Here is a 142764-nt window from a genome sequence, read left to right as displayed (position 1 = left end):
TTAAAGTTTCGTATAATTTTAGGAAAATAAATTTATTTTCTATGTAAAAAAAATTATAGTTGCGTGGCCCGATTAGTGGGATAATGGGGTAGTGGATAGCAATGGTTATCTTTACGGGATAAACATTCTCTAACCATTACATTAGGCGGCTATCGACCATTTCTTTTCTTATAAATTGATAGAATCAAAAAGTAAAATTCATCTAATTTTTGCAACTAAGGTTATAAGAGGAAAATTGTCGAATTGAATTAGGATTGTATTCTATGAAGATTATGGCATCTCCATCGTCAATGAATTCAAGTACGTAATTTTTTATTTTGAAGTATATAATCTAGCATGAAATTGTGTTAATTTTACGATATTGTTTTATGTGTTTAAGTGATTATGAAATACATAAATTAAAATTACATTCTATTCTTCAATTTTAGGAGGAAAAAAATGATTTTAAACATAATTTCTAACTTTCTATATATCTCAAGAGATATCTTTTGGAAAACTATTATAGTTTTCTACAAGTAATTGATGTGAGTTAAGGTAGCAAAATGACTAGAAAGGATATAAAGTTAATCATGAATAATATATATATATATATAATATAATAAAAGATAAAGGATATGAAAGGAAATAAAATTTATATAAACTATTTTATTATGACAAAATTGAAACTTCCATGAGACATGCCTAATTAAGCAATAGGACAAATTCATATTTTTGTCTCTATATTTTTATATTTTTTTGTGTAATTATTTAAATTTTTCGTTATTTTAATTACATCATTGACCTATATTTTAAAATTAATTTAACTCATATACTTTGACTTTTTTTTATGTAGCAATTTGAGATGTTTATTATTTCGATAACTCATATACTTTGCATTTTTAATTCAATTCGATTCAATTGATTATTGACGATTGGTTATACTATCAGTTTCAAGATAATGTTTGTTTAATTTTTAGAAGAACAATTCCGATTCAGTTCGGGAGTCTAATCGAACTTTGTTCAAACCTATGTGTTGATCCCATCACATTAAGGTATATTGAATGAATGTTCTAAAAGGTCGAGGTTGGTTCTTTGTATTCCACAATTGCTTGATGTATTTTGGACATGGGAAGGAATGGGTAATATTTATTTCAAAAATGTTATTTTAATTAGGAGTGATTATTCAATTGATTTAATTATTTAATTAATTAAAATATTAAAATTGAAATAATCGAGCATATGTCAAAAACAAAACCAAATGGAACCGATCAAATAAATACGAAAACCAAACAAATTGAAAATCAAAATGATTGAACAAATAAAAAAAAAAAAAACCATACTAGTAGAAAAAAGTCAAAAATGAAAAAAACTAAAAAAACTGAACAAAATAACCTAGATGTTGGTAAAAAATAATGTCGTTTGACAATTTTAGTCGGTTCGATTATTTTGATATTTGTATTACGAAAATCAAATCGAACCAAAATAAATGAAATTGTTAAAGTTGAAAATCGAACCGAACCGACTCTTAACTTGAACCGAACTAAATTAGTAATTTTGGTTGGTTCGGTTTAATTATTTCAATTAAACTAAATTTTTGCTCACGCCTAATTTTAATACTCGATTGTTATGTTTTTAATAATATTTATGTTATTGTGATATAAAATATAATATATTATTATACAAATATCATAGACGTACTACAAATGAATATTTAAGTAACATTTTTGTATTTATTTATGTTAGTCAACTTAATAGAAGGAAAGACTAAGGATTACATAAATTAATAATTGATTGACTCGCTCTAATTTTTATTGGTTTTTTATAAAGATATTATGTTTAGTTTACAAACAAGAAAGCTCTGATGAAATTATTTTAGTTCCTATTGTTGATGAATTGAGTTTTTTTATTTAAATTTAAATTAAATAATATAAAGATAAAATTTTAAATTAAAAGCTTACTCAATTATAAAGTAAAATCAAACCAATTCAACCTAATAAATTTTAATTTGGATATATTCTCAAATTTATTGAAATTTACATACCATAAACACTGCTTGATGAGCGATCTCATATTTACAAAAATAGCACTGCTACGACTTCACACGTGTCACTCTAATTAATGGGTGTTGCGTGTCCCATTCCTTTCCCCATCTTGTAAGAGAAGTTGTTTATATTAGTAGATTCTCCTTAACTCGATCAAGAAATCTTGAGTCTTGAGTTGGTCATTATCGAATATCTCATTCGGGATTTATAAAAAGTAATTTCACCTAAGATCTTGCTCAACGATTGACAAGGTAGAATTATAAAAATTCTTAAATATAAGCATAAATTTTATCTCTCTAATTCTAGAGGTGACTTGAAGAGTTCATTTTACTTTATGATTGCAAGTTAAGTTAGGTGACTTTTAAGAAAGAAGATCGAGATTAGTTCAGGTTCGAATATACTCACTGTGTAATTATTATAAATCAGATTCAAATTTATCTTTTCTGTCGAAAATCGTAAAACTGAGCAATGAGAGTTCCTGCAAAGAAGGACATTTCAAGAAGATCGAGATTGGATCAGTAACAACTCTGATTTGACAAATTTTATTGGTGCCAATTCTCAAACCATAAAATTGAAAATTGGTTTGAGAACCGAATCAAGCGAGTAATTGAACTGAGCCGGTTTAACCCGACAAGTGTAAAAGAGAGTAATTTCCTGACCATTAGAAGCCTTATACATGGCCCACGGAGGTTGCGAGCAGCCTCCAATGCAATTGCAGGCCCAAATCGACCTTCTCCAAGCAAACGGCAACTAGGGTTTTTGCAAATCAAATCAGAGTGAGACCAATTCCTTTATCATCCACCATCAAATTCATCTCCTTCCAGTGGCTGAGGCTTGGCGGTTTATGAAGAGGTACAGGGAGGGAGAAAAATGGTGAAGTTTCTGTTTCTGAAGCCGAACAAGAGGTGATCCTCCTCCAGGGGGGATTCGCAGGGCAGAAGGCGGTGATCCTGCGGTCGTTCGACGACGGCAGCCCCACTGTTTGGTGGCCGGGATCGACAAGTACCCGAAGAAGGTGATCCGGAAGGACTCTGCGAAGAAGACAGCGAAGAAATCGAGAGTGAAGGCATTCGTGAAGCTGGTGAACTACAATCACATAATGCCGACTCGCTACACGCTCGATTTAGATCTGAAGGACTTGGCCACCACCGATTGCCTGCAATCCAGGGACAAGAAGGTCGCCGCCGCCAAGCAGATCAAGTCGCGCTTCGAGGATTGATTCAAGACCGCCAAGAGTCGCTGGTTCTTCTCCAAGATCAAGTTCTAGACGAACCAGAAGGACTAGATCGGCATTCTTTATTTTCTTTTCCGTTTTCCGGAGCAGACAGAACATAGGGGAATCTGCAATGATTGTTGGTCTGGTCCACTAAATGTGACAGCTTGACGTAACATTTCAGGTCGACAAAATTACTCGAATTTGCTGGGCAAGAATGGTTTTTAGGGCAATTTGGATTGCAAGTATCAAATTTATCTAGAAAGAAATAAGTTATAGATAATTGAATTATTTAGAACTTATTTACATGAAAATTATGAATTATAAGTATTTGATTAAATTTTATTTTCTATGTAATTTTTTCTCTAAACCCATCTCATCTTCTAAATGCCTTCTCTTATCTCTCTTTCCTTTGGTCTCTCAAACTTGGTTATTCGCCCTGTCATTCTCTATCGCTGCCATTGCTGGAGAACGGAGAGATCCAATAGCACGAGACCATTTGGACCTGGAGAATAAGAAGGCGCCAGAGGAAGGAGATGAGGTCGATGAGGCGTCCATTGATCGAATTTTCGACTCCAATGAGGTGCCGCCATGGAAGAACCAACTCATTTTTAAAGTCTTCATGGTAAACTACCCATCTCTTTCTCCCTTTCTCTCTCCCAAATCCAGTTCTTCTCCTTGCCTCCTCCCATCGCCACCAACGCCAGTTGCAGCAGCCATCGTCACCACTGCCATCTTCGTTGCCCATTGTCGATAGCCGCTGCAATTGTCGATGGCCAATCTTAACTGGCCGTGGCTGCCATCGCCGACCGCCCTTTGTGCTTCTCCTCGTTCCCCTCTTTTTTACTGGCTGTGGTTGCCATCGCCGCTGCCATCTTCGTTCCCCTCTTTTTCTCTTTCGTGTTTCCGCTTTTCTTCTTATTATTATTCCCTGGAATTTCTTTTTCAAGCCCCCCCATAAGAATTGATTTTCTAGCAAAAGTGGGAATTGAGCATCATGTGAGTAAAAGTGAGAATTGAAATTATCTAGAAAATATGACTAATCAAACAACACCAAAACTAGAATTTACATGGAAAATTGCTATTTTTCTTGAAAAATATGGCCAATCAAACAGGCCATTAGGTTTTCACCTTGCCTTAGTTGGGGCGGGTCAAGAATAGTATTTAGCTTGACCTCAAGTCATAGGTTGGGTGATCGGACAAATGATATATTAGTATCAGTTTAGTGGGCCATGAGTTTGATCCTCACTCTACGCAGTGAAACGAAGTCTTATACTTATAATTTATCATTTTTTAACGTAATCGTAAACATGAGCACAATAGATTGCACAAAGATAATCATCCCAAAAATAGTATTTAAATTTTAGAATTTTTGTCTTTCCTTACCTTAGTTGGGGCGGGACAAGAATAGTATTTAGGTTTTACTCGAGTTGAGGTGAGAGCGCCTATTTCATGAGTATGAGACAAGTATTGAAGTTTGGAGACAAAGACAAAGCTACCCCGCCCCGTTGTTGTAACATTGCTTTCCGAAGATCTAAATGATTTCCTTTTTTTAATGTCCAAAACAATGACTTGCCACCACCTAAAAGTTAATTATTTTTTAGTTTTTATATGTACTATTTATAGAAGCATTTATAAAATAAATTTTAACATTTATTTAAATTTATAGAATTTAAAAAAAAAAAAATAGATACCATGATTCGAACGAGACTGACCACATTGTAATGAATTTGAAAACAATAAAAACTGATTGAAGAATTGAAAAAAAAAAAAATTACCACGATCGATTTGAATAGAGCTTATATTAAAAACATTCCACCACTAGGATTGTCTATCATACAACCACGATCATGGTCATCGTCGCTATCATCCATCATTCGTCTTCTAGAATTAATGAGGATAGGATTGATGGCTGATATTCCCGGTTTAATGTAACCGGCTTGATTCACGTCATTAGTCCGATTTCAATTATTCTTAAGTCGTTGTAAAATGTTCAATTGGTTGCGGATTCGCTCCAATTGCTATTCCATTGTACGAGTTATTTCTCATTGTTCTTTAATTGCTCTTCAAATCGCGAGTAGCCTCAGATCACCGTCATGAGACATGTTGTTACTGTTACCTTCAAGATTGACTATTTTATTGGTTGATGAACCGCTCTGATACCACCTGAAGCAACATGTAGCATGGGTGTAAAAAGACATACCAAAATGTAGCATTTTTCTTTTTAGCTAAGAAATAGTGTTTTAATTAGCGTAAACTAAAATGGGTAACGATTTTCTTTTGTCACGACTCATACGTCCGAACCTATAAAAAGTAAAATTAGTTTACTTAAGAGTGTCACTCATATAATTATACAAGGATACTATGTTTTGAGTTAACAATTAATTAAAAGTGAAAGTTCATTTAAAAAAGAATGAAGTATTTGCTTACAAAGTCAAGAAGCAACTTTTCGAGTAAAATTTTCAATCTATATTTGGGACTTCCATTATTGCAAACTTATCAAAACATCTATAAACTTAAGTTTAAAAACTTTATTTTATTTTAAGTTACACATGACCAACTCAAACAAAAGAAAAAGGGGAACGGGTTGGGGAATAAAAATGACATTGGTTGTAAAATAAATTATCGTTATGTGTCCCGATTAAATAGAATAGTGAGATAGTGGATGGCAACAGTTATCTGAAGGGATGAACTATTTATAAATATTATATTAAGCGGTTATCAGATATCTCTCTTCTTATAAATTGACAAAAAAAGTAACAAAAAAATTCATCTTCACCATTTATGCAACTAAGGTTAAGAGAAGGAAACTAATTGAATTGAGATTAAACTAAGATAATATGATCATCAATCAAATTGAGGACACAATTTTAATATTCTCATCCTTGGGTGTAAAAGGTGAAATCCTTCACCTTAAAAGCCCCCCACACACTACCCCACGCACGTGGAAGGAGTTAATCATGGTACACGGGGTCCGTACACGGGGTCCTCAAGTAGGAGGCACAATGCATAGTGCCTACAAGAAACTACTCTCACAAGAAAATGAAACTCACACACTGTGACTGTCATGACTCGAACCTACATCATTAGGTGCAATCTTTTATCTTGTGAACCATCTGTGTTACGCCCGTGGAGAATATTCTCATCCTTGTCTGAGGTTGTGGAGGTTGTCAATGAAGTCTGTGAGATTTATACGCATGCTTGAGATGGCGTCCTTCCCCATTACCCTCTCCTTCATTCTGCTCATTGTCTCCTTCATCTTCCCATCGTCCATCATCACTCTGCTCAATCCTTCTTCCAACTCTCTCTCCCCAAACCCTCTCAGCCTCACTCCAATTCCCCACTCCTTCACAATGTAGGCGCAGTTCAGGAACTGGTCGCCGGCCACCGGCCAGCATAGAAGCGGCTTCCGACACTGCACCGCCTCCATCGTCGAGTTCCAGCCGCAGTGTGTAAGGTAACACCCCACCGCCTTATGTTGGAGAATCTCCATTTGCGGCGCCCATGTCACTACTTTCCCTAGCTTCGACACTCTCTCCAAGTATCCCGCCGGAAGCCCCTCTCGCCAGGAAAGCCCTAGAACCCAGAGAAATGGCCGGCGGGAGGCCTCCAGTGCTAAAGCTAGGGTCCTGATCTTTCCTTCTCCAATGGGGCTAACCCAGCTTCCGAATGAGATGTAAACGACGGAGCCCACGCTTTGCTGGTCCAGCCATTCCAGGCAGCTTGCATCCTCTTCCCATAGGGTCATCTTCTTGGTCGGCGATGCACCCACCAAACTCAAAGGTCCGACCGGAAAGACGACGAGATCAAGATGAATATTGTGTCGGTTCTGGTTTTCAACCTTGGGATTGTGGGATTCTTCATCTGGGAATGAATTGACGAGGAGCCACCTGATGGACCTGGATCGGTCTAGAGTCCTGCTCCAGAACTTGAATCTTGAAATTCGGGCGGCGGGAGCTCCGATCAGCCATGGCAATTCTTCGGTATTCACCAGCGGTTGACCAGCTGCCGTGGTTACCAATCCTTGGAGAAGAGGACTGCCTGTCCACATTTAACCCAACATTTACCATGAGATAATACAACTGTAATATCATGTCATCGTGTGTCGCGTTACACATGTAATATCATAATATATATATAGTTATACATTGCATATTTATTTTACTTTAATTATGATTAATATTGGTATGAAACTAGATGGATCGAAAATCAATTATAGTTAGTATTATGATCGAGATATCAAATCGTAGTCCATCAACCTTAGATCTAATTAATTTTTAATTTAAACTAAAATTTGAACACCCTAAATTCTATTATTTAGAAGAAATTTAAGTAAAAGAGGATAAGGGAGACACAATTTCCCTTCTCTTTTAAATTTTTGTTGTCCTCCTCAAACCATTAGAGAAACATGGGAAGAGAAAGAAATATATTTTAATAATTTTATATTTATTTAATTGAATTTATCTGTTTACCTCGAACTACGAAATAGATGTATTATGAGTTTTAGACGATAGAAGATAGGTTTGAGTCGAAAATTAACTCTGATTCGAAGATTTCTCGAGTTTTCAATGTTAGAAACAAAAAAAAAAAAAAAATCTAGGCAATGGAATGGTAACTTGAATATTTTTACCGTTAAAATATTGCTCTTATTTACAGTATTACCAAACTTGCGCTGAAGAGTAAGAACGTAAACGAGGGAGAGGAACATAAACGGAAGGGAAATAAAGCTACCGTTGTCGGAGATGATGCCGGAGGAGATCATGCCGGGAACGGCGGCGATCAAGCGATAAGTAGAGAGCATGGCGGGCCAAAAACCGGCGACGTTGACGCCGGGAAACTGATTCGCAACTTCGATAGCCCACGAAGCCAGCAAATCAACCACAACGCAAGCAATCACGCGGCCGTCCTCCTCCTCCTCCTCCAGAAACTTCTCGATCAGCCTCCCGAAATGAGCCGGCATGGTGCTCTCCATGCACGCCTCGATGGCCAGGAAATCCGGCGGGGCGTGGTCGGCGGCGTCGAAGCCGTCAGGGAGGGAGACGCAGCAAATCCCGTCGTTAGGGTCGATTTTAGGGGCGATTTTCCGGTGGATGAAGTCGGGGAGGACCACCACTGGCCGGAAGCCCAGGCGGAGCATGGCGGCGGCCAGCTGGAGCATGGGGGTGACGTGGCCCTGGGCGGGATACGGAACCATGAGGAAGACGCCGGGGGGTTTGGCCGTAGTCGGGAACTTCATTATTTCTATGTGTGCCGGCTCTCGGTGGATGAGATCGGCGGCGAAACGGCGTCGGAGTCTTATCTCTATTTATAGAAGAGAAGATGCGGTGGATGAGATCGGCGGCGAAACGGCGTCGGAGGCTTGTCTCTATTTATAGAAGAGAAGATAAAGAGAAGATAAAGAGAGTCAACGGATTGAGGCATGTGTATTGTGTATTGGAAAGTGGACCTTTTAATTAAGGCGATGTTTGGATATTGGGATCGGCCAAACTTTGTGCGACTTCTTTTCTGACACCAATTTAATATCAAATGTCACGTTCCCAGACACGCCCTTGTTCAGGTTTTCTTTGTAGTTTCAACTGCTTCACTTTTCGTTTTTAAAGTCTCGTGAGCTGACACGCAGACACTCAAAAGTAATCAATTGAATTTATAAATATGAAATCCATATTTTTCGTTTAATTACTTTCACATTTTTTTAATCATCCCATTTTTATTTTTTGTTATTTCAATTATATTTTTAAACTTAATTTTTGAGTCAATTTAATCCATATATTTTAATCTTTTCTTGTGTGTAAACTCAAATCTTTCGCCTTTTTAATTATACGCCTACGATTTTGTTATGTTACCTAAGTCGAACAACGTGATATTTACTCGATGTGAGTAAATTATGAAAAAGAAGAGGGGCATGGGTCCATTGGAAGTGGGATCCACACACCTATCCCTTGATAAGCCGTATCGGGTAACATAAATGTTCCTCGCATATTTTTAATTTGTATTTTTGAGTCAATTTAATTTTTATATTTTTATATATATAAAAAAATAAAGTAAAATGACAAAGTAACGCTTCACAATGAAGTCACGTAAACTGGCGAAACTAACATTTCACAATTCGAATACTTAATTTCTTTTAATTATACATATATATATATAAATTATAAAAAACATTCACGTAAAAATATTCAAATTTACAATTCTATTGAGAAATAGATAAGATTGGAATGCACATGTAGATTGAATCAACACAATCTGCTAAAGCTAGGGTTTGTTAATTTGATCAGTTCATCGACGATATACAAGTTTGATGGTCGACACGTAAAATAACATAGTTGGTTTTTAACTTTATGTTTTGTAACAAAATATTCCTTAAACTTTAGTTTCTCGTATAACAACCATTAAATTTTTAATCTTGCTAAGCTTTAGTCCCTTTTTGCAAATTCATTGGATTATATTAAAAATTATCATGCAGTAGATATGTAAAATAAAAATAAAACCTACAAAATAGTAGTTGTCGACGATTATTGCTTATCATTTTAAAGATTTTGTACAAGTATACACATATATTTAATTTCACATATATATGAAATTTACAGTAAAATTTTTGTAGACGAACATAAGAATCTTTTTGATTTTTATGATAATTTTTTGAGAAATTAAAATAAATGTGACTTAAAAGAGAACCTATCTATTTTCAAATTAAAAACAAAAAGAACCCAACGACAAGCTATTCTATCATTGGATCCATAGTAGTGATCATCGACAACGCGCAAACTGAATAATTTTAATATTTGAAATCGTTTCAAGAGTTATATGAAAATGATAGACATTTTCTATAAAGAATTCTAATTCTAATAAGGCATCAGAATATCACGATAAATGTTATCCATAAAAATTATAATTCTAGTGAATTTCATAATGTTAAAATAATCATCACTTGTAATAATTTTAATTCTAAGAGATTTAGAAAAGTCTTTACTCTTATATAAATAAATAGGCGTTCATTTCTATAAAATATACGTCTTTGATACTGTCTTCAATACGTCATTTAAATCTTCAGTGTCTGATTTAAATATTGAGATTTTTACACGAGAACTTTTTAGTGTCATCTGGTCTTTCTCTTTATTTCAGAGTCTAAATGACTTGACGACGATATTTTCATTTAACAAATTTATTGTTGTGTTTCAACAACAACACTTATTTTTTTATTTTTCTTTATTTTATATTTTAACACATTATTGATTTAATATATTTATATTTTGTTAAAGAGTGGTCTTAACATGACCAGCCATTAAAATAATTAGCAGCTGCACGTGCTGATGGAGGGGAAGATAATTAATATTTTAATTAACATTTAGGCCCCTCTCCATTGGGTTATTATTGAAATTGAAAGTACGGGTGCACCTTGACATTTAGTTATTAATATGAACAAAGTGATTTATATTCTTTGTTGCAGGTTAGCCCGGTGTGGTCAACATTCATGTGATGTGAAATAAAATCTTTTTTTTTTTTTCCCTAAGATGCTTAATAAAAAGGTGATTTTCAATTTAAACAATCCCGTTCTCTTAAATATTCACGTTTCAATCTAATCTGAATTTAGTAAATGGACATATTCATCATAAGATGAAACTCGAGACTTGACTGCTTGGATAAATATAAACGATTGCACATTCTCGTAAAGACAGAATCGAACCCACAATCTCATTATATTTCATGTTCTTAAATGCATGTATCGCTATATAAAATTAGAGTTCGATTTACCTTAACTAATCGAATTGAACTGATCAGTTCAGTTTGATTTTTTTCTTACATCGGTTCGGTTTGATTCATTTTTTTTAAAAGTTTGTTTTTCGATTTTCGATTTGATTTTTTTTATTAGAATAACCAAATTAATAAAACTAATTGAACTTTAAAACAATATTATTTTGATATTTATAAAATGACATTTTTTTATTTCGATTTTCTTCGATTGTTTTTTAGCTTTTCTTCAGTTTAATCAGTTTAATTTAGTTAATATAGTTTGGGTTCGATTTTTTTAATTATTAATTAATTTAATTTTCAAATTAATTGGTCAATTTAATCCGATTTTACTCTACAATTTAGTTCAATCCTTAGTGAATTTAAATTGGTTTGATAAGTCAACTGACCACTTGCATATCCCTATATAAAATTATGAGGGTAACCAAAAATTAGTATGATAACAAACTTCGGGTATATTTGTATAATTATATCTTTATTTTATCTTGAGGCCAGCTAGGTCCGTGAACTATCTTGGCGTCCTAAGTTTAGCTTTGGGCAATTTATTAGAGATTTGGGCACTTAACGTAGATAATACGCGGACATATAAAGTCGTAAAAAATATCAAAATTTAATGTTATAACTCTCCAATTTTTTGAACGTTAAATAACTTAGAAATTATTGGTAAATGATTTATTTTGAAAATTAACAAGGCTCCACACGCCAACGCGTGATACGGCGAGTGAGATTGGCGCGTGAGCTTTACGCGCCGATTATCTTCTCCGACAATGACACACCGAAAAGTTGAGATTTTTGCATCTTGAAGAAGTACAGATCAAGTCGATCACGATGATACTTGAGATAGCTCGAAAGGAGGTCGGGATTTTGCCTAAAATTCATTGCCGGGCTGGTGGGCTAGAAAAGTTACACTAGGGTATTTATTTATAAATGTCCATGCATCATTCATTCATTCATACTTATCTAACCTTCACTTAAAAGATTTCATCTTCTAATATTGGATTATGTCTTTAAAATATTCCACATTTCAGGGGGAGACAAGCGGTCGGAGGGGCAAAGAGGTGATCGAGATCTGATCGCAATGAAAAATTTGTGAGTCCCACGTAGGACTAAGGACTATATATTTATTTTGGCTGTATTATTTAGATTTTAAATAAATGCTTGTAAGGATGTGTTGGGTAAACGATGTTTATAAACCCATATTATGTTTTTGAAATTTTATGCAGGTTTTGATCTTGCTTCCGCTTATACTTTAAAATGTATCATTCATTCACTATGTTTGGGAGTGTTATATATAAATGTTATGTTGATGATTTATTGTTGATTTATATTTGATGTATATGAGAAAAAAAATCCTAACATATATTTTAATGTCTTGGAATGCAAGGTGTTATAAATGTTTTTAGTAACATTTTCCTTTTTAAAAGTCCAAATAGGCTAATTTTGAATTAATCTTTGAACCTCCATTTAGGTTCATTTGGGTCTAATTTAGGGCCCACTTAATCTTATTAAAATTTGGGGGTCCCTCTGAGCCCAATTATTTCCCTAGTTTGGGCTTCCATAGCACCTTCCAAGCCCATATCCAACCCAATTTAAATCCCAATGTGGCCCAATCTTTGGGATATATCTATCCAAAACTATTTATTTTAGGCTTAAATTAATGGTAAAAAATATTTGTTTATGCTCCACAAGTGCAGCCATTAATTTAAACATTTTGGAGCCCTTTTTATTTCACTATTGGGCCAACTTAACTACAGAACTTTTAGAGTACCCTACAAAGAATATGGTAATTGTAAATAATAAATAAATAAAAGTGGGCTGAACTTATTTTTTTCTTGTATTTTTACGTTTTTTTATATGACCGTTTAAATTTATTGTTATTTTGATTATAATATTAAATTTATATTTTTTCAATCAATTTAATCTTTATACTTTGATTTTTTTTATTTGTGTGATAACTTGAATTATTTTTTGTTTTGATTATATTATTAAAATTATATTTTTTAGCTAATTTAACTCTTTTAATTTGACGTAAATAAAGTGTGACATGCACTTTATCATATATTTTTTTTACACATAAAAATATAAATAATTAAATTGACTTAAAAATATAAGTTTAAAAATGTAATTAAAATAATAAAAAATTAAAATTATAACATGAAAAAGAGGTCAAATTATAAGAGGTTAAATTAATTTGAAAATTAAGTTCAGAGGTTTAATTAAAATTAAAAAAATTCTAAATTACATGAAAAAAATTAAAATATAAAGATAAAAATATAGAATTGGCCGTAATAATATATTTAGTGGTTAATTTTTTTTTGTTATTTAATTTTAAAATTTAATTAAATATATAATTATAAAAATAAAAACTCAGAATTTTAATTTTTCAACTTGATATTATAAATTAAAATTTTAATTTTAAAATGATAACAAAATTAAATTTTAAAATTTAAAATATTTGCTATTTTTGATTTTGGGTTGACTTCGAGTCAGGCGTAAACGGGGGGGCAAGCGAAGCTTCCACAAACTTCTCACATCTAGAAAGATCCAACGGCAAACAAGTGGCACAACACATGAGGCCTTTGGCTGATCACCACGTGTACTTCTGTACACGCGGCGTCTCCTCATTGGTCTCGCCATGCCATCCCCTTCCACGTAAGCGGTCTCACGTGCCCAACTTACAAGAATTTATCTTAATTTTCTTCCAAATTAAAATTCAGAAAAGCTCTTTCTTCCAAATTAAAAATTAATAAAATGAATAAATAAACATTTAATTAAATGGAATTAAGGATTAAAGAATTTAATTAATTAAGGTTAAGGCTGAGTTGGGTTTAAAAACCCTATTGTAGACTAGAGATTACATTCCATTCTTTCCTTTGGTATCTCTCAGCTGTTTGGAAGCGAACTTTCTCAGCAAAATTTTCCCGGAAAATCGAAACCAATACGTATTTTGGATGGATCAATCATTGTAGGACGCCATCTGTAGATCATCAGTAGCTCTCGCGCAATCCGAGTGATGCGTTGACGTGAAATTTTGTAAGAATTCCGAGTTCTAGGGTCGTCCATTTCGGCTTCTTCTCCAGGCTGAGTAGCTGGTAATAATGTCGGCGATCTTCGTCAGGCTACTCTCGGCCGTTGCAGTTCTCTTGGTTCTTCTTCCAAAACCGTCGCATTCAGCAGTTTTGAGCGTAGATCTAGGATCAGAATGGGCAAAAGTTGCAGTTGTGAATCTGAAGCCCGGGCAGAGCCCAATCTCGATCGCGATTAACGAAATGTCCAAGCGGAAATCCCCCGCGCTGGTCGCATTCCAAGGCGGCGACCGCCTGATCGGGGAAGAAGCCGCTGGGCTGGTCGCTAGGTATCCCGATAGAGTCTATTCACTGGTGCGGGATTTGATCGGAAAGCCCTATAATTATGTGAAGGAAAAGCTTCTCGAGCGGATGTATTTGCCATTTGATATTGTGGAGGATTCGAGGGGTGTTGCGGGTATTAGAATTGACGGCGGGGTTACCGTATATTCGGCGGAGGAATTGACCGCGATGGTACTGGGTTATGCTCTGAGGTTGGCGGAGTTTCACGCGAAGGTGCCGATAAAAGATACTGTAATTACGGTGCCGCCCTACTTTGGGCAGGCAGAGAGGAAGGGTTTGCTTCAGGCTGCTCAGTTGGCGGGGATGAATGTGCTCTCCCTGATCAACGAACACTCTGGTGCCGCTATCCAGTATGGAATTGACAAGAATTTCTCAAATGGGTCGAGGCACGTTATATTCTATGACATGGGTGCCACAAGTACTTATGCTGCTCTTGCTTGTTTCTCTGCTTATAATGCCAAGGAGTACGGGAAGACTGTCTCCATCAACCAATTTCAGGTAATAATAATTCTTAAATTTGTACTTGATCTCTCTGTTTTAAGACCTCCTTTCTTCATTTTGATGTGTAACCTGTCCCTTCAGAATTGGTTTTTTGGAAACCGCTAGCTACCTATTCTGATTTGCCATTCAATTGATGGCCCAATTTCAATCCATAACCGTGACTGTTTCAAGGCTATCTTTTGATATTCTTGGTCAGTTCTTTTGAAATTTGAATTGGTTGCTTTGTGATGGTTGTTGGGAATTTAAGTTATTTAACATCTTTACATGCTATCTTTTGGTAGAAGTTGTTCAGGGGAACCTGCACTAGAGCCTAGGGGCGTCATTTGGCGTTGGTTGTATTGCTTCCTTGTCGTTTTCGTTGATACATTTCATAACATAGTTTTCAAGTAGGGTCCTCAGTCTGTATTCCAGTTTGGTTCATCACCGTGAACTCTTTTTTTATGATACAGATTTGTGAAAGCGGTTTATACAATGATTAATCCTTTTATATTTACAGTGTCTTTTCCATTATCATGATCCTTGTTACGTGGAATCTCATGTGGGCACGTGTATACTTGTGCATAGACAATAGTTTGTTTTAGTGTTGTCATTGGCATACCAGCTAGTTAAATCTTTTAAGCTGTTGTAGGTCAAGGATGTTAGATGGGACCCACAACTTGGGGGTCAGGATATGGAACTGAGGCTGGTGGAATACTTTGCGGATGAGTTCAACAGTCAACTTGGCAATGGGTTTAATGTGAGGAATTCTCCCAAGGCAATGGCTAAGCTGAAGAAACAGGTTAAGCGTACCAAGGAGATTCTGAGTGCGAACACAATGGCTCCTATTTCTGTTGAATCTCTTTATGACGATCGTGACTTCAGGTATGCAAAATTTTATGTAGCACTATCAACTCTTTACTGCCTGTTGAGAGGAATACTCATGCTTTACACAGAAACAACAGCGTTTCCCGCATTCTAAATATTGAGTTACTCTTACTTCAACAAAAAGATGTTCCCCTGGAGACATCCAACAACTCTTCAAATTGATATCTTGACAAATTCAAAATTGTGAAGTCGGAGACATGTATCCCTTCATCAATCATTTTAGCCTATGTTGATGTAGCTTTGTAGTAGTCCCTTGGTGCATATTCTAGGATGGCAAGAATAAACACTGAAGTTGCCATTAGAGTGCAGAATTACATGGAGGAATTCTGTACTCCTGTACCAAGGAAACACCCAATTTGTTGACAGATGAAGTCCTTTTTTATGGTTGCTTCACATTTTAGTGTTTCTTGTAGGTCTGAAACTACCAACTAGTTCAAGATTTTGCATTATTAAGGAATAAGGATAAAAATGTAAATATGATATGGACCAATAATATGATTCACATTTGGGTATTCTGTTTAGCGCACATAATTGTTGGCTTAAATAAATTGAGATGGCATAAATAATGTTCTTTATTATGTTTCTATATTACTAGGAGCACAATAACACGTGAAAAGTTTGAAGAGCTATGTGATGATCTATGGAAGAGATCTCTTATTCCTGTTAAAGAGGTAATTGAGCATTCTGGTTTGAAGCTTGATGAGATACATGCAGTGGAGTTAATTGGAGGTGCCACTCGAGTGCCAAAACTACAGGTATGTTTGTTGCTCCATGAGTAAACATGGTATAGAAGCTGAATGGTTGCACTTAAAATGGAAATATTAGAACATTCTCCAGTCTGCAATAGCCTTTCAAATGGAACCTGGTTTTTATCATTATATTTTGAATCAGTTGTTCAGAGCAGGGATATTCTCCAGTCTGCAATATCCAGTAGACTGGATCTTCTTCTGAGCTCAATTATTCTCGTTAAGATATGAAGTCAAATTACTGGGTATGCCAGTGAATGGCTACCTCACTTCCTTGGAAGCTTTAAAAGGTTTTGAGTGTCTGGATGATCTTTACAGTCAACCTCTATTTCTGTGTCTATTTGTGGCTGGATGAAATCTAAGCTGCTTTTATAGCTTAAGAGTAGGTAGTCCAATTATGTGCCGAATTATTCAAGGGGCGAAGGCATCGAGCTATTTGGTTTTAGTACTGAATTATCAACTGGATGCAGATCTTATGGTTGAAATATAGTTGCTTAATTTATTAGATTGTTTATTAAGAGCTATGCAGAAGAGTTGAAAATTAATAAGCTCGGAATTTTTCCCTCTATGTAGTATGGATTGTTATAATCAATGTTCTGAAACTTGGATCAGGGATTGAACCAGTCTTGAATTGGGATTTATTTTATTAAATAAATAAATATGTGATAATTATAACTTTGATATAAAAAATAATAAAATTCGTCTAACAATACTCTGATAGACAAAAAATTGTTAAGTAATATTATGCTGCAATTTGAAGAAATAACCCAAGTTTAGGATGAAAATAAAATAAAATCAATATTAACTATCTAAATTACAAATCAACAATTACACAATTTTTCATACATGAACTATATCAAATTACAAATTATTATAACCATTTTCTTTGTATTGTCCTTTATTTTGAATAGATTTGAGCCTTTAGATAGTATCCAAAAAGACTTGACGTAAATTCCTATAAGATTTTCCAATTTATTTTATATTCTAACATTTACAAAAATAAAATAGAAAATGTAAAAAAAAAAAAAAACTGTCAGGTTGAATCCAACCAGTTCAACCAGCTCTGGTTCACTGGTTATCTGACCATTGGACTGGTCCATTGACCAGTTCTTGGTTTTCCTGGTTGAGCCGACCCATCTAGTCTGATTCTCTTAATACTGATTGATATATGAGTATGATGCTATCTACTTGCTGTATATATATATATATATATATATCGAATCCATACAGAAAGCTAAATTATAAAAAAAAAAGTGGTTGGTTCCAGAAAGTAGAAATTGGCTGATATGCTTGAAATCACACTGGGCTATTCTAACAGAGAGGAAGAAAATGTTAGATGTGTACTTGCGAGTATTCAGGCCTATAAAAACTGAAAGGAAGAAGTCTACTTTTTCGCCCTCTTTCTGTTGTCTTTTTTAGAATAAGTGAGAGAGAGAATGTTTGGAAAGCAGCATTTGTTTCAGAAGTTGGTATAGTTTTCAATTCATAGTTTGGATCCTCAACTCTGTCAGAAATTCTTCATTTATTTCCTTCTATTTCCTAAATTATATAATTAACACATAAAGGATGCCAAAATCCATTGATTCCATTCTATCTTCTTCTTGCTGACACTATCCATGGACTTTGAACTAATTACTAGCGTGGAAGAAAATATATAGATGTAAAATAAGCATGTATCATGTCTACACTATATGTGCATATCTAGTCTACAATTCACATCAATAATTATTAAATCATATTTAGACTAATGGACGCACTTCAACCCATGTTGCACGTGGGTGTCCTTGAAGCGTCCTTGGTGTCTGGTAGTAAAAGAATTAAAAACTAATTGGACATGTTTGGACAAGTCTTTAAAATATGATTGAGAAGTATCATGTTCAAAAGAGTGTCCAAGTCCAACAATTAATGTCATAGGAGTGTTCGTGCTTATACGTCCAACAAGATCCAATAACATATTAAGAGAATATCACCAATTATCTCCTTGTCCACCTCTCCTATTGACCTTCGTGCGCGTGCGCGTGTACATGTAAAGTATGGAAAACCTATACCAAATAAGACATAGGATCTCACAACAATGGTGATGAGTCATGCATCTACCCATCTAGGGCCTAAAATGGGGATGACATTAATGATTTAGGCTAAGAATATTGCAAGAGAGAACTTTTTAGGGGGCATATCTAGTATTTGAACATTAACAACATATCAAGCCTTAATCCCACTTTTGGCGTTGACTGCATGAATTATAACTTGCCAGTCATTTTCATTTATGACCATATTTTTTATAAGGCCTTTATAACTCATATCATATCTAAAAATTTCTCACTAGGTTTTTCTTGGTCTTTTTCTACCTCTTGTGCTAAATATGTTCCATTTTATCCACTTCTAATAGGAGCCTCTATTGGTTTTCTTCTCTCATGACCCAATCATCTTATTCATGTCTCACACATCTGATCTTCAATAGGAGCACTCTGACCTTATTAGGGACAATCTCATTTGTAATTTTATTTTCTTGTGTATGGCTGCATATCGATCTTAACATCCTGTTCTCCATGATACTTATATTTTGTACATGTTGATCTTTTATCTTTAATGATATGTTGCTATATGACATTCTATTATCACATAGAATGTTGGATGCATTTTTTCCATTTTCACCATCCTACATTAATTCGATGGATAGCATCCTCATTAATCTCCCTAGTTTTTTGGATCAATATATGAGCCTATCTTTTCCTAGTATGCGTCTTGATCTTCAAGTTTTACCATAACATCATCACTTTGTATTTGTACTAAACAGATATTTGTACTTTTGTAAGTGATTTTAATTCTACATTATCACACACATGTAATTATGAAAGTACTCAATGTATTCAGTTTTTTAATGCTTCATTTAGTTATGAAACAGGACCACCAACTCAGCAGAATCGCCAAGTGGACAATTTTTTACTTCATTATTGTTATTGTTGTTCTTATTATGATTATGTTTATTGTTGTTTATTTATCTTGTAATTTAAAGTTTGAACGGGGTTATTAATGCTGACAAAAAAGACGAAACAAGCGACAGTGCTCTCAACCCATAAACAGAGGATGCAACTTTATAACATTTCCTTTGGGGTGGGCTTACCATTATAGAATTGAGTCCTCCAGGATATTTGTCATACATGACAAGATATATGCCCTGCCACGGCAGTTTTCAGGTAGTTAATGGTGCTTATTGGGCATGGAAGTGTCCGAAATCACAGTGTTAATTCTTTATACAGTTCCATATGAGCAACAAGAATAGTTTAGTACAAAGGCTTGATGAGGTTCATTTCAAAATTTGGCACCCGTTATTGCAAGTTATTGGTTAAACCTACTCTAGTCGGCCAGTATTTTAGGTTCTATTCTTGCTGTTTAATTTGGCCTTACAAATGTGATTAAATGAGCACCTTTTTTTTCCATGCAAAACATTCATCTTAAGATATTAGATGCCTGTAAATGAAATTCTTATTTCCTTTTTTACAGGCTACACTCCAAGAATTCATTGGGAGGAATGATTTGGACAAACACTTGGATGCTGATGAAGCTACTGTGCTTGGTGCTGCGTTACATGCAGCAAACTTAAGTGATGGAATTAAATTGAATCGTAAGCTAGGGATGCTTGATGGATCTTCATATGGGTTTGTCTTTGAGTTAGATGGTCCTGATCTTTTGAAAGATGAAAACACCAGACAGGTGCTTGTGCCAAGAATGAAAAAACTGCCTAGTAAGGTAAAGGACATCGTAATTGCAACCCATTCCTTTATTAATGATAAAGCAAAAGATTGAAATTTGAGAAATTGTATTTCATGTACTCTTCATCAATCACAAACTGTTTACCTACCTGGCAGATGTTCAGATCAATTATACATAATAAAGACTTTGATGTTTCACTGGCTTACGAGAGTGAAGAACTATTACCTCCAGGCATTTTTTCACCTGTATTTGTGCAGTATACTGTTTCTGGTCTCGCTGATGCTACAGAAAAGTGAGCCTTGTTACCCTTTTTCATATATCCTGGCTTCTGTTGTTATAATTTGTGAAACTGAAAGCCTGTTGTTGTATTTGATTTTCTCCTGCCTTTATGTTTTCTAGGTACGCATCACGTAATCTTTCTGCCCCCATCAAGGCCAATCTACATTTCTCCCTCAGTAGAAGTGGGATATTTTCTTTGGACCGAGCAGATGCTACCGTTGAGATATCTGAATGGGTAGAAGTTCCCAAAAAGAACCTTACTGTTGTGAACTCAACTTCTGCTTCACCCAATATATCTGTTGATGCGGTGCCCCAGAACATTTCAGAAAGTGTTGAGAGCTTCCAGATGGATGGTGGAATAACTAATTCATCCAACAATAGTGCAAATGATGAAAGCACCTCTGATCTTGGAACAGAAAAAAAGCTGAAGAAGAGGACCTTTAGAGTTCCACTTAAGGTGCGAACTAATTAAATGCCTTCAGGATTTTTTCTACTTCAGCTTTTTAATGGATCTCTGATTATTTATTTAGCATTTGTTTCTAGATTATTGAGAAGGCAGTGGGACCAGGAATGCTGTCAAAAGAAGCTTTTGTTGAAGCTAAAGGAAAACTGGAAGCACTGGATAAAAAAGATGCAGAGCGAAAACAGACTGCCGAGTTGAAAAATAATCTTGAAGGATACATATATGCCACTAAAGAAAAGGTTGGAAGTACTTTGAAATTTACCGAAATCATTGGTGGTATTTGGTTACAGTTTTAACCTGTTTCCTTTGATGATTTAGCATTAGTTCTATCACAATTTTATTACTTAAATTATTTCTCTTTGAATGATTTGTCTTTTTTTTGCTATTTTTCTGTAAGAACATTTTACCTGTGCTTAGAGTTCAACCCAGTTTTTAAGCCTTGAAGAGGCTTCCAATTATGATATTGTTCTCCTTTAATCAATTTTAACTGCACGTTATCTACTGTTCTGTTTGGACTTTCATATCTGTGTTTCTTATATTTGAATTTGGTTTTGGCCATTTTATCATCGTCATCATCATTACAAGCCTTAATGGCTAAATTGGGTTGGTACATTGATTATAGCTCTTCACTTATCTCATCAGATCTTTTATAAGGACATTATATCCCATGCCATGCATTAGAGTTTCTTATTAAGTCCTTATTTTTTTATATCTTTCTCAACCTCTTTTGCTATAAACTTCTTACATTCTATCTATTCTCCTTCTGCATTTATTGCTCCTTTTCACATGTCCAAATCATCTAGATATGTCTTGCATATTTTGTTTATCTTTAATAGGCATGATTCCAACCTTATTGTGAATAGCCTTGTTTCTAATTTATACTCTCTCTCTCTCTATACACACACACACACACACACACATATAGCTGTAAGTCACACCATAATATCTTCATTTCAGGCATGCTTATATCTGGTTTTATTTATTTCTTTCCTTTCATGGTCCTACGTTTTTTTTTTTTCGTGTTTTCCTGTTCTTGTGCTGCTCTCCTTCTCCCCCCCCCCCCCCCCCGGGCTTTTAGTTTCTGCCCCTTAATGAGAAATGAAATAATTATTTAGACTTTTTTCTTCCCATGTTGATTTTCTCAAACCAGCTTGAATCATTGGAGGAGTTGGAAAAAGTTTCTTCCAGTCAGGAACGCCAGTCCTTTATTGAAAAACTTGACGAGGTTTCTTCTCTTAGCTTTCTTACTCTTACGATTATCACTTTATTTTTTTGTAGCTTTTTGCCTGGGATCTTAGTTCTTTTCTCTTACAATCCCCATACTTATGTCTATGTTTTTGTGGAAACCTTGCATGGTTTCAGGTGCAGGACTGGTTATACACTGACGGTGAAGATGCTTCTGCCACTGAGTTCCAAGAACGTCTAGATTTGTTAAAATCTATCGGTGGGCCCATATTTTTCAGGTCTATCCTCGTGGCCAATTATTATGACTTAAAAGATAATTTTAGTTTTGGTACCTTTTGCAAATCTTGTTGCATTATTTGAATGCAGACTTAATGAGCTTACTGCACGGCCGGCTGCAAGCGAACATGTTCGAAGATACCTTAGTGAGCTGGAACAGGTAAATAAGATGATTGATGCCTCTGAACCATAAGCCATGACACCAATTGGTGCCCGGTAGTTGAACTTAGATTTGAAAAGAGCAATTCATTATTATTGATGAACAAACTTAGATGCCTAGGAAGAAATGCTCTAAGTGGCAAAGGGGTGAATGGAAATAAATTCAATCACACTTTGCATTAGATCATATGCTGCATATATATACAGTAGCTCCTATCAGCTTTCTCCTAGAATCTAGGAATTCAAAAAACAAATTTGAAAATACAATACAACAGCAGATAAGATGGAATTTAAACTTGAAAATTATTTTTCCTTCTGTCTTTATGGATCAGCTGTAACTGCTAATCTTCTTTTGAATTCAACCTCTTCTTCTCATCATCTTATCTCTTATTCAAACCAACTGTTCTTATCATCAACCAACTGCTCTTATCATCATTTAATTTGGAATTCCACTCTAATCTGGAATTTCTTCCTCAGCAATTGATATACACTGGTTGAGATGGAAAGAGAAATAAATCCAATATAAAACTGAAAGCTAATAAATGCAAGAGTAGACCTGAAAACTAATAAATGCTGTCACCTGGATGCAAGGGTAGACCTGAAAACTAACAAAAGTTTTATTTTCTTCAAGTTCATCCAGAGCTTTAATAGTTAGTTCAGCAATCCTTTGGCTTCAACTGATATTTGTAGTCCATCTCTCTGTTGGAGTCAATCTTAGCCAACATTCATTGAGCTCTTCTACATCTATTAGGTGCCCTATCATTCATGATATATTTTCTTTTTTCAATCTTTTAAGTTTTTCTCTAAAAGATATATCAGTTGTTTGAGTTGAACTTCTCCATTCTCACTTGCCTCAAGTTCTTAAATTTTATTTTTTACTATAAGCACTTGTTTTGTTGTTCTAATTTTCTACTCTTGTTCGGTTATAATGGTATTATTATAAGTCTACTGATTTATTTTCAATGAAGTCATCCCTATGAAATTCATTTCATGAAATTAACAGACCAGAACTTCAGCATTTTCCCTCTGAAGTTTTTCTCTTCATATGTGCTCTCTGCCTATAGCTTCAATGATACATATCGAGGCCCAATAACCCAGGCCATCTCCAAAACAGTCTTCCCAAATCTGCTACTGGATGAAGATGGGCCTCCAACCCAACTGCTGCCGGCCCAAGACCCATAAACACTCCTCCAGCAGCTGTCAAGGTTCTCCTCCAATGGGTGCCAGCTGAGCAGAAAGTCAAGGATCCAATTTCCCAGCTTCTCTCACTAATCTCTCTCATCTTCCCCATGCCACTAAGGAGTTGTTGACCTATATTCTCCATGAAATCACCAGATCACTAGGCATTTAAGCTACCTAAGGTCCCTAGGTGTCTATTATAATTCCCATAAACATTCAATGTAATCATTGGCTTCTCTCCTATACACGGGAAGACATGACCAGTCATTTACAGCTTTGAATCTTTGAAGAATCCAGACTATTAATCTATATCAGTCCTTTCTTATCACTTGCTGTTCAAGTGTGGCAAAATTCCCGGCTCTTATCTAAGTGTGGTTGCCTTGTGTTATGATTAGAAGCTCTTTTTATAACTCAAACAATGACTCTTACTGCCAATTCTCCCAACTCCTCTCCCGAAATCAAAACCAAACAACAGAAATAAGACTGAAATTAAAGAACAAAATTTAAAGGAATGAAAACAGAAATGAAACAATCAAACCACAAGAAGAGAAGCGATATATTCTGGTTCGGATTACAGTGATTGCAACCCTACATCCAGCCTTCAAACACCCACCAAGAGCAGCCTCCTTTATTACCAAGAATGATCAGTACAACAGCTTGAGTAATTTCTCCTATTCCTGAGTACATCCAACACTCATTCTCCAAGATTACAAAGCTATCTTGCTCACTAGCCTTTCTCTCGGAATGAACATCCACTCGATACAATAGAATGAGAAAATCCCACTCTCTCGGCTGCCCCTTTCTCTATATTTATAGAGTAGGGCAGACATCCCAATGAAGACTTTAGATAATTACAGTTTAACCCCATAACTTTCACTAATTTCACATGGGATACAATTTCCTATCTAAATCTTCAATAGTCACTTATGAGCACTGCCTTCACTGATCTACTATGGCTGACTTTATCCTATACTCGAGACAACAACATAACACCTTGCATTATCACTTAATGGCGAGTTGCCCGTTTCTTATTTTACCTCTTACTCGACTTTTGTTATCCAAATTTTATCCTATCATTCAACTTAATGTACAAGCCCCAAGGGTGGTAGGAATTCACAGTTGTGCAAAGACTTGAAACTTGTTTTTTTTTTGTGTAAAATATGGTACCTGGGTTTTCTTTCTGAGACTTTTAATGCCAATTTGTTTAGCCAAAACTAATACATGAATCTTTAAATAATATTCACACTTTTTAACAATCTTAACTAACATGGCATTCAAAGGCTTATTTTTCCAAAGCTGCAGTCGTATCAAAAGTTCTGTTTTCCCCATAAAGTGCTAGGAGTACTGGTGACCATACTTGGTAAATAAGTTTGATGTAATTTTTTGTTTAGGAATAGGAATCTAGTCTACTTAAAATGTAGACAGGCAGATGCATGAGCCTCCCACTGTTTTGAAGCCTATAAATTATATTAGCAGCCTTAATCTGTATGCAAAAACCTTACTTTTGTGTCTTGAGCTTGTGACACTTAGTTCATAATGGAGCAGACTGCTTTAGCTGTGCTTCCTCCAACATATCTAGCATACTCTGCATGCCCTTTTCACTCGGGCAAATCTGAAACTCAAAAGTCCGTTATTCAGTTGAATCTTTGGCCCATCAAGTCTGAAAAAAGATAAGCAAAGTTAAATAAGAAATATGAAAGCTACTTAGCCCGCTAAGAAATTATGACCTGTGGAGTTCTGATAATGCACATTATAATTTTTTTTTATTATCAAAAATATTAATTTGATGATAAAAAATGAAGCCCTTAGACCTTTGGAGTTGCATGAACACAAATCTTGGTCTATAGAATATTCATTTTTAACTTAGCTATTAATTATTTTATTTCTTTTTTTTTTTTAATTCTATCCCAACAGAGAACTGCACTTTTGCTACTATTTTGTTATGAGTTAGTGAATTGTGCATTGACCTTTTTTCTTTTCGCATTTTTTTTGTCATTTGTTTTCCTTATATTATTTTCTTTTTGGTAATTTTCTGTTGTTCATCTTAAGATTGTACACGGATGGGAGACGAATAAGTCTTGGCTTCCTAAAGAGAGAATAGATGAGGTACTTTCATTGCCTTCTATCTGTCCTTAGATATTTTCCTCTTGGAAAATCAAGGTCTTTCATATTTGCTGCTAAAGCTCCCTCTTACCCAAACTGCTTGAATCATCAGGTTGTAAAAGACGCTGAAGAGGTGAAAGTCTGGTTGGATCAGAAAGAGGCTGAGCAGAAGAAGTATGTATTCCTCCTCATCCTCTCCCCGCTCCCCCCCCCCCCCCCCAAAAAAAAAAAAAAAAAATTCTGAATGAGTCTGTTTCCTTCCTTTATTTTTATTTATTTATTTTCGGTGGGGTGGGGGGTTGGGGTTTCTGACTTGCCTAAATACCACATCAATTTTGCTTATAAAGTTTCATGCTGTATGTGTTTTTGAATTACTTGGGGTGCGTGTGCTTCACTTATCACTTCAATCCTCTCACATAACATAGGGATCTTGGTAATGGTCTTATAGAGAATATGGTGATGGATAGAGATGGTTGGAGGTTTTGAATTCATGTAGCTGAGCCCACTTAATAGGATAAAGGCTTGTGATTGTTGTTTCAATTATTTTGGTGATGACAATAGTAAAAATGGCATTTAATTGTTTGTTTTCAAAATAAAAAGGTGTTTATATTTTTCATTTCATTTGCATTGCCTTGCCTCTCCCTACTGCTGATGACCTTAGTCATTGGATTCCTGCTTGGGAGTTCATCAGATGCTGGGGAGCGAGCCCCCCTTGGTGGAGAATAGAATAGAAGGGAGTGGAAGGAAAAAAAAACAAAGAAAAACAAAAGCAAAACTAGAAATAAAATCAAATTCAAGGTAGTCAATGGCAAAAGCTGCTAGGCACCAAAAAAGCACTTGCCTGAGCGGAGTGGGGAGTTAAATTAATAAAAAATTATTAATAAATATATATAATACGAGAAGGACAATCAAATAATGCATATAATTATAAAACATTCCTAAATACGAATTCTTTTAATATTTTTAAAGAAAACATGTCAAATGTAGAAATATTATATAATAACAAAACATGATTGTTAACTAAGTTCTCCTCTTCTAAAAACAATATTATTCAATATTAACATCTTTGAACCCTCAAAGCAACAAACACACAAACACGTAATATACATTAAAAAACACAAACAAAACTGTGGTGGAGAATGGAGCAAACAGTCTGAGGACCAAAACTACCAGAGTAAACCAGATTCCATGGGGAGATTAGAGGAGGGAAGGCTACCAGAGGCTCGCCTGTTGCAGGCGAGCCCATCAGTGAAGAACAGTCACCAGAACAGTCACGTATGTGCCATCACGCACTGAGGGTTTTCAGTGTGTGATGGCTCTGGTTGACTTCCAATGACTGGTCTCGACCTTGCCTGCCTCAGATCTATTTGATGGTGGCCTTTACGGACATACAAAAATAGGAAAATTTGGTGCAATTTAAAGAGAGTTGCAGTGCTTTGCCATGGTTTACCATAGCAGCAGATAAACAAGGTTGAGTGTGCTTTTGAGTTGCAATGCTTTGCGGTGTTTACCATAGCAGCAGATAAACAAGTTTGAGTTTGCTTTTCTCTACTTGATTTCTCATTTTTCCTCTTCCTATTAGATTTTCCATGACATTTCACATACCTTCTCTAACTATCAAGGACGCCAATCTTTGATTTTCAATTTTTTATTTTTTCTGTTCTTTCTTTCTTTTACAGCCCAGGCGAGCGCTTGAGGGCCTTGACGCCTCATCAAAAGCGCTTGCCTAGGTGGTGCCTTAGTAAAGGAGCCTTGCCTGGTAGTATGCCCTTGTCACCTGAGTGCCTCTCTCTCCTTGATTACACTGTTTCAAATTTATCAAATAATATGTTTTCATTTTTTTAATTGAAAATGAAAATTGGACCCAAGAAATAGAATCAAAACTGAAAACTAAAAATAGAAGATTTTAACCACCTGGGTGGCTCCATTGGTGAATACTCGTTGCATAAAAACTGAGGTCTTAGACAGCTAGGCACCAGACTACCAGCGGTTGCTTGGGCAGTCTGATGGTGTTTGGATGGCTCCTAGCAGAGGTTTCTGGATGTCTTTTGATTTGAGCAACTCTGGTTTTCTTTTAGTCATGATGTTCTTATTTTATGTTGTATGAATTAAAGATGGTTGCTTCTTTGTTGTTCTCTAGTGGCTGCTGATATACTATTTGTGAGTTTATAGGCCAGGTTTTTACTTGTAGGTAGAGACATATGGAAGATACTGTGTTTTTGTTGTGTTTCAAGTTGTTTGGTTGTGCTCAAACAAATCAGTCCTTGGATGTAAGACTTTTGCATTTGTCTTGTTTTTATGTTATACTAGTTAGTTCCACAATATCAACTATGTGATGGAAATCTTCATTCACCGGCATCTCATAAAACTTTTCCATATGAAGATACCGTTAGAATTTTATCTCATTATTCCCTCACTGAAGGGTTGTGTTAGGAAGGCATCTGGCGTCAAATTTATCACATTGTTCTTTTGCATGGTTTTGTATTGTCAATAAACTTCTAAAGATTAATTGACATTATGAATGTTATGCCACCGACCCTAACTTAGCTTGATGTGAAGGACCATATGAGGGAAGTTTACTGTGAAATCAGAAAAAGCAAGTGAATGGTTGATGCACAGCCAGTTCACAATCCAGTTGCCAGAGTTGTTAAAACATTTGATTTTACTAGTATTGAAGTCCTAGATTTATTATACAACTACTTCATAATCTTGTTAGCATAACTATTCTCTCATCTGTTGCAAAATACTCTTTGTATTCAATTATTGGCAGGATCTCATCATTCAGCACTCCAGCATTCACATCTGAAGAAGTTTACGGGAAGGTATTTGATCTTCAAGAGAAGGTATTTTTCCACCAATCTTTAACTCAACTAACAGCTAAAAAGATTATTTCAAAGTTGTTTTTTGATCTCGATATGCACTTGTTGATGATTAAATTGTACGTCTAGGTTGCAAGCATCAATAAAATTCCCAAACCAAAGCCTAAAGTGGAGAAGCCTAAGAAGAATGAAACCGAAGGCAACAGTGATGGTAAAGACGAATCCGGCTCATCTTCAGAGGAGACTGCATCTCAGAATGGCCAAACAACAGAGAATTCGGACAGACCAACTCATGAAACAGCAGATTCCCAGCAACCCGAGGGTCACGACGAATTGTGATTTTTCCAAGCTAATAGTAATACACAGATGAGAAATAGGAAGAGGGGAGTAGTTAGCCAGCAGTTGCAAGTGGTAGAGTGTTAGTAGTCCGAGCGAGAGGCTATTTTTGAGGTGGCTTGCTTTCTTGTCAATCCTTCTTTTTAAGTTTATAAAGTTTCTATTAGCAGCATCTTAATGAGAGGTGCCTTAGAGTATTTATTTATTATGGGGGGCACATAACATATTTGCTTAACAGCAGCCCCCTCCCTACCCTAGGAGATTTTGGCTCCATCCTTTTTCTCACCTCACTTCAATATATACTTTATGATTTTGTTCTCAAGGGAAAATACAATCAATATGTCATGTCTCCTACTATCCCTTTTGTGTTCTTTGCTCGTGCCTGCTATAACTGTTTTTAAGGTTGCAGTTTTGATGCTCAGGTTGAGGCCTGCGCTTGAGCTTGGCATGTCTTGATTGATTGGGTGGCTGTTTGTAGTATACAATGATGCATGAAAAGGTCTAGGGCTATAATCGAATCGAGTTGAGTTGAACTTTAGAAAGTTCAGGTTCAGCTCATTTATAAACGAATCTGTTCATTTATAATCAAGTTGAGTATCTTGCGGCTCGCATTAAGCTCACGAATCTAAACGAATTTTATCGAGTTTTAATTTTATTTAATAAAGTAAATAATAAATTAAACTAATGATAAATTTATTTAAGAATTTTAATATTTAGTATACTATATAAATTCATGAAGTATTATAACTTTTCTATATATATTTTTTAATAAAATTATTTAAAATATATGATTTTGTAAATATTTTAAATAAATATATAAAAAATTTAAAGTATATTAAATTATTCATAAATTTTTATACAAGCTAACTCATAAACCTATAATTGAGTAGTCCATGAGCCTTATCGAGTCGAGCTTTCTCTAGCTCAAATTTGGTTCATTTATTAAACGAGTTTTGAAAAATGAGACCAAACGACCTTTTATCAAGTCGTGTTTCGAGTAGGTCACGAGTAGCTTGACTAATTTATAATCCTAAAAAGGTTTCAGGTTGTCATTTTTGTTTTTGAAATAAAAAAAAAGGGCTAAATTTTTTTGGGCCATTTTTATAATTTTATAAACATCATGAGATTATTTTGAAATATTAAAAACATGTTTGTGCTCAAAGAGGTTAAAGTTGAAAAAAATTTAATCTTTAAGAATTTTTTTTTAACTCAAAAATTTTAATTTTTTTAGAATTTATTTTTAGATTCAATAATTATTTTTATAATTTTTTATTTTTACAAAAAGATCTTATATTTTCTTATTTATTCATTTTCGTGCATTTTTCTTTTTTAAAAATATTATTTTCTCAATTTTTATTTTATATTATATCTGTTTTCTTTTTTATTTTCTTGCAATCTAAGTAGTATAAGCCCCAACCAAAGGAATTGATGGCATTGCCTTGGTTGGATGTTACAATAGAAGATCACAAAGATAGTTAATTTATATAGACAAGATGTATAATTATTCAAAAAATATATAGATAAACTCATTTGGGTGTGAATAGTTTGGATCTAGGTTAGTTTTGTTAGATTCAGATCTCATAATTAATGGATTGGTTCATAGTCATTCATATTTAAATTAGATTTCATAAATCTGAATCTTTAATCCTTTCTTTTAGTCTAAATCTATTTTTTTAATCCTTTATCCTCTTTAAACTAATCAACATATTTTTTCATAAAAAAATATACTAAAAATTTTCATTTATGCACTCTCTCTCTTCTCTTTCCTTTTATTTTCTCTTTTCTCGTCTTAGAAGATAAGAAAAAAAATATCTAAAAAATTTAAAAAGAAATATCTTTTAGAAACTTAAGGAAACAAAATACAAAAGATAAAGGGAAATAATTTTTAAAATTAAAAAATATATATATATGAAAAAAATCAATTTTGGCCAATGATATCCAACCACCATTTGGTGAAACCCCAACAATCTCATAGAGGTTTTAGATATAAAAATCCTAACGTTTATTGGTGCTTAAAATCAAAACTCATTCAATGATGTTTTAGATCTAAAAACAATAATTGTGCGATTTTCAAATTTTTTAGATTAGAGAGATTTGAAAAAGAGAATCATTCCTCTCATATAAGGCACTTTTTACTCATTTAAGAGCTTTACAACTTCCTTTAATTTTGACAAATCTAATTTAAGTATTGAAATATTTCTATAAAAAATGTCTTATATCTTCTAACGATGTTCTTCTTCATAGAGTGTTTGAAGCTTTGAGACAGTTCTTCCTTGAAAAAAAAAAATTATATTGTTATGTTCAAGTGACAACATAATTTAATATGATATTTAAATAAGTAATAACCGTTAACATATATGTAAGAAATTAATGTATGATTTTATTATGAAATAATTGTTTCACTAACTCCAACACGATCTTAAAATGATTTCATACAATGTTTGTTATAAACTTTCTTAAGGAAAAAAAAATTCACTCAATAGACGGACTAAGCGACCCCAACACGATCTGAGCCCTGTACAAAGAGATGAAATGCAAATTTTATCTTCGGTAGAGCTTGTTACTTTGACGTTTCAATTTGTTGGGACTTAGTAATATCCTTAATTTAACATATATGCACACATGCAAGCACATGCATATGAACGCACATATTCATACCCATATAATCTCTTAGCTTTGTCATGCCACCGACACTTCTAATAACACGGTCTTCGTTACTAGGTATAGACAAAACAATAATTAAAAATAATAAGCGTGCACACATATACTAAAATAAGGTTGGAATTCACATTCATGACAAGAAAATAAGCAAAGAATGAGCAAACTAAAGATGCCAATAAAATGCAGTGAGCTCAATGGGGTTGCCAGTGATAGATTTTGTTATGGCTTATATAGTCTTAGAAATAGGGCTTTTATAGACAATGTTAAAAAAAAAAAAAAAAAAGCAAAAAACCTTAGGCAAACACATCTTTGTAAATCATGTAAATTACGTAGTAATTTCAAATACATGTATGAAACTAACAACAACAAATCTTTTGTTTTTTCTAGATCAAGCAACTAAATAGCATTCGATTCTCTCAACAAATATTTTATTAAGTGTCTAAAATGCCCTTATTTAATTCTACTTGTAATTGAATTCATAATTCTAATTCTGTAAACGTTGAAAAATGAATCCTAAGCTAATTTGCTTATTTTTCTCGTAGTGATTTTTCTTAAGATGATTAAATATTGTTTATTTTTATTCGTTTTAGATCAAGAATAACATGCAATAATCACCCCAAAGATTTTTCATTGATTTTAGAATGCAATTAAGAATCAATAACTTTTGCCTTTAAATGATAACTTGGAGGATAAGTTGGATAGAAAAAAATGTGATGCATGGTGACGTGGGTGTTTTTAAAAATCTATTATTTTATAAAATTAAAATTATATTAAAAAATAACATTACAACTAAAAGTCACATCACTATTTAGGTTGTGTTTCTATTTAGCTTAGCCTACAAGTAAAAAAAAAGTTGGTTGCAAGGAATGTCGTGATATTTGTGCGACAAAAGATGGATACTTGAAAGCGCTATCATGAAAAATAACATGACAACAAATATATGTTTTCTTGGTTCATAAGTCAAAGACAAAGATAGCGACTTTGTTGCCCTAAAAAAAACAAAAAGATTACTAAAAAAATTGGTTTGAAATGGGTTATTCCCAATCACTCCCTCGGGAAGATGTGGCAATAATAGAGCGAATTGGTCAATGAGTTGCCAAAGGATACTATTGAAGCTGTAAACCATAAAGTGCTTAGTACTAGTACCACATAAAGATATGATTCTAGTTTATGATAAGTGTATGGCATATGAGCCATGGGTAGTGAAAACAACTAAAAGTTTTCAAACATTTATTCTTAGGAGTTGTGTTTAAAAGTTTTGCAAATTATAGGAATTGATTCCTACAGTTGGTAAGATTTTGTCCAACTTATTGTTGGCTTTCTTTGTTGTTTGATTTTAATGGATTTTATTTGCTTATTGACTTGTAATTTGATGCTTCATTGGTTAGATTGATATGCACTTGAATGATGTTTGAATGTAAATTGTACCTATCCAAAAGAACACTCCCCCCTCCCTTCCCCCGCCAAAAAAAAAAAAAAATTAGAATTACTGTCTTTACGCAGTCTCCCACCGCTCATGCCCTCGATTTTGACAGATGAGGTAAATCGCGAGTGAAGACTTTGTCTCACTGTGCAGGGTAAGGAATCGAACCCATAACCTACTGGTGCGAATCTCAGTTTATCATGGTCCAACCACTTAACTTATGCCTAGGAGAAAAAATAAAAAATATTTGATTTCAATTAGTGCAATTTAAGAACAAAATATCATCCAATACGATATTTAAATAAATAAGACCCATAAACACAATTAAAACAAATTAATATCTAATTGTATTATCAAATAGTGAAACTTATTAACTCATTAGGGCATTTAATTGTTTCACTAACACCATGACAACAATTGTTACAAATTTTCTCAGTAAGATAGCAATGGCTCTTTCGTTTAAATGTGCAGCACCAACATGGTGTGACTCCACAAGGAATCGGGGAGCAAAATTCATTTTTGATAGGGATCGATGCTTCGATAGTTCTATTATCTGCATATCACAACACAAACATACAAACCAAAACAGGAGTAACTATTTTGCTTAGATATTTTCTTTATTATTTTTATAGGTGCAAGCTATACTCCAAGAATATACAACTAATTAAATCATTAAAGTACAACAAAGACAAATCAAATGAATCCAACAACAATTTGGAAAAAATTCCCACACATAGCAAGAGTTAAAACCTAGGACTTAAGGGTTCCAAGGCTTCATTGGGCTTCTTCTTAGCTAGTTAATTGTTTGTTTTTAACCTATTTCTTATTAAAAACTTGAAATCGAGACTTAGTGTTATCCTTAATTTGAAAAATACTTACACACTCACACACATATATGTTCTTACCTTTATGGTCTACCTTTGTCATGCCACCAACACTTTCAGTAACATGATCCTCGTTGCCTGTACATGGAGAAGACGATAATTAAAAAAATAAACACACATAAACATATGTACATGTAAGAATGACCATCTATACTCAAATAAGATTGATACTCACATTCATAACCAAAAAACAAAGAAAGAAAGAGCAAACTATAGATGCCAATAAAGTGTAGTGAGCTCCCTGGGTCGCCATTGATAGACTTTGATATGACTCCTTAGTTTTAGAAATAAGTCTTTTATATACAATATTAAAAGAGAAAAGTAAAGAAAAAATTTTAGATAAACACATCTTCGCAGACCGTGTAAATTAGGAAGTAGTTTCAAATACATTTATGATTAGCAACACATATTTTCTTCTTTCTAAATCGAGTAACTAATAGCATTCAATTCCCTTCAACGGATACTTTTATTAATGGTCTAAAATGTCCTTGCATAGTTCTAGTTGTATTTGAATTCATAATTTTAATTCAATAAATGTTGAAAAATGAATCTTGGGTTAATGCATAAGTATAATTCTATAAACAATGAAAAATGGTTTTTTTCTCTGGATGATCAAACACTAGCTATTTACTCTTTCACTCAATTTATATAAACAACAACTTGCATTAACCATTTTAATGCCCCAAAATTTTAAGAATTTTTGAAAGAAATATTTTGAATATTTTAAAATAAGGAAAGTAAATCCACCCAAGGATAAATTAAAAATCAAATATTCCCAAGTAGCTATCTATATTGGTTCAATTATCCAAGGGTATATATGAATGAAGTAATATGTGTGGATAAAATTTAATCAAGAAAAATTATAAGAAAAATATATGGTTGAGATTATACTAATAAAATAAAATAAAAATTTAGAGATAAACTTAAAAAGTAATCATTACATATGGATTGGTTTAAAATAACAGGTGGATCTCTTTAAAAGTTCGAACACCTGAGATATTCTATTTATACATCCAAATGAGCCTTAAAGTAGGAGAGGCGATTCAGGACTTATTCAATTGTCTAAAGAACATTCTTTAAATGTTCATATTTTTTAATCTCAGCCAAAAGTTTTTAGACAACTTTTATTATCATCAAAATAAGTTTTATAAAAAGAACTTGTCCCCTTGAGACTAAAATTTTTGAATGGGAGCATTATATTTACTGGAAATAGTAGCTCTCTTGTTTTTATCCTTCACTACTTGAGTAACATTGCTTGGCTCAATTGATTGTGGTAAAAGATGTTTTGCGGTTTCATTATAATATTGTTTGAAAATGTGATTTTGGAAAATATTGTGAATTTGTCGAAGAATAAATAAAAGAGATGACCTAGGTTAAAGGGTAATTAATGGATGTGGTAGAAATGTCATCAAAAAAGGGATGAGGGATGACAGATGACGAATGAGAGGCTATTTAAAGTAGTTTAAGTCTTTATGAGTGGTACATGGGAAGGGTTTGATGGAATTACAAAAGTATTGTGAAATGAGTTAGACTAGTGAGATAAGAAAGAAACGTGTCCATAAAAAAGTTCGATGCAAGGAAGGTAGTGATGTTTGTGTGGCAATAAAAGACGAATACCTAAACATGTCATTATGGAAAATAATATGACGTGAAGTATATGTTTTATTGGTTCATAAGTCAAGACAAAAATAGATACTCTGATTACGTAAGTAATCTATTAGGTGACAAGGTTGAGAACATGGTTTTAATTTATGATGAGTGTATGGCCTCAACTATATGAGTAAACAAACAACCAAAGATTTTAGACTTTGATGGTTAAGAGTTGTGTTTTGAAAAGTTGTGTATTCTAGGAATCCATTATTGTTGGCTCTTTTGGTAGTTTGATTTGGCTTGTCATTTGATGTTTCATTGGTTAGATTGATATGTAATTAGATAATATTTGAATGTAAATTGTACCCCTCAAGAAACCAAAAAAAAACTTGATTTCAAATAATGCAATGTAAGGACAAAATATCATCCAATATGATATGTAAATAAATAGTACTTGCAAACATAAAGGTAATAAATTAATGTCTAATTTTATTATCAAATAATTGAAGTTATTGACTCGTTAGGACATTTTATTGGTTCCTTATCAGCATGACAACATTTGTTACAAACATTTTTGGAATGGTAACAGTCACTCATTACACCAAATGTGCAACACCAACATATTTTGTATCCTTCGCAAATAGAAGGGAAGCAAAATTTATTTTCGATGGAGCTTGCTGCTTTGACATTTTCATTTGCTGCATATGTACAACAAAAACAAAAACAAGAGTAACTACTCTATTAGCTATTTTTTTCAAGTATTTTTATGGGTACATGTGATAATATAACAAAACAAATCAAATAAATCCAATAACAAGTTTGGGAAAAGAAATTTATGAGAGTCTTGTAAAAAAAAATGTATGAGAGTCTTGCACATAATAAAAGTTGAACTTGGGACTAAGGGTTTCAAGGCCTAGACTTGACCCTAAGCCAAAGCTCCATTTACATTTACCTAACTAATTAATTATCTACTTTTAACTTATTTCGAATAAAACCCTTGAAATTTGAAAGATACATGCACATGTATTCTTATCTATATGATCCATTGGATTTGTCATGCCATCGGTATTTTCAGTAATGTAATCCTTGTTGCCTAAACATGAACAAAGCAATAATTAAATAGACACATATAAAGATGACCATGGACACTCAAATAAGGTTGATACTCACATTCATGACCTACAAATAAGTAAAGGAAAAACAAACTAAAGATGTTAATAAAATGTGATGAGCCTGTTGAGGCAGCCATTGATAGACTTTGAAATGACTTCTTTGTTTTAAAAAAAAATAATTTTATAGACAATGCTAACAAAGAGAGAGAAAAAAAAATATCACATTTATGACTAGCAACAAACTTTTTGTTCTTTGAGCAACTAAATAGCATTCAATTCCTCTCAACAAATATTTTTATTAAGTGTCAAAAATGCCAGCCCTTAGTTCTACTTGCAATTGAATTCATAATTCTAAACATTGAAAAATGAATTCTATTCTTGTTTTTCTTGTAGTGATTTTTCTTAAGACGATCAAACATTATTTATTCTTTCATTCATTTTATATATTAAAAAAATTAAATAATCACCTCTAAAGTTTGCACTGATTATAGAAAATACCTTTTATGTTTTAAAAATAACATAAACCACTTGGTTTGCATTCTTAATTATTGTAGGATTTTGTCCAACTTATTGTTGGCTTTCTTTATAGTTTGATTTGTATTTTTTGATTGATTTGTAATTTAATACTTCATTGGTTTGATTGATATGCAATGAATGATGTTTGAATATAAATTGTATCCAAAAAAAAGCTTGATTTCAAATAATGCAATTTAAGGACAAAATGTCATCTAGTATGATATTTAAATAAATAGTACTCATAAACATAAATTAAGAAACTAATGTTCAATTTTATTATCAAATCATCAAAGTTATTGACTCATCAGGACACTTAATTGTTTCACTAACACTATGACAACATTTATTACAAGCTTTTTTAGAAAAAAAACATTTACTCAGTAGGCGAATTGTGCAACACCAACATGATTTAAGGCCTACACATAGAGACGGGAAGCAAAATTTATTTTTGATGGAGCTTGCTGCTTCGACATTTTTATTTGCTGCATAAACACAACATAAACACAAACAAAAACAAGAGTGACTACTTTGTTATATTTTTTTAATTATTTTTATGGGTACATGATGTTATAACAAAGATAAATCAAATAAATCTAATAATTTGTTTTTTTTTTTTTTTATTGAGTCTTGCAAAAAAATGTACAAGAGTCTTGCACACAGTAAAAGTTAAACTTGGGATTAAGGGTTTCAAGGCCCCGACTTGACCCTAAGCCAAAGCTCCATTAACATTTACTTAACTAATTGGTTATCTACTTTTAACCTATTTTGAATAAAATCCTTGAAATTTGAAAGATACATGCACACATATTCTTACCGATATGATCTTTTGGATTTGTCATGCCACCAGCACTTCCAGTAATATAATCCTCATTGCCTAAACATGAACAAAGTAATAATTAAATATACACATATAAAGATGATCATGTACACTCAAATAGGGTTGATACTCATTCATAACATGCAAATAAGCAAAGGAAAAGCAAACTAAAGATATTAACAAAATGCAATGAGCTTGTTGAGGTTGCCATCGATAGACTTTGATATGGCTTCTTTGTTTTAGAAAAAAAAAAAAGGATTTTATAGATAATGTTAACAAAAAGAGAGAAAAAAATATTAGATCATCACATAATTGTAAACTGTGTAAATTAGGTAGTAGTTTCAAATACATTTATAACTAGTAATAAACTCTTTTTCTTTAAGCAACTAAATAGCATTCAATTCCTCTCTAACAAATATTTTTATTAAGTGTCAAAAATGCCCTTAGGTCTACTTGCAATTGAATTCATAATTCTAATTCTGTAAATATAGAAAAATGAATTCTATTCTTATTTTTCTTGTAGTGATTTCTCTTAAGATGACGAAACATTATTTATCCTTTCATTCATTTTATATAAAGAAAAAAATTAAATAATCACCTCTAAGATTTGCACTAATTATAGAAAATACCTCTTATGTTTTAAAAATAACATAAACCACTTGTTTTGCATTCTTAATTATTGTAGGATTTTGTCCAACTTATTGTTGGCTTTCTTTATAGTTTGATTTGTATTTGTTGATTGATTTGTAATTTAATACTTCATTGGTTTGATTGATATGCAATGAATGATGTTTGAATATAAATTGTACCACAAAAAAACTTGATTTCAAATAATGCAATTTAAGGACAAAATGTCATCTAATATGATATTTAAATAAATAGCACTCATAAACATAAATTAAGAAACTAATGTTAAATTTTATTATCCAATCATCAAAGTTATGGACTCATCAGGACATTTAATTGTTTCACTAACACTATGACAACATTCATTACAAGCTTTTTTAGAAAAAAAAAACATTTATTCAATAGACGAATTGTGCAACACCAACACGGTTTAAGCCCTACACATAGAGATGGGAAGCAAAATTTATTTTTGATTGGGCTTGCTGCTTCGACATTTTTATTTGCGGCATATGCACAACACAAACACAAACAGAAACAAGAGTGGTTACTTTGTTAAATTTTTTTAATTATTTTCATGGATACATGATGTTATAACAAAGACAAATCAAATAAATCTAATAGTATGTTAGAAAAAAAAAATTGTGAGTCTTGGTAAAATATGTAGAAGAGTCTTGCCCATAGTAAAAGTTGAACTTGGGACTAAGGGTTTCAAGGCCTCGACTTGGCCCTAAGCCAAAGTTCCATTAACATTTATTTAACTAATTAGTTATCTACTTTTAATCTATATCTAATAAAACCCTTAAAATTTGAAAGATACATGCACACATATTCTTACCGATATGATCTCTTGGATTTGTCATGCCACCAGCACTTCCAGTAATGTAATCCTCGTTGCCTAAACATGAACAAAACAATAATTAAATAGAGACACACATATAAAGATGACCATGCACACTCAAATAAGGTTGATACTCACATTCATGACTTGCAAATAAGCAAAGGAAAAGCAAGCTAAAGATGTTAACAAAATGCAACGAGCTTGTTGAGATCGCCATTGATAGACTTTGATATGACTTCTCTGTTTTAGAAAAATGGATTTTATAGACAACGCTGAGAGGGAGAGAGAGATATCGGACCAACACATATCTGTAAACTATGTAAATTAGGTAGTAGCTAGTTTCAAATACATTTATGACTAGCAACAAACTTTTCTTCTTTGAGCAACTAAATAGCATTCAATTCCTCTCAACAAATATTTTTATTAAGTGTCTAAAATGCCCTTATTTAGTTCTACTTCCAACCGAATTCATAATTCTAATTTTGTAAACATTGAAGAATGAATCCTATATGCTTGTTTTTCTTGTAATGAATTTTCTTAATTAAGATGATCAAACATTATTTATTCTTCCATTCATTTTATATAAAGAAAACTTGCAATAATCACCTCTAAGGTTTTCATTAATTATAGTTGTTTTAAAAATAGCATAAACTACTTGGTTTGCATTGTTAATAGTTGTAGGATTTTGTTTAACTTATTGTTGGCTTTCTCGATAGTGTGATTTGTATTTGTTAATTGATTTGTAATTTAAGACTTCATTGGTTTGATTGATGTGTAATAAATTAGAAAAATGCTACTCTTATACCATTGTGTACACTTTGGACTACACAATGGTGTAAGAATGTCTAAAATACCTCTGAGACTCAATATGAGGCGCATGGTATTTTGGACATTCTTACACCATTGTGTAGCTCAAAGTATACACGATGGTGTAAGAGTAGCATGATTCAATAAATTATGTTTGAACTTAAATTGTACCCATAAGAATACTTGATTTCAAATGGTGCAATTTAAGGACAAAATGTCACCTAATATGATATTTAAATAAATAGTATTGGTAAACATAAATAAAGAAACTAATTTTTTATTTTATTATCAAATCATTAAAATTATTTACTCATTAGGACATTTAATTGTTTCATTAATACTATGACAACATTTATTATAAGCTTTCTTAGAAAGAAAACATTTACTTAGTAGATGTAAATAATATATGTAGTGAGTTTGTTGGGGTTATCATCGATAGACGTTGAAATGCGTTTTTTTGTTTCAGGAAAAATAAAAGCTTTTATAGATAATGTTAAAAAAAACTTAGATAGGCACATCTTCATAAATTGTGTAAATTAGGTAGTAGTTTCAAATACATTTATGGAAAATAAAAAATATTTTATTCTACATTAACATTCAATTCCCCTCAACAAATTTTTTATTTAGTGTCTAAAGTGCCCTTACTTCATTCTACGTGTAATTGAATTCATAATTCTAATTTTATAAAGGAAATTACACCCAAAACCCCTAAGGTTTAAGATAATTGCAAGGACTACCCCTGATATTTGAAAAAATATAACAAATATCCCTAAGGTTTAAAGATGTGTTGCAATTTTCCCCTCTATTAGTTAACCTAGTTAAATATTCATAAATAACTAAAATGTCTTTATATTCAAAAAAGTTCTCTTCTCTCTCTGGCGATTGAACAACCATCATTGTTGTCGCTATTCCTCTCTTTCAATGTGTTATTTTTTTTTCTCTCTTTCTTGTTTGATATATTATTCTTCTCTACAATGTTGTCATTCTTCTTTTTCTTTCAAACTGAACAACACAAGTGCCTTTATATTTTGATTGAATTCATTTGGATTTGATTGAAAAGTGTTCAACTGAACCTTATCCTTTGCATTTGGGTTTGAGTTTAAAGTTTAAAATTTAATTTAAACCCAAATGAACTGCAACACCCCTACCTTGTCTTAGAGTGTCACAAAGAGCAAAAGATTCATTCACTTGAAAATGCCCGATTAAGAACTTGAGAATAGAGATAATCAGGTTCAACTGGTGTTTTTAGTTCTCTTACTCACCAAACTATGAAATAATGTAGTAAAATAAATGATCCTCCTTTAGCATGGCTTCACGTTAAGCAAAATGAGAGTTTTTTTTCTTATTCTACATCTATAAACAATTTCAGGGATTGCCACCTTATGCATATACATACTATGACATTTGAACATATTAATTGACCATAACAATTACATCATTAGCAAGCATAAAACCGAAACATTGGGTCTAGAAATTTTATTTAGGCCCAAAATTATATCTTAATTACATTAAAGCCCTCAAAGTTTTCAAATAACCCATTTTGACCCAAATGGTTAACAATACATTATATGGCCCCAAACTGTGCAATATTTACATAAAATTCCCTCAACTTTCATAATTTTCACTATGGTCCCAGATTTTTACAAAAATCATACCGATACCCTAAAACCTTCACATATAATTCATTATGACCCCTAAGGTCTTTTTTTTTTTTTTTTATCTAATTACAAACTCTCAAGCGTTCAATTTATTGCACAAAATCCCTATAGCTTACAAAAATCGTTCACAACTCCTTTGACCCAAGTTTCATGTTTATTAAACTTCAATTAAACCCCCAATTTCTTCACATGTAAACATTAACCAAGGTTCGCATTAAAGCTAAATACACCCAAAAATTAGAAGAAAACAGGTTGAAACCATGTATTAAATTCATCTATTTTTCTACCTCAATTTCACTGCCGCTCTAGCCCAAAAGTAAATTGGCTCAAACTCGATTTCTTGTTTTATTTTTTTCTCAAATCAACCTTGTCAAAAAATGGTGAAATTCAGCCCCATTGAATTGCTCTCTTGTTTTTGTCAAACTATTTCTTCCTTGTTTTCTGACCATTACAATCTTTTCCAATGAAGTCGTCATTCAATAAATTCTCTAGTCATCGACTATTACCTCTGTTTTCTTCTATTTTCATTTTTTTTTTATTTCTTTTTCTCCCATTTTTGGTCATTTCTGAGCAACCCAACGTGCATCATATATATATACATACATATATACAAGCATACATACATATATATATGCTAAAATGCATAGTTACCTTTTAGTTCATCTTATTCTCACATAAACCCCTTTTTAAGTTCCTTATTTCACTTTATCTTCAATAAATTTGATATGGACTCCTAAGGTTTCCAAAAATTCATAAATGCCATTTTCAAATTTTCTAGCATTTCTTAATTTTCTACTTTGACTCTAAGCTTTTAGTCTTTAACTTTCTCAAGTCCTAGGGAACTTTTAAAACATTATCGAGTCAACCTTTGAGGTTTACTCGTGCCAATCAAACTATTTGAACTTCGTCTTTTACCCTTATCTTTCCTTGATTGAGAAAAACATGTAATATGAGATATTAATTATGTGAACAATCAAATAGGTTCATAATGACATGATATTGAAAATGAACTCTATGGTGGCACAACATCAACAACGTAAATGTATGTCACACACACATATACTCCTTCTTTATCTCTTTTTTATTTTTGAACCCAAAATTGGGTTTGAGATGCACTTGGACTATAAATAAGGTTATAAATGAAACGAGTCCTTTGTAAGCTACTTAGTGTTTGGCTCGAAAAAAATTCGTTCTGGTTCATTCATAAAGTAAATTAGCCAGACTTGAGTTTTTCTTTGAATCTTGATTTGTATATGTGGGTGTGTATGCACTGATGTGTGTGTGTGGAATCCATATTTATCTAGATTTAATTTGATTTCAGTGGTGGTAATGATGTTTTTGATGAAACCTTACCAAAAACTAGATCGCTAGATACTTTTACTTCATCTCTCCCACTTTAAAATTTAGATTTAAATTTGTTTAATCGTTAGTAGCATGAAGTTTGGGTTGTAAATGTATCTCTCTCTTTCTTCAAAGCCAAAATTAGGTTCGAGATGAAGTTAGGCAATAAAACTAAATGGGTTTATCATAGGCCATTATGGAAGCCACTAGGTTCATGGTCAACAATAGCAATAAACCTAATGGGTTTTATGTAGGCGTAAGTGTATTTTTTTTAAATTAGAATAGAAAAGAGAGAATAAATGATAAATTGGTCGTTTAACTGATTCATTTAACAGTAAAAAATGTTATTACTCTTACTAAAATACAAAAGGGTGGTTCTTGCGATTATGTCGAATCTTACAGGTGGTTATTGCAATTTTTCCTAAAGAATAACTAGTAATCATCATCTCTAACATTTGCATTAAAAATAGAAAATACCATCATATTTTAAAAATAACATAGTGTGATAATTTTTGTTTTTTAATTCTATTTTATTTTTTAAAAATCAAAATTATGTCGTAGAAGTGACATGACAACTAAAACCCAAGTCACTATCTACATATTTTTATTTAATGTAGCCTCCAAGCTATTATTTAATAATAAATAATAATAATTTCTAATGATATTTTATGAAAATTTTATCAACTTTACAAGTTCGATAAATGAATTATAAAAATAAAAAAATATTTTAAAATTGTAACAAATTTAAAAATTCGATATTTTTTGTTATCTACTTTTGGATAACTTTTTTTACAAAAACTTAGAAAAAATTATTTTCCAAATACTTTTCACCACTCTCTCTCTCTCTCTCTCTCTCTCTGTCTTTCTCTCTCTCCGCTAAAATCGAAGGTTCCTTTTGCTTTGCTTTTCCCCTTCGAATCGTGGAAATGCCTAGGTTCGATTTTCCAAATTCATTACAACTGAACTGCTGCTGAGATTAGGGTTTGGTACTGTTACTACCCTGTTGTTGTTTGCAACTGATTGTGGTTTTACAGTGCTGAGTTTGGGGTTTTCGTGATTTATATTCAATGGAGGAGGCTTGTGATGTCGAGCAAACACACAAACGAGCTCGAGAACAAGATGATTCTCCTCAAGACTGTCATCAACAGGTGGGATTCTCCTTTCTGTTCCCCTCTCTGTATATATCTATTTGTATACGTAAGAATTGCGAGTGATACTGTCCATGAAAATCCGCTCACCTTGATTGGTGCAATGATTTTTGTTTCCCTTTGTTAAGAAAGATTCCGTTTTCTCTACTTGTAACGAAACGGATGTGTGTGTGTGTGCGCGCGCGTTTTGGGGTCCTATAACATGCATCATTGCTACAGTGGTGATTCAATGTTAAATTTAACTAGAAGCATCGGCACATAAGAGGTGTGTGTCTGATTCTAATTATTTTCTGATTTCTTCCTTTTATTCTTCGTTATTCCTTTTCCCATGTCTATCTATCTGCAAAATTTAGAAGAAAAACTTAAAAAAAAAGTGCAGTTAGTATAATAGTGCAAGTTATGATTTGCACAATTTTTAATGTTTGTCTTACAAATTATTCAAAATAAAAATATTCAACATATATGAATCATTATGATAAAATTGGCACAGAAAATTGTGACATGGTGGCAAAAATGGGGAATGCTAGCTAGGATTATATTCATTCTAGCTATTAGTATTCGGTTTCATGCAGATATCGTTGCTTTTTTCATGCACAAAAAATGGGCAGCTTTTTTCTCTTTTGGTGGCTTTTGGATGTTAATGGCTTGTAGATGTGTAATCAGGAGGATGGGGAGGAATCATCCTTGGTGGTGCCGCAGCAGCAGTCAAGGCGTCCAAACCTTTCCTCTCTTCAAATACCAGCAAGGTCCATGGAAAACACATTATCCAATTTCAGTCCTAGTTCCAATAGAGCAGGACTTCCTCCTAGACCAAATTCAGCCAAGTTTAAGTCATCTGTAAGAAATTTGCTTCCCCAGAGAAGTTTCAGGGGCAAAGGTTTATCCCAGGATGGTGAGAAGACAGTACTCATCCTTCCGGATACACCTCTTTCTGAGAGGCCCTCAACTTCAAGGTCATTCTCTCTCAACAAAGTCTTTGTCTCTTCGTCAACAAAATCAGCTCATTCTCTACCAGTGACACCAGTTGCAAATTCAGGTCTCCAGACTACAACGGTCGTGAATCTGGACAAGCATTCTGAAATTTCTGTAAGTTCTTTTCAAGGTTTTTTTATTCCTCCTTTGTGCATAATATGTTGCATTCTTAAAATAAAAGCAAAACGTGTTGTTGTCCAGAACCCTGAAATTGAGCATCACATGAAGCGTTCATTTTCGGTTCCAGTGAATATAAAAACTAGAAGTTTCCGGCGGATGAATTCCACAGGAGGGTTGATCCGCATAATATCAGCAAAGCCTCATCCCGAAACAGTCGATGATGGTGCCCCTGCAAATAAATCCACAGAAATAAACAGTGGTACAAAATTCTTCCTTTGTTCTAAAAATTCAAACTCCAGAAAATGCAATTTCTGCTTTATTTGCAGTAAATGTGGTAGGATAACGGATGCTGACTGTATTCCCTTTGGGTGAATCACTTTGAGTTATTAATCACAATTAGTGTGGCTCCCTGCAGGGCATGTGCTAGGCTCTATAGTTTTTCAGGAATTGACTGTATCTTCATCATTGTCTCCAATTTTGAGCTTGTCTTTGTGAATTGACTAGTGGAAATAATATGCTTTGCCTTGTTGGACCAAGTTTGGGCATTTACAGAACCCTTAAGCTAGGCTGTAAGACTTTTCTACTTAAGTATTGTCGTCTCACTATCAGGATGCTTGTGAGACCCTTTACCTGGGCTGTATGTCTTTTCTACCTGAGTATTGCCCACATAATACATAGGTGCTTGTGGCACCTGTCGACTCGACCACATGAATTATGTGACCTGAGCACCTTATGAATTGCCATCTTCAAAAATATAGTCCCCATGTGTGCTGCCATAAGATGCACTGTAGAGTTGCTCCACAGGACATATTGCAGATCATTTTGCAGGCTACTCGACACTTTTGGAAGCTACTTCCCAAGGCCATTAGGCATGCTGCTTCATAGGCCATTCCATAAACCGAGTCATATGACCTTCTATTTGTCTCCCCTATGTGCACGTTAGGAATGCCCCCCCATTATCCCCTACGTTTTCATTGATTCCAACAGCTCCAAAAGTTCTTGCAGCCTGGGCTGTGGTTTGGCCTAAGATCTCCTCCACCTAGGACCTCTAGGGCTTTTATTAAATAGAGTTTGGAGTTAAAAGGATTCGTCAAGAATGAAATTTCTACTCAAGACTTAACTTGACCTATTCATTGAGAGAATATTTATAATGGCCCACCACCTGGAGTTCCTGCTAGCATAGGAGATAGGAGATCCGTGAGAAGGTTGTCAAAGAAGTGGCATAGAATAAAACTTAGCTGAAAACAAACATTTCACCACCACGGAATAGCACCAATTTTCATACAACCATTCATAGCATCACTCACCCAACATTTTAAGACAATAGGTTACAACATACAACATTTACATAAGGTTTTTACAAGAGTAAGATCACTCCAAGCCTGAAACACAAGGACTACCTTCCCCACAAAAACAGGATGACACCCAAAATCTTTATCAGGAGAGCTTTGTACACAAAACTACCACTTGAGGACCAAAACTAGCTTTGCTAGGTACACCCACATCCTTAGATATCCCCCATACCTGGAATGATGGAAAGTAAGGATGAGTCACAAGACTTAGCAAGTATATAGAAATAATAGGAAATGGTTACAGCTAGACTTCCCTAGAACATCGCGCATATTATGCTATATATTTAAACACATGCTAGTTTCATATACATAAACAACACACAATCCATGCCATGTCAGATGCCATATCACAAACCATGCCATGCGCTCATATATCACAATATCCAGCCATAAACATAATGCATAGTTGCACACATAAGGTCCTTGGGGCCCACATAAGATGCATACATTGGCGTCCAAGACCCTGTATACAAACCTACCAGCAACCAAGGATAGGCTACCAAATCAATAACATGAGCCCAAAGCTCTCATACCACATTCACAAATATTATATCCATCACTGTCATCATCACGTGCCAAAGCACTCTCAATCACACCACGTCGAGCCCCCAGCTCATATATCAAGATCTTATATCACATATCAATGGAAGTTGCGCTTCCTTTCCATCATTTACCCACAACCTCTCCATGCAATGCAACACATAAGGAATGCAATGGCTCTTATAGCATAAATGTGATGGCAAGGCCCTCATAAGCCAAGTATCAGACCATGCTACGCCCATGTAATAATCAACTAATCCACACATACGAATGCTTTACATGCATATGCTCGCCTATCATACACAAGTCAGCACTCAGCAGGCCAACTGTGTCATGCCAATGGTTACACTTCTAACACATACAAAGCATGACCCCCAATGAATGTAACCCATCGCCCAACATCTTAATGCAAGCAATATAGCAAACATAATGCAATGCAGTGTAGCAACAAGCGGGGTTACACAATCAACCCCAAAATTGACCATCTAGAACTTATCCCCTTAGGGTTCGACATCATTCCACAAAGAAAATGTAAATTGAAGTAAGCCCTACTCAGATGTTGAATGCAAGTGCACCAAGATATGCTCATAGACTCATTCAATCCTCTATGGAATTCGATACTAAAAGAAGCAATATATAACCTATCAAAGGCTCACAACCATACTCCATGCCCCAAGAATGATCATTTACTCCCCAAAAACCGGAGCAAGGTAGACTACCCGAAACAAGAGAATTCCAGATTCTGGGCAAGGATTGATAGGGCTGCTACGGTCTCAAAATATAACCAAATGATCTAAGAAATATGCAAAAACAAAGCTTAAGAAGTCTAGTTTATGACACAAAAAGAGGATTTCAATTTGGATATCACTACAGAAAGTTATACTCCAAAAACCGGAGCATTGTCGAATTGGAAACAGAAATCCCAGATTTCAAACAGGTATTTCACAAGCTCAATACTTGTTGAAATAATCCGAATTATATACCAAAACGAAACTTATCGAATTTATTTTACAACGCAAAAAGCGGATATCGAATCGGATATAACCACAAAAAGTTATACCCAAAAGAGTACAACATGTGCAAGCTTTCAAACAAAACAGGAGGGGAACTGTCGACAGCTGCAGGCAAACTGTTGACAGGCAGCAAGGAAAAAGCCCCAAAATTCAACCCAAACTTGCACACCAACCCCAAACACTTGCACAAACTACACTCTTAACAAGAAAACACCACTTCTTTTCTAGAAGAAGCCCTATTTTGAGACTCAAGGGAAACTAGCAAGATTAAACCAATGATGGGAGAGATTTACAAACATTTCTACATAGGACCCTCAAACACCAAGTCTTTGCAGAACATGGATATTTTTGGCTCTATCCTTCACAACAACAAGAACTAAGAATGTAGAAGAGTAAGAGGAGAGTAGAACTTGCCTTGATCAAGCTTTCCTTAAAGTCTTGTTTGAAGGAAAACCACCACAATCTCCACACCTCCAAAACCAAGAAACCAAACTAAGAGAAAAAGGAGAAGAAGATGAAACCACTTCTAGCTTGCTCAAACTTCACTTGAAGCACCAAAAGCAAAGAAAAATATAGAAGTTGAGCCCTAGCTTCTCCCTTTGCTCTCCCGATCACCCTCTCTTATTTTCTTCCCTTCTTTTCCACTTATATACATAACCTAACTCACATATATGTATATATATCCCCCTAATTACCAATGTGCCCTTAATGCATAATAACTTAAATGGAAAAATGCTTACACGCAAATAATAGCCTGGCTTGAATTAAATACCACAAACTTTTCAAATAATAGCCACACACATACCTTGCAAATAATTGTGGGTCCCACTTTCGCTTAAGTCAAACTTTTGACTTTTCCACATTTCCATTTCCTTTGCGCATCACCTAAAAATATCATGTATAATTCCTCACAATTCCTACTCAAATAAAATAAATATCCTATCCCCATTTATCTCACATGGACCCACTATCGGGTCGTTACCATCAAAGAGAATGTTCAGAAAGAAGACATGCAATCCACGTATTTCATGTAGCCTTTGGACACAGTTATATGTTTTCCATCATCATCTGTGGGCACCACTTTGTCACTATAAGTGCAACGCTCCATCTCCATCACTAGGTACACATTTTATTGGCTTACGTTGGTGTTTATTTGTGTGGTTGTTGTAATGATCCATAATTTTTATTTCCTATGCTAGGAATAAATAAATAATTTAGATAATTTTCTTTGTTAGATAAAATAGAGCGAGGCTAGAAAATTTAATTTTCGTAATTGTAATATGAAATAAGGATGGTTTATTTCGAAATAGAATATTGAATTGAAAATTCAAATTTTTTGAGGTTGTATTTTGAAATAAAAATGGGGTATATCTCTAAATAAATGAAAGGAAGTGTTACTTGAAGCTATGCTTTGCTTCTTATTATTTTATGTTGCTTTGTCTCCTCTTATAATTATGTTGTTTGCTGTATATATTGGTAGTCCTAGCTAGTCTATTTTCTAACTGCTATGTTTGTTTGCGCGACTTATGTTAGCGCACTTTCAGTTCAGCTGCTGAGTATATAAGCAACAACTCTTATGGTTTCAAGTGTCCTTTGATCTTTCTAATATTAGTATCCAGTTCTCGAAACTCTCTCTCTTTTGTTTTGCCCTAGTTACTGCTTTTGGTTTGTACATTTACATGGTATCAGAGCCTTCGACTAAGGTCCATGGCGTCTAATCCCGATCATAACACCTCGTCCTCTTTTTCGGCTCACTCATCATCATCATTGTCTTTTGTCTCACAGTCGGATTTTGCTGTGATGGCTAAGGCATTGAGTTATATACCAATTCGCCTTGATTCTAACAACTATATCTTCTGGAAGACACAAATATCAGCTACGATACGTGCCTTTGATCTTCAGTCGTTTCTCAATAAAGGTCCGATTCCAAGGAAATTTATACCTGATTCGAATGTCGACGAGGATGGAGCAACAATGTTGAATCCAGAATTCATGAGTTGGATGTGATCAGATCAACTGCTGCTCGGATGACTCTTCTCAACAATTGATAAGGAAGTTTTAGCGCAGGTGATTCATTGCGAATCATCTGCCGAGGTATGGATGTCTCTCGAAAGTTTGTATTCTCGTCAAACCATTGCTAAATCATTCCAGTTGAAGCAACAACTTAGATCTGTTAAAAATGATGCCTTGTCAATTAATGATTATATTCTTAAGATCAAGACAATAAGACATTCACTAGCAGCCATAAGGGAGCCTCTTAGCGATAAGGATCTTCTACTTGCAATCCTTAATGGTTTGGATCATGAATGTAAGACTGTAGTAAGTCTAATTGCCTATCAGATGGATGAGATAGATCTTGAGAAGGTGCAATATCTCTTATTGATGCATGAGCAAAGGTTGCATTCAAAGAATTTACCTCATACTGCTGTTAATGTTGAATTAGTTTTGCCATCAGCTATGCATGTTAACATGATTGCATTTACACTGAGGAGTACTGGAAATTCAGTGAATAATAGAGGTGGAGGTTTCAATTTTAATAGAGGTGGTGGTTTTTTCAATCGAGGAGGAAGAGGTAGAGGTAGGTAGTCTGGAAAGAGAATTTATTGCCAACTTTGTGGTAAGCCAGGTCATTTCGTTGACAAGTGCTATCATCGGTTTGATGGCAACTTTTAGAGGAGTTCGGTGTATAATTAGAATTTTGGATGGCCTCAAATGGTTTCCCAATTAGATACTCAAGTTTATTCAGCCTCCCTGAATGGGTCTAATGAGGTCTACATGAATGAGCTAAGTTCTATTTCAGGAACTTCTTACAATCAGTTTTCACAAACTCCTTACAACCAATTTTCATAGCCTATTGATAATGCCTCTCTACCAAAATCTTCTCTCAGAGATCCTGCTTGGTTGATTCTGGAGCTACGAATCATATAACTTCTATTCTTGAAAACCTTTCACTTCATTCTCCTTACAATGGCAGTGAACGTAATTTCTATTGGAAATGGTAAGCAGTTGTTGATTTCTATTATAGGTCTTGGACATTTGTATACTCAAACTAAACCTGCTTCTTCTATTTCCTTACCTAATGTCTTACATGTTCCTGACATGAAGAAGAACTTAATTAGTGTCTCTCAACTAACTAGAGACCATGACCTTGTTGCTGAGTTTAATTCTAGTTCTTGTTTGATTAATGATTAAGGACAAGAGTACTAGAAAGTGCTACTCAAAGGACGTCTTAAGGATGGGCTGTACCAGCTAAGTTCAGCACTTGCTCCTGCTGCTTCATCTTCCTCAGCCAAATCCATCGAGTCTTAGTCTATAGCTAGGAGTACATCTTCTTTGCAATGTACCTTTTCTTCTGAAAATAAATGTAAGAGATAGTTTCCATTTTGTCATGCCAAGTTAGGGCATGTAAAGAACAATTGTATCGTAGATGGCATGCCAAATTAGGGCATCCATCTTCCAATGTACTACACTTGATCCTTAATAAAATACATCTTCCTCTTCCTTGTTCAAAAGTTGTGTTTTGTGATTCTTGTAAAGTTGGCAAACTTAGTCAATTACCTTTTGCTAATTGTCCAATTACAGTCACTAAGCCTCTTTAATTAGTCTACTTTGATTTGTGGTGTCCATCTCCTGTTTTGTCCATTGAAGGATATCAATATTATATCATATTTGTGGATGCTTATTCACGATATATATGGCTATACCCATTGAAACTTAAATCGGATGCCCTTTCCATTTGCAAAGTCTTTCATAAACTTGTTGAAGTCCAATTTGTCCTATTTGTCTTGATCTATGTGGATGATATTTTGGTGACTGGTTCCGATTCTCAAGCTCTTTCAGATTTTATTCATGATTTGGATAAGAATTTTGCTCTCAAGACTTTGGGTTCTGTGCATTATTTTCTTGGTTTTGAAGCTCATCGAACCAATGCTGGAATTTATCTCACTCAGTCCAAATAACAATCAAGCTTCAACTTGAATCCATGTCTTCCAAGTCACAAATGAGCAACCTTACCATTGCTACTACGAATTGCCTCAAGATCAAAACCACCAACAACAATAACAGTCAAGCTTCAATTAGAATTCATGTTATTTGATCCGGTGAGGTTTGCATTGGTTGTCAGCTGCCTAACACAACCACTCTCCTTTATCTAGGCTTGGGACTGCCTGTAAATAAGAATCCAAAGGTGGAGTTCTCAAGAAAAAAAAAAAAGAAAAGAACAGAAAAAGAAGAAAAGCATGATACACTTTAAATCATGTTTTCCAGCAGCTTTCAACTAAAAAACCCTTTCAAAGGAAGAATATATAATGTTTGTTTAAAGAATGGCTGTCTTTTGTGATCTTGTGTTCCATGCCAAGCAAGATTCCTGTGGGCATAGTAACATACATGAGGGACCATCCTCTATTTGTGTCTTCTTCACAGACATTTATCTAACTAATGCTTCCTGCTTTGCTGAATGAAATTGCCACTAGAATACTCTGCAATTAGCATGTTTGTCTGTGGATGTTTAGGTGTTTACAAATAGGTGATTCATATCATCCAAAATGGACAGAACTAAAGCATTGTCTGGCAATGCCACTGTTTGCAAAATATCCTGATCTCTAAAGAACTTTATTTATCATTTTCTGTGGCTGGATAAGATTTATTGTATTCCATTTGTTAATTGCCATATGCAGGTTTACCCGTAGAATGGAGTTTTTTGTGACAACTTACTCTGGTGGCATAATTTTGCCTAACCAATTGGCTGAATTATTTTTTGCCCTTTCCCTCATTGATCTTATGTTTTTTTCAGCTAATGAAGGTGCTGAGGAGGATATTCCTGAAGAAGAAGCTGTTTGCAGAATTTGTTTGGTTGAGCTTGGTGAAGGTGGTGAAACCCTGAAGATGGAGTGCAGCTGCAAAGGAGAGCTTGCACTTGCTCACAAGGAATGTGCTGTAAAGTGGTTTAGCATTAAAGGAAACAAGACCTGTGATGTCTGCAAGCAGGATGTTCGAAACCTTCCAGTAACATTGTTGAAAATACAAAATCCTCGGACTGTTATAAGACACCCGCGAGCTGTTCAGGACCAGAGGGAAATCATGCAGTACCGGTAACAATTGCTGACTCTTCTCATTGTTTACCTTGAAAATTTCTTTTTTGTTTCTTTTGAATACTGAAGATTATGGAGTTGTTTTTGATTAATTTAAGGGATTCTAGTTTTCTAATGTATAGGTGTTTAATGTAAAAGTTTCCTTAGTAGTTAGTTTCCTTATTGGTTAGCTTTCTAGTTTCCTTATGAAGGTTTTGGGATCCACCTTTCTAGCTTTCTAGTTAGTTTCCTTATAGCCAATGTCAGGCAGACCATACCTTATTCATCAAGCATTCTTTGGAAGGTAAAATATCCATTCTTATTGTGTATGTTGATGATATAATTGTTCTGGGAGATAATATTTCTAAAATCAAGGATCTTAAAGAAGTCCTAGCGAGAGAATTTGAAATCAAAGATCTAAGAAGTCTAAGATACTTCCTAGGCATAGAAGTAGCAAGGTCAAAGAATGAATTTCAGTTTCTCAACGAAAATATATCCTACATCTTCTTATTGAAACATGTACGTTGGAATGCAAACCAGCTGATACACCAATGGAAACCTGTTCAAAGTTAGAAACAATAGAATCAAATAAAGACATAACAAAAATAACAGAAGCAAAAATAACAAAATACAACACTTGGCGGAGGAAGAAGAACGCAACAAAATACAAGTAGCAACAACAGCAAGCAGTTGCAACAAAAACACTTGGCGGAGGAAGAAGATCGAGAACTAGCAGCTGCTACAATAGCTGCTGCAGGAGACGATCGAGAACGGAGGAACTTCAAACCCAGATGATGGCCGTACGTACCGGAGGAAGAAGATCGAGAACGGCAGGGAGACGATTTGTGGTGGCAGCAATGACGACAAGGAGGGAGCAAGCGACGAGTTAGGCGGTGTGCGACGAGAGATGACCCAAGTGGCGTGTGACCCAAGTAGATAGGCGGCTGTAGGCGGCGCCTACGGCTAGGCATCACCTAGGCGTCGATTTGGCTAGAGTAGTCGGCCCGACGCCTAAGGGTGTCGATCAGTAGTTAATCGCAGTGGCCAGGGGTCGCCTAACGCCTAGGCGGCCGGCTAGGTCGCCTTTTAGAACACTGAAAGAAAGTGCTCTAGTGGATAAAGGGAGATATCAAAGATTGGTGGGAAAACTTATATACTTGTCACATACTAGACCAGATATAGGTTTTTCCGTAAGTGTGATAAGCCAATTCATGAATGATCCTAGAGAAAGATACTTAGAGACTATATATCAAATTCTGAGATATCTAAAGTTGACTCCAGGTAAAGGGTTAATGTTTAGGAAAACAACAAATAGAGGGGTGAAAATCTACAATGATGCTATTGGGCAAGTTCAATTTCTGATAGAAGGTCAACCTTGAGATATTGCTCATTTGTTTGGAAAAATTTAGTTACTTGGCGTAGTAAAAAGCATCAATGGTTTCTATGAGTAGCGTAGAAGTTGAGTTTAGAGCTATGGTTCATGGGTTCTGTGAGGATATGTGGCTAAAAAGGTTGCTACAAGAGTTACAGGTGACTATGGCATAACCAATACTATTATGTGACAACCAATCGGCTATCAATATTGCCAAAAATCCTGTCCACCATGATTGGACAAAACATGTAGAAATTGACAGGCACTTCATCAAAGAGAAATTAGAAGAAGGAATTTTTCAGCTAAGCTATACTTCTACAAACAGCCAGGTCACAGATATTTTGACTAAGTCATTACAAAGAAGAGTGTTTGATGAGCTAAGTACCAAGCTTGACTTAAATAATATATTCAGCCTAGCTTGTGGAGGAGTGTAGATCGAAAGCTGTTAGGTCAAGCTGCCGAGCTGATGGAAGGTCGAACTGTCGAGTTGATAGAGGGCCGAGCTGCGGAGCTAATGGCCAAGCTGATGGAGGGCCGAGTTGTCGAGCTAATGGTCGAGCTGTTGAGCTCGTTATTTGTTGATTTATCCTCCGTGATTTATCTTGATTTATATTACTGTTACATTCTATCTTTCTTAGTTATTTTTGATTAGATTTGTTTGTATTTAAGGTTTTTGTAATTTAGTCCTACAAAATAGGAATCTAATTTCTAAAATCTAGGAGAATTCTTAGGATCCATTGTCTATATATTTGTGGTATTCCCAAGGGAATAAACACAATGTATAATTCTCCCAAAAAGAGGATTTCTGCAGAATCCTTCTATCTTCCAGGAACCCAGGGGTTACCTTCAGCTGGCACTTTTGAGTGAATTAATCCGAACAAAGGAAAATGAAGGAGGTTGGACAAATCCTCAAGTATAGGCTCTGGCTCACACAAATGGTCATGAACCTGTGGACTCCATGCTTCATCTTGGAGGAGAACATGAGTAGATCTTTGTTTCAAATATCAAAAGCACTACCATGTTAAGAGATTAGTTATGTACTTACGTATTTACTTTAGGGGAATACTTGTAAATTGTATGTATTTTGTGTTTTTATAAAGATTCAAACAGAAATAAGCCTATTTGATTGTTTAATATTTTGTCATTCTATGTAAAGTTGACATCTATCTGAGCATTTTGGTTTGTCATAGCTATTTGTAGTTGTTGTAGTAGTGTTGGTTCATGTTCTTACACATTTCATAGCATACATGATCACAACCACACAGTCACACACACACGCACACGCACACGCACACGCACACATATATGCTTGCAAATTGTCAAGCCCACAATGTCAAAAATCAGTGCCAAAGTTAAAATGATGCTTAGTTATCCCTTAAGAGTACCTTTGCACAACCCACTGTGAAATATATGCCAAATGTTGATCAATGTTGTCCTAAAAGATGCTGTGTCATATTAAATGCAAGTATGGTGAGGATGAAATACATTTCCTGCTCTTGCTTTATCTTTACCAGATTTGCAGCCAATGTAACATGGCATCTTGTGGGACATGTATATACTTGTAATTTCGATGTGCATGGGGTGAATGCTGTTAACTCTTGCCTTGTCATCCTTATAAGCATGGTGTTACTACCTCTTGATCCCTTGATACTTGTGTGACATTCATCCTGACATGCCATTCAATAGGCATCTACAGGTGAGCCTTCTTTTAGAATATCCAGTATGAATATGCATTAACATGTGTTCACCCTAGCTTTTATTGAACCAACAACCATGTCTATACTTTCTTTATGGTGTTTGTCAAGACCCGAGGATTGGGCCTGACTCGATTGGGAATTAGCAGCAAAGAGAGAGAAAGAGAGAACAAAAGTGAGAGAATTCTGGAATTACTTCTTCATTGATGCCTACTTCTTTACATGGGCAGTATTTATACAATCAATCCTAACAGAATAACCATAGTTGGTTATGGCTAACTTCTCGCCTTATAGCTCCTAACTAACATACAATGTAGGCTTATTCCCTAACTGTCCTTAGGGTCGTGACAATTGCCCTCCCCTTCAATCAATTCTTGTCCTCAAGAATTATAAGAGTCCGGTAGCCCGGGGAAACTGCTGCAACAATTCTAGTAAATTTTCCCAAGTAGTATGCTCCGGTGGTCGATTAGTCCACTGAACCAGTACTTGTGTAATAGGTAAACTGCCCTTGTATATGATCCTTCTCTCAACAATGGCGCGAGGCTCTACCTCCTCTTCCAGCTGCTCAGCTATGGGAGGTAATTCTGTGCTGACATTAGCTAGGGGCCCTTTAACTGGCTTAAGTAATGAAACATGAAAAACAGGGTGAACTTGCACCCCTTCTGGCAGCTGCAATCGATAAGCCACTGCTCCCACCTTGGCCACAATAGGAAATTGTCCAAAATACTTAGGACTCAGCTTGGAAACTGGAATTGTGGTGTAAGGCTGTTGGAGGAAACGTCTGACCTTCAAATAGACCTGCTCCCCCACTTCAAATGATCTTTCAGTCCTCCTTTTATCCGCCATCTGCTTCATTCGGTTCTGGGCAGTGGTTAACTCCTTCCTTAGGATGGTTATTAGCGACTGCCTTTGTGAGAAATACTCGCCCACTGCTGCCATAGTAGGATTAGGGCCTGAAATTGCAGGTAGGAGGGTTGGTTTATTCCCAAACATGGCCTCAAAAGGACTCCTTTTAATGGTACTATGGTAGCTAGAATTGTACCACCATTGAGCTAGGCCTAACCACTTATTCCAGCTCCTGGGTTTTGTGAAACGCATGTAGCGCAAATAGGCTTCAACACACTGATTTACCCGCTCCGTTTGTCCATCCGTTTGGGGATGGTATGTAGTTGACATATACAATCTGACACCTAATTTTTTGAATAATTCCTGCCAAAAGCGACTGGTAAAAATGGTATCCCTGTCAGATATTATGGATTTGGGCACCCCATGGATCTTAACCACCTAATCTAGGAAGACTCGTGACACCTCTGCTGCTGTAAATGGGTGAGTTAAGCTGATAAAATGGCTGAATTTGGTCAATCGGTCTACTATCACTAATATCGCATCCTTCCCTTCTGATCTAGGTAGGCCTTCCACGAAATCCATTGATATCTCCTCCCATGCTTGCTTCGGAATTGCTAAAGGCTGCAACAACCCAGGGTAAGGGACCTGTTCATGTTTACACTGACAGACCTCACATGATAGCACCAATTGTACCACATCCCTTTTTAATCTTGGCCAAAAGAAGAGTTGCTTCACCTTTTGATAGGTGACCCTTACACCCGAATGTCCCCCTATTGGTGAGCAGGGTAAGACCTTTATAATCTGCTCTTTAAGCGTTTGGTCTTCTCCAACTACCAATTTGCCTTTGTAACGAAGCACCCCTTGAGTTAAAGTATATCCCTTAGGATTTCCTTGCTGCCCTGCTGGTTGCACTGCTAATTGGGCTACCCTCTCCTTAATCCAATCCGTGGTGTCATAACTTCGTACCAACTCCTAAATCCACATAGGTAGAACAGTAGATATTGCATGACAAGTGCCCTTTTCATCCCTCCTGGACAATGCATCTGCTACCAAGTTTTCTCTACCCTTCCGATATTGAATTGTGAAATCTAACCCCATCAGTTTGGAGACGCCTTTCCGCTGTAATTGCGTGTGCAATCTTTGCTGTGACAAAAATTTAAGGCTTTGGTGGTCTGTTTTTATCACAAACGGGAACCCTTCCAAGTAATGTTGCCATCTTTCTACTGCTGCCAATATCGCTAGTAGTTCTTTATCATAGACACTCAATCCCAGGTGTTTTGGAGCTAAAGCCTGGCTAATGAATGCCACTGGTCGTTCTCCTTGCATCAGCACAACTCCTATTCCTTTGTCACAAGCATCCGTCTCCACTACAAAACCCTTTGTAAAATCCGGTAATGCCAACACCGGGGCCTCAGTCATAGCCTTTTTAAGCTGAATAAAAGCAGTTTCAGCTTTAGGATTCCATTGGAAGGCATCTTTCTTAAGTAATTCAGTTAGGGGTTTGCTTATTGTCCCATAATTCCGAATAAACTTTCTGTAATACCCCGTCAATCCCAGAAATCCTCTCAATTCTTTTACAGCCACTGGTCTTGGCCATTCTATCATGGCAGCCACTTTAGCCGGATCTGTCCTCACTCCTTCTCCCGACACAATATGTCCCAAGTATTCCACTTCAGTTTCAGCAAAGGCACATTTAGATAACTTGACATACAATTGATGAATCCTAAGGACTTCAAAAGTAAGGTGAAGGTGAGTAACATGTTGTGTTAAATCAGGGCTATAGATGAGGATATCATCAAAAAAAACAAGGATGAACTTCCTCAAGTAAGGCTGGAAGATTTGGTTCATTAAAGCTTGAAAAGTTGCGGGCGCATTGGTTAACCCAAAGGGCATGATAGTAAATTTGTACAGCCCTTGGTGTGTCCTAAAAGCGATTTTGTGGATGTCATTAGGTGCCATACAGATTTGGTGGTAACCAGATCTGAGATCCAGTTTGGAAAAAACCTTGGATCCATGGAGTTCATCTAGTAAATCTTCAATTAAGGGTATAGGGAATTTATTTTTGACAGTGTGAAAGTTAAGCTGCCTATAATCAATACAAAATCTCTATGTACCATCCTTTTGTTTAACAAGAAGTACAGGAGAGGCATATGAGCTTTGGCTGGGACGAATTATAGAGGTTTTCAACATAGAATTGACTTGTTTTTCTATTTCAGATTTTTGGATGGGAGAGTATCTGTAAGGCCTAATGTTAATAGGGTTTGAATGTGGTTTCAAAGGAATGGAATGGTCCAAAGAACGTTGGGGTGGTAAGGAATGGGGCTCATCAAATAAGTCCTTAAAATCCATCAAAAGTAGGCGCAAGGTATCCGAATTATGTACCTTCCTAGAGATTTGAGCTTCAATGGTCTGATCAGCTGGCTGTTGGCTATTTTGGGACTTGCCGTCCTCCTGCACTGCCATGGCTTGTATAGAATACAGCTGTGCTATCTGTCCTCCTTTAGTGAGCATCATCTTGTGCAGCTTGCTGCCCTTAATCATCCTGCATTCTCCTTGCTCCAGGCTGGCCAACAAGGTAAGCCTCCCACCTTCCACTTCCACAGTCACCTCCAACTTATTGAAATCAAAAGTTAAGGGACTATCTGTCTTCATCCAGTCAACACCGAGGACTATATCGCATCCTCCCAGCTCCAAAACTCTAAGGTCAGCCACAAATTCTTGATCCTGCATCACCCATTTAAACCCTTTGCATTTGTAATGACTGAACATCCTACTACCATTAGCCACTGTTACGGATAAGGGAGTAGTTGCCATTAAGGCCCATTTCAAACTTTTGGCTGTAGTTTCACTGATAAAACTGTGGGTGCTCTCACTGTCAATCAATACCATTAGTCTTGTTTTCCTCACATGGCCTTTTACCTTAATAATTTGTCCCATGGGACTGCCTTTTTAAGGCATGAAACGAAATCTCGCCCCCTTCCTGCTCTTGTAGTTCCTCTGGATTCCCTTCTTCTTCCTCTATCACTGCTTCTTCTTCTTCTTGATCCCCTTCCATTTGCATTATCTGTTTCTTGCATTGGTGTCCAAAGCTATACTTGTCCCCACACTTGAAGCAAAGCCCTAGCTGTCGCCTCTGTTCCATAACTGTATTCTTGGGCCCTCGAGGGTTGTAGGCCCCTTTAGGTGTTCCTTGAGTCACTAATGGAGTCATGGTCTTGAAATTACCCCCACCCGATTGGCCATTTCCCAATTCTACTCTTAGGGGTACCCTGTGTTTCTTGAAAATTGCTTCCAATGTCAACTCTTGGAGCCTCGCTTTTTCTGCCGCTTGACTTACAGTCGCTAGCATCATCATCTTCACCATTGACCGAAGCTCATCCCTCAACCCACTAATGAAGGTCGAGACTAGATATTGCTCCGTTAAACCAGGTTGAGCCAAGCACACAATGGCTCTCAATTCTTCAAACCTTGTTTGATATTCCACCACTGACCCTTCTTGTTTTAGTTTACTAAACTCTTTGATTACATCCCCAATACTCCTTTCCCCAAATCTTGCACATAGCTTTTCCGCAAAAACACCCCAATTCCTTTCCTGTTCTTGATCTTGGGCCCACCCTTGGTACCAACAGTCAGCCGTATCGTTTAGATAGGCAGTGGCCATCGTAACCTTCTGCTCCTCGGGTATCTTATATAACTGGAAGAATCTCTCACAACGCCTCACCCACCACCTCGGCTTAGTTCCTTCAAACATAGGGATTTCTAATCATGGGCTAGGGGTATGGTTATGAGAATTATATAGAGGGTTTCGCACCTGAGTTTCTTGATTCGACCTCGACTCTTTCGCCCTTAGCTGGTCTCAATTGGGTACATGATCCTGGGTTGACAGTAAGGGTTCCGAGTTCCCCCTAGGAGGAAATTCTGGTGACAATCGGAATTGCGGCAAGGACGATAAGATGCCCAAGACGTTGTTCAGTCTTTGTCCATATTGTTCTAAAGCTTCACGGGTTCTTTCCGCATCCCCTTTTATCTCGTCCTTTATCGCGACCAGTTCCTCTCACGTCTGCGTCATCGCTTCTTGAGTCTGGTGCACCTCAAATTCCATCGCCTCCATCCGCGCTTCCATCTGCCACGTCCGTGTTCCTTCGGCCATTCTCTCTAGTCCGTCTTCCTTCGTCGTCGTAGGCCTCCGCCCACCCACAGTTGGTTCGACCGTCTTTGATACCACTATGTCAGGACCCGAGGATTGGGCTTGACTCGATTGGGAATTAGCAGCAAAGAGAGAATTCTGGAATTACTTCTTCATCGATGCCTACTTCTTTACATGGGCAGTATTTATACAATCAATCCTAACAAAATAACCATAGTTGGTTATGGCTAACTTCCCGCCTTATAGCTCCTAACTAACATACAATGTAGGCTTATTCCCTAACTGCCCTTAGGGTTGTGACAGTGTTTTATTTATTTATTTATTTATTTTTGGGGACACTGTGATACTGTTGATACTTACCCTACTTAGGGCCATAACTATTTGCATTACCTTAGCAGAGTGATGCCTATGTGTGCGGCATAACTATGTTCATTGAATTTGTCATTGTCCACCACGAGAATCTAGGGTCTTGTGGCTTGGTGGATTAGGGTAGAGTTTTGTCAAATTTATTATACTCGTAGTAGGTTTGATTTATTAGTATGTCAATGCTTCTAAGAGAGATCTTTGCCATTATCTGAATGAACTTACTTGTCTATCAGAAAAGGTCTCTCAAGTAATAACCTCTATCCCTTGATGAGCCTAAAGTTATTTGGGTTATTTTTTATAGAATTCAAGTTATATCTCCCTATATTGGAGGCCTTTCTCCAATTAGCGGTATACTTCCTTTTTGTCTCTTTCACTGATGCTTGAGTTGTTTTGTTCTTCACCATTCTTAGATCCTCCAGTGCTCTGCCATGATTGATTGCTGCTCAAATTAAAAGCTATAGACCCCCTGGAGTGTAGTTATTGTTCTAACCTCTGGGAAGGCCTCACTTCAACAATCAATAAGATTTGACTAAAGCTTTCTATTTCTTGGAAACCTAGTAGAACAAAACATGTTTTAAGATAGCATATTTCCTTTTTTAAGCACCGAAGGATAACCGTTCCACTTCCCACTTAAGCAGTGTATGAAATCAAATCTCACTGTCACATTCCTAGGGGCAGAAGAGTCGTAGAGTCATTGTATTTCTTTTTTTATGCCGGCTGCTTGTATTGCTTGTACTTTGTTGTTAAGTGGTTGTGATTTACCGGATTATACATTCTGAATAGATGTATTGCTAGGCCATAAATAAGCCATAGCTAGAGGAGGGAAGTATGTAGAGAAATGAAGTGAATATTTTCTGTTATCTGTTTCTCACTTTCTGTTTTCTTTCTCTCCCTTTCTCTCAAACATCCTCCTTTCTTGCTGTCTCCCTCCCTTTCATCTGGACTCTCCCTCCAAATTCTGCTCTCTTGCTCTCTTAAATCTTCTCAATTCCCTTTCTAAACCCTAGCCCAACCTAGGGCGTGGCACTCACCTCCTGGAAAGCATGATAGTGTATTGTGTGCTGACATTTTCTATCCCAGATATACAAGAACAACTACAAATTACAAGCCTTAGTCATCGCCTTGTAATCTTTCCACAGTTTTAAAGATATTTCCATGAAGCTAACATTGCCAAACATGACTGGGGGATAGTTTTTCTGATGTGGGGTAGAAGCTGTATGGGTTCTTACTTTATTATAGTTCTTGTTTGTAACATATGCATGATAAATTTTTTGATACGTAATATGGCTTTTGAGTAAATTGATTTGGACATTTCACACTGATCTATTCTCTTTTTCATTTTTGACAGAATCTGGCAAGATGTACCCATCCTTGTTATGGTCAGCATGCTTGCATATTTTTGCTTTCTGGAGCAACTTCTGGTATATCTTTTATTCATATATTGCAACATTTAAACTATAGTTTACTTGTTACTATGTATTGTCCAGCATATTGCTGACTTTTTATCATTGGATTTGTTTACTCCTATCACCATTTAAAATGAAAATATCCACCACTTTATTTTATCTAATCAGGTTATTTTAGGCATAAAGCTTTCCATTGCTTTGATCGTCATAGCAAAATCAAGAATAAAGTGGTGGATATTGTCATCCTAGGGAACAATTCTTGTCTCGTCTCAATATTACACAATTGTCTACTTTTAAAATAAATATTGCTAGAAACAATTCGAGGGTGGGCATTGGTAGCAATTGTAATTTTGTTCTTTTGTGATTGAAAGGCCACTGGTTTGAGTTTTGGGAATAACCTCTTTGCAAAATAATAATAATAATAATAAAGTAAAAAGGAAGGAGAAGGTTGTGTACAAATATAACCCTCCCTCTTCCCTCTCAAAGTGGGGAGTTGTCTGCATTGAGGATGCCTTTTTTACCTTTATAATAATTGTATTATTTGATATGCATAATAGCTTGAATTATAATTATCTGAACTTAAGATTAATTTAACTTGGTAATTCACGCCTATCACTAAGTGATTATAAGGTCTATTATCAATTTCTGGTGAAAATTAAAATTTTAAAATAAATATGTTGGCTTATATTAAAGAAATAATTGTACAAAGAAAAACAAAAACTTTCAGAGCAAGACTTTAAAATAAGTGAAGAAAGTTTACCAATAATTTTTGTTGAGAGTAAAAATGATAATATAATAGATAAACTTAACCCTCTAGCTACAGGTTAAGATTTTAGATGAAATGGTAGTTAATAATTCAACATAGTATTAGAGCAGACAAAGGTCTTAAGTTCAAATATTACTATTAGCCTAATATTTAGATATCGTGAGGGGGTGTGTTGAGAGTGAAAATAATAATATAAAAGATTTAACCTCTATCTACAAACTTAAGCTTTTAAATCCTCTATCTATAAACTTAACCTTTTAGATGAGATGATGATTAACAATTCAACAATTTTGTTTGTGAAACTCAAGTTGGACAGATGGGGTAGGGGCTGTCTGGCCCTGCATTTGGGGCTGCATTGTGGTGCATTGCACTGCAGCTGGGCTGCTTGACAACACCCCAGCTGCCTCAAAGCAACCTCACCATTTTGGTGAGGTTGTGTTGTGTTGCCTTGAATGGCATGCATTTTGTTATCAAATTCCAATTTTAATCTTTGTGAAACAACTAAAAGAAATAATATATTACTCATCATTCTTCATATCTTTTAGTCATTTTACAATTTTAACTCACCTCAATTTAAGTATTTACCAAACAATTAATATGCAAACAAACTCACTTTACCTCACCTCAGGGCCAAACAGGCTGGTAGTCGTCTTGTTGTGGGCATTATAGTTAAAGTGGTTGATCAGTCATTAGGTTGGGAGTTGCGTGATGAAAGGAAGGAGATTAAACAATGGCAAACAAATTGCTTTTGTGGCTAATTCAAATTATTTAATATATAATGTTGAATAGGGAATTTCAATAGGAAAGAATTCTCCTGTCTTATTGTAAACAATCTAAATAATAGGACATGCAATTGGGGGTAACATAGCTGTGATTTTAAGTGAAAAATGATAAAAATCAGCAAATTGGACTGCAAAGGGAAATATGAGTAATAGGTGAGAGTATAAAGGTAATTGTAATAAGGTGGCAAGAGGAACTTGCACTTCTGTTTTATAGCAACATTTAAAATGAATCTATGCATGAGAATTTGTTCTGTGTAAAGAGCTCTGTATAGTAAATCCCACTAGTTTTAAAAAAGAGTACAAAATCTAGTCATGTTTTGATTTCCTTGAACATGAGTTGGATTAATTCGTGCTTTTTGATGCATATCTGCACCAAACATGAGCTCCAAGTCCATATAGTTCGGCCTTCAGCATACAAAGTTGTTTCCTAGAGCATGCCTTCTTGTGAAATGGAAAACTATTATGATGCTTCTTGAATTTTTCAAATCTGGGCATAACATATGTTCATCTCATCATAACATGTGGTATATATTTTTCTCACCATATTCCAGAAAGTTTGATTTGAGACTGCATTATTAATTGGAGCAGGTGTCTGATCTTGGACCTCGTGCGCTTGCAGTTTCTTTACCATTTGCTTGTGTTTTAGGTCTTCTTTCCTCCATGATTGCTTCTACAATGGGTAAGATTGATCACCCCAATCTGCTTATATTTGCGTTTATCAGTCTGGGCCACAGATGACGGGAGCTTGGTGCACTGGGTTGCAATTTTTAGCTTATATAGTTGGATAGTCATGATAGTAAAGCAAAAATAGGTTCTTTGTAGATACATTTGCCAAATCCCTTCAATAGTTATCTGCTTGTCTCTTAACTAAGAAATTGCTCCTCGAGAGATCGTGGAACTTTACTTAATGCCATTTAAATTTTGCCCAATTATATTGGTAGACTGCACGTCATTCCTTGGATGAATTTGGGGAGGGGGATATAGACATTGGGGTGGGTTTTTGTCCTGGAGTTCAAATCGACTGGGGTTTAGTGAGTGTCAGTTTAAGGTGATCTGTGTTTTACATCACACTTTATATTCTTCAAAATGTTCTCATTTTACAGTTCCTATATGTTATCCCTTGATTTTAGAAGCTCTCTTTCTTCCCTGTTACTGTTTCAGCTAACTGATCCACTCTCATTCTCACCTACAATGCGTGAACACCTCTCTGGAGTTTCATGGTGCTGTTTCATAGCTCTTTTCCGTAATTAGTTCCTTTGCGTACATTTCCTTCTTTGATTTAATTTTGTTCTCTATAATCTGTTGCATATTTGCCCCTTTTCACCTTTTCCCTTGTACTTTGTCACAATTTATGAGATAGTGCAGCAAGTAGACCTAATAACATCTGATGGTGGCAGTAAGCAAGAGTTACATATGGGCTTATTCTTCATTCCAGTTTGCAATCGTGATCCTGTTTGCTCATATCTTTTACACAATGGTAAGCAGGTCACTTTCTTTTAATGTTCGTTTAACTCAATTTGGAGAAATATTGTTTACTGCTTCAAAGAGAAGAGTTGATATTTATGCTTTTGATGCATTTGTCCAATTTTCAGCTCAATGTAAGTCCAATTCTGTCGGTGCTTCTTTCCTCATTCAGTGGCTTTGGAATTGCAATCAGCACAAATACACTTGTTCTGGAGTACATGAGATGGAGAGCAAGCCGAAACCTGGGCTTCCCACATCGGCACGGTAATGATGTTGCACAGTGGCAGCTGCAACACAACAATCAACTGCACCAGAATCAGCGGCAACATCAACGTCAGCAGCAGCAATCAGTAGAAAATATTACTACGGGATCTACGGATGGTGCTGGCTATCAAGAGATAAGAATCCAGACCACATAGAACAGGAAGATGCAAAATTTTGGCCACTCTACTGGTAATTTCGACTTTCAGAATGGCGCAGTGAACATTTAAGGTTTTCATAGGTAATTACAAAATTGAACTTTATTTGAGCTTAAATTTTGAGTGTAGAATATTACAAAGATTGCAGATCAAATTACATTTCTGAAGTCTACAACATACCATCTTCGCATCAATGATATTACTAGGCTTGAACCTCTAGTCTAATGAACACTTATATGAATTTGAAATGTCATAAATTATGGCATCTATAAGATTGCAGTTTATGGACTTGTTTAGGAAACAGCTGAATATTGCAGCTTGTGGAATTCTTTAGACAACAACTTGGTTCTATAGGCATTCCAGTATAATTTTGTCGGTCTTCTTGAAGATTGGTCTTCTTGAAGATTTTAGATATTTGTCTAGAACTCTAAATTCAGCCCATAGGGCAACCATTGTGAAAAATACTCACCATAAGCCTTAGAACAAGTTTCTCATGATAAACTAAACGAAGTTCACAAGTTTGATTATTGAATATGTGAGCCGACCATTAGTTTGGTTGTTGGATGTAGTTCATTGGCTCAATCTGCATTTAGAGTGACTTGCCCAGAGTTGATCATATACTGATCAGATATTCCAACATCCCTGGGAAAGTAGTCGAAGAATGTGAATTCTTTGATGCATGATGGAATAGACATTGCTAAATGAAGCCTAGAAAGATATCTGATTTGGGACTGGTTCCAAGTGAATGACTAACATGACATTTCTTTCATGCAGATCATGGTATTAATTTTGGGGGCGAGTTTTGGTGTCGAAAATGATTGATCACAGAGCAAAGAGAAAGGGGCAAACCCCAAATTTTACTCTTAATATACATGATAGTGCAACATAGATTAGGTATAGAATGCCTAAAGAGCGTGTCAAGTAGCTGAAGAAATTCTGCATGTAATCCACTCCTATTGTGTTCTGTTTGTTGTATGTGCTCTGTTAGTCTTTAGTTCCAAAATGTTGCCTAAGCATTCATTCTTACCCTTCTGTGTTCATGGAAATTGTATGCAACGTTATTACAGACCCAATTTCTGTTGCTTCACTTGTAATATCAATTTCTTCAGTCACAGTTTACATGTATATATACATTGTAGTCATCAGTCACATTTTACATATATATATTCATGGCATGATTAAGCAGTCATCAACACATATTTACCAGTGCCAGTCATCATTCAATAAATTAAAAATGTAACATAATTAGTTACAGTTTACACACACACACACATACCGAGAAGAAGCATGATTAAGCAGTATAAAATAATAAAAACTGATGAATTGGTTCAGAAAGAGCTCGTTATTGGAACTGGTTTTGACATTGATTATTGGCCAAATTTATATTTTTATTTAGTATTTTTATATTTTTTGTGTTCATTCAATTTTTTTTTTTTGGTTGTTTCGATTACTCTCTAGAAGTATATTTTCAAATTAATTTAATTTTTGTATTTTAATTTTTTGTGTGTGTTAAACTTAAAATTTTCATTATTCTAATTACATTTCTGGATTTGCATTTTTGAGTATTGTTTTGATTACACTATTTTTTCAAATTTTTTATTATTTTAATTATATTTTTATATTTTGACATGAACAAAGTACAATATATTTTTAGTTATCTCACTTTATTTTTTTTATATATGAAAATACAAAGATTCAATTGGGGTTAAAAATACAAATATAGGGATGTAATCGAAAGAACGAAAAAGTTGAGATTGTTACGTAGAAAAAAAAAAGTATAGAAATTAAATTGATTTGAAAATTAAGTTCAAGAATGTAATTAAAATAATAAAAAATTTAAATAATTATAAAAAAAAACTTAAAAATACATAGATAAAAATACGAATTTCACCCTTGATTATTTGGGAAAGTTCCTCCTTAGATGATCAGTTTTCTAAAGAGTCTTTTTCATATAGCTTTTAAACAATAATTCAAGAAAAAGAGAGAAAAGGATGGAGGGATATACGATAGAAAGTTAAAGAGATGCAGGAGACGCCCGTAAGAGAAGAGATGATGGAGATACTGTGAGTGAAGAGATGCGGGACGACATTCAACAACCGTGTCGGCAACATTGTGGACAAGACAAGGGGCATTAGGCAGGAGATTGAGTTGGGAAGAAAGAAGAAGAAGCGACGCAGGCGCAACCCCCAACCAGTAGGAGAATGAACTAAACTGTAATTACGGCTGATAATTTTGGATACGACCTGATTACACGACACGGAATTAAGCAGGTTAGGATTGAAGTTAATCAAGTTATGACATGATTATTTTCGTGTCTTAGGCGGGTCAACTCGTCTAACCCGTTTAGACACAAAATGACACGTTTAATTAAACGTGTTAACGGGTTAACCCGAATACGTTAACACGATTATATACGAAATGACACGTTTAATTAAAAAGGTTAGTGGATTGATCTAAACACATTAACACGATTATATACGAAATAATACGTTTAAAACTAAATAACACGTTTTATAGGTGACACAGTATCACCCGTTTAAATTAAACGGGTTAAACAGGTTAATAGGTGACACAACACGACATGTTTAGTTAAACGGGTCGTGTCGTATTACGCGTTTAATAAACATGTCGTGTTCGAGTTTAAAAAATTTGACATAATTATTAAATAAGTCGTATTCGAATTAATCTGATATATATGTCCCAACAGGACACAATTCACGATTACGTGCGGGGAACACGAAACGCCACCCCTTTTGTAACTGTTACTGTAAGCTTGAAAGGACACGCAACCAGCAGAGCAGGCCAGGAAGGATTGAGGAGGAGACTGAACTGAAAGCAGCTTCTTCTTCTTCTTCTTCTTCTTCTTCTTCTCCTTAATTTAATGGCTAATAATGGGGTCAATAAGTGTCAGAATTGAAATTAAATCAAACATTATTATGAACTGTTATGAAGGCAGCAAACACTTTAGTATAATGGGGATGGGACAAATCAATGATAAATGTAAAATTTTATATAAGATTACGTGTCCCCACTGTGCATCCGTCAGTGTGTGTATGTATACTTGCGTCTGCATGTGACAAGATGGATACTGTTTGGTATGGGATCAACCATTGTGTTTGGATTATACCCAATCAATTAAACAAGTGATTAGTGAGTGCCAGACGTAGAGAGACTTAGCCATTAGACAGACATTCTTAAGACCAATTACACTTCATTAAAATTTTAATAAACTTATGTGATAACGTTATCAACCCTTTTACCTTAAATGTGAATATGAATATTCACATGACAGAAGACCGCATTAATATAAAAATTGAAAAAAGATAAGCCTTTTAACACAAAATAAAATTTACTTCTACTTCAATTAAATTTATTATGCTCTCCATCTTAGTTTAGTTTGAGGGTATATGGACCTTATTATCTCTTATGAGATATATATTCCTTTCTCAATTTATTCGTGTCGAGCAAATATTTTATTATTCAACGTGAATAACATAATCAAATCGTTAACTTAACAGTATAAAAATTGATATTTACTCGTGTCGAGTAAATATTATATTATTTAATACGAATAATGTAACAAAATCGTTAACTTAGAGTGCAGAAAGACACGGGGCTTCTATGTTCGTGTATAGAAAAGGAAGAAAAAAGGAAAGCGAGCACTTTGCATTTGGCCGCACACTGCCGTCCGAAGCCAAAGCACATTTTATTATGCCTAGAAGTGCGTTTCATTTTCGTTTTCGTCCTGTCTTCTCTCTGCTTGTCTTCTCTGGCGCAGCTTCTTCGTCCCATCATCATCATCACCATCTGAAACCTATTCAATTCTCGCTCTTTCTCTCTCTGTCTCTATATTTTCCTGTTTTTCTGCTGCTGCTCGTAGCTGCCAATTCTCTAGACGAGGAGCGACAATTGGCTGCGCTCAATGACGAAGCGCTACCGGAACGGCGAGATTTGGGATTTTGAGCACGAAACAGCCGTGGCCCGGACCAGAGGAGTCATTCTAGGCTTGGACGGCGGCACCACCTCCACCGTCTGCGTCGCTATGCCGCTCATCCCTTTCGCCGACCCCTTACCCGATCCTCTTCCCGTTCTCGCCCGTGCCGTTGCCGGTTGCTCCAACCACAACAGTGTCGGCGGTTTGTCCCTTTTCCCCTTCTTCTTCAATTATGATTCTTGCAAGTTCTTGATTTTCGCGCGTATTCGTTTTTGCTGCTTTAAGGGTTCTCTTGTTCCTTTACTTCTTGATGCCGCATTGCCTTTTTATCTTAATTGCGGATTGAAAAAAGAAGCTAATTTAGCAGTGGAGCGGTTTCAACTTAGTTATGATTTGGCAGGCTGACCACACACATGATCTTCTGCTCTGCATTTCGAAAACAAGTTTTGTGCCTGCAGTATGTTTATTAAGTCTGAGAAACAGTTGAAAAGAGCTTATAAGTCGAAGTTCCTACATTTGGCCAGTGCACTAATTCTTTACCCGAGGTTATCAAGATTAGGATCCTACATTGGATCATTGAGGGGTACTTAGATTTGGATGCTATATCCAAGGTTGTCAAAAATTGAGATCCTACATTGAAATATGAATTCTAGATTTCCGTTCACTTCTATCCAATGCCTTTCATCATTAAGGCCCATATACTTAATATCAAACCTAAGTGTCTTCCACCAATTCTTTTTTGGTCTTCCTCTACTTCTTTTACCAATTACTTGTTCCATGCCATCAACTCTCCTCAGAGGAGCCTCTAGTGGTCTTATTCTCAAATGATTAGACCATCTTAATCGTGTCTCTCATATCTTATTTCAATAGGAGCCACTTCAACCTTATTATGAATAACATAATTTCTAATTCTCGTTTTTCTTATATGGTCATACATCCATCTTAGCATTTTGATCTCGGTCATGCTCTTATTTTGCACATGTTTGTACTTTAACCATGGTGCAATATAAGGCTTGAAACTACCATTTTTGCATTTCTTTGAAGAATGGGTGTATACATAGGAGTTCGTACCACCACTCATTGCAGTCTTAAGAAAATGATTCTCTCACAGACCAAAAAATACAAATGAACATGGTACTAGATTTTAAGCTATTTGTCTAAAAGGAGAAAAGAGACGACCAAAGAAAGAAAGAAGAAAGAAAAGAAGAACTTTCTAAATGAATGCATGAGAGAGAGAGAGAGAGAGATGTATGAGAAAGCTTGGTTGAAGAGTGGAGTAGGCTGATAGGAAGAGTTTGAGATGCTAGAGTTGTAGCTGGGTTTCTCTTCAACATTCTAGTTATGGAAAATTATGAAAATGCTTGAGTATTTATTGCCTATCTTGTTTTTTTTGTTTGTCGATTTCGTTCACAGGCCTCAAGTTTTATCTTATTTGGACTTAGCATAAACTAATAATTTGCTACAAACATGCGAAAAAACTAAATAAGAAACAAAACAACATTTGGAATTGGATTGGTAGGACTAATTTTGAACAGGGATTCTATGATCCAACAAGTCCTAACTTTTAGGACATAAAGATCCTACTTGCAAGGGAATTCTATGCATGATTTTGGTCAATTGCTCTCAAATGATTGTAAATAATAAGAATCAGGTGGGCCTTTTAATCATGTCCACACGCACACATACAAACACATTATCTTCCATTAGTCTTTATATTTTTTTAGTATACTTCAGTGCTCCATCAATATGGATGTTCTATCTTGGATTTTCTTGAGACCTACTAGTAGCAGAATGGCCTCTGTATTAACGACAACAACAACAACATATCCAGCATTTATCCCACTATGTCAGGTCGGCTACATGAATTCTAGACTTCCATGTATTTCTGTCTTTTGTCATATCTTCATTTAGGCCCATACACTTCATATCAAACTTTAATGTCTCTCCTTAAGTCTTTTTAGGTCTACCTCTACCTCTTTTTTTGACTAGTTGTTCCATTTCATCAACTCTCCTCATAGGGGAACGTCTCTTTCTCACATGACCAAACCATTTTAGTCTAGTCTCTCTCATCTTCTTCTCGATTAGCACTACTCCTACCTTATTATGAATAACCTTATTTCTAATTTTATCTTTTCTTGTATGGCCCCACATCCATCTTTGTATTCTCATCTTCGATACGCTCGTCTTTTGTTTATACTGGTATTTGATTGCCCAACATTCTGAGCCATACAACAAAACTGGTCTTATAGCTTTCCTATAGAATTTTCCTTTTAGTTTTAATGGGATTTTACCATCACATAACACCCCCGATGCATTTCTCCATTTTAGCCAACCTGCCTTAATTCTATACGTGACATCCTCGTGATTTCTCCATCCTTTTGAATCACTGATCCCAAATATCGAAACTAGTCTTTTTTTTTATAAGATTTGGTCTTCCAATTTTATTATAACATCCTCTACTCTTACATTCTTACTAAATTTACATTCCATATATTCTGTTTTCCTTCTACTTAATTTTAATCCCTTAGATTCTAAGTTGTTTCTCCACAATTCAAGCTTAGTGTTCACTCCCTCTTTTGTTTCATCCACCAACACTATGTTATCTGCAAATAACATACACCATGGCATCTCTGTTTGAATGTGTTTAGTGAGTTCATCTATTTCTAAAGCAAATAAGTATGAACTTAGTGTAGAACCTTGATGCAGTCCCATTGTAATTTTAAACGGTTCAGTATCCCCTCTGCATGTTCTGACCCTTGTCTTTGCACCGTGATACATGTCCTTAAGAGCTTGTATATAGGCTATTCGGACTCTTTTCTTCTCTAAAATCCTCCATAATATTTCTCTAGGGACCTTATCATAGGCCTTTTTCTAGATCTATAAACACCATATGCAGGTCCTTCTGATGATCCCGATACCTTTCTATTAGGCGTCTCAGTAGGTATATAGCTTCCATTGTTGATCTACCAGGCATGAAACCAAACTGATTTTCTGAAACATTTGTTTCTTTTCTGAGCCTCTACTCTATTACTCTCTCCCAGAGTTTCATGGTATGGCTCATTAACTTAATTCCTCTGTAATTTTCACAATTTTGAACATCTCCTTTGTTCTTGTATACATGAACTAAAGTACTCTTCCTTCACTCATCTGGCATCTTTTTTGATTTAAGGATCGCGTTAAATAATTTCGTTAGCCAGAAGATGCCCTCTTCTCCCATACATTTTCATGCTTCTATTGGTATATTATCCGGTCCCACCGCCTTTATGATTTTTCCTCTTTTTTAATGCTTTCCTTATTTCATTTGAACTTATGCGTCGATAAAATGTATAGTTCATGTTCCCTTCGGAGTTACTAAGAGATGCCCCAACCTAAATCTTGTGTCCCCACCATCATTGAATAATTTTGTGAAATACTCCTTCCATCTCTCCTTAATCGCTCCCTCATTCACTAATACATTTTGGTTTTCATCTTTTATGCATTTCACTTGGTTTAGATCCCTTGTATTTCTTTCTCTTATTTTAGCTAATTTATATATATTTCTTTCTCCATCTTTTGTATCAAGTCGTTTATATAGATTCTCATATGCTTTTAACCTTGCTTCACTAACAGCTCTTTTTATTTGAAATTTCATTTTCTATTTCTATTTCTATTTATCTACCTCAGAAAATTTGATGCACTCTTGCTTCTGGGCTTTGGTTGAAATTCATTATTGTGGACTTAATGTCCACAATAATGGTAACATATAAAAATATTGAACAAATGCCACTAATCCAACATTAAGATAGTATTCAATCAAAGTAATGATAATATGACATTATTCAACATATAGACAAGTAAATTTTTTTCTGGAGCTATTATTAGGCTCAATCTTTTGTTTTTTATTTCTTAAACAAAGTTTACTTTCCTAGCTACTTTTACCCAAATTAAGTTATAAAATTTTATGCAGATCTGCATTGTGTTTTAAGGTATTTCCAACTGTGTTCATCTTGTGTCTCAAACTAAAACTAATAACAGCAAACTAAGACTCGTCACTCATTCTGGTATGTTCTACATGTATCAGTGTTTGAAACATGTTGGGCACTAGCACAACACACAAATTAAATTGTTCATACTACCTAGAGGCTAGTTCAGCACTAGCTACAATTAATACTTATTGTGAGATTTTAAGATAAGGCAGAACCGAACAAGGAGAGTTGAGAGAGAAATAAATGTATATTGTATATCCAATCACAAGAACGAAAACAACCTCACCTCTCAAATAAACAGTTGAGCTATCAACATACACGGGAAGCAAACAGCATAAAACAAAGGAAGGAAAGACAACACCATACAACTATATAACTAACAACTGAAACAACTTAAACTGCCTCAAGTATTTAACACTTCCACACTCCCCTTCAATTTAGGCTTTTGATTCCTTTACTATTCTTGCACTTGGCTTTACTTCTAAGCAACTTGGTATCTCTGTGAGGCCTAACTTCTTGCATAACAGTTCAAAACGATCTCCCGATGGCCCCTGGGTAAACACATCAGCAACTTGCTCAGCAGTAGGAACATACCTGATTTCCACGTCACCATTTTCTACTTTTTCACGCACAAAATGAACATCAACACCAATATGTTTCGTACGTGTTGTTGCCAAAATACAACAATTAGAATTTTTAGGAGTAGGATGCATATGGATGCCGTCGGCCTCGGGACTCGATCGAAGATTTGGCTGCAAAACTGAGGGGGGCTTCTGAAGGGTTCCTTCCGAAGGGTGGCTCGGGATAGGCTTCCGAAGGGTGGCTTGCAATAGGTTCCAGTCAAGTGGACGATGCCCTTGAGGGGTCTTCCGAAGGGTTTTTGGTCCTTCCGAAGGAGGCTTTCGAAGGTAACTTCCCCATCAGCTTCCGAAGACTCCCTTCCGAATGTGGCTTCTGAAGGAACATGAGTGATGCTTCCGAAGGATCTAGAGTGATGCTTCCGAAGGAACTGTAGTGGACAAACAAGGATTAGAAGGCTCGCGGGATTTTCCTCCTGCGAAGACCCTCCGATGCTTAAGTCAGTGCGGAAGGAAAATATACGTAGGGAATGGAAAGGAAACTAAAGTTTTCGGAAGGAAAGTTGTGAGAGAAATACCAATGTCGAGATCCCTTTCTGAGAGTTAAACCTGGCCTTTTATAGAGATCGAGAATGGGGCACATGTGATCCTCCCGAAAGGTAGCTTTCGAAGGTAGCTTGCAATCAGCTTCCGAAGGGTCCTTCCAGCTTCCGAAGGGAGCTTGAAATCAGCTTCCGAAGGACCCTTCCCATGTGATCTTCTTCAGCGATGTTTCGACTTCTGCCATCCGATTATTGGGGCACAACAGTACGAGAATGATACACTGGATTTTCTACCATGCTTTTGGCGCCAGACCAGATTGTCACACCACACAATAGGAGTATTTACACATGGATAACCCAACTCCAGCAGTAACTGCTTAAGCCACAACAACTCAGTCACTCCCAAGGTAACTACGCGGTACCCTGCCTCCCTAACAGACCTAGCCACAACTGATTGCTTCTTAGATCCCCACACAATCAAGTTTGGACCAATGTAAACACAATAACCACTGGTGGATCTACAAGTAACCCAGCAACTAGCGTGGTCTGCATCAGTGTAGACCACTAAAGAGAGATCTTTTGGTGAGGAAGTAAACACTAACCCCAAACCAATCATGCCCTTAATATACCTCAATAACCTCTTACACGCCAGCCAATGTTGCATTTTAGGAGCTGGAATAAACTGGCTCAATTTATTCACAGTGTAAGCAATATCAAGGCGAGTGTAGGTGAGATATTGTAGTGAGCCAATCAATGTGTGATACAAACTAGGTTGAGAAAACAATTCTCCATCATCAATCGAATAAGTTCCAACAGCCATAGGAGAACTACAGAGCTTACAGTCCTGCGTAAATGCTTTACACAACAAATCACGAATGTATTTGGATTGATTAAGATATAGACTAGTGTGATCTCTATATACTTCAAACCCCAAAAAGTAATTCACTGCTCCTAGAGTCTTTAGTGCAAATGCACGACCAAGATCTGCTATACAAGCATGCAAAGCGGCTGAACTGGAGCCAATAATCAGGATGTCATCAACATAAACCAATACAAACAACACATGATCAACAACCCGTTTGATGAACAATGAGGCATTAGACACTGATCGAAAAAAGCCCCAACACTGAAGTGCTGTCTTCAACTTAGTGTACCAGGCTCGAGGAGCCTGCTTTAGACTATAAAGTGATTTCCTGAGCTAACAAACATGTTGAGGAAACTGAGAACTCACAAACCCCTCAGGCTAGACCATATACACTGTCTCACTCAAATCACCATTGAGAAACGCATTATTCATGTCTACTTGTTGTATTTCCCAACCAAACTAAACAGTCAATGAAAACAAAACGCGAATAGTGGGAGCCTTAACCACAAGGCTGAATGTGTCAGCATAATCAACTCCTGGATTTTGAAGAAACTCTTTTGCCACTAACCGAGTCTTGTACTTAAGAATGGACCCATCGGAATTATACTTAATCTAGAAAATCCACTTATTTCCAATCAGATTCATGTCACTGGAAAAAGGTACCAACACCCAGGTATGATTCCTCTCCAAGGCTTGATACTCATCCTCCATAGCTTTAACCCATCGTGAATCTAAAAGAGCTTCACTCACTGAACTAGGTTTAAGAGAACTCACTAAGACGTGTGGAGGAGACAGAGCAAGAGACTTGGCTCGAAGTCTGGTGAGCATAGGGTGAATAGAGGGTGCTGAGATAGGCTTAACAGGTTTGGGCTTAGAAGCAATAGACATAGGCACGCCAGAGATAGGAGATGTGTCTGATAAAGATGTGCCAGAAGATGGCATGGAAGGAGGATCCGGGAATCTTGAGGACACGGACTGAGCTGCTCTAGGACAAAAACAAAGAAGACGAAGAAGAGACAATAGGATGAAGAAAAGCAGTGGATGAAGAAGAGGAAGCAGAAAACAATTGAAGAAACGAGAATTCAGAAGGATTAAACTCAACATTACAAGAGACATAAATTATGTCTGAAGGATGGAGACACCAATACCCAGCTTGGTTTTGACTGTAGCCAAGAAAGACACATTTGGTAGAATGGAAATTGAATTTATGTTTGTTATATGGCCATAAAAGAGGAAAGCAAGTGCAGCCAAATGGTTGCAACAAGCTGTAGTTAGGTGTGTGATTATATAATCTTTCAAAAGGAATTTGAAACTGTATGGATGAAGAGGGAAGCAAATTTATAAGATACACAGCTGTCTGAAAAGACTCAACCTAGAACTTTAACGGTAGACAAGCATGAGACAATATGGTAAGGCCTATTTCAGCAATATGTCAATGCTTCCTTTCCACCACACCATTCTGTTGATAAGTGTGAGGACAAGTAAACCTAGATTGAATGCCATGAGATTGAAGATAAGGAACAAAAGACTTAAACTCCCCCCCATTATCGGTTTGCAACGCACAAAGCTTGGTTTTATACTGAATTTCATCAAGTTTATGGAATATCATGAATGTTGACAAAGCGTCGGATTTTAGTTGAAGAGGATAGAACCATGTATATCGGGTATAGGCATCCACAAATATAACATAATACCAAAAACCCCTCTGTGGACAATACAAGGGCAGGACCCCAAAGATCTGAATAGACTAGTTCAAGAGGTGCTTTAACTGTGATATCATGCCTTGAAAACGGAAGTTGACTTAGTTTTCCAACTTTACAAGCATCACAAAAAGACAAATCAATAATAGAACATGGTAATCCAATTTTATTCAGCACCAAACGTAACACATGTAGAGCGGGATGACCTAAGCCATTGTTTACATACAACTGTTCTAGGGGTAATCTAAGCCATAGTTACAGACTTAGATATCTCATGACCAAATGAGCACTGCCTATTACACTGTTGACTAGTACAATTATTAGCACTAGTATAAGAAGAAAGGTAAGACACTGTGGGAACTGAAATGCATGCTAGAGAATGGGCAGACTTGTTGTCAACAATAGACTTAGAAGCTGGTTCTAGTCAATATAGCCCATCCTTAAGGTGTCCCTGGAGCAGCACCCGTCCGGTAATTTTGTCCTTGATAAAACAAATATTAGAGTGAAATTCAGCTATCACATTATGTTCTCGAGTAAGTTGAGACACACTAAGTTGATTTTTCTTCATACTTGGAACATGAAGAATGTTTGGAACACACAAAACAGAATTTGAGTGAGGAAAAGTTTGTAAGGAACCTGTGTCGACATGTGTTATAGGTAATTGCTTACCATTGCCTACAGTAACTTTATCCCCACCATAATATGGAGAGTGTACCAACAAATTGTTCAGACTCGAGGTAATATGATTCGTGGCACTGGAATCCACGAACCAGGACTAGTTTGGAAGAGCAAATTGAGAAGTTAATTGGTCAGAAGGCTGCAAAATAGGTTTAGAAGGGTTACCATAGTGAGAACCCTGGGTTGAACCATAGTCAGGCATGAAAACTCTGTTAAAGTCACTAAAGGAGGCCACATAAGCACGAGCATCCAATTGAGGACCATAAACACGAGCATCCACTTGAGGAACACTCCAATTACCTCCTTGTGATCTGCCATTACTATGATCAGTCACTCTTTGAAAATTCTTATCAAATTGGTAGTAGCATTGATCTGCAAAGTGACCAGCCTTGCCACACAATTGACAGTAGATACGTCTGTTAGAGTTTCTACCACGACCTCTACCGCCTCTAAAACCAGTACCACCTCCTCGATTAACAAATCCTCCTCTATTATTACTAGATTCTCCACTGCTCTGAGCAGTATAGTAGGACGCCACATTCGCACTCAAAGGTGCAGAAACATCAAAATTAAGTGTTGTTAGAGGCTGATTCTTAGCAGACAATCGTTGTTCGTGCATCAGTAGTAGATATTGGACCTTCTCCAAGTCTATGTCGTCCATTTGATAGGTTATGAGACTCACAACAGTCTCATAATCTTGATCTAAACCATTTAGAATGGCCAACAGTAATTCATTGTCATTTACAGGTTCTCCTATGGCGGCTGCAAGTGCGTGGCCTATGGTTTTGATCTTCAAAACATAGTCATTAATAGATATACTATCCTTCTTAATAGAACGTAATTGTTGTTTAAGTTGAAAAGATTTCGCTAGTGTCTACCTAGCATATAAATTCTTGAACAAAATCCATACCTCAACCGACGATTCTAAATGTATCACCTAAGCGAGCACCTCTTCACTGATTGTGGAGAACAACCAGCCAAGTAAGAGTTGATCAGAACGGAGCCAATTCATGTACTCCAGATTCACCACAATATCACCGTCAAGAGCAGTCACATTCTTCGGTGGAGTTGTTTTGTTCAAAAACGAAATAAGATTGAAGGCGTGAACAGTGGCGAGAATTTGCGCCTTCTAGAAAATGTAATTTCACGTGTCCAATTTTAGAGGAATATAGCTAAAGGCCTTCGCAACTGCAGAAAAATCAGATTGCAAGGTAACTGAAAGACTTGAGTTAGACTGACGAGGAGGAGGAGAAGAGGAGGCGGAGCCAACAATTTGATCGGAAGCCATTAGTGTGGCTCTGATACCATGTGATATTTTAAGATAGGGCAGAACCGAACAAGGAGAGTTGAGAGAGAAACAAATGTATATTGTATATCCGATCACAAGAATGAAAACAACCTCACCGCTCAAATAAACAGTTGAGCTATTTATAAATAGCTCAACGTACATAGAGAGCAAATAGCATAAAACAAAGGAAGGAAAGACAACACCATACAACTTGTCACAACCCGCTGAAGGATAGCAGGATTTACTGCAATTCCGAGAGGATTGCTAGGTTGAAGAGGGGAGTGTAAGGGAGAATAGACGAGATAGCGAAGCAGGAGAGAGAGAGAGAGAGAGAGAGAGAGAGAGAGAGAGAGAAGACTGGAAATGAATATTCTGATTGCCTTTTTGCATACCGTTACATTGCATAACAGGGTACTATATAAAGGCGATTGGGAGGTCATTCCCTGACAGTGGGGCCCTCTCCTAATCATGTATCGAATATTCTAACAACCTACTGCTCTTGCTATGGCCTACTGCTCAGCTGGAGGGAATTACATTAAGGCAAAAAGAAAAATAAAAATGCTATCCGAGCAGCTCCATGCGTGACAATGCTCCCCTCTTGAGTGCTTCCTTGTCCTCAAGGAAGATTGATTAGGCTAACTGCGCGAGGGAATTTTTGAAGCAATTTAGGTAGATATTCCCAAGTGTTTCCTTCCTGAGTGCTTCCCTGCCATTTGACCAAGACTTGGATTAAGGGCACTCCTCCTTGCTGAATCACTCGTCTTCCGAGTATGGCTTCTGGTTCTACCACCTGCTCACTTTCCTTAGGTAGGGGTGGTAGCGTGGCATTTGCCGGCTGACCCCCAATTGACTTCTTCAATAGCGAAACGTGAAATATGGGATGGATGTGTGTGTCGGCCGGTAATTGCAGTCGATACGCCACCTTCCCTATCTTGTTAGTTATAGGGAAGGGTCCGAAATACCTGGGGCTGAGCTTAGTAGCTTTCCCGCGTGTCAGTGATCGCAGGTGCGGCTGTTTCAACCTTAGGTACACTTCATCCCCGACCTCAAACTCCCTTTCCGTCCTCCTCCTGTCCGCGTACTGCTTCATACGGTGCTAAGCGGAGCCCAGCTCTTGCTTTATTTGCCGTGTCACTTCTCTCTTTTGTTGTAAGTATTCTTCTATTGTGGCTGCATCTGATCCTCCTCCTATCGCGGGTAGTAAGGGGGGTTTGTACCCGAACAGAGCTTCAAAGGGGGTGGTCCTAATAGTTGAGTGTCGGGTGGTGTTATACCACCACTGCGCCAGGGACAACCACCTATGCCATTCCTTGGGTCATAATAGGCATACACACCTTAGATAAGTTTCAAGGCTCTGATTTACCCTCTTGGTTTGGCCGTCCGTTTAGGGGTGGTAGGCCGTGGACAGCCGTAGATTTGTTCCCAGAGACTTCATCAGTTCCTGCCAAAAGAGGCTGGTGAACATGCTATCCCTATCGGAGACTATATTATGAGGGACCCCATGCAGCTGAATTACACGGTCCAAGAAGGCTCTCGCCACCTCCTGAGCTGTGTAAGGATGGGCTAACCCGATGAAGTGGGCGAATTTCATGAACCTATCCACTACCACCAGGACACTGTCTTTTCCTTCTGATCTAGGTAAACCATCCACGAAATCCATCGACACACTGGACCAAGCCTGATCCGGAATGGGGAGGGGTTGCAGCAGTCCAGGGTAAGGTACCCGCTCCGTTTTGCACCTTTTGCAAACATCACAACTCCTCACGAACTCCTTTACCTCAGTCTTCATTCTTGGCCAATAGAATATCCCTTTAACTCTTACATACGTGTTCTGTTTGCCGATATGGCCTCCCAAAGGTGACTCATGCAAGGCCTGCATGATCTTTCTTTTTAGCTCAGGCTGGTTTCTGATCACTATTCGTCCCTGATACCTCAACATTCCCCCTTTCAGGGTATATCTCTCCACCTCCCCTTGCTTCACCGTAAGTTCCTCTAGCAAGGCAGTGATCCTGGGGTCGTTTCCATAGCTGTTGACTACTTCCTCGTACCACTGTGGAGTCACTATTGTGATTGCTGCAAGGTTTCCCTCTTCGTGGCATCGAGATAGGGCATCAACAGCTATGTTTTCTTTCCCTTTTCGATATTGTATCGTATAATCTAGTCCCATGAGCTTGGCCCCTTGCGTTGTAGCTGCGTTTGAAGTCTTTGCTACAGAAGATATTTCAGACTTTCATGGTCTATTTTAATGATGAATCGCCCCCCTTCCAAGTAATGTCTCTATTGATCCACAGCCATGAGGACTGCCAAGAACTCCTTCTCATACATGCTTAACCCGGAATGCCGGGGACCTAACACTTGGCTTAAGAAGGCAATTAGTCTCCCCTCTTGTGCTAGCACTGCCCCAATGCCAGTGCCACATGCATCGGTCTCCAGGGTGAAAGGCTTCTCAAAATCTGGTAGCTTCAACTCCGGCACTCTGCTCATTGCTTCCTTTATTTCGTTGAATGCCACTTCTGCCTTGGGACCCCAATGAAATTCTCCCTTCTTAAGTAGCTCCGTCAATGGTCGGTTGATGACCCCATAATTCTTAACAAATCGCCTGTAATACCCTATTAACCCAAGAAATCCCCTTAGGGCCCTCACAGTTGTGGGTCTCGGCCATGCCACCATAGCTTCGATCTTCCTAGGATCAATGCTCACCTTTCCTTTAGCGATTATGTGCCCCAAATACTCCACTTGCTCCTGACCAAACTCACATTTGGATTTCTTGATGAATAATTGGTGGTTCCGCAGAATGTCTAGGGTGGTTTGCAAGTGCACTAGGTGTTGTTCGAAGGTGGGGCTATAGATAAGGATGTCATCAAAGAAAACTAAGATGAATTTCCGCAAGTGGTCTTCGAAGATGCGGTTCATGAGGGATTGAAAGGTGGTTGGGGCGTTGGTAAGCCCAAATGGCATTATCAGAAATTCAAAATGGCCACGGTGTGTTTTGAATGCAGTCTTAGGAGTATCCTCGGGTTTCATCCTAATTTGATGATAACCCGAGCGCAAATCAAGCTTGGAAAAGAACTTGGCATTATGGAGTTCGTCTAGCAGGTCTTCTACTAAAGGAATGGGAAATTTATCCTTGATTGTGATGGAGTTCAAGTGGCGGTAATCTACACAAAACCTCCATGTCCCATCCTTCTTTTTCACTAATAAAACAGGGGAAGCAAAGGGGTTTGGCTTGGTTTGATAATGGATTGTTGTAGCATGTCCCTAACCATCCTCTCAATCTCATTCTTCTGGATAGGAGGGTATCAGTAGGCTCAGATATTAACTGGTTCGGTGTTGGGTTTGAGGTTGATAGAGTGGTTAAACAGTCGGTTAGGGGGTAGGGATCTGGGTTCTGCAAATAGGTCCGCATACTTCACCAACAATTCATCAAGTAAGGCCAAATGTGTTACTTGATCAGGGGACTCCTCCCGGTTGCTGATGGTTAAGTAATACTGCCCCAGCCCTCCTGGTTCCTCGGACGTATCCTTTGCAGCCACTATTGAGAAGAGTTGTGCCCATTGAACCCACTTCCCCTTCATGACTCTCTTCAAAACCTTCCCGGACATCAGCTTGCACACCCCAGCTTCTTTCTCGCTCTTGATGGCCATTCTCTTGCCCTCCTTCTCAAAGGATACTTCCATGCGGTTAAAATCAAAGGTAATTGGGCTTACTCCTTTCATCCAGTCCACCCCCAAGACCATATCGCAGCCTCCCAACTGCAGTAACCTTAAATCGGTTACGAACTTCTCCCCTTGCATTTCCCACGAAAAACCATTGCAGGCCAAGGTACTCAACACCTTCTGTCCATTGGCCACCATTACGCTTAGGGGTAGTGTCCCTATCAACTGACAATTTAGCCTTCTCGCCGTGTGCTCATCAATAAAACTGTGGGAACTCCCACTGTCGATTAGGATCATTAGGGTGCTTCCCTTGGCCTGGCCTTCCACTTTGATAATTTTGTTATTGGCCACCCCTTTCAGGGCATGAATGGATATTTCTCCATTGTCTTCCACGCCCCCGTCATCCTCAGCTATTCCTTCCTCCACCTCCTGGTCACCTCCTTCATCCCCTTCTAACAGCAAAATCTGCCTTTTGCAAGGTTGCCTCGGGTGGTACTTGTCCCCGCACCGGAAGCATAGTCCTGCCAGTCTTCTTTGCTCCCTCAATGGATCTCCAAGGGGTGCTACGCCCTGTCCCACAACTCCTCTTGCCCCGCCGTTCCACTTACCTACTTCTCGGTTAAAATTCCTTCCTGTCCCGCTTTGGGTCTCGGCCACCATGCCCCTTGTTTGCTGCCTCTGCCTCTGCCTCTTAAGCAATGCTTCTACTGCTAACTCCTGTAATCGAGCATCTTCCGATGCTTGAGCTACTGTCTGTGGCCTAAGCACCTTAACCATTGGCCTTAATTCCTCGTTGAGGCCACTTAAGTAACTTGATACAAAATAGGTTTCGGTGAGGTAGGGGTTGTATTGGATCATGTAGGACCTCAGCTCCTCGAAGCATTTTTGGTATACCTCTACACTCCCTGACTGTTTAAGCTTGTTGAATTCTTCCACAATGTCGGTCATACTTCTTTCTCCAAACCTTCCACATAGAGCCTCTGTAAACTCTCCCCATGTCTGGTTTCTCCTCAGCCGTATGACTCCTTGATACCACGCGTCGACCTCTTCGTTGAAGTAGGCTGCCGCTAGAGACACCTTTTGTAGCTCCAAAATGTTATGCCACTCAAACAGCCTTTCACACTTCCTTATCCACCATCGTGGATTAACCCCTTCGAACACGGGGATGTCCATCTTAGGGAGAGGGAATCCTTGTAGGTGATGGTTCGCTAGGACTACTGGCCCCCTCCCCAGTATTCCTTCTTCTCGGCCACCCTGGTTAAGCTCCTCCTCATGTATTTCCAGCTCCTGTCCAGCTCTATCCTTGTGGGGAGCAGGATCCATCCCTTCTCTCGGTGGAAATTCAAGCACTAGCCTAATCGGCTATTGTCGGCCTAACATGGCTACGTATTGTTGCATTTGTGCAGCTAGCTCCTCCCGAACCCATGTAATGGACTCATCCAACCACCTTTCCATTCCATCCATGGCACTCTCCATCCGACGATCTAGTGCAAGAATAGCCTCCTGATTTCGAGTCGTTCCCAACTCCATTTGCTCCATCTTGCTTTGGCATTCTGCCACCATCACCCCGGTTTGCTGCAGCTGTGTTTCGAAATTCTTCATACGTGTTCCCTCGGCCATTACTAGACTTGCTCACCTACTCGACCAGAAGAATGCTCTAATACCAATGTGTCACAACCCGCTGAAGGATAGCAGGGTTTACTGCAATTCCGAGAGGATTGCTAGGTTGAAGAGGGGAGTGTAAGGGAGAATAGACGAGATAGCGAAGCAGGTGAGAGAGAGAGAGAGAGAGAAGACTGGAAATGAATATTCTGATTGCCTTTTTGCATACCGTTACACTACATAATAGGGTACTATATAAAGGCGATTGGGAGGTCATTCCCTGACAGTGGGGCCCTCTCCTAATCATGTACCGAATATTCTAACAACCTACTGCTCCTGCTATGGCCTACTGCTCAGCTGGAGGGAATTACACTAAGGCAAAAAGAAAAAAAAAAATGCTATCCGAGTAGCTCCATGCGTGACACAACTATATAACTAACTACTGAAACAACTTAAACTGCCTCAAGTATTTTTAACACTTCCACACTTATATGTTAGACCGCACCTTGGAAGGACAGAAGTTAAAGGTTTGGCTTCATGTGGTGAAACTATAGAAAAACAATTCATTGTACATGCCTATATGGTTATAATTTATTGTAACTTTAATCTATTCACCTGGTAGAATTCAGAAAGAATATTGCTAATGCCTCTCTAGTTGCTCACGAAATTAATATTTGGGCTACTAGGGCTGAGGGTTGAGGTCGAATATGGTTCAAATGAGGCCAACAACCAGGAACCTGACATTGTTTTTGATTGTGGATATTGCTTAAAACCATGGAATTGGGGCTTCTTCAAGAAATATTAATGTCTTTGGTTTGATGTAACAACTTGTGGTATTTTGAGTCTTTTGATATGCTGGTTAATAAAGATAAGTACTGGCTGTAATGCTTTTTCCACTTGTGAAATGGTGAAAGAAAATGGCTTCCTTCCATTATCCTATTTCTAAGTGTTTTTATTCTATAGAAACTGCTGCTAGGGAGACACTGGAGCAGGTTATGGCAGATACCCTTTCAAAGTCTGGTTCAAGTCGGTCTGCTGTTGGTGCAGTTTGTTTAGCTGTATCTGGTGTTAATCATCCAACAGATCAGCAAAGAATATTAGGCTGGCTAAGGTTTGCTTTCCCTATTTTTTAGTGTTTCTTCATGCTGTTAAAATACGTCCAAACTGATTTTGCACTATGTTTGTTTGATAACATGGCATACTTCTTTTTTGTCAGAAAAGGTAAGTAATTGTCCAACTGCTTAGATGTTTCTTAGGAGGGAATTCCACATACAATATACTGAAATCCAAAATCATGGAAAAGTGGAATTTCTGGTGTACAAATATATAAAAAAAATACCATTATGTTTTGAGAAACACATCTTTACATGATTAATTTGAATAAAAAATTAACTATATTGTATCATTTTATATGATCTCTATTTTTCAAAAAGAAAATTGCTTAATGAGTACCTTAGATTTTACTAGTGATATATGAAATTCTACTTTTTTTCCTACCTCATTTTAGACATGACACCACATTCTTGGATGATCTGCAGTCAGTGAAACTAGGTTTAGAGTTATTGGTTATGTAGTGTGTAAAAGTTTAAAGTTATTTGCCATGTAGTGTGTAAGGTTTACACCAAATGAATGAATACTGATCACACAATTGGGATTTTCTTAATATTTTTTGTATACAAGAAATATAATATATGGATATTACAACTAATCCCTTAATGATACAACTAGTTATATAAAGTACCTGTTAATGCACCCCCTTAAGGTAGTACACATACATGTTCCGATTTTGTTACAAATAAAGTTCACTCTAACACCCCTAGAGTTTTGGTTAACAAATCTAGGAGTTGGAAATGCTTCCTCTTGAATTAAATGACAATCAATTTCATTGTGCTCAGCCTTTCATGAAACAAATAATTAGCAGCAATGAGGACTTCTGGCATATTATCACACGTTAAGTTCATGGACTCTGAATGGTGGACTCCAAGTTTTGATACCATTCAGAGTTTACATAGAATGAAGGAAAACTGAACACTCAGCTAGGGTTGTCTTAGTCTATATTTATGCTAAGAAATCATAACACCACGACTCTTCACCCAAAAGTTTTAGTCAACTCTTATGTTTATATGGCCAAGTAATATATCAAAGACCTTGCTAATAAATCATCAATGTGTGATTGAGATGTGACAAACTCCCCTCCTTTAATTCCTGGTATAGTCTCCGATCTATAAAGTGAACTCAAGTCAGTCTTAAAACATTTTCATAGCCAGCACCCACTTTGCAGTGATCATGGGTTCACTTTGATACAACTTGTAACACTATGAGTTCTCACCTAAAGTGCTAGTTGAAGGTGATTCTTGGGTTCATGAGACCAAGTAATATATCCAAGACCTCTTCAATAAACTATCAATGTGGGATTGGGTTGTGACAAAAATATAATATATGGATATTACACTTAAATTTTTAATCACAAACCTAATTACATAAAGCACAGATTATCACAGTGATCTATTAGTTAGATTATTCTTACCTATTACATAAAATACCTATTATCATCGTGAACTATTAGTCAGACGATTGCTATGGCTAGCAAATTTCATATCATTTACTCATGTACTTATAATACTTTTTTTCTGTAAATTTACTTATAATACTTGCCATCTCGTGTTTCATTTTAATACTTTCCATGATTTGATTGGGTTTGGTTGTCATTGTTGTTAGGAGTTCAGCATTTGTGATTATTTAGCTGTCCCCTCACTTTCCTTTCTTCCTCATGGGAGCTGAGGCAGATTTCAAATTTACTATTGAACTTGAGAATGCTTAGAAGTTACTGGAATACCTTTTACCTTATTGAGTAATTTGGTGATGTATTTTTCCTAGATTATGCATGGAAATAACATAGGTTTGAAATGTGATGTTCCTCTATGCCAGTTGTCCTCGTCTGTTAGTCTCTTCCTTATCTTACTTAAACTTTGAGGTGTGTAAGGTTAAGGCTATATAAATATGCCATGTCAGACTGGCCCTCTTAGGATAAATGAACAAAATATTGATGACATGAGGTTGAAACACACTTTTGTTTGCTTAGGCTGGACAGAAGTGCATGTGATGATATATATTATATCTACCCCTTCTTTTGTAAGTTCATGCACTTCTAAATAGCTATCATATTTGTATTGGACTCCATAACAACTTGTTGGATACTCCTGGACATGTACTGCTCATTTCATTGTGTTATATTATTTTGTTATGTATTTAGGATTAGATCTTATGTTGAAGCAGTAAAATAAGTTATTTATACTTAAGAGTGTAGCAGTTGGTTGCTTCCATTTTCAATACAATCCACACATATTTGTTTGTTTATATTTGTAATGTTAGAAGTGAAGGATAGTTTTCTTTTTATGCATAGACACATACACATACATGTTTATATCTATATATTTGTAATGTTAGAAATGAAGAATAGTTTTATCTGTATGCAGTCACGCACTTGCACATTTATGTCTTGCCATATTCATATTGTGTCAGTCTTGCTTTGATTTTTTTAGGGTGATAAATTATCTTGCTTGTGTGCATGTGTCATACTTGTGTCTGATGTCCATATCCATGCTTCTAACCATACTGAATGCATTAGAATGAATGGTAAAATGATGGCATGAAGTGGTTTTTTGTTTGTGGGGAATTTTGCATTTATTTCATGTGTAGACCAAGGACTTGAATTTAGGATGTTCTCAAGACTTGGCTTGTTGTTTCTCCAAAAGGTGGTTTATGGCACATTCTCATTTGATAGGTTAATGGACTTGAAATCAAATCCCTTTTGCTGGGAAAATATACATAAAATTCAGTTGATGGACAACTTGGGAGACCAACTTTATCATCTCAAGAGCTAAGATCCATCTGAGTATTATAGAAGCATAACATGGTGTCTGGAAGATTCAGAAGCAGTAGAAGGAAAGGATGTGACATTCAGGCTCTGTCATATAAACAGATTATTGAAATATTCTTTGTAAAGTTAATCATAAGATCTCCTCCGAAGCTTAACATTGGACTTGATAAAATCCTTATTTTATCTCATATAACCGAGTGGGATTCTTTTCTTTTAGATGGTTTCCAAATGACCAAGCCAGATCATTATCCTATGAATGGTCCTTTATGAATGAGGACCATCAATGTAATGACTCAAAAGATATTCTAGGATAAATTATGTCAACCAAACTGATCAAACTTACACTTCATTAAAAATTAAAAACACCACCTGTACAACCTGCAATAGTCAACATTTTTCAATTGTGCAATTAAGGCTAGTGTGCAACTACATAGGAATTCTCTATTTGTTTATGATTCATGACCTCATTTGAAGGCTTTCAATGTTTCACAATCTGCAATGGGATTATGTGATACAGGGTTTTAACTCCCTAATTTTGTGATGGGTTTCATGAAATTGAAGCATTTTTAAACCCCAATATGAAAAAAAAGAAGAAAGTATTTACTTGCTTTTTTGGTCTGTAAGCTCTCTGGTTTTTCTATTAGTCTATAATGTTCACCTATCAGAGGTATTATCTCTTTCGGAGTGAGTGATCTGAAGTATCAGACTGGAAATAGGATCTGTAGAAACCCATCCTAGTTTCTAGTTTATGAATAGTTAGTGGATATTTTTTAATACAAGCTTTGAGATGCAAATATACTACTTTTTGTGGTGGAATCTTTAGCAGTGGCTTCCAGCAATATTTAGTTAGATGGAGACATCATCTGACTCCCCATCTAGTGGAATTAAGTCTTGTGATTGCTGTTGTTGTGTTGGAGAAATCATCTGACTGATTATAAATGATGAGTTTCATCACTTTTATTAAATCTTATGGAGCTGCACCACAGCCATTGCTCTGAAGATTTCTTTGAAGAAAATTGGTCTGCTGTTATTGCAGGTGTTTCCACATTGCTTAGGCATAGAATGTTAAGCAGACTTGACTTTAGGCTTTAATTTGCATTTTTATTGTTAGGTTTAATTGGCAGGAGTTCATCCCCAGTCACCACCTGTAGTTTATGCTGTTTCTATATTTGCTGATTGTAAGCTAGTGTACTAGATGTTTGACATAGCTTATTTTAAGAACATTGATATCTCTTTCTTACATCTCAACTTTTCTCTATTTTCATGTTACTCCTCTATCTCTATTCCTGGCCTCTCATTTCAACTGCAATCCAAGTGAACTTACATTTGTAATGTTTAAAAATGGTATACAGACTACAGAGTTACCCACCCCTCTATCTTTTATGAATTGTATAGAATTCTTCATATGAAAAACATAAATAGAATACCACTGTGACATGGTTCATTCAATAAGAATGCATATAGACGTTTCTGGTAGAGCCATTACAGAGTGTGTGCATGTACCATTTAATTGATCTGTGCCAAACCTGATGCAAGCTAATGACATTGCCACCTTCCCTGTTTGCAGATGATCCTCATCAATGATACGAGAATCACAAGCCACCCAGGAACCATGTTCTGGGTCATACAATCCATACTGTGGTTTGTTTGTGTACCAGATCCCAGCAAAGACTGACCCTGATTTCAAAGAACATGATTAAGGAAATAAGAAAAAAAAATAAAGCATTTTAGAAAGGGAGGGAGAAATCAGAAGAATGGAGGGAGATCAGGGAGAACAGAGAGAAAGGGAGAGAAGAGCAGAAAGATGCAAGAGAGAAATCAGGGAGAGAATTGAAGAGAGAGAAGCATTCAATCAGTTATTACTCAATATTCTCCAAAAGATCCTCTCGAGTAGCTTATATAGCTACTCTTACAGTTAGTGCTTTCAGTTATAATTTTAACTGAAAGTATTACAGCTTTCCATTCTAAAACAGAAATGTAACTGAAAAAATACAAGTTGTAAAAGAAAAATACAAATCAGTAATTGCAGCATGCTTTAATGACCATTATACCCTAGGGTCATGACAGAATCTTAAGCTACTGATTCAAAAATGAAACTAGGAAAAATAAAAAAAATTATCAATTTGTTCTCATTCTAATTACTATTCAAATTGTCTTTAAAAGAACATCTCTGTGTTGTAAATGACCCTCTTCCAAGTGAAGCCAAGATTCTGGGTGGCACCAAAGACCAAAATTTACCCCATACTTACCATGTGTGAGCAAACCGCCGTATTCTGTATCTGTTCCTTTATTCGGCACCATCACAAAATTGACTACCAGTTAACATTGATTTATGGCCATCGCTTTTGTTAAATCAATCTGTCAGAATGTTTTCCCGAGAATCTATTTCGGCTAGACTGTTAACAACTTGTTTTTTTTAATATATCCTGATACTTTGGGTTTTAATTAGATCTTTTTGTTTGTGATACTGAAGTACCTTTAGTCTCTCAACATGTCTAGCTATATGATTTCCACATTACTTTTTATTCTAAAATACATTCATCTTTATATGGTTAGAGAAATCTTCCCAAGTCATGTTAAGCTATTCGTTGAGAACGATGCTGTGGCGGCTTTGTCAAGTGGAACAATGGGAAAGCTTCATGGATGTGTTTTAATCGCCGGTACAGGGACCATAGCATATGGTTTTACAGAAGATGGCAGGGAAGCTCGAGCTGCAGGTGCAGGACCCGTCTTAGGTGATTGGGGAAGGTACATTTTTTACCTTTTGTTATGGTTATTTCTGTCCTATAGGCATGAAGAAGACACCTGTCTCTCTTTACTGTGTTAAGACCACTTAATACAGTTGAAAATATGGGAAAAAGGTCGCAATGACTGTTAAATTATGAATGTTAAGCAGTTCATGCAACTGATTTTTTACTTCTTCTGCTCCTAATTCCACTTTGCATTTATGGCATTTGTAGATAACTTGGATTGTGAGGTACTGTTATAGCATGTGGAAGTGTGAGATGAATTGGGTAGTATGAAGTGTTTGATGTTGGTTAGACGTGATTGGATCATGGATTGCTATCCCTACTTAACCTTGAGTTTCTGTTTTCTACATATTTATGTTCTAAAATCATTGATCCTATAAAATATATTGTAGACTGAACTTAGCCAAAAACTAAAAATACAAACAAAAATAAATAAAATAAAATAAACAATAAAACTGTGTGGTAGTACTGAATATTTATTTGGGTTTAAAACTAAGGCCTAAGAGATATATAACGTTGGTGCATTTCAAACTAAATGATACTCTTCAAATAATAAGCTAGATTATGAGATCTTGCCTATATTATCATCATTATTAGTAATAAGTTAAAAAGATGTCATTTAAGGTCAAAATCTTTCTTTCCTAAATTATAGGAATACAAGCCTGTATCTACAGTTCGAAAGAGTAGGCTTAATTACTGAAGAAAGAGAGTTTAGACCTAAGTTTGAGTTTATTGTGGCTGGCCAGTGGTGGTGGGAGAAATAGTGTTGCCAGACATTTGTTGAAATGCACAGATTTTAAAATACTAAATTTGCAGATCAATATATTCAGGACAAAGAATCCTCGCTCATTGGCACTCCAAACAATTGATGTTGATTCCAGTGTCTAAAGTGTGGGGAAGGCCACAAATCCGAATGGATTTTATAGTGATTTCTGTTATTCATAATGCACTATTTGTAAATGAAGAGATAGTGAGCATCAGAGATGCTGGTCTTACCATAGTAGTTCTATTTTTGATGGATCCCTTTTCTAGATAAAGGGTAGCCTTTCAAGCAGCATTACACGGCTGTTTGACCCGACTTGGGTGTGGAGACAGTCCAACTGTGTCTGGAAATGGTCTCTCTACATCCAGAGCAGAGGCTATATACTTCTAGTACTCCCTGAATCCTCCAATTACAGGAATCTTTTTCGGGATAAAGGTCAAGAAACAGTGCAAGGCTGGTCAACCCGACTTGGATGTGGAAACAGTCTCTCTACAATTCTCCAATTACAGGAATCTTTTGCACTGTGTTGCCATTCTTTTAAACCTCTTCTGCAAAATTTTCCATTTTTTTGGTAGTTTCTCCAGCAGCATATCCTGAGGATAGGATTATCAATGATCACATGGGGATTGCTACATGTAGGAGGCCATTTATTACAAGGAACTGTTCTCTTACTTTTGAAACATCCTCGTAATTTTCTTTTCTTTGTTTTTTTAGCTATTTGTAGTGGTCTTTTGAAAATGTGTTCTGTTTGTCTGTAGTGGATATGGAATAGCTGCACAGGCATTGACTGCAGTAGTACGAGCTCATGATGGTCGTGGTCCACATACAATGCTAACACGTGCTATGCTGCGGTTACTTAAACTCCCTTCTGCTGATGAACTCATTGGGTATTTGTCCTGAAACATCACTTACATATTTGCTTAAAATTAATATTTATACTGCTGGAAATATTATTTATAATATTTCAAAGATTCTATGTTGAGGAGGCGTCTTTTAGTAATCTGATGACTAAGCAAACCTTTTTATGTCTAATTGAAAAAGAAGGCAATTCACAGGGAGTAATGTAAAATTTTGGGCGTATTAATCATTCACGGGGATAAAATCAGGGATGTAAAATTGTCTTACTATCACATTAATTATACATGAAGCCTTGAGATTGTTAAATATGACACATTTAAGAGACTTTACAAGGTGGACCCTGAACCAGCATGACCCAAGTTGATAAATTAGTGACACATAGTTGCTCCATTTAATATTTCCATGCACTCTGTTCTCCCCTTAAAAGGCTCTAAACATGGACCTGTGGCATGCTCTTGTTTGTATGATTTTACTTGAAAACTTTTTTTTTTTTTTTTTGCTTTGGATGATATTTTTTTTTATATTGTAGTGAAAAGACTATTTTGGAATATGTAACTCTGTGGTGTTACTGTTGTGCTTCACATATAGGTTTGATTAAATTGAATATTACTGATGCACAGGAAAATATAATGAGTTACAAAAGGCTTCTCATCTTTGAATTCAGGTGGACATATGCAGATCCATCATGGGCCCGAATTGCTGCTCTTGTTCCAGTTGTGGTATCTTGTGCAGAGGCAGGTGATCAAGTTGCAAATGGGATCTTGCATGATGCAGTTCAAGAGTTAGCATCAAGTGTAAAAGCAGTTGTCCAAAGACTCCGCTTGAGTGGTGAAGGTGTGATATTAAAGTAAAATTGTTTTCTTGCTCTAGTTATGTGGTGCATATATGATAAGAGCTTTTTAATTTGTCGTGCATGGTGTCTGTTGCACCACCTTTTGCAGATAGTATGGTCGGTCGTGAACCTACCCAAAACTAAAGACACTAAGCCTAAAATCCATCACCACAATCATTAAGTGTCAATAATGATATGCAAATACCAAGATAATCAAGGTACAGATGCCTCACAATTACTTGACAAAGTGAAGTGGCCCTAATGAGTCCAATAACAATCCCCCACCTGAGTCCTACCCTAAGCATCTAGCTGATCGCCTGAAATGGTTAGGTGGAGTGAAGGCTCACAGCTCAGTAATTAGTATTCTGCATGTAATAAATTATATTCAAAATGTAACATTTTTATCCATATCAGTGTATAATGATGTCATTTCAATATATTCTCAACGCAACAGTAGAACTCTATCAAGTCCACATGGTGTAGCAATTATAGTGTGACATACATGCATTTCAATGTATAAAACATGTACCACAATAGGGAACCATGAATCACATCAATGGATCATCCATCATCAATAACATAATTATTATCTCAATTAGCTTTTTTGTGTAACCAGCTGATCCACACGTACTAAGGTGCCTCAGGATAAATTGTGTCCATACCCACAAGTACCCAGTGGAGTCACCAGGGGCACACTTAACCTTTTCCCGAACCATTTAGAAACTAGAACCTCCTTTGTGCCACATTAATAGCTGCATTAGAGTCATCACTGGGAGTCTAGGATACACAATAACTTGCTTTGTTAAGTAAGTTTTGTATCGGGTTTACACAATAACTTTTGTATCAAATTTTAAATCCATATTCTATGTGTTTTCATATTTCAACATGTCATGTAATATCCAAATAAACATTGAGAACATAATATCCATGTCAAAACAGTTCAATCATGTATGAGAATAATTTTCAAAGCATACATATCACAAAATAACCACTAACCTATCTTTGTGCTATATTATCCCAACAAAATAATTCCACAATAGTCACCTTATACAAATTATGCATCGATATTACTCTAATTTCGTGTATTCTAGGGGTTTTCCTTCCCATAATTACAAACTTAAGGATCTTTTTTGTTATTTTTGAAACTTAGGGCCCTTTCTATAATTTTCAGAAACTTGGAGGGTCCTCCTGTTTTTCAAAACTCAGGGGACGTTCTGATATTTATAGAATTTTAAGGGGCTTTTCTGTAATTTCTAAAAACTTGTGAATTAAAGAGTAAATAATAGAAAGCTAGGGGTCAAATGGGTAATAGGCTCAGGGCTTATCCATCTTTAATTTCGATTACGCTTCTCTCAATAGAAAGCTAGAAATGGCTTTAACAGTGTAACACCCGTAACTTACTTACATGCTTAATGATAATAATATTCATATAAAAATATTCGGAGCTTAAAACCAAAAATCATATTTCCTTTAAATCAAATAAAATTCCAAGACATGCTTTATGGCATACATATAGGAAAAGATCAGAGTTCAACCCTAAAAACATTGTTTTCAAAAGAAAACTAAACTTAAGTTCTTGAAAATCCTTTTTAAACAAGCCACCACGCTCCACGTCCATGTCCTAGTCTCCTCATTCATGCTCACCTGGGGGAGGGGGAAACATAAGGGGGCTGAGATTACGCAAATCTCAGTAAGTACAAGAGAACCATCATATGTATTTAAACAAGTCATGACATAACATAACATATCGTATGGAGACACGAGTGGTTCCACCAACTTGCAGGGGTAAGAACCCTCGTGCGTAGCACTACCGAGCTCCGGTCCCGAAACTTGCGTGAACATAACATAACATGAGGGACCACATAACATAGTTCATAGTCATGCTTAAACATCATAAATAGTTCATAATGTACTTACCTTAACTTGGTTTGATGAGATTTGAATGCTGAAGGCTTCACCTTTACAAAAAGCTCGAAGCACTTCCGTCTAGCATGAATTTATCCCAACTTAGAATGAGGAAACTCTTGGCCATGAGCCCTATTTATAAGCTTGGAAACTTGGTCACCAAGTAAGTCACAATCATTTCAAATCTTTTTTAAATCTTTCAAGATATTCCAATCATTTCAAATCTTCTAAAATATTCTCTAATCATTCCATATCTTCTAAGATATTCTGCAATCATTCTTATCAAATCTTATCCAAATAAGATCTTATCAAATCTTATCTAAATCATATCAAATCTTATCCTTAAAGTCATCATGAGGCTTAATCTTTATCTCTAAAGTCATCATGAATACTTATCTTATCTCTAAAGTCATCATGAGCCTTCATCTTATCTCTAATATCATCATGAGGCTTCATCCTTATTTCTAAAATCATTTATAAGGCTTTTCTTGAATCTCCCAAATGCCCTTAGGAAAAATATTTCAAGAATTACACTTTGGCCCAAACTTTTCAGGTAATTGCACTTAGACCCTTTTCAACTTGGTCCCTAGGCCAATTTTCAATTGCATTTTAGTCCCCGAAGAAAGGACTAATTACGCTAATACCCCTAGTTTTTAGGTAAATTACACTTTTACCCGAACCTCAATATTTACGATTTTGCCACTGGCTCAAAAACTGAATCTTTGTCTCAAGGCTTCTATAATCCCTTGAAAGGACATATTTCCTCAAGTATTAGAAGCTAAAATAAAATCCCAAGTATTACATTATATTTTAGTTTAAAAATCTTGGGCGTTACAAACAGGGTCAAAGAAAAAAAAAAGGGGGCTTGGCGATGGCCACAGGGCTTTGCCGGGGCCATCCGTTGCCAAAGAAAGGACTTGTGATGCTTCCTGTGGTGTTGGCAAGTTAGAAAAATAGAATGAACAAGCGGAGAGTGCTCACCTCGTGTTCTTTGGACAAGAAATGCATAAGCTCCTCCTCTCTTCCTTGATCTTCCTCCTTCACTGTGGCTCCGGACCTCAGAACTTTTCTCAGATCTCTTTTTGTTCTCTACTTCTTGCAGTTTCTTCACTATTTGATGCTTTGTAGCCTTCTTTGGACAGGTAGATATAGGCCTTCAGTAGACCCACACACCAAATTTCCTCCGTGACTCTCTCCACCTTGGAACTGTTGTACAATAGCCTTCAATTTCAATGGTGTCAAATATATCTACTTCTAAATATTTGACTAGCCAATCATTCATCCAATCATCTCCCATTCAATTGCGCAATGAAGTCTTTGATGATATACATTGTAGAAAAAGTTCTTTCCACACTAGCTATTTCAACCAGTAATATTACTGCAAACTTCACAAGTGAAAACACTAAAGAATAAATTATGTTCTTTCTTGTATGCATTCGTAAGCAAGTTCTCCCATCCATGATATTGTAGACAATTCATAATTAGTGGAGACATTGAGAATGAAGTTCATCCAAGTATGAACTTATTAAGAAGGGCCAGAAAGAGAAGGTTGTACTTCACTAGAGCCTTTGCTCAATATTAATTCCTCGATTCTTTTTCTTTTGAATTATCTTTCCATGACTATTTACAAATAAATTGATTAAAATCCCAAACTAAATTAACATGTTTAATAAATTAACATGATTAAAATCCCAAACTAAATTAACATGTTTAATAAATTAACATGTTTAATAAAATTTTTGCCTAGTAAATGATAAATCTTCAAGAATGAAGCTTTAAAGAGATGAACTTTTTTTTTTTTTTTTTGGCCGGGGGGTGGGGGGGTAAAAGTTGTGACAAAAGACTAGCCCCAGAAAACCATCTCTTGATAGATCAAATCTTTCTCTAAAACCCTGCAAGTAAAAAAAGCTTTAAAAACCCAAAAGGCTTAAACCGTTCAATTTATTTGCATGGTGGAATTATTTTAATGTATGGCAGTGCATGATAAGTATGCGCATGACTTGGGCCACAACATCTACACCATAATGGTTTTTATTTATTATTAAAGTTAAATAGTAAGAGGAAAGGCCCAATCTAAACTGGTCACAATTATAAATTATTTGAATGGCTGACTCAATCAGTGGTGGCCATATGATCCTTGTTGATGGAGTCAAAAAGAAAAATAGGTGGACCCATCTCTCTTTTTCTTTTTCCCGGTAAATAAGGAAAAGGTGCTTCGTGCTTTAAATGATGGCTGTGAGATCATCTTTGGTCGGTTTGTATTGCCCTGCCTGTAACATGGATGCCTCTTTGGGACACCTGGCACCCTTGTAACAGTCCTTATCTTATCTTTGTAAGAGATGAGGTAACAGTGCGGTAACTTAACCAGAATGAACTAGGGGAGATTTTTTTTCCAGATATTTACTGGTAGATATGGAATGAAATTTACAAATATGATTGATGATGCTTAAGTTATCAGATGCAAGATACCAGAAATATTGACCCCTTTTTCTTTCTCTAAATTTCTTTGTTGTGCGTCCCATGCTGGTTCTGCAGAATACTTTCTTGAGACTCACGTGATATATATTCCTCTTGTTTTTGTTTTTTTGTTTTTTAATGAAATTTGTTGCAGATGGAAATTCTTCTTTTCCCCTTGTTATGGTTGGTGGTGTTCTTGAAGCCAATAAGAGGTGGGACATAGGGAAAGAAGTCGTAAGTTGTATTGCTAACGAATTTCCTAGAGTTCTTCCAATTCATCCAAGGGTAAGCATATGCTCAACTTTAAGTACTAGTTTTATAGCCTTTCCATTAATACTTTTATTGTTATAAGCATCTAGCTTTCTAGCAAGTCTTGCTCGCATCCAATTTCATGACTCTGGCTACAATGTTAAAGTGCAAATACAAGAATTGAAACAAAATTCTATGGCAACTGTTAAAATAGTGCAATGGTGGAATGGATGTGGACACATGTTGCATGTTGGCAAGTACTTGCCAAGTACTTTTTGTGGGCTCTATTAAAGCCCTCACACCTTGTGAAATTGGAAAATTGACATTCTAGCTTGTCTTTCTAGTAATCTATCCAATGACGAATTTGATAAGTTGCACATATATTATAGTTTGGAAAGGTAGTTCTGGTGAGAGAGTGCAGAGCAGAGCAAGTGGCTTAGTGGTGACCCCTTTAGTATTGTGTCTTTGGAGTGGGCACAATGAACACTGAGAAATTAGGAGAGAGTTAGGATAGTCTAGAGATCTGCTTGCAAATTTATCTGCTAAAGTTTTGCAAGAGTTATTAGTGAGTTTTATATGTTAAAAGCTTAGAACGTATGACATAAATACTTTACAGAAGTATTGTAATTAGATGTTTTAGTATTTAGATGTATAGATGTATAAGACAAGTATATGGTTGTAAAATGTAAATATCCTGCACTTTTATGTTAATTACTTATAAAAGGAAATTTTTTTAGTATAGTGACAAACAGACAGCTCTAGTTATCCAGATTTTATCATTCTATAACAAGTTTACATTATATAGGCAAAAGTAAATTGTTATGCCTTAACTTCACTTACATTCCCATATATTTAGAAGTAGAAGCTTCTTGGACTCTGAATAAATAGTGGAGAGAGAAATTTTTGTTGTCAGGTTTACTTACTTTGATATTCGTTTTATGAAATGGAAAGTAAAAAGTGGAGAAAATAAAGGCAATGGCTACTCTAAAGCAACTTTTACTTCTGTAGAGAACTAAAAATTAAGTGTAAAATCTACAAATATTTGAAGTATGGTTGCTTTGGCAATAGTTTCAGTTCATCAGTAATTTTCAAAATTTTTGTTGGACGAACTTGAAATTTTTAGGACAACTACCAAATGTTTTCACAGAAGTTAAAGAAGGGACTACTTGATAAAATGATTATCGTTTGGGATGTTTAACCATATACAGCATGCTCGAATCCAAACAAAAATGTGAGAACTAACTCAATGTAGGTTTATGAGCTTCCATTCGAGATTAAGTCATCATAGAATGTTTTTGATTGTCTCTGACTCATCTAAGGTTATAGTTACATATGTCACTAGAGAACAACATTCCATGCAGCTGTCCCTAGATAAAATGGATAGAGCTTGTTTGGATTGACATGAGATCAATTCAATTGAATTAGAAGAACTATATTGATGGACAAGTTCACGTAAAGTCAAGTTTGAGAATTCTTTTAGATGAACCTTCTAGTTGTTCTAGTTTATGCATCTATCCTTTGGTAACTTATGTTGGCTCAATTATTTATTCATAGGAAGCTTGCTTTTTGTTTAATGAGCTCCTTCAATAGCCGGCACCCTGTGTATCACTGAAACCTATTGGGCAATATGGACATGATTGACTACAGGTTCTCCAAATATAAAGAAGTGCCCTTTTGCTGCTCTTAACGGAATTCATCGTTGTTTTTCTTGAAGTTAAGGGTGCTGGAGACAGTCTTCATCCTGTATGCCACGCTAGAATTCCTGGTCACATTGATATCGTTCATCATTATGTGCATACCTGTCTTTTGACCTTGATTCTCAGTATCTAATATCCCTACCTCTCCCAAGGAAAGAAAAAAGAAAAAAACAAAAGAAAAGAAATGATGGATTGGATCAATGGACTACAAGTTGGCAAACACGAAATATACAATTTATGGTTAGCAATCCATGTAATATAAAATAAAATATACAATTTATGGTTTAATGTGTCATTACCGTGTCATCCTAATATTTTTGAAAATTATTGCATGGGGTCGTCCAAGTAAATGCTATGTCTGTCTTAGGTGTTTTTGCCTGTGCTTCTTGGATGAATGACCACAGTAGTTTATTTTGACCTATTTTAGCAATAGTTGTTGTACCTTTTATACCATCTCTCTCTCTCTCAACTGGTGATTGTCATAAACATGAGGGAAGTTCAAAATGTTTTGTAACACCATCTATCTATGATAAGCCAAGTGCACTACATTATTATAAGTAGTGCATTTTGGTTCTCTTTTTCCTTGTTCATGCTGATATCAGTCTCTTATATTCTTGATTACGTGATCTGCTTGGATGATTTTGTTCCCTCTGTCAGGAATTTTTCCAGTAACGACAAAGGTAAGTTTTTAGCGGCCCTTTGTTATCATGCATGGCTGTTTGTTGGATGTTGGATAAGTGGCAAAATTACTGCTTTAATTGATTGTTTTGTCGACAAGTTCTCATGAAACACTAGCTGGGGAGAGAGTCAAGACTGTAAAATGTGATATGACTCGTTTCTTTTAACTGTTTGTTAGTGAATTGAATGGTTATGTTCCCCACAAAGAATGAATGAAACTTTAAATAGAAAGAAATAATTGAAGAATCGAGTGCATTCTATATACACAACAACTTTTTTCCTCTAATTTTCTCTGCTGCCCTCTATTAATTTATAATAATATTCTTTCAAGTCTGTAAGATTGTTGCACTTTTGTTTTAGTTGGGAGATTTACTTATTTTTCTGGCGCCTTGATGCAATTAGGTTGAGCCAGCAATAGGAGCAGCATTGCTGGCTTGGAATTTTTTGATGAGACAATCTCAATAGAAAACCTTCAGACACCCATAATTGATCACTCTGAAGGGGGTATGCCAATTGTACAGTCGCATGGACAAATGACACAAAAGGGGGGAAACAAAGTAGCCCAGAAGCAAGAAAGTTAGTAACACAGGCTGCTTTATCAGATTATTTTAGTAGTTTCATATGCTTGTGCTTGTATCTTATTTTGCTCTCTTCTCTCTTCTTAGCATTACCTTCTTATTCCGAGACCTATTTGGGACTTGCAGTTAATAAATGCCTACTTGTTTTTGTTGGTTTTTTTCTTGGCAATAGATAACCTCAGTACTCAAACTAAGTGTGTGCAATTGTTGCAAAGGGGGGAATGCAACTTGAAATTATTAACTGTAATTACAATATTTTGTAAGGTTAATTATAAAAATAATTCAATCTTTGGTGAATTTGTAATTTTATCTAATCTTTTCAATTTTGGTAATTAGATCCAAATGGGTTCTTTTGGGTGCAATTTTATTATCAATTTAAAGAAAGTATGTTTATACTGATTTAACATGCTAAGTATAATATAATAATAATAATAATAATATTTATGAGAATTATATGTACACAAGTAAAACATATATATAATAATTTTTTTTATTTATGTATATATATAAATTGTATAAATATTATTATTAAATGATATTTGATATGCTAAATTAACATGAATACATCCCCTTTAAATCAATTTTATAGGTTAGATAAAATTATATTTAATTGAGTCAATTTGGATCTAATTGTTAAAATTGAAAGAATTGGATAAAATTGTAAATTCATAAAAAAAAAGAGATTATTTTCATGATTAACCTTATTTTAAAATAAACTAAGAAAATTGAGTACTGGCTAAAGGAAACATACAGTGTTTAATTATATAATAAATGGCAGAGTTGAACTACTCAGAAAAAAGATCATACCGGCACCTAGACCAAGGGCAGGGGGTTGGACATAATGTTGACAGCTTGACATATAGTGAAGGACCTTCTAAACCAAAAGCAAATGCCTACTCTCACTGTAATGAGCATCCCACAATATCAAGTTACATGCAAAGACTGCTAAAAATATTTGACCAGTACAACTAGGTATAATTATAATCAACCAGAATTAGTCTTGAAAATTTTGAATACCGAAGATGCACCTTAAAATACCCAAGTCATGAACTCATCACCTTAGGATATGCTGTGACAATATTCTGAAAGATCCTCCCGAAAGCATAAAATCTGACACCAAAGAGCTGCTGCATCCTTGCAAGTTGCATATTCTTTGAAAGAAATCAGGCATCTTTGGGGCCAACATTGAACTTGGCTATGAAGAAGCCAATTGTATCAAGTGGAGAAGACGGATCAAATCTCTGAACAAGATCTTCCTCACCTGGTCTTAACCATTCCCTGAAAAAAATCAAGCATCAAGCTCACCAATCAAGCATCAAGCATCCAATTGCACACTTTGAGGCAATTATCTCTAGCAAAAGATAAATGTAATTCACTTCAGATTATGGAGACGTGCCAATTTCAATTAAGGAATGCTTGCAGTGATAGCATTGGAAGCATCTCTCACTCAGCGGATTGCTTCAAAATTGTTCCTTAAGTTGTAACTTTCTCCTTTCCTTATTCTTTTATCCATTTTTCTCTTATATGTCAAACTTTAGAAATATGTTTGTTTAAGCGTTGATTTATCCTGTCATTGGGCCTTTAATTGAATTTATATTAAAAGATGATTTTAGTTTTGTGTTACATTTGAATAGATCACTTAATGGCATTGAGTTTGATGTAGGTTTGAAGGTCACTGTTTTTTAGGACTATACTTCCTGTTATTGGCATTCACAGCTACTTTTCACAGCTAGGATCATCTTAAGCTAAGATTAAATTGAGCTTCCACCAGGCAAAATCACGGATAACAAGCTGGAGAGACAATTATAGACTCAAAATTGATTATGTAATAAAAAATGTAGGCAGTTTCCACTTTCCAGTTCCATTATCAGTTAAAGGGAAATGGAAGCATTTAGCTGCAATGCCAACACTCTGCATGAATCCAATAGCTTAAAACTTCCTACTTGTCAAGAAAGCACATACTACTGCAAAAGAGGAATTCTAGAATATGACTGGAGGAAAGAAGCACTTACTCGATGGATCCATCAGACAGCTCACAGCATCCAACAAGGCCAGGTCCTCCAATTTTCGGATGCTGAAAAGAATTATAAAGTCAGAGAAGAATTATTAAGTACTGTACTAATAGTATCCACTAGAACAAAAAGAGGACTAGGACCGGAAAGAACCAATAATATTTTACTTCACGTGGATGGTTCATTACAAAAAGCAATAAATGGACTGTATACTTGCACCCTTTTATTTGCCCTGGATTCAGTTATACCATTAAGTTTACAGTACAAGATCCAATGATGAGATTGATCTAGATCTAACAGATTCATAACATCTTTAAGAACTTGTCAATACTTGTCACATAAGAAGCTCCATGGAAGCCCCTCATTATTTCCCCCCCATAAATTATTAGCTAGTCAAGAAAGAAAAGGAAAAAGGAATAAACTTTAGACATTTGATACTTCCACGTTTAGCGCAGAAAACTAACTAGAGTTAAAACCAATCAAGGAATCTACTGGAAGAGTGTTTTTCCTTTTCAGTTCATATTTGATTTCTCATGTTCAAGTAAGACAAACAAGGATGAAATTTGGTTTCAGTGTGTTACTTCTATAAGCTTAGAACGAAAATATTTTGCAAATATTTGCAAAATGGCCAAAAATAAATGAGCACATATGGAAATGTATAGAAATAAAAACTAACATAAATGTTACATAATCTAAGTAATAGAATAACCGAACACACTAGTTATAGACACATCTCTCCACGTCAAGGGAACCAGAGCGTAAATTGAAAGTAAACTCAATGTGAACCAAAAATCATAAGACTAGTGTCAAAACTGACACAATTCAACATGTTTAAGATATATGCATCTCTTTGCACAAAGTGTACAAGTATATTAATTGAAAGTAATAGAGAAGAATTAAAGACTAGTGTCAAACAAATAAATATTATCATAATCACATGCACACAATTAGAAATATGTGCAAGCTTCTAAGCATTTTTAAAAGTGAACAAATAAAGTATAAACAACCTTAATTCCACTACGAGGGGTTGCTACATGGATTTTATCTTTGCAAATAATCATCTCAATCCGGCCATATCTTCTATTAGTTCTATAAAGTTCTATAAAGCCATTGTAACACATATCATCCAAGTTCCCCACCAAATTTTTCTTGGTCTTCCTCTCCCTCATTTGCTAAAAACTTCTTTGAACCAAACAAAGGATGCCCTAATGTTGTCCATTTCTGGTAGCAATGCAAGTATCATATGTGGTTACATATCTATTCCCCACCATAATATTCATACCCTAATGGTCATATGTGTGGCATCCATGCATAGTGGCTAAACCAACAACCACATGCATTCATCAACAGATAGGAAAAGGATAGTAGTTGGCAACTCAAGATCACTGATGCAGACTTCCAACGTGGGACTCAACATAACAGGATGAGTCAATGTCATTCAAAGCTCCAATTGTAAAGGTCTGTTGGATATGACTACCATCGTTGGTATACAGTTAAATCCAGTAAAGACTAATCCTGCGTAAGTGTCACTGAGCCAGTTAAGTTGTGACTTTTTTCAAGTTGGCTCCAAGGCAATAAATAACAACTGCAGCACCATAAAGGCTACCTAAGGGACCACACTATGATTGCTTGCTCCTTCAGAACAATAGGCACCAAAGAAAATTCTACAACGCTGCAAGTAGTCTAGGCTTCCGGGTTAATTTCAACCTCTTTTAACAAATTAACTGAAAAAAAAGAGTGACAATTTACTGCCCACACTGAAAGTACCAAACAGTATTTCCCTTGTACCTAATTACTGAAAAACTAAAATTCTGCAAGCTTATCAACCAAACGTTTTCTGGTAAATTATTCTAGTTCCAAAAAAGAGAACAAAAGAATAAGGGCATACATTCCACGAATTCTCAACTTAGAAGAAGAAAATTAAACAACAACAACAACAACATATCCAGCCTTTAAAAAAATAAAAAAAAACATAACCAAAAGATTACATCTTAAGAAGTTACCATCCAAGAAAGAAAAAATACAAGATCTCCAAATATTTTATCCAGATTGGTATATTTTAATTTGATGTTAAATGTTGGAGAAACCAAGTTTGAACAAAAGATGAGATGATAAAGATTATTTGAGATAAGAAAGATGAGATGATAAAGATTATTTGAGATAAGAAAGACGAGAAGATAAAGAAGAAGATAGAGATAAAGAGATAAGTGGTTACAAAAACCTACCACTTGAGTTTTAAATCCTTCCCTATCTGTTCATAGCATATTTGAATTTGTATTTTATCCAATCCCTGTATTTTAGGAGTAATCCATAGCCTAGGTCATGTATAAATAGACATCTAAATTCAATACATATATCATACACAATTACAGCAGTATAATTCTGTTTTACATTAAATCATTGGCCAAATGATGCTACTTGCAAGCATCCATCAAGCATATCCAAACATAACAGATCTCTATTCGTACAGTATGCTGTATGCAATTAGATTATTTAGCTAGAACTTTTCCAATCTATTGTTTCTTAAATGTCAAACCTTTACATAAAACAGCGGTTAGGTCAGGATGGTTAAAACCATGAATTGAACTATATGAAACTTAAACTTGTAGCCTGACCTGTGATTGCAGAGAAAGAAAATTATATGCATCTAAAGCATATCGCACAAGTGCTTCATTCTCACCAGGGTTGATTGTACACCTGACAATTAAAAAGAGACATGTGAGCAGCACTCCTCCTTTTCAATTCATTTCATAAGAAAGCATATATAATCTTAGGCGTATGGAACTGAATAACAAAATCATGGATGAGAATGCAAAAGAAGCCGAGAAAGGTAAAGGGTTGGAAGTGAGAAAGCATGTATATAGCCCATAGTTAAAGTGCATGCGGGAAGTTAGAGAGAGCTAGGCACATCCATATATAGAGAAATGAAATGGAATGACAAACAAAAGCCTACTAAGGTGTTTCCATGCAACATGAAAGTTCTCTGTCAATGTAACGACCTGTTTGAGGGTCTAGATTATTTTGTCGTTATTTTCATGTGTTATATTGTGTCATTAATTGAGCAATGTGTTGAAAATATTTTATGTGATGAAAAAGGGAAAATTATGTGTAAGTCAAGTAGAATAAAGTTGAAAAGTCAAAGAATGGGGTTGTGAGAAATGATGGAAAAGTCAAAATTGGGAAGATGGAATTGGGCTATGGGCTGCCGTGTATATATATGTATTATATATGCATTTATATTATATTAATTGTAATTATATAAATGGAGATCGATATATATACATATATATGTGAATGAATAAAGTGGGGGGTAAAATGGGTGAGGGAAAAGGGGGGAGCAAGTGGCCAAATTGAGCTTGGCGTGCAAGCTTCCTCTCCATTTTGCCTTCTTCATCTTCTTTCTTCTTTCCCTCCTTTCTGTTCTTCCATTCTTTCCAGTCTTCTTCTTGATTGGAGCCTCAAGAAAGGTGGGGATTTTTAGTGCCGGGTGCTTCTCCGGTTGCAACATCAAACAAATCTCTAAGGCAAGTTCTTCTTCCTTTTTTCCTTTGAAGAAGCGAGTTCCTTTACTTATTCTCCTTTTCAGTTGCAAGTTCTTCTATTCTTTTCCTCTTTCAAAAGCAAGCCCTAACCCTTTTCTTCAGTTGGAATTATTGGGTCTTTTCATTTCTTTGGAATTTTGGTGCTTGAACCCCCATTTTCAGTTTAAGTGGGTTTCATTTCTTGATTTTGTAAATCTTGTGGGTTTTCTTGAATTCTTGATGAACCTCTTTTAAAGTTTCAATAGGGTTTCGTTTCACCCTTCATTTTTCCAAGGAATGATGCTTTATTTGATTAAAGTTTAGAGCAATGCAAGAGTTTAGTGTTCTTGTATGCATTTTCCGATTTTCATTCGTGTTCTTCGTGTTTCAAGCTTCTGCCAATCGACCATTTGCCTTGGTCTGTCGACCGTTTGTGGATGTTTGAGGATGGCTAAGCTAGTTGTATTCTGTCGGTCGACCAACCACGCCCAGGCTATCGACCGTTTGGGGGAATGGCCTTCAGTGGTTGATAGTTAGGGATGAGGCTGTTGACCGTTCACAGGGGTAGTCTCTAGCGGTCGATAGATGCTCTAAAGCTGTCAATTGTTCCTCCCTTGTTGTCGATCGTTGCTTCCTTCTTTGCTTTTATTCTACTCCCCAAACTTCATATTATCTATTATTTACATTCCTTCATTGATTATGATATTGATTGATGTTGTGTGTGTGTGTGTGTGTGGGGGGGGGGGGGGGGGGGGGGGGAGGAATATTAATCCATGACTATATAGTGGGCAATACTTATGATGTACATGATTATATATATATATACGTTGAATTTGCCTACGGGTGAATGTTGATGGAATTATTTAGAACCATGTTGAGCATTGGCTTAGAGAAATTGATAAGTGCATGATCTTATATGTATCTATAAAGTTGAGCACATGTCCATGATATTGATTTAGCGCAACTATTATTTTGCGCGGCAAACTAAGTTTGCATGGGGGAAAAGGATATCCAAAACCAAGCTCAGTAGGCACTTGCCTGGCACGAGAGGAGCTTTGACTCAGAATGCTCGCCTGGTGAAAAAAAGCCAATGCATGAGTGGACAATGGTCCACAAGTGGATGATATGATATTGTTATCGTATTAATATATGATGTGTTGAGGCATGATAAAGAATTTACAAATATGTTGTGAGTAGTCTATTCTACTTCATTTATTATCATTCATGCCCTCGATTCACAATACTTTTCATTTGCTTTATTTTACACTTGTTGAGCCTTGTGGCTCACCCTTTGCTTTTGCATCATTCCAGATAAGGGTAAGCCCAAGGAAGGGGGCGAGCCCAGCGATGTTAAGTCTCATGGGTGGCTATGTGTATAGAGCAGTCCCAACCAAAAGATCCATGGGGTGTGTTTTGAGAGCAAATAGAAAAGGATTTAGTCTATATTTTATTTTGTTGCCCTTTTATTTTGAAGTGTTTGGGCAGTTAAGCCCTAATGAGCATGTTAAAGGAATGATGACGTAAATATTTATTTTGGCTCCTGTTGTTAGTGAGCACGTTTGGGAATGAAATCATATGAATGTCCTTCATTAAGTTTTTATTTGTGCTGATGCTTTTGGAAACCTCCTCTCAGATTCCTATGCTAGCAGGATTTCTGGGAGTGGGCCGTCACAGTCAATCTGGTCTAGATTACTTTTTGGCTAAGAAACCCAGCATTTTTTTGTTTTTTGTGTTTGAGCCTAATTCACAATTTCGAGTTTTCTAGACATCCTTCATTGTACCATCTGCTTATACATGTCATGACAGCTCCATATGGGCACGCTGCACTACTATATCACAGCAAGCAGATTCATACAGCCCCACATGTCAGCAACTCAAGCCACGTATGGGCCAGTGACTTGCCTCTTAGTTATCTCATCAGTTTTCAGGTCAATTAATCAAGCCCTAGTCCCAATAGGTGGGGTTCGCTACTGTTGAATAAAAATAATAATATAAAAAATAACTATCTACCTAACAGGTTAAGCTCTTAGACGGGATAGTGGTTAAAATAGTTAAATAGCAACCATGAATCATCTAATGTTCAAAAGAAAATAAGTGGGACATATAATAGTAGATGCAACAAGCTCTACAGCACAAATTCTTATATGCTATTATAATACATACGATTAATATTTAATCTTGTATCCAGTACGTAGCAAGTAAAATGTCAACTTAAAAAGATTTAGAGAAAGATTAGTACTAACGTGGAGTAAACTATAACTCCACCCGGGCGAACTAACTGAACAGCCTGGTCAAACATTCTCCTCTGGTACTTTGCATGGTTCCTCAATGATTCTATTGTTTCCTGCAGAAGACAACAAATCCCTCTAGCCTTCTTATTCAAACAGGAGAGAAGAAAAAAAAGGAAAAGGAAAAATGGGTAAAATGACAGAAGATGCAAAGTCACATTCAACATTCCAGAGATATATCAAAAGCCATATCCAAGAACAACTCAGCATTGAGCAGCTCCTTTGGATTCAATAGTAGAAAATATAAAACTAAGAGATTCCAACGTAATGATCTTAAAGTTGTACAAACATGAAGATAATAGATTCTTGTCAAAAGAGAGATTGATCAGAAAGAATCTTTTATAATGGTGAATGGCAAAATGCTAAAATAAACAAAGTACAGGGGGGGGAAAAGCAAAAGATAAGAAGTCAACCATAAAGACAAAATTCATGAACGGGCCATTGGACATGCAAGCTATTGCAGTTATAAATACAGCAGGCTTAGTTTATATCAGGAGATTTATTAGTTTATCTTGTGAAAAAATCACTGCTTCAACTCATATTTCTTTGTCACACAAACCCAAAGCATAAAGAAGGCATGATATCAGTAACATAATTTTCTAGAAAAATTCTACCTCCCCAGCAAATAGTCGGGGTCTTAATCCAAGTGCAGAACATGGAGCATCAAGGAGCACTCGATCGAAGCTATTTGGAGAAAAACCTTCTGATTTTTCCACCCTACCACCCAAGCAATTATTTCTTCCAGGCCCATTTCTCAGCCTCCGGGTACACTTTTGGAGGTCAGCTTTGCTAGCACAAGTCGCATGTGTTGCTTGCCTATTGCTAACTGAGATATTAAGTTGATTATGACGGAAGTTAAACTAGTAGAACAGGAAAAATCAGCATAAACAATAGATTACAAAAAACAATAAATTCCTAAAATTGGAAATAAATTCCTGCCATGTGAAGTAAAGACAACAACAATATTAAAGTTAGCAAAGGAAATGAGATGCATTCTAAAGAAAACCATGACAAGAATTTCATAAATATAATTTATGGCTTAAGCACAACCATATTTGAAGAGTTAGAAAATCTGATCAAAGAAGTTTCAATATATCTTTCCGCTCTCCAACATACCATCCTACTCAAAAGTGCAACATCAACAGAATTTTCAACTCTCAAATGCTCCTAGCAACTTTACCACAGTCCAAAAAGCCCTTTTTCTTGTGTGTAGCAATTACAATTTACACCACTACATATTCCTTATATAGATACATTGATATACAAGAGCATAAGCCTGAATTAGAAAACACAAATCCACTACCTTAAAAAATATTGGCATCCAATTTACATACAATGGCAGTAGAATATTACTAGATTAACTAAAAAAGAAAATCCAAGAAGAACTCGGTGTGCATTACTTATAGATGATAATATATTGGTATATGAGACAAAGAATGTATGAATAATAAAATTGAATTAAGGACAAACACCTTAGAATGTCATCGTGAAACTTGAAAATGAAGCAATACAACAACATACCAAGACTTTATCCTACTATGCAGGGTTGGCTACATGACTTGTTTATTATGATACAGGACAATTGTTGGACCGCAAATAGTTCCAGGCTTTACATGTGACCCGATGATGACTCTAGAAGCTAGAATCCCACTACTAATGTGGCACAAAGGAAGTTCTAGTTTTTCAACAGTTGGAGAAATGGCCAAGTGTGTCCTTGGTGACTCCACTAGGTACTTGTGGATATGGACCCAGGTTTTATCCTAAGACACCCTAAAACATGTGGATCCACAAGCTACATAAAAGCGCCTGTTAAGATGACTATATTATTGATGATGGATTATTAATTGATGGATTAATTGTCCGTGTTGGACGTGTTTTATACACTTAAATGGAGATTTTCCACACCATGAGATGTAATTGATTCATACTACTGCATTGGGAATATTTTGAAATGACATCATTTTTATTGTATACATATGAAAATTCAATATTATGGATATAATCTATAAGTAGTGAGCTCACAACTCCACCTAACCATTTTAGGTGATGGGAATTGTCAATGGACTCATTAAGGTCACTCCAAATTGGGGAATTGACAATGGACTCATTAAGGCCACTCCCATAGTCACTAGGTTCCCTCCTACCCCCTTGGAACGGCAACCTAGATCACATATTTCTAATTGTGGTTCTTTTACATCCCGAGATTGCGAGGACCACAATCCAAATCCCCAAGAAAAGGGATGCCAAGAGGTTCATGAATTTAGTTAAAATGATTAAAAACTAGGAAAGAAACTCAAGGTTGGAATAATTTTCAAAGAAAATGAACGAAAAGACAGCCTGCCTACTTCACTTTCTTGTATATTGAAATAAGCTGAATTCTTGAAAGCTAACTTAAAAATTTATTGAATCCGAGTAGAGGTATTTATACAAATACAAAATATCTATTCTATCTTCTAGAAAACAGGAATAAATTCAAATTTAGATAACAATAACTAATATTCAAGATGCTGGAATTTATCTTCTGATTTAAGCTGAATCTTTCCCTTGAATCTTGGAGCTTTATCTTACCTTTCAGGCTTCCTTATTTTTTAAACTTTTAAGTCCTATCTTATCCAACCACCTTATCTTTCCCTCTTTAAACTTGAACCACCAATCTTGTCATCCAACACTCCCCCTCAAGCTAGAAAATATATACTTATCATTCCCAGCTTGCCAATTAAAGATTCAAAACCTAGTCTTGCCATGGCTTTTGTAAACACATCAACCACTTGACTTCTTGTAGAAATATAGGATATATTAATTCCTCCTTCCTCAATTTCCCTCTTTATAAAGCTACGCTCTATTCTCACATGCTTCATTTGATTATGTTGAACTGAATTTTTGACAATACTATTGTCATTACCCCAAAGGGTGGACAAGGGTATGGATGTAATTAGTAGAATGGGGAGCAAGGCTATAATTAGCCTAATACTTGTAATAAATAGCAGTTATATCAAACAGTTATAGCTTCAACAGCTTGTACATTTTCGATTACAACTAAGAGGCTGCCTCTAAAAGGAGAGCAGGCGCCTAAGGGGGATTATGAAAATGAATAGAACACAATTCTTTCCCTCCTATTTTCTCTCTCAATTCTCCCTCCTTCCTTCAAATTCTCTCTCCTTCTTCAATTCAAATTCCTACGGCCATTTCTTTGTCGTGATAAAGGAATACGTAAGTCTTCCATCAGCCTTTCTAACCAAATCACTTCACAAATCCTTGAGCTATAGCTTGGAATTCTACCTCAGCACTACTACAGGCAACAACCAACTATTTTTTACTTCTCCATGTAACCACATTTTCCCATACTTTAGTACAATAACCTGAAGTTGATCGGTCACCTTCAATAGAGCCTGCCCAATCTGCATTAACAAAGCCCTCAATTCCTCTCTCCATTGTTTTCTAAAATAGCAATCATTTTCCAGGTGTCCCTTTTAGATACCTTAGGACATGAAAAACAACATTCATATGTCTTTGAGTGGAAGAATATATATATTGACTAATTACATTCACTACATAGGCTATATCTAGCCTTGTAAGGGATAAGTAGATTAATTTTCCCACTAATCGTTGGCATCTTTCCTTTTCAACCGAGGCATCATCATTGATTTTTCCAAATTTCCAATTCTTTTTTAGAGGTATTCCAGTAGGTCTACACCCTAACATACATGTTTCTTTCAACAAATCAAGTGTATATTTTCTCTATAAGATGAACAGACCTTTACTCCGAGCCACCTCCATTCCTAGGAAATACCTCATTGTTCCTAGGTCTTTAACTTCAAATTCAGCTCTCAATTGCTTCTTCAAGCTCTCTATTTCTTGCATGTCATCTCCTGTTACTAATACTATAATATCTCCACATAGACAATTAATATAGCCTTCCTTCCATTTTTTGTGTTTTAGGAACAAAGTATGGTTTGTTTGCCCTTGTTTATACCTTAATCGATTTAGGGTCATGCTGAACTTCTTGAACCAAGCTCTTGGTGATTGTTTTAAATCGTATAGAGACCACTTAAGCTTACAAACCTTTCCAATGTCCACTTCTTGCTCAAAACCAGGAGGAACCCACATATATATCTCCTCATCTAAATCTCCATTAAAGAATGCATTTTTAATATCAAATTGACATAAAGGACACTCTAAATTAAAAACAATAGAGTGATACCCTAATAAAATTCAATTCAGCCACAAGAGCAAATGTCTCTTCATAGTCAATTCCATAGGTTTGAGTGAACTCTTGGGCCACCAATCTGACCTTGTATCTTTCAACACTTCCATTTGCATGATGTTTTACCGTGAATACCCACTTAAATCCAACTACCTTCTTATTTGAGGGAAATTCCACTATATCTCAAGTATTATTACCAACCAAGGCTTTCATTCCTTCTAGAACAGCAGCCTTCCAGTTAGGATCCTTCATAGCACATTGAATGTTTTTGGGGATTTCAATGTTGTCAATACTTTGCAACAAAAGCCTTAAAATGTGGAGACAACTTTGCATAAGTCAAATGATTAGAAATAGGGTACTTTACACAAGACCTTACCCCTTTTTGCAGTGCTATAGGAACAGCCCAATCCAAATCATCCATCCTTGTAGTAGTGTTGTCCCCAGATGGACCAGCCTCCAGATTTAATGACTAACTATGTTGAGGTTGCTGATGGCTTTTAGGCCGTCTGGAATAAACAAGAAGAGGATTGTCAAAAGGTGGAAGATGAGTGTCAGGGGCTGTTTTATGAGTAGAAGTATCGGGCATAGAGGTGTCAGGAGGGTCAAGAATCAAGTTTGGATCAGGCATAGAAGTATCAAGATGGTCAGGAGTTGCTACTAGTATGTTATATCAGGAGTTGATGCTGGTGCTCTGCCTTGAGAACATATTGGCAGCGTAGATGGAATAGAATTAGGCAGAAAGAGAGAGATGAGGGAATCCCAAGGCCATTCTGCACAGGCAATCTCCTATAGAGAAGATGTAGGAGGATAAAATGGGTGATCCTCATAGAATATTACATCCGGGGACACAAAAAATTTGAGAGAGGAGAAGCACTAGCACTTGTATCTTTTTTGGGAAAGAGAATACTCAATAAAGATACACTTAAGTGCCTTTGGTTCAAGTTTTGTCCGAGAGATTAGTGTTGTGAACATATACAATGCAACCAAAGACCTTGGGAGAGAGAGAAGTAAGGAGATGGACATTGGGAAATAGATCACAAAAAGTGTTAAGAGGAGTTCTAAATTGCAAGCCTTTAGAGGGAAAACGACTGATGAGGTAAGAGGCAGTAAGAACAGCTTCCCCCCAATAGGAATAAGGAACATAGGTAGTAAACATCATAACTTAGGCCACCTCAAGTAGATGTCTGTTTTTTCTCTCAAAACAGCTTCCCCCCAATAGGAATAAGGAACATAGGTAGTAAACATCATAACTTAAGCCACCTCAAGTAGATGTCTATTTTTTCTCTCAATCACCCCATTTTGTTAAAGGGCGTATGGACATTAACTTTAATGAAAAATACCATGTTCAGAGAGAATGACGCAACGTGTAGCACGTGTTTGAAAAAACACACCAAAATAAACCCTTAAAAGAGCAAACTTCAATGGTCAAATCTTGGCTTTCAAGAAGATGCAAAAACAAAACCGTTTTGCTAAGAAAACCCAAATAGGTTGCTGAAATTTGATTGAGAAAAACTTGATTACAACCCCTAACTTCTAGGTATATTTATAGTGTTTGGCTAATCCAAATCCATCTAATATTTGTAAATAAAATTCAACTAGAATCCTAATAGAAATAAATCATAAATAAAATTTAACTACAATCCTAATAAAAATAAAACTCTAATCAAACATGAAATAGAATCCTAAATCAAGTAGAAACATGAAGTAGAATACTAAATCAAGTAGAATTCTAAAACTTAAGAAGTATTAAAATATTATTCTGGTGCTACTATTCCGGTGATACTATTTCGATTTGGTCAGATCGACCTTGGGTTGGGTCTTGATTGACGATCGCATCATTCACCTCCACTTGAGAAAAAATTTGACCTCGAATTTTGATTCGAGTAGGACAAATCCATGCTCGGCAAGTACAAAGAGAGATTAAACACATTGAATGTTTAGAAATACCCATATGATTAGGCAAATCCACAACATAAGCATTATCATTGGTCTTCTTTGGAATCTTGTAAGAACCATATTTCTTTGATTTGACATTGTTCTGCTTTTCTGCTGGAATCCATTCATTTTTCAAAAATATCATGACTTCATCTCCAACCTCAAATATCTTATGCTTCCTATGCTTGTCAGTTGTCGCCTTGTACTTCTTATTTGTGCAATTTTTGCTTGACATTTTCTTGAACTACTTGAACTTTTCTGCTAAGGGAACATAAGCAGAGACATTCCTTCCCCTCTTAGCCCTATCTTCGTTGGCATGGGTCCAACCATCACCACATTTGTTGCCCTCTGCCTCCATTGTATTATTATTGTTAGATTGAGGACATTGAACCTTCCATCTTGAGCGCTTCTATAATCTAGTAGATCTTATCATAGATCCTTCTCCTCTTATCAACTTTCTTGATTTTGACTCCTCAACAGCTTCCGAATTCATCCATAGATTTTTCTTGCCTGGAGAAGCATTCTTTTGCAATTGTTTCGAATAAAGGCTTAACTACCAACAGTCTCTCCATCACTTAAAATATTGATGCTTGTATCCTTCTTTGGTCTAAGCACTTGATCAGCTATAGTGGTAGCTACTACAACATTCTTAGTTTCGGAATCTAATTTCAGATTAATATCGAAAGCAGTTGCGCTACCCGAGTTAACTAGTCTGGGAGATCCAACACTCCTATTCACAAAGAGACCCCTATGACCATCTTGCTTTTGCAATCGCAAAGGTGAATAGGGTAGAAGAATCTAATACCATGGCCTCCATCTCCTTTATAGCCGCAAACCAATCAGAAGAAACACCACCATCCTTGGATTGCGAAGCAATGCCTGAGCCCTCGGGACTGAAAAATACCCGAATATGAGTCAACAACCTTGGAGTTTCTATCATGTGAGCAGCATAAACTAGACTTGAGTTTGCAAACGTTGAGGTTGTTGGGATAACGTAATGTTCGAGATCAAGCTCCAAACTTAACGAAAAACCATTCTTTAGTTTATACTCATCGTTTCTCCAATGGTTGTGTTGTTGAGCATTCCTCCTAACCCCTTTACCACTAGGGTTGGTTATCATACGACCAAGATCATCCTCATCGTCGCTATCATCCATCATTGGTCTTCTAGGATTAATGAGGACAAGATTAATGGCTGGTCTTCCCAATTTAACGTAGCTGACTTGATTTATGCCATTAGTCTAGTTCCGATTATACTTAACTTGTTGTAAGACGCTCAATTGGTTGCGGATTCGCTCCAATTGCTGCTGCATTGTACGAGTTATTTCCTATTGTTCTTCGATTGTTCTCCAAACTGCGAGCAACCCCCGATCACTATCACAAGATTGGCCATCTGATTGGTTGATAAACTGCTTTGATACCACCTAACACAGCGTGTAGCGCGTGTGTGAAAAAATACACCAAAATAAACCCTTGAAAGAGTAAACTTCAATGGTCGAAGTTTGGCTTTCAAGAAAACGCAAAAATAAGACTGTTTTGCTAAGAAAACCCAAATAGGTTGCTGAAATTTGATTAAGAAAAACTTGATCACAATCCCTAACTTTTAGGTATATTTATAGTGTTTGGCTAATCCAAATCTATCTAATATTTGTAAATAAAATTCAACTAGAATTCTAATAGAAATAAATTCTAAATAAAAGTCAAATAGAATCCTAATAGAAATAAATCCTAAATAAAATTTAACTAGAATCCTAATAAAAATAAAATCCTAATCAAACATAAAGTAAAATCTTAAATCAAGTACAAACATGAAGTAGAATTCTAAAACTTAAGAAGTATTAAAATATTGTTCTGGCACTACTATTCCGGTGATACTGTTTTGATTTAATCAGGTCGGCCTTGGGTCGGGTCTTGATTAGCGACCACATTAGAGAATCAATGAAATCAAGGGAAAAATATTCTCGGCCATTATCAATTCGAAGAACATGAATAGGAGTTTGAAACACATTCAAAATGAGTTTGTGAAACCTTTTGAAAATGTTACTGGCCTCTGATTTTTCTCTCATAAGATAGACCTAGCAAACTATAGTATGATTATCAATAAAGGTTATGAACCAACAGGAACCCGAGATATTGGGATGTTTAGTAGGACTCCAAATATCACTATGAATCAAGTGAAAAGGTTTAGATGATTTATAGGGTTGTATAGAATAATGAGAACGAGATTGTTTAGCAAAAGTACACTGCTGACATTGAAAAGATTGTTCTTTATTAATAAAAAGGTGAGGATACAAGGATTTTAGAAATGGGAAACTTGGGTGTCCAAAGCGTTTATGCCACAATAGAACAATGGAATTAGCTGTTACAATAAAAACAACTTCATTGGTTGGAGAACTTGGAACATCTTTTGACATATAGTAAAGGCTATCTCTTGCCTTAGCACTGCCAATCATCATCCCCGAAGCCTGGTCCTAAAATATACAGTAGGATGGGAAAAAAGTTACACTACAATTCATGTCTCTTGTAAGTTTACTAACTAATAGTAAATTGCACTGCAATCGAAGTACATGCAGAACATATTTCAACTTTAGTTTTGATAAACACACTACTCCAAATCCCAAGAGAGGTTGTGCCATCAATCATAGAAATATCAATAGTTGTGTTACAAGGTGTATAATCCATCATAGAGTTAGCCAAACTTGACTCATGATCTGATGCCCCAGTATCCACTATCCAAACATGTTTAGGAAGCTTTCGTGAGATTAGTGAGTAATGAGGAATACCTTGTATGGCTATTGAAGCTATTGGCTTAGGAGTAGGAAAACTTGAGGGATTTGTACCTGTGGTTTGATTTAGCAGCCTGTACAATGCTTGAACCCACTTTGTTCATCGATTTAGATTTGTGCTATTCCCAGGTTCAGTGGAGGCTTCAGCAGCATAGGTTGATTTAGTTCTCTCTCTTATTTTGTGGCTTCCAGTTCGCTGGCTTATCATGAATCTTCTAGCATGTTTCCCGTGTGTGGTATGGTTTGTTACAATGGTCACACAACTGCTTGTCCTTCCTTTGATTTCTTGATAAAGTATCCTCCCTTTTGACAGTAGCAAGAGCAGAGTTTTGATGGCTTGAGATTGAGTCTATCTTTTGGGTAAGTATCACCTTACGCCTACTTTCCTCTCTCTTTACCTCAACAAACACCTCTCTTAAGTGTAGGTAAGGGTTTAATACCTAATAATCTTCCACGAACTCCATCCAAATCCAAGTTAAGATCATGGAGGAAATCAAAGACAATCCTTTTCTAGCATCTTATTGTATTTTGTGCTATCAATTGGACAATCCCAATTAACAGTGTAAAATAAATCCATCTCATGCCATAACTTAGTCAAAACATTATAATATTCTGTAACATTAAGATTACTTTGTCTGGTTGTATGAATGACTAACTTGATTTCAAAATATTGAGAGGTATTCTCCAAATTTAAGTACATTTCTTGGATTGCATCCCAAATCTCTTTTGCAGTTTTATAGAAGAGATAGGTTCTACCGATCCATGGCTCCATTGAGTTGATAAGCCATGCCATAATTTGTTGTCGTATTTGGTGGGGTAAGAATCACTCCTGTCAAGTATCCAGCTTTTCCCTTTCCCTTGATTACCAGCAATACCAATTGAAACATTTCTTTAAAATTACTCCCATTTAATTTATGTTGAGTAATCTATAGAGGATTGTTATCAATGGGATTTGTACAAAAATTGGACTGAGAATGAGGATTAGGAGAACTTGTGGTTGAGGCTTCAGTTATGGTAGGGTTTGGTAGAGTTTCGACCATGATTTTTAAAATAGCCTAGACCTCAAGATCTAGGTGACCAAGACTTGGCTCTGATACCATAAAATAAGCTAAATTCTTGAAAGCTTACTTGAAAGTTTATGGAATCCGAGTAGAGATATTTATACAAGTACAAAATATCTATTCTATTTCCTAGAAAATATGAATAAATTCAAATCTAGATAAGAGTGACTAATATTCAAAATGCTGGAATTTATCTTCTAATTTAAGTTGAATCTTTCCCTTGAATCTTGGAGCTTTATCTTATCTTCTAGGCCTCCTTATCTTTTAAACTTTTAAGTCTTATCTTATCCAACCACCTTATCTTTCCCTCTTTAAACTTGAACACCCAATCTCGTCATCCAACATATATTCTATTTCATTTTGAATAATATTCAAACCTAACTTCATTTGAATAGGATTTTCTTCATTCCATAAATTGTACAAGAACATAGAAAAGAATTCAAAATAAAACAAAACAAACCAACCTTTTGTAAGAGCAAAATATCAATCCAACTGATTTTGACTCAAGTACAACTATAAAATGTACCGCAACCCAAAATCACAAGCCAATTAAGCATACGTTCTCGATACTACAAAATTAGCATCCTAACATACCCCGTACTTGTTCCCATACCACATTCCTGGTAACTATGGTCACCCCAATTACTTTGCCAGGTGTTTAATTATGAGATATTGTACCTTGATTGTCTTGGTATTTATAAATCATTGTTGGCTCTTAATGATTGTGGTGATTAATGGATTTTAGGCTTTATGTTCCTTAAGCTTTGGGTTGGGGTTCACAGCCGATCATATTACCCAGAAAACTTTTTGATGAGAGACAAAAAAAAAAAAAAAAGTTGAAGAAAATTGGGGGGAGAGAGTGGTGGAAGAAGAAGAAAAAGAAGTGAAGAAGAGAAGGAAAGAATTCGGAAGGGAGAAATCTCAATTGGCATTCCAAAATCAATCAAATCCCTTTGGTTACATCCTATAGGCTAAAGATAAATCACTTTCCTAAACAAGTCATACTAAAATAAAAATAAAACCCAATCAAATTTTACTAAAATAAAAGGCTGGAAATCTAAATTCTAAATCAAAATTAGAACAAATCAAAAATCCTAAATCATATTCCAAGTATAATTGAGAGTGACTTGGAATATACATTGAGATTTCTTCCCATTGCTCCCCCACTGAATTCTTTCTCACTCTTCTTCTCCAACTGTCTTCTCCCTCTCTCCTATCTTCTACTACTACTCCTTGCTATCCCATATCATCTCTCCTCTTTTAGAACTTCAAAGCTACCTACCCCAGCTTTAGCTGGAAAAAGTGTCCTAACTGAAAAGGTAGAATCCTCCAGAAAGTTGATTGCTTGTTGCTTTTCTATACACTTCTCTTTCTTCCTAAGCATCTTCTGAAATTAGCTATACCAATGCATATAATATAAAAAAGAAGACCACGAGGCACAGCAGTGAGGCAAGTGGATTAAATAGAGGAAGTTCATAGCAAAAGAGGAATAGAATGACCAAATAAAACTTGGTTAGAAACCCATAAACAAGACATAAACTATGACCTTACAGATGATATGGCCATGGATATTGATAGCCAGAGGTCTAGACCTCGGGATTAATTGTTGTTCTTCTTGTTGCCTTTTTCATTATATTTGCATAGTATTATATGTGGCATTTATATAAGTTTAACATGTATGTATATATTCTCGCATGTTGAGAAATACAGTATCAGCATTGTGTCGTGTCATATTTGTGCTGTGATGCTTGTGCTTAGTGGGGGCATCAGTATCCAATTTGCAAAAAGATAGACAAGTGCAATATATAGAGCGTGTTTCTTCCTCCAGTATTTGATGAATTTCCAAATTGGTAGTAAATAGCAAGGGCATCAATTATCCATCCATAAAATTGTTCCCTACAGAAAAAATAATGACCTTTTTCTTTATGACAATACCAAATTATTATGTAACTCCATGGGAAATAAAAACAGATTATAAAAGGTCCCAAAAATGTTTTCTGTTTTATGTACATGTTATTATATATATAATACATTACCTTTTAACCATCTGCTACAATGTACTATTAGCAAATCAACCATATTGAATAACTCATTATCCATATGCCATAAATGAACCATGTATCATTGAAAAAAAACCACAAAAAAGAAAACATACAGTTTTCGTTTCTGTTCGAATCAATTTCTGACCCTTCTACGGCAACAGATGATGTCGTGTACATATCACTGGATTCAGTTCTTTGACGAACAGCTCTAAGAGCATCTAATTTGTATGTGTTTATACAATTCAAGCCCATTTCAGTGGCCAATTTCTGGATATCAAGAACCTATAAAACAGGGCAAGATAAGTAGTAAAATAATGGCACCTGCAAAGGAAATATACTTTTACAGAGAAGAAAGGGTTTAAAATCTACAGAGTAATTTAGATATTAAAATTTTCAGTTTATTGATAGAAGTAGGGTGCCAGAAACAGAGAACATTAATGGTCTTTTATGGAACAGACAAATTTCAATAGAACAGCATGAGGAAACATAAATATGACTAAATGTATCAATCTTCTTTGGACAAAAAAATTTATACTTAAGACTTTCTTATATCTAATGTAATGCAGTTATTGCTTAAGCACTCTCCAATTTCAAACGGCATCAGACAAACTTCTTTGGAAACAATTATGGATTTTGTGTGTTGAAACACATTGACTTGCTACCTGTAGTTCACTAAGAAACTCTGCCCATTGGTACGAGGCAAGCTCTCAAAGCTGGATTGACATCTTTGATCAGGACATTTACCCATGTAGGGGGGGGCACTTCAGTGTTGTATCCTGCACTATTCAGGTAGCGTTTGCTTTGCTGGAATGGTTGGAGGGAATAGGAATGGAAATGAGGTAAAGATTGTTTGGTTGCAACTTTGGAAAGGGAATGCCCATTCCATCATATGTGGGAATAAGCATTCCCTCCAAATGTATATGGAATTCTCATTCCACTCCACCAAAGATTTTTGCAAATTACTTTTTTACCTCCATTTTTTTTTAAATTGCAAAATATCCTTGGCCAAAAAAAATAAAAATAGTATTTTATTAACACTCAAAACTAATATTTTATTAACACCCAAAAATAAAAATAATATTTTATTTAACATCCAAAAAATGTAGGGTCAATTTCACAAATCACCCGAGTTATTGACCATTTTGCCCATTTTAATCTCTCCCTCTCCCCCCTCACACCAATATACAGCAGCGAGCACCATGGCTGCCAGCATGCTTCAGTGGTCCAGCCCTATCCCTCTCACACTGCAGCTTGGCGACGGTCCCATCAGGAACTTGCCGAAGGCAACCACCACAGCGGAGTTCCAAATCTGGGAACTCGTCGCAAGGGTACCACATGTAATTTCACCTAGCCTTAGGGGGAAGTTGGTGTAATTATCCCAAAATAAAAATAGTATTTAATTATTCTTTGTCAGTTATTTTTTCATTCCATTCCACCAAGTTCTAATGTATCAAGCATAACAATGGAATGGAATGGTCATTTTATTACTGATCGCACCAAACATGATAATGGAACGAAATGGTCATTCCACTCCATTCCTATTCTCATTCCCATTCGCTTTACTTCCATTCCAACAAACCAAACAGGCCCTCAAATCCTCCATAAATTCATTCCCTGGTTACATCACAGTGGATCCGTACAATGTATCATACATGATACACCCCAGAAGACTGCTCCCAGCAATTAAAATACCATTTAATTCATTTTGAAACTCAAAAGTGCGGAAGAAATGAGGCCTATCTATCCCGTGATGTATGATTCACATTGGAATTCAGGCTTTCACCATGTAGATAAAAATCAAGAAAGGAAGTTCAGAGTTCTCATATTGTTTGAGTTTAAGGTTAAAATTAAGAGGGTGTTGTTGAGAAAAGTAGTTCTATTCATCCTTTACAAAGGAATATTAGCTACAGTTATGTTAAGAATAGTTATAGTTTAGTTAAGTTTGTTAGTTAGGACTTGTCCACTTGTCTTTGTACAGTTGTAAAGGTTAGTTGTATCTCTAACAGAATCAATTGAGTTCACGGTCTATAGATACTCAGCTGCTCTTTTGTTTCTAATGTCAATAATCATTTTCAGCAAATTTCAGTTTCAGTTCTCTCTGTTCAATTTCTTTCTTTTTCTTCAGAGAAGTTCTCACTCATGGTATCAAAAGCCTTTATTTTAGAGTGATATTGTAATTCAGCAAATTTGTGAAAGGCAATGAAAGTAGAAAGAGCATCAGACTTTAGTTTCAATGGATATAGCCATGTATACCTGGTATAAGCATCTACAAAGATAATATAGTATCTATAGCCTTCAGTAGATACATTAGGAGCTGGACCCCAGAGATCTAAATAAACTAATTATAAAGGTTTCTTGGCTATAATTTCACAATTAGATAAGGGAAGTTGATGCAGTTTGCCAAGTTTGCAAGATTCACAAAAAGAAAGAGAAGAATTGGAACAAGGAATATGAATTTTATTCAAGACCATTTGCAGTACAGAAAAACAAGGATGTCCAAATTTGGCATGCTGCTGATCTCACACAATTTTATTTGTTACTGTGTTTTTATTCAAAGACATGGCATAACAAGATAGGGACTGCAAAACTGACATTTTAGACTTGGTAGATTTACATCGTTCAGACAAATGAGATAAAGAAGCTTAAGCAAAAACAGAACTGGATGCGGGCATCAATTGATAAAGACCATCTTTAAGTAGCCCTTGGAGTAGTACAATCCTGTGCCCTTGTCCTTAATTAAACAGGAATCAGAATAAAATTCAGCTACCAAATTTTTGTCTTTTGTAAGCTGAGAAACACTTTTTAAGGTTTTTCATCATGTGAGGGGCATGAAGCACATTAGATAAAGAAACAATAGAAACAGGTTTAGTTTGAGTATAAAGTTGACTAAGGCCAACATTGAAATGGATGGTTTCTTACCATTCCAACTGCAACTTTGTCAGGGCCTTGATAAGGAGAGTTAAGAGCAAGGTTATGAAGATGGGAGGCAATGTGTTTTGTTGCTCCAGAGTCAACAAACCAAGATGGATCATTGCCAGTTGTTGAAGAGGTAATTTGTTGCTCCAGAGTCAACAAACCATGATGGATCATTGCAAGTTGTTGAAGAAGTAAATTGATTACCAAAAGAATTGCTATAGTAAGAACCTTGAATAGAGCCAGTCTCATTTAGAATACTTCACTAGGAGCTACAAGATAAGCTCTTGAATCAGATTGACATAATCGTCCTTTGCCAGAATTTTGACTGGGAAAATGTTGAAAATTTCTATCAAAGTTATGATAACATTTGTCAGCAAAATGACCTGGTCTCCCACACAACTGACAATATATTTTCCTAGTGTTAAATCTGCCTTGACCTGTACCTCCTCTGTTAGAAAAACCTCCTCTACTGTTAATAAGACCACTGCAATTCTTTGACCAATGAGATGCAACATTTGCATTCATCGAAGTTATGCCTTCAAAATTTAGGACTGAAGATGAAGAAGAATTCTTAACAGATAACCTTCGTTCATGCAATTACAAGAAAACAATTAGTTTCTTCTAATTTCTTTTGCAATTAGAATAATGAAAAAAAAAATTACAGCAGATCACAGAGCATAAAAAGTTACAAAAAAAATAGTTTCTTTTAAATTGCAAAAGAAATGAGAAGGGAAAGAAAAAAATAAGTAGATCACACAATGAAAACATTTATTTCTTAGAAATTAGTTTCTTCTAAATTGCAATAGAAATTAAGAGAAAGAAAAAAAAATAGAGTAGAATACACAACGAAAAACAATTACAACATAGAATTAGTTTCTTCTAAATTGTAAAAGAAATTAGAAGAACGAAACAAAAATGAATATGCAATCAAATCAACAACAAATAAAATCTAAGATGACAAATGGACAAGAAATAGGGCTTAAATACATTTATAAATACAAGGAATGCGCCCCATGTGCCTTGAACCTTGTGCCTTGCATGAAAGGCGCACATCGTGCACCTCAATAACACCTCAAGTATGGCACTGCACCTTAGCGGTGATAAGGTGTATAGAGCTGCACCTCATGCCTAGGTGTGCCTTTGACAACTATGCCCAGCGTGCGATGAACCCAGTGGGTCTTGTCTGGTATCGGTTATTTTTTTTAATTTTATTTTTCAATCAGAGGAGAGTGAATGAAGGGTAAGTTGGTCATTTTATCCCTTTTATTCAACAATAGAGATGGTTATTGCTATTTCTCAAACATCAAGCGGTCTCTTGCAATTTTACCAAACCTGAAGGTGTTTTTTGCAATTTACCTTTAATATTAATACACTCAGATTATCTCCCTTTACATATTTATCTTCTGTCTTTTTTTCAAGTTATAGCACTCAGGATTTATTGAGACAGTAATTGAGGCTCACTTCTATCATATCTATTCTATTTATGCTAATTAGATATTTTTCAAATAACAATAGGATTGATTTAATTTTATAACTTTTATTCTCCATTCAATTATTATTGCTCTTTTAATTTCCTAGCCGATAAAATAATGGATAGGTTGAGGCTCGTCAACCTACCTAACAATTAATTCCCCCAATATTTCATTTTCTATTCTATTTTAATTAAAATCATTCAATGAATTCTTATTTTATTTTATTATATTTTTACTCAATCTTGTTTAAAATTAATTAGTAATTATGCACCCGGTGCAATGCATAGGTCATTCTCTAGTTTATCAATAAAATCATCCTTGGTTTTATATAACTTATTCCAATATAAAAACATTTCTTCACAGTCAGATAAGGCAAATCAAATCTCAATAAATTTTCATTTCTAACCCTCAAATGCCCTTCCTGCTACCCAGAACAACAGCAAAAAGTTGAATGAAATAAATCAAGAGACTCCATTTTGTCATACTTAACCGCTCCATAGTTCACTTTGCTGAATTTTGTGTAATCATTTCCAAAACTATACATGCTGAATACCATCCTGATCAATCTAGGCAGAGCTGGTCCAATATGCTACAAAATTTGATAGTGCAGGAGTGATATGACAAGAAACTGGGGGTCCATCAGAAAATGCACCTTATTGTGAGATCTATCAGCTGCAACAACCTCTCCGGTGTCCTTCATAAGCATCGCAATTGCAGTTGTTTTCCCTCCTGGAGCTGCACACATATCCAATATTCTCTCCCCCTGTTGAGGATCTAAGGCCCAAAAGAAAAATAAACACCAATAGGACATAAAAAAATCCTCCACACAATCTAGGAGAATCTACACAATGAGCAATAAAGAAACCAAGGAATCAGCAATTTCTAATTCTTTTATGTATTATACTAAATTTAGAACATTCGAATAAACTAAACTATTACTGTTTACCTAGCAAAAAATATAAACCAAACTATTTATGTGCTAGACGTGATTAAGACATCATACAATGAGCAGTATTGTTCAAGAACTATACAAGCACTACATTCCAACATCAGGAAAAAAAATGTCAAGGAATTTAGATTAGGCGATGTGTTAGAAATCCAAAAATCTTTCCTATAATTATTGTTTCTGATGTGCCCTGCAAAAATAAATGGATGAAGTGGATTAGCAAAAATAAATGAAAGAATCGAAAAAAATGAGATAGCGCCACCTGGCCAGGCAAAAGCCCCCACGCACATGGCCACAACCCGCCATGCAGCCGCTATGGCACCCCCACGTGCACACGCGCCCGCACCCACAGGTGACCCTTACCCGAGGGTGCCCCATGTTGCCCTACATGGCCCCGCGCAACCAAACGCGGCCCCGAGTGGCCAAGCGCACGTCGGCACCAGTGCTCGCACCCTAGGGGTCCCCATGCTCGCACCCTCAAGTGACCTCACCCAAGGGTGCCCGGTGCGCCACACCCCTTAGTGACCCTCACTCGGGGGTGCCATAGGCGCATCCTTGTGCCCACACATGTGATCCACACGCCGTCACCCCCACGAGACCAAGTTAAAACTACCTCCGAGTTACTTGCCGAGAAAATCAGGAAAATCGGGTCACCCGAGACCTGGTAGCCTCCTCCATCGCTATAAATAGAGGGATCATCCCCCCTATTCGGTATGCAATCTCTCACACTGGCATTTCCTTCTTGCATTCGACTACTCTATACTTTCAAGAGGGTAACTTAGGCATCGGAGGGCTTGCGCGAGGATCCTCACCTGCGCCTCTAACCGATCTTCTTTTTAGACAGGTCATCCATCGCTCGAAGGGGTCCCGAGAGACTCATCCATTGCTGCCCCTTCACCCCAAGAGACTCATCCACCGCGCCCAATAATCACCCATCGTTCAAGTAATCCACACGAGTCATCCTAAGGCGATTTTCCATCTATAAATTCATTGTTGTAATTGAGCAAGAACAGTTTCTTTCCTAGAATATCTCTATTTCCTTATTTCTAGAGTCTCCTTTTTTATGATAAGACCATGTTTCCTATTTGGTATTGTGTCCCTTATATTTCTCTTTCTTGATTGAGCTGACTAATACCTAATTATTTGGAATTGGTTGCCTAAATTGGGATCCACACTTCTAATTAATACCTAGTGTACAGTTAATAATACAATACAAAAAGGTAATCTTTTCCACATGATGAAATCAATTAACCAACAAAAATATCATGTCTTCAACTCATCCCTAATAGACACGCCATACTATGATAAAAGGTGCATAGGTATGGGGGACTCAAAAAATAGGAAGTATACAAGCGAAGACTTGCTAAATGTTTCTAAGCACTAATATAATTATGTGTCATAATGACGAAAATTGGAAGGAATGAAGATTGCAACAGTAGCAGCAGCAACATACCTAGCCCTTATCCCACTTCAAGGCCTGGCTACATGAATTCTAGCTTGGCATTATTTCTATCTATACCTTACATCCTATAGTGCCCTAATAACTAATATAATCCCCAAGTAAATAGAGTGTCCAAACAGATAACAAATAATAGTTTTGCACCACAACAATTCATGTTATGAAAATAAAAGTTCCACATATATCATCACTCACACAAACTTCATAAAAATGGATGAGATGAACTAAATACAATTAACTAAAGAAACCATTTAAGTAGTCCAATCATTTTCCACAGGGAAAATAATTAGTTAAAACTTGATAGAGCACTTGATTCAACTACAGCAGTAGCCTCCTTTATGTATTGCATTAAAATGAACAAAGATTAATTGCAAATTAGATCAACTGTTGAACCAATGAACTATAATCTTCCACCTATACCAATTTGAGATCCTTTCTAGTTCAAGTAACCATGGGAACAAGTAAAGGAGAAAAGATTTCCAATTGTGCATGATTAAGAGACATGGGCAAGCAACGGCACTCGCATCTACCAGCAAGAGAGAGGGAGAGAGAGGAAACCAAATTTAAAGAGCTGTAAAGAAAAACCAATAATGCCAAGATGAATACCAAGGGCATGCGCTGTAATAATGCTTGGCAGATTTTGGAGAAATATTTCCCCCTCAAGAACATCTGAAAACAAAAAAGATCAAGAAACAAAAGAACAATCAGCACTTCCTCAGCAGAAAATATAAAGTTTGAACTACATATCATACCAGATGCAATAGTCCCAGTAAACATGAAAAGTTATCTAGGTAAGAAGAAATGTTTAAGTGTCTGGTCTTTTGTTAGAGTAGAACCGCAACACTCTCTAGGACACTCACTCTCGAAAACACGAATAGAGACTCACAAACCCTCACAGCAATAAGTATTATGAAACACAATACCAAAGAATCAGAAAACAGCATCAAGAACACCAAAAGATTATCCTGGTTCAGTCTCAAATTGAGACCTACGTCCAGATTGGCTTGGCCTTCACTTTTCACTATCTTGTATAGGTTTATATGTGCCTTTGATAGAACTCTCTCATAGCCCATATATCCTGAAAACTATAGAGTTCCCCAACCCAGAGTATACACAGCTATACCTGCCTCACTCTAAGCACACATTCAAGACCTCTAGCTCTCAAGATAGAGTTTTCCGCATAAAGCACAAAATGAAGTCCTCTCGACACCTATTTATAAGCCATAGGTGCGGGAGTTACAACAACAGAAAATACACCCATAACTGACCGATACTCCTAACAAAATGGCCAGCTGTCCTTCTAGAAACAATCCTTCTAGAAGACTTTTCCTAACCAACTAAACAGAATATAACCAGCGCTATTTTACATAACCTTTCCTGATATCTATTTCACTAATCTAGTACAAATGTTCTAACATTTTCCACCAAAAAATATTCTTATAATCTTAATAAAATAAATTGAGAGCATCCAGAGGAAAATTCTGCCACATTGTTCTTTTGCATAGATTTGTATTGTCAATATAACTTTAGAAGTCAATTGACATTGTGAATGCCGTGCCATCGCCCTAACTTGGTCAAGATAAGGTGCAGTTGATGATGATGCTGACAACAGTACAACAGAAATATGCACCATAACAGTTATTTAAGTAACTCATTCAATTATAATAGTGCACATAAATTGCTTATGTCAAACTTATCCAAAATTCTAAACTTATCCACCAATCCATATGATCTTCATGGTACAACTGAGATTATTATTCCTAACATTAAGGGAACTCCTTAAAAAGGAATCCAAATCTGTGTAACTAAATGTACAACAGATCACTTTTGTTCAATAAAAGCAATATCTGTGTTAAGTATGATTGCATATTTAAATAGATACCATGAAAGGAAGGTAACTTGAATACTCTATTATTCATATCCACGGAAATTCCTTCTGAAACACGAAACATCCCAGCTCTAGACATCATTGCGGTTCCTTGGCCAATGTACAGTCCCTTTCTTTGAGAAAAATAAGGATCTACAAGTAAAGAACATCAACATCGTGTGTCAATAAATATTTTCATGACACAAACAGGAAAGGAAAAAATTAAGCCATTAGTATGCTACGGAAGAAGCAAAAAACATAAATGCAAGAAACTATCTAGCATATTCAGAGGGAAATAACTTGCTGCGGGCAATAGCAAATTGGCATATGTTACTCACTTTAGGCTCTGATATTAGCTGATGCTCACAAAGGCATATGGGAGATGACTTTAACTGTTTCTATCAATCATCAACAAAGATAATGTTTTTGCCCAAAAATATGAAGTATTGAAGGTAAACTGGAGAACCTGGCCTATAACTTGAGTAGAAACAAGAAGCAATAATCAACAGAAAATATATTCAAAGTTTTAAGTAAACAATAATTATTAAGAAGAGGAAAAGAAAGATTTAGTATCCATTCTACATCCAAAAAAAAAATTATAGTATAGAACATCAGAAAATTATAAAGTACGAAGAAGGCTTCTGTAAATACTACAGAAAATTCCAATATCACATTTGTACAAAAGGCTTCAAGAGCAAAAGAAAGTGCAAAGATCCACAGGAAGGAAGCTTTCTAATGGGTCTGAGTTCCTTTATGCATGCTCACTTGGAGACCCAAAGTGCAGGAACATAATTAGATTCAGTCATTCAAAACTTGAACAACTCCTTGCAATAGATTCTGTTTCGAAACTCCATCCATAAGGACAAGGATTGAAATGTTAAGTTAATATCCAAATGACTTTCACCTAGTGTTATTTCATCATTTGATGGCCATCTCATGGTTAAATTATTAATTCCCAACAATAAAGATCCAGAGAAAAACAATTAAACAATTTAAAACAAAGGATATTCAGTTTCTTTCCTAGATAACTTAAAGAAAAGCAAATATATATTGCCTGTCTGTGACCCCTGTAGAACAGTCCCACGTGTTATACCGAAGCCCCATCTGCCATCCTGACCAGGCTGCTCCACAGCAACTGATACTGCAACTAGATCACCCTTTTCAACATGTGAACTGCAAGCCAATACACCAGGAACATATACCTACACGTGAATTGCCATAAGAAAATAGAAGAAAGAGTATCCAGTCATCCTTATTTGGCAGGTTGCAAGGCAAAGAAAAAATGTTTATCACCAAAAATAAACTACTTTATAGAAACAAATAACATGGTTGCATTGCCTCCAGATGAGCTTAAGTAATACAGTCCACAACATCAAGAAATGGTAAGCACATAAATATAGAATTAAGTAAAAAAAAGAAATTGATAAATAATTACAAGAAAAACTAATGTAATGCTTTTCTCATCCTTAAAAACCTTATATTAACATTTCACGTAGAAACCTTATATTGTCAATGAAATATTTTCACACGAAATGTAGCACGAATTTCAAGTACTAAGGTTAGCTGGAAAAATTAAAAGAGTAGCTCTCAAAAATCATGGCATCGTCGTCGTCGTCATCAACTGCATCTTATCTTGACCAAGTTAGGGTTGGCAATACAGCATTAATAATGTCAATTGACATCTAAATTGTCATTGACAACACAAATCCATGCAAAATAATAATGTCAAAAAATTTTACCACATTCAAGGACGCGAACAAGGAAAGCAAGGATTCTAAGAAAAAAGATAAGCACAAGCTATGCAGAAAGAAGCATTGATGATTAGTCTAGTAACCAAAAAACATTTAGCAAATGGGTTTCTGTAGGAAGACTGATACCGTTATAATGAAGAAGAATGTCCAAAAAAAAAAAAAGGATGTTTATAATACAAATTAAAACACGTGAAACCAAGAGAGTTGAAAATAAACTGTAAGCAACAGGTGTATAAAATATATAGGCACAATAAGATTCTGTTTACCTGGGCACCACGAAGAACAGCCTCAGCACATTTTCGGCTAACAATTACCTCCTTTGGGGGTTTGTATTGTGAATAATCATATTTTATAGTGTGTGGTCCTGAACCCTTGACAAGCACAACATAATCTAGCCCAGGTAATTGGCATTTAGAAACAGGACCACTTTGTGCACTTCCAGGAACTTCCGAAGCTACTTTGTCAAGGTTGTATGAGTAGTATGGTAGAGTATTAGATTCTTTAACAAAAGTGTTCTTCTCCAGGCCCATAAAATCACTTTGTATAATGTCACAAATAGCACTATCTTTCCCGGACTCCTGTAGAATTGCCAGTAGCTTCTCAATAACAGCATCACTAGTCGACTTGAGCATATTCACACGAATACACGAGTAACAAGATGGACGCCTAAGCAAAACACGAGTGCACAAAAAGGGTGACTGCGGTTTTAAACATTCAAACATATGCACACACATAGAAGGCGGAAATTTATTTAGTTTTACATCACACATATTCAGTCATCAGAAAAATAAATAAAAATGCATTAGAAACAATTAAAGCTGCACAAAAAGAAGTGGAGAATAGCATAGCTATATTAAGCATTTCAAAGTAAAACTTGATGATGCTCAGACATGTCACTCTACCAAAGAAATTCCACAGTTAAACGATTTTGACGCTTATTCTACATCTAACCTACTTAGATTCCACAAGCAGCACTACGGTGGCATATAGGCAAACAAAACAATAAACAATATTCACATTTGCTAGTAGTAATAATCTTAGTGTTCCAATATTGGATTGGCGTACGTGAGGGCTTCGGAAATGCGAGAGAAATGATCGGCTCCATATGCTTTGCCGAAGTATTCTTCCACCTGAGGGTTCCATCGCAAGGTGGGCTTGTAGCAGTAACGCTCCGACGGTGCGTCCATCTGCAAGTAAAGCAGTGAAGCCGTGAGTGGAAACAAGCAATTGCAGATCAGATCATGCAATAGAAAGAGAGATGGATTCGAACAGCGTTTCGCTGAGTGAACAGGAAGAGGCTTCTTCGGAGGGTTTGGAGCAAATCCCTCCCTTTCTTCATTCAAAGCAACCCGCTGCTATGAATACTGGGCCAACCCAATGCCACCTTATATAGGGAGAGGCTTTCTTCATAAAATGGGATTTTTAAAATATATATATTACTACACTTAAAAAATTAACACAATAATACAACTACTATTCTATTTATAATGTTTCTAACTACTAAAGTAGATAAATTTTTAAACATTTTAACACAATACTGTAATTTTCAAACAATTTAACAAATTATTATAAATTATCCACATTATGTTTCGACATAGAATTCGTACGAGTATAATTTACTATTGACAGTAGTAATAACATATTCTTAGAACTCAATACTCGATCAGATTTTACTTACTTGTTTAGTGTTATCTTAAATAATCTCTTGTACTTAAAAAAATATTTAAATATTTTAAATTTACTACTCACATTAACAAATTTTCTATAGGAAAATTCTTGAGAGCAAAACAGATTGACAGACAGACTTATAAAATGAGGGTTAAAAGATTAAAATGTCATCGGCCACATTACATTGCACTTTTTTCAATGCAATGTGGGTGAGGGTATCTTAGTGTTTTAAGTCTCATTCTGTAAACATGTCTGTCAACCTGTCTAACTCTATAGAATAACTATTTTCTATAATATTTTATTAAGCAAATATGCTTTGATAACTCACTTCCAAAATTCACAATTATTAAGAATAATTTATGTTTATGTACTTCCATGTTGAAACCCTCTCTCCAACACAGAATAATTTATGTCTAGCTCTAGCGATGTGAATGATTTGTAACAGTTTATTAAATTATTTAAAAATATATCATATTATATTAAATAATTTATATAATATATTTAAAATTTTCTCACTAAAATGCTAAAAACCATTGGTTCATCTACATTTTTTAAATGGATTGATATAAGTGTTAAAGAAAATATTTTTAAGATATTTGCCACTATTCCCATTAAATTTGGGCCTAAAAAACATTAAGGCCAACATTGTCAAGCCCATTCTTAAATTATATTTACTATCTTCTTTTACTCTCGTACCCTCTTATTTATCTTAATTAGTTATATTTGTGTTTTAAATGATATATTAATTATTAAGTGAAAGTAAGAGAGAATTACTATGGCATGTTTTATTTTTTATTTTGGCTATTTCCTAGCCATTTGATTGAATTTTAATAGACTAAACATGTTCGGTTGCATTGGGATGTATCATGATTGGACTACATGAGGTCCGATCCCAATATCAATTATTTCTAGAAAGACGTACACCCTCAAAAAAATAACCCTAATTACACTATTTACGTGGTAGTTTAGTTGACATAAAGGTCTCTCTTACTTTCTTGGATTAAGGAGATTAAGGTTATGTTCTCTTTGCTTTTCAATTTTTAATTTTGAGTTTTGAATTCATTTTCAGTTTTCTGTTTTGATAGTTTATTTTTAGAAAATTAAAAATGCGTTCTCTTTATTATTTTAAAAAACTATTTCTCAAAATAGAAAATTAGAAAACACGTTCTCTTTGAACTTTTGAAAATAATTTTTTAATAATATTTTATTCAATAAATTTGATTATTCAGTAAATTAAAAATATTCAATGTTAATATATTATTAAAAAATATATACATTTTAAAGTTAATGAATTTTATAATATTTTTTCCTATTATAATAATAAAATACAAATAAATAAATGTGTTTTGAGTTTTGAGTTTGTTTTAGATGAAAACACTCAAAATAACTTTTTGTTGTTTTGAGTTTTCTTTGTAATTTTTTTTTTTTTGTTTTCAAAATTGTATTTTTAAAAATAGTAAAGAGAACGAGTTTTCTTTATTTTAAAAACTAAAAACTAAAAATGACTTGAAAATAACAAAGAGGATGCAGCCTAAGTTTTCTTAAATATAAAACTCCTCTATAAGAAATATAATTTGATTGTTGTGTGGAATGTGAGGCCCACATCATTGCATATATAATATATTGGTGGGCTAAAAAAACAAATTCACCCCTTAGTAGTAGATATAACTCAAATCGAACATTATCTAGTTGATGAGCGTTTTTATAATTGTGTTTAATGAGTTACTGAAACATCATTATCTTTAGCATGTGTTTCCACATTATAATTTAATTTTTTTTAAACATTTTTTGTAAAGATCATTCGCCAGGCTGTATGGTTTACATTTTATTTTCAAAATCTTCATTTGCTTAACTTTTCGTTTTTATTATTTACTTTTCCAATTTCATTAGAGATTATTCTTTTAAGCAATGTTTAGGGAGGTTTACCTTTGGTAATATTGTCTTTCTACTTAAACTCTTGTGTTTGGTTTAGTTTTTTTAGGCGAGGTCTTTGTATGTGTACTCATTTTTATGGATGGATTTAATTTAATTCATAAATTGTATTAAGGAATCTAAATTTTTTATTTGTACTAAAATACTGAATTTAAAAGGAAAAAAAATCTTTTAGACATTTTGACAAAAAATCTTTAGAAATCCTCAAAATAAATTTCTAAATTACCAGAACTTAAGATATAAATGTAAAAGTTGTCCGTTTCTACCAAAATAAAATGTCATGTCTTAAATGAAAACTTAATTGGTACAACGAGTTTAGCATATTTGATACACTTAATATCACCAAAATAAAATCTATACATATTTCTAGTGTGTCACGTAAAAAAGCATAATATTCACAAAATATGACATCACAAAAATAATGAAACTTCCAAAACTTATGCTTTGATAACTTTCTTTCCCTTTGAACTGCTTGCATCACTTGGAATGTTCAAATATTCTATGGAATGAACCAAGTTAGAAAATGAAACTTCTAAGTAAGGAACCCCCCATCCCGAAAAAATAAATAAATAAAATATATTATATGAAATGTATACATGAAAAAAAAAAATGCAAGTTTTTACTCCACAAGCCACTTGTGAAATGTTAGCATGCTTCCAAGAGCTTTCTCAACCGCTAACCTAAGTACTTCTTGAAAGATCCTTGACTATGTCACCCCAACGTTAAGTGACACAGAGCAAAATAGTATAGCCATACATAATCATGAATGCAAATAAAAAATTATTATTGCCAAATACAACAATTAAAATTTATAATACTAGGAATCTAGATTTTATGGAGGTGGAGCACGGCTGTAGCATAAAAAGAAGTGAGAGATGATGATCCTGAAGGAATGGCTACAAGGTACAATGTGGCTTTGAGTCTTGAATAAGTAGGTTTTGAGTCTTGAAAAGATAGGTGTCTTTGTGTGGGACACCTTTAGTACCTATGAGGGAAAAGGTTCTTCCTCATTGAGATGTTGTAATCATTGTCTGGGAAAAGGGTGTCTTCATTTGAGAGAAAGTCTTGGAAGAGATGGAGTACTCTACAAAATTGAAATTTGATTAGAAGGCACACAAGGAGTTGTCCCCACACAGGCCTTCCGATATTTAAGTTAGAAAACATGTTGAATAAGTAAGTCAAAGGATAAGTATGTTTAATGTAAGCAAATATGCACGATTGGTTCATGTTTTTAGTATTTGATCATATTTCAAATCCCCTAAACGAGGGGAATGAACCCTTCTTTATACTCCAAAGTGACTGGATAAGGATAGGTGGCTGGGCACGTGCCACGATCTCTTTGACCATTCATGGAGGATGATTTAACCCAATAAGTTAAGTATGGATTTAGGCAATACTACATAAGATGTGTATGTATAAGATATCTATTAAGAAAGCCATGTCATAACATGTTGTCTCACACCAAGGTGCATTTGAAGTTGTCTTAGAACTTTATCCCTCAAGTCTATGAGGGGTATTGTTCTGTACGAGGACAAGTTGTTCGAGACAATGTCCCGAATGAGGAATAGTTTGTGAATAGGGATAGCTTACAGCTTTGTTTGGGACAAGGTTAGGGAACCTTGTCCCTTGTCCCAAACAAGATTTAAAGACTTAGCTGGTTATTCTTTTTTGGAGTATGATAAGTCTCGCAAATTTGGGTCAACGTAGACATATTGACAAGTACAACACAACAAAAGCCAAACAAAATACATTTTCAAAATCGATTTCCCATACAACATGAAAAAACCTCAAAGTAAGAATTTGTAAACGAGAGAAACTTATCTTAGGCTCTCTTTTGAGAAGATCTTACTCACTCTTTCTAGCTTCTCAACCTCTTGTTGTCACTTTGATGGAAGCTTTTTCCTTATTTTACTAGTTTTCTCTCTATTGCCATTCCTTCCATATTCTTTATCTTTTCTTACACTTACTTCAACTCCTTCAAATGGGAAACAATCATCTAATTAAAGCAATCTCGTGGTATAGTGAGAAATAATTTATTTTCTTAAGTCTCAAAATATTGTAAAAGTAATTCTTCAAATTAAATTCGAATTTATTTTCTCAAGTCTTCAAATATTGTAAAAATAATTTAGGGTGTTATAGTTATTACATTAGTTGCTTCACATTTGTTTTTTATAAAAAAAATAAAAAATCCTAACTACTAAGGTTGCGTTCTCTTTACTTTTCAATTTTTAATTTTGAATTTTGAATTCATTTTCAATTTTTCGTTTTGATAGTTTGTTTTTAAAAAATTGAAAACGCATTCTTTTTGTTATTTTGAAAAACTATTTTTCAAAATAGAAAATTAGAAAATGCGTTCTCTTTGAAATTTTGAAAATAAATTTTTAATGATATTTTATTTAATAAATTTGATTATTTAGTAAATTAGAAATATTTAATGTTAATATTGTAAGCACCCCGCCCGGATATCCCAACCACCCGGATTATCTAAACAGGAGAGCCTACGGAAGGGAAAAGAATGGAATACAAGACAAAGATTAGCCTAGCATGTATACACAAAAATAAGAACAGCGGAAGCGAAGCTAAACACATGCATGCACTACAGGTACCCCGCTAACATAGCGGTCACATGATAAATAAATTTACACAGACTCCTGTGCCGACATACACAAGACTCGAGGAAAAACCTGGCACAGTAAAAATAATAGAGTAAATCCTACTCAACCATCAGAGTTGACAGGGATTGACGGGACTGCATGTACACCATACCGACTCTGCAGCTAAAAGCTGACTCCCTTGTCATGGCTCACGCTACTACTACCTGGAATGATAGAAAACAAAGTGAGTCGAGAGACTCAGCAAGTATAAGGAAAGAAAGGCTGAAGGCGGTATAAATAAAAAAAAAAACTCTCCCCAGAACATCAGCCCCCAAGCACACATAAACCATGAGACGCACAGCATAGTATAAAAGCATAATGAAAGCACATACCGGTCCTTGGGGCCCACACAAGACACACGGCACCCAAGTCCCATACCAACCTGCCGCTGTCCTGAAAGGCAACATAAATCTCCAACAAACCTGTGCGCGCTGTCCCGGGTCAGTGCTCCCGTCACCTGTGTGTCTGTGTCAGTACTCCCGACACCCGAGCCATAGACTTCCTCGAAACGGTCCTCTCGTCCGAGAACTGATAACTACCAGTAACTATGCAATGCACATAAAAATGCAATAGCGTAGTGAGCATCAACGTGATACACTGGCGCCCATACATCCAGGCATCAGGCTATGCTCCACCCATATAGTAAACCACACGTGATGCATATGCCAGTGTTGGATGCAACATAACCAAGCTAGAATGTCTGTGTCCAAGCATATACAATAAATGAATATCCCAACATGCAACCCGTACCCATGTGCATATTAAATCATGAACAGTAATATAATAAATCTAATTGTGCAGTAAATCACGTACTGGCAGAGCTAGTCAGCAGTGCCCAGTACCGGTCAACAGCCAGTGACTAGGAGTGTCCACTCGACGATCCACATCAGGGCCGTACGATAGTTTACTCCATGCCACCAAATAGCCGACCACTATCCCACTGCTCGATAACCCTAACCGAACCATAAATAAACTCGAGAAAACCATAATTAAACCCACACATCCAGGAACCTAGTCTCCAAGTTGGGTTCAGCATCATTCCGAAAGGAATGGGGGTGGTACAAACCCCCATAAGCACATAACAAATAAAACTCTATAAGTCTCGGATTTAATTTAAATTAAAATAAATGAATAACAACTCAATAAATAATACTAGGCGTCAAATTAGAGTAAGGGAGGGGATAAAATACGAGAAATCATGGGGTCTTTCACGGGAATTAAAGATCATGAGGAAAGAGTTAAGAGCTTGCCTTTACATGGTTGCTTCTTGCCTTTCTTGCACTCCTGCTGCGAGGTAAAATGTTTCTCTAACAATTAATAAAATCATAGCTTTAATTAAATAAATCTACAGTGCAATATAAATAATTTAACCGTCTAAAATCTCACGTAGGCACACCATAAATAAAACCCCAATGAGTCTTATATTTAATTTAAATTGAATTATACTAATAAAATTATTGATTCATATAATTAATACGCGAAACCAACACGAATTAAGGGAAGGCGTGGGGTTCACAAAAGGGAAAGAGATCACAAGGGTAGAGGGAGCTTGCCTCGTTTAAGCTGATTACAGCGTTTTTACGCTTGAACGCCACCAAAATAATACACGCTATAAAATAGATTAAACTCTCAAAATTAATGAAATGGGACCCAAAATTAATTTCAAATCGTACAGAATGATTAATACTAGTTTCTCTATTTACCTGGCTAATTAAATCACAATTAAACTGAATTTAATCCATTTTTTTTCCAAATTTCTCCATTTCTTCATCACGACGCCGCTGCTTCTTCTTCATTTTTTCCCTTCATTTTGTTGCTTCATCAGAAACGCCCGAAATGGGCTTTAAAATGGTGCAAAAATGGTGGTCAGGACGCAGCCACGTGGCGCAACCTGCAGCTGCCACCGCCATGGGCTGAAACGACGTCGTTTCGGCCTCCCTTGGCCAAATAAAATGGCAAAATCCCCCAGCCTCGCGCGCACACCTGCAGATTCGATCCCGCGTTGGCCGCCTAGTCGACTTTGCGCGCGGTCGCTCGCGCCAACACACGCCTTCAACAATAATGTGCCTTCAGTTATATTTAAAGTGATTTTCAACCACTTCCGCAAATCACGTTTAAACCCCCCCCACAACATCCTTGAATTACACATACACCCCACATCTAACTTCCGAAAATGCCACTCACAACCCATTCTTCTTTTATTCCTTATTTCACTTTCACTCCATAATTTTCAAAAAATCCACTAAATTAATTTATTTTCCTATTTCCATAAAACAACATAATTTATTACTATTTTTTTTTTCTTAAATCTCCAAATACCCAAATAAATTAATATTTTATTTTAACCCACAAATATTCAATAACCAATACAAATACGATAATTAATACTTATTAACCATTTTCAAATAATTTAATTAATTACCTTTAATTCCTTATTTCCTCAAACAACATAAATTATTATTTTCTCTTAATTCCTCAAATATTCCATAATGTCCTCAAATATCGGTTTAAATAATTATTATTTATTTTAAAATTTTGAGATATTACAAATATATTATTAAAAAATATATACATTTTAAAATTAATGAATTTCGTAATATTTTTTTTCATTATAATAATAAAATACGAATAAATAAATAAATAAACGTTTTTGAGTTTTGAATTTGTTTTGGATGAAAACACTTCTTTATATTTTTTTTTGTTTTCAAAAATGTATTTTTAAAAACAACAAAAAGAACGCGTTTTTATTATTTTAGAAAATCAAAAACTAAAAATAACTTGAAAACAATAAAGAGAACGCAATCTAAGATATTTTACCCGATATATAAATAAACAGAGAGGTATTACACAATTAGGTACATGTAAGGCCATGAGCTTTGAGAATTAGGAAAAGTGAGAACTTGTTGAGAAATTCAAACTTGGGTGGCAAATAATCCTGTGGAATGATGGGCATTGCATATTAGCATTGGATGTTATTAGGGTAAATAATGCTATTGGTTTTTAAATTTTATGCTTTGAAATGAATTAGTCTTCATATTTTAATTAATTTTATAATAATTATTAAAATTTTATTTTTATTACAATTTAGTCTCTTGTTAAATATTTTATTAGAATATTATAACATAGTAAATAATAAAATACGAAAAAAAAAATTTAAAAACCTATATGTAGCGATTGTTAGCAATTGTTGTCGATAACAACTTTTATGGGCCTAACAATGGAAGAACCCGTTGGTGGATTCTTTTTCCTTCTTCTTTAAAAATTGTTGAGTTTTTTTTCTAAATTGATTTTTTTTCAATTTATGGAAAGATTTTTATCAAAATCAAAAAAATTATCCTGTTTGCTTACCAAAATTTTACTTGATTGCTCAGCATATACCCTGAACATGATAATTGGTACACCAGAGGTGTATGATTCGAATCCTCTCATACTAGAAAAAAATATTCTCAATTCTATAACGATCGCATTAGATGGGGATCGAATTGAGCTAATGACAACAGTTTTATGTGTATTTCTTCGAATTTTGAAAAAGAATAATAAGCCTTCTCAATTTTTAGCGCTTGAATCGAACCATGTTTGTAACCCTTAAAATAATTAGTTGATTTTTTAAACAATTTTACTACCATACCAAATTTTATTTTGTTTAACATTTTGTCAACAAAAATTAAAAGATAATCCGTTACTATTAAATGCTATCCAATAAATTTATTTTAAAATTTTTAATTTTGTACACATGTATAGCACTGGTCACCCTTCTAGTACAATAAATAGTAAAGGTGGTCAATCATCAAGAGTAGATTGGATTGACCCTAAATTGGACCACACTAGAATTGACAAAAAAATTTAGACCAAATTTCAGACTGAACCAAACTAATTCGATTGAGATCAACTCAATTTACATACATTGCATATACTGCATATGTGTATACATTTATATACAGTAATATAGTCTAAATTTATTTTTTTGCTCTTGTATTTTTATTTTGTTTTATATAAATATTTGAACTTCTCGTTATTTCAATTAGATCCATGTATTTAAATTTTTAAATTAATTTAACTCCTATATTTTGA

The 142764-nt window shown here is 35.7% G+C and overlaps 5 protein-coding genes and 1 pseudogene across 10 annotated transcripts; 4 read left to right on the top strand and 2 right to left on the bottom strand.

The window, feature by feature from the left end:
- The first annotated feature begins 2710 nt into the window (after positions 1-2710).
- Positions 2711-3579, top strand: LOC127792526 (60S ribosomal protein L27-3-like; annotated as a pseudogene).
- A 2480-nt stretch (positions 3580-6059) lies between these two features.
- LOC127792275 (UDP-glycosyltransferase 82A1) lies at positions 6060-8595 on the bottom strand. Its single transcript, XM_052322727.1, has 2 exons — positions 7966-8595; positions 6060-7275 (listed from the first exon to the last, which is right to left on the bottom strand). Exons 1-2 carry the CDS (start codon positions 8468-8470, stop codon positions 6377-6379), a joined length of 1404 nt encoding a protein of 467 aa, XP_052178687.1. The 5' UTR covers positions 8471-8595; the 3' UTR covers positions 6060-6376.
- A 5247-nt stretch (positions 8596-13842) lies between these two features.
- On the top strand, positions 13843-29332 carry LOC127791948 (heat shock 70 kDa protein 17). The gene is made up of 14 exons (XM_052322170.1): positions 13843-14849; positions 15481-15713; positions 16312-16471; positions 19967-20212; positions 20332-20468; positions 20576-20912; positions 20999-21157; positions 22069-22143; positions 22281-22381; positions 22470-22539; positions 25767-25823; positions 25933-25994; positions 28591-28663; positions 28769-29332. The coding sequence occupies exons 1-14, from the start codon at positions 14082-14084 to the stop codon at positions 28976-28978; spliced, it is 2688 nt and encodes an 895-aa protein (XP_052178130.1). The 5' UTR covers positions 13843-14081; the 3' UTR covers positions 28979-29332.
- A 14740-nt stretch (positions 29333-44072) lies between these two features.
- On the top strand, positions 44073-67914 carry LOC127792062 (uncharacterized). Of its 5 annotated transcripts, none has more exons than XR_008021063.1 (10): positions 44073-44183; positions 44284-44397; positions 45061-45483; positions 45571-45748; positions 53187-53484; positions 63237-63309; positions 65431-65521; positions 66240-66319; positions 66435-66808; positions 67500-67914. XR_008021063.1 is itself a non-coding variant. In XM_052322384.1 (9 exons), exons 1-8 carry the CDS (start codon positions 44317-44319, stop codon positions 66723-66725), a joined length of 1527 nt encoding a protein of 508 aa, XP_052178344.1. In that variant the 5' UTR covers positions 44084-44316; the 3' UTR covers positions 66726-66759; positions 67500-67914. The 5 variants fall into 5 exon arrangements, 1 of the variants encoding a protein (XP_052178344.1); XR_008021061.1 differs by having other exon boundaries at positions 45049-45483; XM_052322384.1 differs by having other exon boundaries at positions 44084-44397; positions 45049-45483; positions 66435-66759.
- Positions 67915-70377: 2463 nt separating this feature from the next.
- Positions 70378-102336, top strand: LOC127792023 (uncharacterized). Of its 2 annotated transcripts, XM_052322305.1 has the most exons (7): positions 70380-70861; positions 86497-86644; positions 91970-92161; positions 93685-93813; positions 94449-94618; positions 99133-99263; positions 102005-102336. In XM_052322305.1, the coding sequence occupies exons 1-7, from the start codon at positions 70648-70650 to the stop codon at positions 102065-102067; spliced, it is 1047 nt and encodes a 348-aa protein (XP_052178265.1). In that variant the 5' UTR covers positions 70380-70647; the 3' UTR covers positions 102068-102336. The 2 variants fall into 2 exon arrangements, with proteins under 2 accessions (XP_052178266.1, XP_052178265.1); XM_052322306.1 differs by lacking the exons at positions 99133-99263; positions 102005-102336 and adding an exon at positions 94726-96001 and having other exon boundaries at positions 70378-70861.
- A 584-nt stretch (positions 102337-102920) lies between these two features.
- LOC127792141 (rRNA (cytosine-C(5))-methyltransferase NOP2C) lies at positions 102921-133795 on the bottom strand. Its single transcript, XM_052322516.1, has 13 exons — positions 133710-133795; positions 133505-133626; positions 132706-133105; positions 131743-131890; positions 130704-130841; positions 129428-129490; positions 127069-127190; positions 122142-122310; positions 110616-110827; positions 109957-110057; positions 106808-106889; positions 104193-104254; positions 102921-103458 (listed from the first exon to the last, which is right to left on the bottom strand). Exons 1-13 carry the CDS (start codon positions 133776-133778, stop codon positions 103344-103346), a joined length of 1803 nt encoding a protein of 600 aa, XP_052178476.1. The 5' UTR covers positions 133779-133795; the 3' UTR covers positions 102921-103343.
- Positions 133796-142764: the final 8969 nt, after the last annotated feature.

Source organism: Diospyros lotus, chromosome 15 (genome assembly GCF_014633365.1).
Source record: "Diospyros lotus cultivar Yz01 chromosome 15, ASM1463336v1, whole genome shotgun sequence".
Lineage (NCBI taxonomy): Eukaryota > Viridiplantae > Streptophyta > Magnoliopsida > Ericales > Ebenaceae > Diospyros > Diospyros lotus.
This window is presented reverse-complemented; position numbering and strand designations above follow the sequence as displayed.

Coding starts and splice junctions, on each gene's coding strand:
- LOC127792275 (XM_052322727.1), bottom strand. CDS start 8,470: ATGAAGTTCCCGACTACGGCCAAACCCCCCGGCGTCTTCCTCATGGTT. Junction 7,276..7,965: donor CGGCATCATCTCCGACAACG/GTAGCTTTATTT, acceptor AAATGTGGACAG/GCAGTCCTCTTCTCCAAGGA.
- LOC127791948 (XM_052322170.1), top strand. CDS start 14,082: ATGTCGGCGATCTTCGTCAGGCTACTCTCGGCCGTTGCAGTTCTCTTG. Junction 20,913..20,998: donor CCTTTAGAGTTCCACTTAAG/GTGCGAACTAAT, acceptor ATTTGTTTCTAG/ATTATTGAGAAGGCAGTGGG. Junction 28,664..28,768: donor TATTTGATCTTCAAGAGAAG/GTATTTTTCCAC, acceptor TTGTACGTCTAG/GTTGCAAGCATCAATAAAAT.
- LOC127792141 (XM_052322516.1), bottom strand. CDS start 133,778: ATGAAGAAAGGGAGGGATTTGCTCCAAACCCTCCGAAGAAGCCTCTTC. Junction 110,058..110,615: donor CCCGACTATTTGCTGGGGAG/GTAGAATTTTTC, acceptor TGTCTTCTGCAG/GAAACAATAGAATCATTGAG. Junction 103,459..104,192: donor CTGTCTGATGGATCCATCGA/GTAAGTGCTTCT, acceptor GATTTTTTTCAG/GGAATGGTTAAGACCAGGTG.
- LOC127792062 (XM_052322384.1), top strand. CDS start 44,317: ATGGAGGAGGCTTGTGATGTCGAGCAAACACACAAACGAGCTCGAGAA. Junction 63,310..65,430: donor GCTTTCTGGAGCAACTTCTG/GTATATCTTTTA, acceptor TAATTGGAGCAG/GTGTCTGATCTTGGACCTCG. Junction 65,522..66,239: donor CATGATTGCTTCTACAATGG/GTAAGATTGATC, acceptor TGATGGTGGCAG/TAAGCAAGAGTTACATATGG.
- LOC127792023 (XM_052322305.1), top strand. CDS start 70,648: ATGACGAAGCGCTACCGGAACGGCGAGATTTGGGATTTTGAGCACGAA. Junction 86,645..91,969: donor AGAATATTAGGCTGGCTAAG/GTTTGCTTTCCC, acceptor TTATATGGTTAG/AGAAATCTTCCCAAGTCATG. Junction 99,264..102,004: donor TTCTTCCAATTCATCCAAGG/GTAAGCATATGC, acceptor TGATGCAATTAG/GTTGAGCCAGCAATAGGAGC.